The following is a 144,179-nucleotide window of genomic DNA, read 5'->3' on the forward strand; positions in this document are numbered from 1 at the left end:
AAAATAAGTCCACTTGCATTTTCATATTTGATGCTCTTCATTGTAATTGAACAATTTTTAAATTTGTTGTTTAATGTTTGTTTTTCACTTTAGAATAATACTTCCATAAGTGAAAGAGGTATGTTCTTATTGTTCAACACTGTATCTCCATTCATTTATTGAACAAGTATTTTTGAATGTTTACTAGGTGCTAGGCTATTAGACAAGGAATTGGGGATATTAGTAACAAGAAAAATGTATTTTCAGTCTCTTATAGCCTAGCAATAGAGGGAAATACACACACACACACACACACACACACACACACACACAGAGATTATATAATAGTAATAAGTACCACAAAGGAAATAAAAGACATTGGGAATTAAGACTAACTATGTGTTAGGGGCCCATCAGAATAGATCTCTTCAGAGATGACATTTAGGCTGAGATCTTAAGGGTACAAAGGAGTAAGACACCAGAGGATAGTAGAATTGTGTCTAGCTTTCCAATCTGAGTATTCATATTGTATGACACTAAGGTAGAAAGGATTTTAATTTTTTTACACTGAGTACTTCTGAGTCAACAATTATGCACCATATATTTGTGTTCATAATATATATAGTAGCACATCGTAGGAAAGGTTGCCTCCAAGGAAGAAAGAAGGGTTTATGAGTAGGTTTACATTTGTAGCTGCCAAACACTGAGATCGGATCACATGTTATTTAATTTAATTTAATTCTACTACAACCTTGAAAGCCATTATTGTTTTTTACATACAAGACTAATCGGAACCTCAGAAGACCCACGTTTCTAATCCAAGTCCAGAACTAGTAAGTGGGAAAAGTAAGATACAAATCCAGGAGTTTATGATGCCAAATTTCTTGTCCTATTGACCATATCATGTTACTTCCTAACAACAAATACTGTTGAGTAAATAAATAAGTTAAGGCTGGAAAATCTGCTAAATATGGACATTTAAGTCATGGTTATACTATAGTATAGAATACATATTATAGTATATAAAATTTAGAATTTTAAGTATTCTTGATTGCATATTTTAAGTTATCTAAATTTTATGTGGATGAATTGTTCTATCTCAGTTTTGCAATACTGTGCTTATTTCTATGACAACCATTCATAATAAACTAATGTTTACCAGGCTGAAGGTGGCCAGAAGCTCAGGTTTTCAATCTGGATGTTTATATCTTAGAAACAGAGGTGAAAATATAAACCATTAAGCGGTGGGGTTTGTCACCTAACCCAATATAGGAATGTATAGCATTCAAAAGATCAAAACAAAATGTGTTTTGGAAACAGTTTGGAGACGTTTTATATTCAATGGATTCTAAAATGTTAGCCCCTTTCACCTATAGCCTCTGCAGCTGATAGCCTTCTGTTCACCAGAATGGGAAAATATGTTTCATATTAAGTGATGGCATAAGCATCTGTTTCTGTCATTTTGACTGCTCATCAGCTTCATTTCACATATGCAAATGATATAAGCTCTTTAAAAAAGAGCCCCATGGTGTAATTGACATTGTATTAAGGATTGTAAAATTTGTTATTCTCCTGGACCTTGATTTAACCCTTGGGTAAACTTTGAGTGCAATTCATGGCTAGACATTTAGAATATCTGATCACTTTAGGGAAGGCCAAATCCAGATTACAGGTGTGTAGAAAGGTGGGAAGTATAATTTTAATGTCAAATGAAGGAGATGGTTAAGTAGACTGAGCCCTGGGACAGGTTGAGAAAATCTCTCGATTATTTTGATTTACTCAGGAGGGCAAAGTCTGAGTTTGCTGTTAGTGTGTCTTTATGTCCACTCCAATACCTTGTAATCTCCTTTTTTTTTTTTTTAGCAGAAGGAGGCCCAAGCTCCATCTTTGATAGAATAGTAGCTAACTGAAATGCCATAATACTATTTTGTTTTCAATATATCCATTTTTCAGATTACCTTCTATTTGTGGCAAATACTACTGTGAATTGGTTACTTGTATTTTTTTTCACTTGAAATACAGCCACATAAGTAATAAAGACATTCAATTTAGAGAAAACAATGTGAGAAAAGCAACAGTAAAAGTGGCATATAAACATAGTAATATCGTTCATTCATTCAACAAGTATTGAGCATGTATTAATGCCAATCTTTATTCTAGACACTGGAGGAAATAATAATAAATAAGATAGATATGATCCCCTTTAGCAGCTATACAACTTAGAGGGGAAAGCAAATAAGAAAAATAAATAAATGAATGAATATAAAATATATTATATTGTGATAAATTCTAAAAACAGAGGTTAAGGGGATAGAGAGTAAAGGGATGTGTGTGTGTGTGTGTGTGTGTGTGTGTGTGTGCCCATGGGCATGTGTTCACTATTGTAAATAGAGGATACTCTGGGGGAAGTTTTTTAAGGATGACTGGAATAAATTGAAGTAGTTATCTATGTAAGTATCTTGGACAAGGTAATTAAATGTAGAAGGAACAGCAACTATGAAGTCCTGAGGCAGAATAAACTTGGTGTGTTAGGAAAATAGCAAGAAAGCCATGTGGCTTGGCATGAATGAATATGGCAGATAGTATAGAAAGATGAAGTAAAGGAGGAAGAAGTGTGATATCATGCAAGCCCTGTTCACCATGGCAAGGAGTTTGCACTGCATTCTGAATGTGATGGAAAGTTGTTGGAGATCTTTAAGTCAGGTTGTGCCATGATCTGCTTTGTTATAAAAATATGTCTTCCTGGTGATATTTACAGATGATAAAGAAGACTTTATGCAAGAGGAGACTTCTGCATTAAGTTTTAATGGGGGTTTTACAGTAAGGGAGACAGATTGGGTTCAATTCCCAATACAAAACAACTAGGGATTTATATCCAAGGAGTAGGATGGGGTCAGTGGCTAGACAATTACTAGGAGGAAACATCAGGGGTCAAGGGGATTTCAGCTAGACAGACTTGACAGTATTCTTGCTGAAGGCTGGCCAGAGTGATAAGATATCAAGGGTGGTCAGATACCAAAATGTGGGATATAAGGAATTTGGTTAGATATTGAGGGTAGGGGATTCTCACTAAACTGATCCAGCAGGATTCTTGCTGAAACTGGATTCAGCAGGCCAAGGACAGAGCTCAAGGTTGGAGCCTGCTAGAGAAGACAGAGGAGCCTGACTCAAGTTTGATCAAGGAGAGAGCCCTTGTCAATTTTACATTTGGAAATGCCGCTTTGGAAATTTTGTGGAGAACCAAATGTACCGGGTCACAAGTTGAAGTAAAGAGGTGAATAGGAAGGAATTGCAGTGCTCTAGGTGAGGGACAATGGTGAATTGGCTGCTAAGTACAATTGTACAAACTGAGGATCAAATAGGAGCTGAAATACAGCTAGAGCTTTGCTCCTCAACCTTTGTGTCCTGGCATAGAGTTGTTTTTACATAGAGGAGGAAAGTCCCTTTTCTAATCTTTGCAAAGTCATCTGTTAAGCCATGTGCTCACAGAAGGGGCATATTTTTCTAAATCTCACAGATGCTTCATTTTCTCATCCAGCTATATGCCTGCCCAAAGTGTGTACCTTTCAAAATGTTACACAATGACAATTTTTTTCTTTTTTTTTTCAGTTTGTTTTTTCACTTTTTTTTTATTTAATTTTTTAAAATTTACATCCAAATTAGTTAGCATATAGTGCGACAATGATTTCAGGAGTAGATTCCTTAGTGCCTCTTACCCATGTAGCCCATCCCCCCTCCCACACCCACTGCAGTAACCCTCTGTTTGTTCTCCATATTTATGAGTCTCTTAACACAATGACAATTTTAGTCCAGTAGCATCCTTGCTTCTACTATGGTTGTGATGATGGAAGTAGAGAGAAGATAAGTTTCAAGAGTTTGATCAGTAGGATTTGCCAATATATTACATATATTAGTTGAATAAAAGAGAAGTCAAGAATGTCTCCAAGGCTTTTGACCTGAACGACTGGGTGAGAGGTATTGCCACTTAGTGAGATGGGGAAGCATAAGGAAAGAGGTAAGTTTTAAAGAGGGCAAGTTTTCTTTTTTTTTTTTTTTTAATTTTTTTTTTCAACGTTTATTTTTTTTTGGGACAGTGAGAGACAGAGCATGAACGGGGGAGGGGCAGAGAGAGAGGGAGACACAGAATCGGAAACAGGCTCCAGGCTCCAAGCCATCAGCCCAGAGCCTGACGCGGGGCTCGAACTCACGGACCACGAGATCGTGACCTGGCTGAAGTCGGACGCTTAACCGACTGCGCCACCCAGGCGCTAAAGAGGGCAAGTTTTCTTAAAAGGATTTTTTTTGGACATGTTAAAAGTGAGATGCCTATGAGACATTTAAGTGGTGATGTTTAATACTAAGTAGTGTACATAAATCTGAAGTACAAATGAAAGGTTACAAAGGGGTACATATTTGAGAGTATCTGTACAGATAATATTTAAAGTTGAATGTGTGACTAGTGAATGAATGCAAGTTGAAAGAGAAGTGGGCTGAGGATTGAGGCCTGGAGTACTCTGACTTTTAAAGATCAGAAAGAGCAGGAACTAGCAAGAAGACTGAAAAGGAGCAGCCAGTGAAGTAAGAGAAAAGCTCAGGATAGTGTGATATCAGAGAAGCCAGATTAAGCATGTGTTTGAAGAACGGTAGAGTGATCAACTATGCTAAATGCAGCTAATAGGTTCAATCCAATGAGAACTGAGGACTGATCATTGGATTTGGCAAAATGGAGATAAGTTATTACCCTGATAAACATGGTTTGCTAGTGTGCAAGAAACAAAATGTCTGATTAGAATGGATTGAAGAAAAGCATGGGGATAAAGAAATAGACCCAAAAGGTATGGAAAAAATTAATTTTAAAAAGTTTTTATTTTAACTCCAGTTAGTTAACATACAGTGTTATATTAGTTTCAGATGTACAATATGGTGATTCAACACTTCCATACATTACCCGGTGCTCATCATGACAGGTGTATTCCTTAATCCCCATCACCTGTTTAACCCATCCTAACTACCCCCCCCATCCCTCCCCTCTGGTAACCATCAGTTTGTTCTTTATAATTAAGGGTCTGTTTCTTGATCTCTCTCTCTCTCTCTCTCTCTCTCTCTCTCGGAAAAAAAAAAATTAGCAGCCTTGCCATAAAGGGAATAAGAAAAATGGAGTGGTAAGTGGAAGGTGATGTGGGGTTTGGGTGATGGTGGTATCAATACTTATTTATATAATGATGGGAATGATTCAGTAGGTGGATGATGAAGATGGGAAGTAAGTGAATTTTGAGAGATTCCTTTCCTATTTTAATATTCCTATGTTTGTAGATAGGATCTTGCAATTCAGGAAGTTAAATGAATTGTCCAAAATCACACCATTAGCTAGTAGCCTAGGGTTTCAGATTCCTAGCTCAGAACCACCCTTACCACTTACATTGTTTGAATGCGTCTAATCTCTGGGCTAAGGTACTTGGGAAAGCATATAGAATTTGACCTTATCTGTTTTCATGTTGTCTTCAAGGAGCTCAAGGATGAGAAAAGTCTCAGGAAACAATATACCATTCCAAAAGAATACCTGAATTTTTGGAACAGGCATTAATTTTTGTAGGCATACAAGGAAAGAGTGGTGATGAATGAGTCATTGCTGTAAAGTATTTTGGGTTAAAAGAAATACATAAAAGGAGACATTCAAGAATGATTCTAGTATCTTCACAAGGCAATAAAGTGCACAAATTGATTAGAACCAGGACAACGGGTGGGTAGCAACCGCAGTGAGTTCAGTAGATAAAATGATTCCAACCTGTTAAAGGATGTGAAGGGCCTGGGAGAAGTTTCAGCTAACTGTGGCAGGAAATGGAAAGCTATTGGTTTCCTGAGGTGGAGGATTTGGGTGACATCATGTTAATTTTATTTGTCAAAGGGATGGGTGAATCTTTAAAAATCTGAAAAGTTTTTAAGTCAGGGTAGGTGACAGGTAATAGTAACAGAAATCAGTGAAAGCAAAAACAGGTTGCAGGAGATGTTCAGTTCAGTTTGAATTATGGGCAAATATACAACAAGAATTGGTGAAGACACATTTGGTATCAAAAACTTGGAGCTTGGATAAATAGGAGGAATTAAAGGTAGAATATTATGAGGTCATTATATAAAGTTGAATGTTAAATCTATGATGATGTGGTACAAAAGCAATTTGGGGTAATGGAGGAACAGGGGCTCAAGACAGTTTTTGCAGATAGTCACACTCTAATTTCTTTGAGCTTCCGTTTCTACTACTCTGAACTGTGGTTAATATTATATACCACATACCATATTCACAGCGGTTGTGAGACTTTCATGAAGTGAGAGATGTGAACATTCTTTGAAAATACGTGGTGTTATTTCAGATGCAGGGTGAAATTGTAATGACAAATGACATAAACATGATCAAATAGGATGGCATTTCGGGTTATTTAAAAAATAATGAGGTTATGAAAAGGTAAAATTACGTATCAAAAAGAGTGGCTTTAATAGGTTTTGTCCGGACTGGCTGTTGGATCTTCCTGCACATATGAGTTCCAAACTTTCAATTCAAACTGGAGTTTGAAAATGTAAAACAACTGCAACAGAAGAACATTTTAAAAATTCAAGTTGAGAAAACCGAAGTTGTGTAACTGTTGCTTTAAAGAAGCAGCTGGTAGCATATGTCAGGACAATTTGCAGCTATTATCACCTCTTTAAGATACTGAGAAAATTGAATTGCTGACTAATGTAGTTGGGGGTGAAGGTCACCTTTCAAGAACCCAGTGACTGCAGTATGATCCTATTTTAAAAATCCATCTTTGCAAAGTTGCATTTAGAAAAGAGCTTTCCTCTTACAACAAGTTATATTTTATTTTAAGATACATCAAGTTTGACTATATATATATATATATATATATATATACATATACATATACAGTGAGCATAGTATATATTTGTATCACTGGAAGAAAAGCCCATCTTCCTTACCTTTTTCTGTTCCCCTTCTGCCTGTAGACACCAGTTGTGGGGAAGTGGGATTAGGAGGAATCTGGATGACGGTAAAAGGAAAAACAAGACAAATTAACAATTCAAAGGTATATTTTTTATGTAATTTTTTTACTGAGGTGTGGTGATGTGGGACAGATGTTTATGTTGCCGTGCATGCACTGTTATCTGTTAGGTTCTTAGACAAAGATAGAACCTGACTTGGTGTGAACAGGAGAGAAACTGCTCTGCATTAAAATGTAAAATGTTGTCTCCACTGTTGGCAGGAAAAGCTTTTGCAGATAAATTTACATTTGAGAAAATATTGTTTTTCCATGAGAGTGTGTTTGCATGTATGTGTATATATGCATTGTGATCTGATAGTTGAAAGTGTGAAAGTGTAAGGTGAAGGCATATCTTCACCTTACCACTGGTGGTGACCCTTCAAAATGCATATTGCCTGGCATATAGTAGGGACACGATATTTTATGTTTGGTGTCTCATTTAGTTTGGGCTGCTGTAACAAATACCATAGGCTGTGTGGCTTATCAACAACAGAAATTTGTTTCTCAGGGTTCTAGAGGCCAGAAGGCTGAGGTTAGGTTTCCAGCATGGCAAATAGCATCCTCACATGGCAGAGAACAGAAAGCAAGTTCTTTTGTGTCTTTTTATAAGGGCACTATCTTATTCTGAAGGCTCCGCCCTCACAGCCTCGTTACCTTGCAAAGGCCACATCTCCTAATACTATCACTTTGGGGGTTAGGATTTCAATGTGAATTTTGAAGGGACACAAGCACTCAGTCCATAGCATTTGGAAAACTGACTGATGAGAAAGCCAAATATACTAAAAGCCATCAAGATCCACTAGATTTGGAGTGTCAAAACTCTCTATCAGTGTGCAGTGTTGTGCTGGAGCCCTCCATCACCTTTTTCTAGAATGAATGAACTTCAGAAAATGTACTGGAGTGCTTAGTTGTGTTTCACTGTGAGCTTTGGATAGGGGGGAAGGCAATGGGTCCTATGACAAGATTGAGAATTTCTTCCAAATGAAGATGGGGATTTGTATTTGTAGGGACTCATTTTTGAGGATTGAGAAGAGGAAGGACTTACAGGAAATAAATCTGGAGACTGTGCATCACCATTTAAGAGAGCCCCGTGTAAATAGCTAACTTTTATTTTATAGTTTGTTCCCTCAGACTATGAGAAAAAAATGTATTCAGTATCCCAGTCTAATTTTTTTTTTCTTTACCTTAACTTACTTTAATTGTGTCCAGAACGTCAGAAAAATCTGATAAAAACACACAGACTTGTGTTAGAGTTTTGGGGAATTTGTATGTGGTGGTGGTAGGCATATAAAGAACCTATGGACCATCTAACATGATTAGTTCTACCAGCCTTTTCTTAGCTTTTACATTTTGGAAATAAAATGCAGCCTAGGAGTTAGGAAAAGAAAATCATAACAGAGATGTCCAGTAACATGCCAGACAAATTGGCTTTGCTGAAACCTTTGGTGTGTTAGGATTTTGGCTTTGACATTAATAGTTTGGAGACATAAGGGCCTTTAATATCCAATAAGAAGGCAAACTGATTTAGACCATTTTAGCCAATGCAGTGGTTAATTTTTTTGTGCCAACCTGATTGGGCTACAGGGTGCCCAGTATTTGGTCAAACATTACCCTGAGTGTTTCTGTGAGGGTGTTTATGGATGAGATTAACATTTAAATCTGTAGACTGAATAAAGCGGATTGCCCCTCCATGATGTGAGTGGGACTCATCTAATCAGCAGAAGACCTGAATAGAGCTAAAAGGCCCTTCCCTGAGAGATAATTCTTGCCTGAGGGTCTTTGAATTAGGGCATTGGTATTTCTGCTTCTTAGACCTCCTGACTTGGACTGGAACTAAACCATCAGCTCTCCTGGATCTCCAGCTTGCCAGTTACTTTGTGTATCATAAGACTTACCAACCTCCATAATCATATGAGCCATTTCCTTACAACAAATCTCAGTCTTACCCCCTCTCTCCCTCTCTCCATCTCTTATTGGTTTTGTTTCTCTGGAGGACCCTGACTCATAGAGCTGCTGTCTTTAGTTGATCTTTTAATATACTTGCTTCCTTCATTAGTAAGTTCTCCAAAGGTACTATATTTACTATTTCCCCTACTGCATGCCAGGCACTGTGCCAGCTGCTGAACATTCAGTACACAACACTACAGATATTGCCCCTTCTATTTAAGCTCACAGACTAGTTAGCGATTGACAATACACAAAAAAAAATGTATAGAGAATCTTGTACTTATAACATAGAAAAAGGAGAGCGCACAAAGCCTGCTCCAGGACATGGAGAAGGCTTCCCAGAGACAGTGGCATTTAAGTTAGGTCTTGAGCAATGAATAGGAAATACCCTGTGAAGGTGTTTGAGAGTCAGGGTGGAAAAAGAGTATTTACAAAGGCTCTACACTCAGATAGGACTTTGCAGGTTTAAGGTATTGATGTGTCTGGAATGTAAGGAGGGAGAAAAAAAATGTTAATTGAAAGGGATCAGATTACGCTGGACCATTAAGCTACATTAAGAATTTGAGATTAGATTCTAAGAGCAAAGGTAAACCATGTAAAGCCTTTACTCAGAATGTGACACCATCAAGCCCTGTTCCTTGAAAGAAAAATGAAATCACTCTGAATGAATGCCAGCAGGACAAAGGTGTCTGTGGAAGACCATTTGGGGTGACAGATAGTTATCCAGATGAAATAGGACAATTGCTTTGATTTGGGTGTTGTCAGGGAAAATAGAAGGAAGTAGATAGATAGTTGCATCATTTACTAAGTGAAGGAAAATTGGAGTCAAGCAGACTTTGTGGGATGATCAAGAATTCTGCATTAGAGTGATACAGTTGGGTGGCTGAGATACCCATTCTGAAATGTTGAATAGGGAGGTGGAGCTTAGAATATAAAAATGTTGGAGTCTTAAATTAATTCAAGTCATGTGCCTGGAAAAGGTGGCTAAGGGCAGTGGTGGGGGCTATAGAAGGGAAAGAAAAGAAGACCCAAGACTAAACCCGAGGCATGCCCAACATTGTCAGGTTAAGAATGCTGGAACAGGGGCATTTGCTTTATCAAGAGGAGCAGCTTTTCTACATTTGTAACTTGGAATGATTTGCAGTGATTTTGCACTTTGCCCAAAGTGACCACTGATGACCTTTCTTGTAGTCTTTACCCTTTACCTAGAAATTCCTTCTCTTCCTCCCTTCTCTTCCTCAGTACAGCAAAGTCATTTCTCTTCCTCAGTACAGCAAAGTCATTTTATTACCCTCTTTTCTGTCCCTGGATCAGAATAAACATTTATTCCTTACTCTCCAGGTGGTGTTAGGTTATCTGACTTTAGTCAACCTCTCCCCACTCTGTAATTTAGCACCCAACTTCAATGTTTGCTGAATTTTATCTAGGACAGCTAAGCCCCTGAGGCATCTTCAGAAACAAGCAGGAGGTACTCAAAGCTCCTAACTAGGATTCGATTTAGTTTGCTGATTATTGGCCCCAGAGTTGGCTCAGGATTCTAAAGGAAAAGAAATGCTAACCCTTTCAGGACCTGCAAGTTTTTGCAGTCAATATCCATGGACGTAACTTTAAAAGTAGTTCAGTGTATTCTCCCACCCTGGAAAAGTACATTTTCAAGGGGAAGAGAATTAAGGCTGTTTCTTAGCATAATCAGAGTCCTATTATCAAGGTAAAGCCAATTTTAAAATGTAAGGATTTTTAGATGTAGTAACCCCTAGAAATTTTTTATTTCAAACCTTTCTGTTCTTCATCCTTCTGGCTTTGAAGATAACCTTCAGAATGTAAATTGATGCAGCAAGGGTTGAAGCCCAGAACCAAAAATTCTGATGCAATATCTCAAAGAATGTTGTAGACTCTTTCTTCTGTACTGACTGCTAAGAACACTGTCAGTACTCAAAATGGAATAGCAGTAAGATTTTATTAGACATTAACTCAGTCCTTGCCTTGAGAGTTTGAGCTCCTCTAACTAGTTAAAAAGCACTGTGTAGACTATTTACCATGAACAGCTGCCTCTTTCATTCTGGCATCTGACTGAAGGTTTCAGACGGCAATCTATTTTATGTTTTCAATTTCATAAAGCAGAATAAAGAGCTACATAGTTCTGCATCCTGGAATGAATAATGAGGTAGTGGGAGACTTTAGGTTCCATTTACTAGCAATTTTGTATGACCTAATATGTACCAAGATCTGGATTAATTATGAAAATATAAGACAAAATCACTAGGACAGATATAGAAAAATAATTACCGTATGTATTATAAAAGCAGTTTAAGTTCAGAAGCAGGAATGGCCCTGCGTTTACTATTATTATTTCTTAAATAATGGATTATTTCCAACAATGGCTACTATTGGCTATTTATTTTGTGTTGGTACTGTCTTAAGTGCTTTATACACTTTATCTGAGTTAATCTACACAACAACTCCTGAGGTCCATAGCCATTTTATAGTTGAGGAAATAAGAGGAGTGTAATTTGTCCCAAATCTCATAACATAACCAGTAAGTGGAGAAGGGGGAATTCAACCCTTACACCATTTGATTTTAAGCTCCTTACCATAACTAGTTTGCAAAATTGTTTCCTCAGAAAGGTGAATGTTAAAATGGGACCTGGGAGATGTAAATTCCAGAAAGATAATCCCAGAAATCTCAGAGAATTGGAGATGATGCATTTTCTAGGCGATTCTTAGGAACTTTATTTTTCTTCATGCACTGGAGATTTCACAGCAGAAGGGTGATGATGACCACAGTTAATGACCCTAAACTGACAAAGTTAAGGAAATATTTAAAGTGAGGTATTATTTCCTTGTAGTCTACTGATAGCTACCCACCCCATGTAAGAATATAAACTTCTATATACATGGTTATAAAAACAAACAAAACATTTGGTAGATTTTCTACTGCTAGTTTGTCAAAATGTTGCTGTACAATGAATTAAATCAGTTTTGTTGTTCCTTTTTCTTGGAAGGTACTATCGTAAATAGCATTTGACTTTTTTGGGGGTAATTTTAAATGGAATATTGTAAAGGAGTATATACCAGAATCACACATTTCTGTGTGGTTGATTCAATTTACTCAAATCTAATGGAAAAATGTGTTCATTTCCATTTAAAAAAATAACAACAGATTCAGAGCAAAAGAAAAATATAGCTAAAGGAATAAAACAGAAAATCCTACTTTTGCTGTTCGTGAATCTTTAGAAGCTGAGAGTGTAATATATATTGTACCGCTATTTTCGAAATAACATTATTTAGATAGATATTCTCCACTAGTTTGGTATTAACATTAATATAAATTTCAAAGATATATAAATATTAATATATTTTAATGTCAGAAATTTTACATCCTGTAGGAGTTAAAAGTTAGTTACTTTTATTATCCCTTGAAATTTCGAATTCTACTAATTGTAACCATTACTTATCTAATACATAAAGTAAAGCATTTTAGTAAATTGCTTTAAAATGGTTGAATGAAATTCATATTTTATGCATAGATCATTTTATTCTTTACCATTTTCCTTATGGAAATTTGGTTTTTGCCTGACAAAAAGAATGCAATTTCCATTATTAGATTCTTATTTTCTTATTTATTTCCTCTTGTGTTACTCTTTTGCAGTTGGGATAAAATGCAGAATTAGATTTTGTGTCAAATTGCCTTAAAGATGTCAGTAATTTCCCCTTTGCCTCCCCAAAGAGGTCATTTTCCAGGCACTTGCCCTCCCTCTAGGTCCAGCATGAGATGTCCTTTCAGCTCTGCGATTTTCATCCTCAACCTTTCCATTTCTATTCAACTTTCAGACAATTCATCTAGGGAGCCAGGAGTGAGTTCCTGACCTCCCTTGGCCCATCAGATCTTGTTTATAGAAATGACACTTTTGTGGTTAGCTGAGCTAGAAGTTCCTGTGCATTCGGGTGTCAAGTTCTCTATTTCTGGATGACCTAGATGAGGGAGGCCATATGTAAACCATAGAATAAATGACTTAAGTGAGAAGTGGTTTAGAGTGAGAGACACACAAATGCATAAGAACACAGAATAAGGGACATACCCTCTCTTCTCCCCTGTAGCTTCCACCCCAACATCCCTTACCCCCCACCCCCGCATACCTAGCTGCCTGACAACTTTTTGGTTTTCAAGAGACTTTGCTGTCATTCTTATAGTGAGACTGATTGAGAGTGAAGTAAAACCAATTTTTCTTTGAAGTATATTGAGTGGGTATTTGTGCCTTGCAATCAAATGGGCATTGTCTAACACAGGCAAAAAAGATTCTTTATCTGCAGTCTTGAATGAGAAAGGATGCTGTATCAACCAAGGTATGTTTGATATATACTTGAAGCTAATAATTCTGTTTAGTGGATATATGTTTCCTCCTGTCCAGCATCCATTTTCTTCTGATAATTGCCATTCTTTTAATAATTATGCTTGGATTTTCCTTTGGGCAAATACCCCTTCTTACTTTTTAACTCATATAATTTGTACAAAGTTCATCCCTATGTCCAAACGTATTCAGAGATATGTGTTACTCAAGTTAGGTACATAGCACTCAATTCCAGGAATGTGTAAATGTACCACTGAGAAAGAGAAGTCAAGGGCAGTGTAAGTCTGGAGGTGCTGAAAGCAACCACATGGAAAAAACCCACCAAATGGTAGAGCCAACACAGAGAAAGCCATGCAACCTATGGCAGGACTGACCCTGGCATCATTGTTGAACCCTGGGATCCAGCTGTATCAGAAGGAAGAATTATCCCTGAACTGTTTAGTTTTTGAAGACAATGACTCCCTTCTTCCTTTTTTTCCCCCAAGGCAGTTTGAGTTGTTTCTGTCACATGCAGCTCATAATATTGACCTAAATACCCTGTGAAAATGACATGGGAAGCAGAAGACCTAAAACCTGCCCATAAATAATTTCCTATAAGTAAGATAAAGCAGATTAACAGGCATGTAGTCATTAGAAAACAGTACAAAATGTATTGTTAAACGTCAGACTTTGAAATAATCTAAATATTGTCCCATGAGATGCTGATACTTTAGCATCTCTATTCATTATGTAGAATCTCTAATTTTGAATTGCATTTGAAAGTGCTGCCCCATCTTCATAGTCAACAGATATGAAGACAAAGTACTTGGAATGGTGACAGGTAAGCACCTGTATTTTGCATCAGATCATAAAGAAATCTGAAGAAAAATCATAAGAAAAGCATTTGCAGTTCACATTAGACAAAATAAATACACTAAGATATCATGAGAAAAATAAGCAAGCAAACATTTTCACCAACAGCAAAAAATAAAGCAAAAACTAAACCAACCAAACAAAACCAAGAGAGGAAATTTTGTTTTTGTTTTTGTTTTTGTTCTTAAAAATTGTTTGTTTATTTATTTCAAGATTTTATTTAAATTCAAGTTAGTTGACATGTAGTGTAATATTGGTTTCGGGAATAGAATTTAGTGATTCATCACCTATGTACAACACCCGGTGCTCATCATAACTAGTGCCCTCCTTAGTACCCATTACCTATCTAATGCATCCTCCACCCACCTTCCTCCATCAACCCTAATTTTGTTCTCTATAGTTAAAAGTGTCTTATGGTTTGCCTCCCTCTCTGTTTTTATCTTATTTTATTTTTCCTTTTGTTCCCCTGTGTTCATCTGTTTTGTTTCTTAAATTCCACATGTGAGCAAACTCATCTGGCATTTGTCTTTCTCTGACTGACTTATTTCACTTAGCATAATACACTCTACTTCTATCCATGTTGTTGCAAATGACAAAATTTCATTCTTTTTGATGGCTGAGTAATATTCTGTTATATATATTTGTATGTGTATATATTGATGGCTGAGTAATATTCCATTATATATATTAGTATGTATGTGTGTGTGTGTATACACACACACACCCACACACACACACACAGACAAATCTTTATCCATTCATCAGTTGATGATCATTTGGGCTGTTTTCATAATTTGGCTATAATTGATAGTGCTGCCATAAACATTGGGGTGCATGTGCCCCTTTGAATCAGTATTTTTGAATCCTTTGGGCAAATACCTGATAGTGCAATTACTGGGTCATCAGGTAATTCTATTTTTAACTTTTGGAGGAACTTCCATACTGTTCTCCAGAATGGCTGTACCGGTGTGCATTCCCACCAACAGTGCAAAGGGTTCCCCTTTCTCTGCGTGTTCACCAACATCAGTTGTTTCCAGTTTTGTTGATTTTAGTCATTCTGACAGGTGTGAGGTGGTATCTCATTGTGATTTTGATTTGTATTTCCCTGATGATGTTGAGCATTTTTTCATGTGTATGTTAGTCCTTTGTATGTCTTCTTTGGAAAAATGACTGACTGTTCATGTCTTCTGCCCATTTCTTAACTGGATTATTTATTTTTTGAGTGTTGAGTTTGATAAGTTTTTTATAGATTTTGGGTACTAGTCCTTTATTCTATATGTCATTTGCAAATATCTTCTCCCATTTCATCAGATGCCTTCTAGTTCTGTTGATTGTTTCCCTCACTGTGCAGAACTTTTTATCTTGATGAGGTTTCAATAGTTCATGTTTCCTTTTGTCTCCCTTCCCTCCAGAGACATGTCTAGTAAGATGTTGCTGCAGCCAAGGTCAAAGAGGTTGCTGCCTGTGTTCTCCTCTACGATTTTGATGACTTCCTGTCTCCCATATAGTTCATATAGTTTGAATTTATTTTTGTGTATGGTATAGTATTCCATTGGATATTCTTTCCTGCTTTATCAAAGATTGGTTGACCATATAGTTGTGGGTCCATTTCTGGGTTCTCTATTCTGTTCCATTGATCTGTGTGTCTGTTTTTGTGCCAATACCATACTGTCTTGATGATTACAGCTTTGTAGTATTGCTTGAAGTCTGGAATTGTGATACCTCCTGCTTTGCTTTTCTTTTTCAACATGACTTTGGTTATTCGGGGTCTTTTGTAGTTCCATACAAACTTCAGAATTGTTTGTTCTAGCTTTGTGAAAAATGCTGGTGGTTTTGATAGGGACTGTGTTGAATGTAAAGATTGCTTTGGTAGTATACACATTTTAGCAATATTTGTTCATTCAATCCATGAACATAGAATGTTTTTCCATTTCTTTGTGTCTTCTTCAGTTTTTTTTTTTTTTGTTCCTTTCATAATGTTCTATAGTTTTCCGTGTACAAATCTTTTACCTCTTTGGTTAGGTTTATTACTGGGGATCTTATGGTCTTTTGTGCAACTGTAAATGGGATCAATTCCTTGATTAATCTTTCTGCTGCCTCATTATTGGTGTATAGAAATGCAACCAATTTCTGTATGCTGATTTTATATCCTGCAACCTTGCTGAATTTGTGTATCAGTTATAGCAATTTTTTGGTAGAGTCTTTTGGGTTTTCTACATAGAGTATCATGCTGTCTGCAAAGAGTGCAAGTTTGACTTCCTCCTTGCTGATTTGGATGCCTTTTATTTCTTTCTGTTGTTTGATTGCTGAGGCTAGGACTTCCAGCACTATGTTGAACAGTGGTGAGAGTGGACATCTCTGTCATGTTCATGACCTTAGGGGAAAAGCAAGAGAGAAGGTATTTTAAAATTGGTTATGTTAAGGTATTTTTTTAAATTCTTAATTGCCACTTAGAATTATCTCATCCATTTTATTGTGTATCATTGCCAACCAGATACTAAATATATTTCATTTGTCATGAATGCCAATTTACTTTATGCATTTTTATATACACAGGTAAGCTGGTATAGCAGATGTGGAAAACAGAACAGAGCAAACCTCACTGAGCTCAGGGATTTCTAAGATGCCCATGTTTGGGCTTCAGGGACATCTGTGCTTCTCTGGAAATTGTCAAAATTTGTATAAATGTGCATTTTTTTTTTGCTTTAAGAGAAACTGTAATTTTCATCAGTTTCTTAAAGGTATCTATAATCCTAGAAAACATTATAATGTCCTGTCAACTTTGGGTCATTTAAAAGAAACTATTTATCATAGCTACATATTAATATATGCTATCATATTAAGATATTTTTGGCATTTTGAAGTAAACTATAGACAATGCTAAAGTCCTAAATAAATTTTAGAATTAAATACATTTTTCCTACGTAAGATATACACATACAGTCGAGTAATAACTCTTTCAGATATTTAGCTTAAAATATATAGTAGCAGTTATTATCTGTATCAAAATTGTATTTTGACTAATTTTCATTTATTAACTATCTCTGTTGCTTTCTGGATGTTAGCTTTATTCTGTTTGAGTGACTTTCTCCATTTTCAAGACACAGCTCTTCACATAGCCCCTGACCTTTATAATCCTCCACTTTTCCAATAGTAAAGGTCTATCTCTTTTTATCATTTCCAGTTTGAAAAAAACTTAGGGAAAATATTTGGTCTGTCTCACATACTCATTCCCATTTCCCTGAGGCAGAGAGGATGGGTACTATGGTTAGCACATTGTATTAAAACATGTTTGGAGAAGCAGGGATAAAAGGACGTACCCCACCCCATCCCAGGAGCCTATTATTCCTAGGAGTTAAGAAGGATGATGGGAAAATAAAATGATAAATCTTGGCTAGAGGGAATGTATTTCAGGAAGTAATGTGAAATATGGCACAAATATTTGAATTTGCATGGAAATTTGCAGGCAACTAGAGCAGTAGCATCCTCTCTGGGTTGTAAGAAGTATAGACTATAGAAATAGACGAGGGCCAGATTGGGAAGACTATGTATGCTATGATAAGGGATTGAAATTTTATCCCACATACCAGGGTGTTGTAAATATTACATTAGCGTCATAGGGGGAAGAGGGATTTGTTAAAATGCAGATTCACCAACTCAACACTAGACACAAAGAATCCAAATCACTGGGGGCCCGAAAGCCTGCATTTTAAAAAAAGCACCTCAGGTGATGCTTATGTGCACTAAATACTGAAAATCTCTGCTAAGAAGAATAGAGAAATAGGAAGAAACAAAATGGCACAAACTAAAACATCTGTTAATGTGGCTACAGGCCCCAGATTAAGTCGATTTTGTTCCACATGGCAATGTGTGAGCTTGAGGCACATGAGGGCATGTTCTGTGCATATGTCTCAGAGTGATTGTGTTCTAGCTAAACATTTCAAGGAAAACACCATGCAGTGGCATAGACTTTCAAGAATGAAAATGATGGTGAAATATCCCCACTTTAACTTATTCAAGACGAGCTTTAAAATCCTAGAAAACTTGGGATCCCTCTAAGCATGAAAAGTTCTGTCTTTTAAAGAAGATGCAGAGGTTCTGAAAGACATGTTAGTGAAGGAGACTGTAACCTGAGATCACTAGCCAGAGAGATGCTGGTAATCAACGTATTGTCCTTAATCAGGAGAATTCAAGTGTTAAATAAATATCCAGTTTGCTGGTAGGTTTTCCTGACTACCTTTATTAGTCAATTTTACTTATCGGCATCTATTAGGAAAAGGTTTCTGCTACAGTGGATTGTCCTTTGCTATGCTGCCTTCTAGTGTTTGGGCTAAACAACAAGTGTCCCAAAGATTTTGCTCATGAGTTCCCAGTGTTTGACCAGGGATTTAGGCTGCATAAACTTAAGAGGATTACATGAAAATAATTGTAGCTTTTTTCTTCTTTGAAAACAAAGAAGTCTAAAAATTGGGTTCAGTTTCAGCTCAGAATATTCAGGTTCTTGCCTCAACCGGCTGTTGAATAGTTTTGTGTTCTTTAGAAACTATTTAATCTTTTTAGTTTTTCTGTAAAACGGGGATAATAATGCCATCTTGCTCATCCCCACAAGACAATGAGTGGCAAATAAAATGATATAATGGAAAAACTCTATTGAAATACATACTCTTTTATAAAAGCAATGAGTTATTCTATAAAAGAAAGTGCAGCCAGTTATACAAAATTTATTGTAAAATATATCATTGCCCCTAGGAGTTTAAAATCTAAGATAATACATATGCAGGAAGAAAAAGCTCCATGCAAATGCTATTATAACTGGGAAAAGTTGTGAAATCTGGACATAAAAATGCGTCAAGAGTTTGGAAATGTGCCCATTTACGGCAGAGTTCTTGACATCAAGTAGAATAATGATTCCATTTAAAATTCTGACAACTGCTGTTACCTGTTTTTGTTTTGTTTTGTTTGAAAAGTATTACTTCCTGCCTTTTCTGCTCTTCTGTGCTAGGCTGATAGCAAGATTTGAAAGTTGGTGTGTACCTGTGTGAGTCCATAAATGAAAAGAAGCCTTCCAAAAGATTTGCTCTTTCAAAGCCTTTCTTTGGGTTTTTCTGATGTGACCTGATCTTAATGCTAAGTTTAATCCCAACAAGCTGCCTTTGGTTTACTGGCCTCTGCAGCACAGCCCTCACTCTGCTCTTTGATCAGTTATCATGTTGCTTCGTGCTGCCATTACATCCATCTTGCTTGGCAGCTTCATTATTCTTACTCTTGAGTCTCACTGCTCTTTTGCATACAAGAATATCTGTGTAGAATTATTGCTACTTTGGTGCAGTTATTTGGCCTGCTTTTTCTCAAACCCAGTGAAAAGTAAGCAAGTGAAAGAGTGTCTGTGGTTTAAGGATTTCTTTTCGGAAGATTATGAACAATTCAATTTATAGCATTGGTAAAGATGGACAGCTTGTGAGTGTGTTGATTGCTGTTTGTCATAATAGGATCTTGTACATCCAGGTGCCCAACATTTGAACTCCTTTAAAATAGCCTAAATATTTGTCAGGGAGGAAAAGTCCATTTTCTTAAAACCTCCTAGACATATAGGACTGTTGTCAGTTTGATGGTGTGTGTGTGTGTGTGTGTGTGTGTAGCCATACAGGAGCACCCCTTAACAGAAGAACTAATGTGGGACACCCACGAATCTCTCCTCTCCAGTATGTACATTTAGGCCTAGATCCTCTGATACAGCTGAAATTGGCAGCAGACCATTAGCAGGATTGAGCAAAGTTTGGTAAAACTCCTGATAATTTTTAAGTCTTTACTTTCCCTCCAAAACAGCTTTGGAATCAGACAAGTCTTGTGTTCAAAAGTAGGTGCCATTTGCCACTGTATTATCTTGTATATGTTACATTAGCTTTCTGGAAAATGGGGACAGTAAACTTCTCATAGGTTTGTTGTAAGGCTTAAATGTGTAATATACAAAAGGCCCCAAATAGTACCTGACATATAGAAGGTACTCAGTAAATAGAGATCTATCCCGTCACCAATTATGTTTTCCACCTTTTGTTTCTTTATTGTGATGGCATGAGACATATCTGTTCATATTTTCTGTTGGCCAATATTTTACTTTAGAGGATTTGTAACCTCAGTTCCTCAAAAGCCTGACATTTTTATGCATCTTAGGTATGCATCTTGGAGAGTCTCAAAACAGTTCTGATTAGCAAACTTAATAAAAACATAGCTAAATTAAACCAACCAAACTCCTTGTTCTTTAATAAATCTCTTTCAATAAGACTTCCTGGATTATAGTAAGAATTACCTGAGGATAAAATATTAATTTGTTTTTAATTCAGTGCACTGCAATGAAGGATGCTGATATTATTAAACTCAACTTTTCTCTGACTCGGGGTCGAAACTAAATCACCGTCAAGTGGTAAGGCCACATACCACAGCAACACACGGGCTGAAGGGCTTTGCAAACACTGCAACTTTAGGAGAAAGTTTAATCAACTGGAGCAAAGCTATATATTTAATGTACATTAAAACATCATAGATGAGGGATATTAAGTTCATTGTTTACTTTGATTTAAATTATTGAAAGGCATTCAGCAAGATAAAATGGTTTATCTTCTATGGCTTTCTTTGGATGGTCTCTATGATTTAAAAATCTTTTTATAACATTCTGTGTGAAAGAAGCCAGACACAAAAAAGTAAATATTATCCCAGTGGTGGGATAATGGAGAATGGGTAAATGTAATTTATAGTGAGATAAAGCAGACCAGTGGTTACCTGGTACCATGAGTATGGTGATTAATGCAAAGGGACACGAGGGAGTTTTTAGGATGAGAGAAATGTTCTATTTCTTGATTGTGATGTGGTTACACAGATGTATACATTTAGCAACATTCATTAAACTGTACGTTTAAAATAAAAAAAAAATAAAAATCTTTTTATAAAAGGAGAGAAAAAGGGGAGTTTGGTAGTAAGAGAGCTGAATCTCAGAGGGCCATTTACATATTATTGAAATTGCATAGACAACACTGAGAGGCTTAAGCTATTAAAAGGCTGTCTGGCAGTAGTAAAGGTTGTTTGGTCTGTCTTCTTCCTTTGCTCACAGGGTTGAACATATAACTAACATGCTGTTATCAGTCTCCTATGAAAATACTGTTGCTATTTTTTCATCACTGAGTGCTGGAGTAAAATACTCATCTGCCTTCCCAGGTCTGGCAGGAAATAAAATAAGTGAAATGCGCTGGGCAGGGTCCATGGCCAGCTGGATCTCACATGCTAATGGTCTCTGAACCTCACCTCCATAATTATTGCCACATCTAAGTTTTCAAGAAAAAACAAAAATTAGATTTTTATGTAAAAGTGTTCCTTTATATAGTCTATAGGAAATTAAACATGTGTCCTTCTTTAGAAAGCAAATTTGAGCTATATGGGCCCATGATTTGTCTGACCCTTCACTCAAGCACAAAAAGCCACACCCAACCTGGATTTAACTTTCTTTTTGTCTTATTGCTTTACTCACATCTACCACTACCACCCCCCACTCTCACCTTTTACATACATACATACATACATACATACCCAGAGTACTTACCCTCCCATTATGTCAAATTGTTTATCCTTTCTGGAACATATCAGTTACTTTCCTACCTCCCTGCTCTTCCATTAGCATGCATGCTCTCTTCCTGGGCCCCTTTCCACACACCAGCTCATGAAATCTCTACATCTTATTCAAGTACTAGCACATGACAAGTCTTCTGAGTTTTCTGTGAGCATCTGATCCCAGGACTAAGATGAATTCATGGCTTACTTATTGCACTTCTATACTTCCTTGCGTTATGATTCCTCATTTGCTATTACCCTTTAAACTCTGTTCACTCCAGTGTTGCTGGGAAGAAAAGCACAATGGCCATAGACAAAGTGCACCCAGTCCGGTTTGGCAACCAGAAAGACTTCCTGATTTGTTATCAGGTCACAATTCCTACCATTACTTCTTGAGATAAGGCCATCTCATGGGCACAGGAGCCAGGCTTGCAGGCTGTCTGCTTGGACTGCTTTGCAGAATGGATATTTAGAATTTCTGAGTCAAGCTCGATAGGGCAGATGACCCATAGTTCTTGGTTTAATAAGGCTGATTTCACAATCTTAGTTCAGTCCAAGCCTGGAGTAGTTCAGTCCAATCTTGTCTGCCTCATTCCAGTCTCTCCTAGCCTTGGCACTCATGAAAGAAAGCTTTATCAGGAAGGGGGAGGCCCTTTGTGATACAACTTTGGTAAGTAGTTTGAGTGATAGAGCATTTATTTTCCATGATCTCTACAAACAATTCATTCTCAACCCTTATTCCTGCTCATCATATTGCTCTCGAAGTCAGATTTTAAAGCTTTCTTATTCTAACCGGACTGGGAGCTTTCTATGGGGGTAGAGCTATATCTTGTTAACTTTGGTATCTTCAGTGCCTAGCAAACAAAAGGAGCTCAAATACTTGTTAAGGGAACAGTCTGGAGGGAAGGATGACTATAAAGAGGGTGTAAGATCTTGCTTTTCATTTATAGCTAACATTTTGTGACCTAGGCTGCCAAATGTACTGTGGGCTCCTTGACCAGTCTCACGTTTACTAAACAAATACAGTGTAGGCTAATAGGACACCACACTGGCACCTTCTTCACATTTTCGGCAGATGGAGCAAACATAATTTGCTATGGTTTTATTTTATTTTGTCTCAGCCCTTATTGAACTTGGAGCTTACTCAGTATTTGCTCAGCCCAGTCAGGGACCTTGTCAAGATCAATGGCTGTTCTCACCACAGTTTCCTTGTCTTATAGTTAAAATGATATGTTTTCAAAGAAGATTTAATTTTAAGATGAATTTAAGATTAAATTTACTCATTTTGACTAAGAACGAAGCTATCTGAACATATTGTGGTATGTTTTCTAGTTTTGTCTAAAGACACTTGCAAAAGAAGATAATATCAAAATGATAATCAAGTTAGTAAAAATAGCAGTCATTTATTGAACATTTTATATGTGCCATGGTCTGTACCAAGTGCTTCAGAGAACTGATGGATTTACTCTGCAACTTTCTTCTGAGTTACAGATGAGATCCTACAACTCAAAGTTGTTAAGTAAACCACCCAGATGTGTAAGCTAATAAATGTTCATCTGCACTTAAAGCCTGAACTCTTTCCATGATACCAAACTCTGAGAGTGCAGTTTTACTTCCATTGTCTTCACAATCCAAAGTCCAAGTTAGTCATTTTAGTAGTTCCCCAGTTCTCTAAATTAGGAGCAATTTGAGGATGACAGCACCCTTGGACATAAGAGGGTGAATGCAGGGCCTGCTCCCAGGAAGTATGTTCTCTGAAAGTCCCCCATTTTATACTTTAATGTCAGTCTTGATCTCTGTTCCTTAATAGCTGTCTTATAGCCAAGTGAAAAGTAAACCTTTTGGTAATTACATCTACTAACTCTGCTTCTCTTGGTGCTCATTATATTAAAATCAACAACCAAGTGATCACAGTTTACAACCAGTACCTCACATGCACTGGGAGCCTAGGATAAGACTGATGTTGGAAAGTTCAGGAGAGATTACCAATAAATGTTTACTTCAACATTGAATGCAGGGAAAGAGGCACTATTTGTTTTGCTGAAGAAGATTTAATAAGAAGATTTGGGATTTAATAACAAACAGAAATATAAAGCACCTTCCCAGGCATAAGGGCTCTGGTGATATGTGTGAATAGTAGGTGAATACATAACAAGAGTGCCTTCTGGATTGGTTATTTTACATGGAAGTTTCTTTATTTAAATATTTACATTTTTAGGGGCACCTGGGTGGCTCAGTCGGTAAAGTGTCTGACTTTGACTCAGATCATGATCTCACAGTTGGTGAGTTCAAGCCCTGCATCGGGGCTCTATGCTGACAGATCAGAGCCTGGCGTCTGTTTCAGATTCTGTGTGTCCCTCTCTCTTCTCTGCCCCTCCCTCACTAACACTCTGTCTGTCTCTCAAAAATAAACAAACATTAAAAAATGTAAATATTTACATTTTCAATCTATACTTTTAATAGTATAAGATATTTACTTAAAGCTATTTTTCAGTTATGGTATCATGGCTTCTATTGGTTTCTAGGTAAGTATGAGTATTTCTTTGCACATAATCTACAAACTCGAAAAAAATAGCATAGGATTTGAAATTTTTATCAGGAATATTTAAAAGCTTAAATGGTAAAACACTTGACTAACAGTGACTTTATTTTTTTTTTTTATTTTTTTTTTTCAACGTTTATTTATTTTTGGGACAGAGAGAGACAGAGCATGAACGGGGGAGGGGCAGAGAGAGAGGGAGACACAGAATCGGAAGCAGGTTCCAGGCTCTGAGCCATCAGCCCAGAGCCCGATGCGGGGCTCGAACTCACGGACCGCGAGATCGTGACCTGGCTGAAGTCGGACGCTTAACCGACTGCGCCACCCAGGCGCCCCGACAGTGACTTTAATAAATAGAGGTTTATTTTCTTTTTCATGACAAGGAATCTGGAGGTAGATGGCTCCTGGAATTGGTTTAGTGATTCAGTATTATCAGAGATGGTATCTCTGTAATCTTCTCATTTATTTCCATATGGTGACAAGATAGCTGCTACAGCTCTGGGCATCAAATCCACATTCATAGCAGGAGGAATGGAAAAGGAATCATTAATTAGGAATCTCTTTTAATCAGGAAAGCAAAAGCTTTCCTAGAAATCCCCAACTTCTGCTTATATATCATTGTCCAGAATTTTATTTCATGGCCATCTCTTTCTTTCATGGCCATTTCTTACATGGAAAGCTGGAAAAATGAGTATTTTACTTTGCTAGCTACTATAGTGGAAGTTGGTATGGAATAAGGGAGAGAGAAATGGTTCTTGGATCTGCCAACTAGTTGTATTTTTTGTTGAAGCATTAAATAAGATACCTGGAAGGCACTTAGCAGTGAGTCTGACTTAGAGTAAGCAGACATATAGGGGTGATTATCATTACCAATAGCAAGGAAATAAGAAGTGCTTCCTTGGCAATCTCCCCACTCCTTGTTAACATTGATGAACTTTGTTTACATGCTATAAACCCACTAAAAATAAGGGATCCTACTTTTATTTTAAAACTTTAGAACTTTTCACTTTCTTACATTAATTTCCATACATGTCTATTTGGGTTGATGAATTTAAGATAAAAACAAATCATTTCTGTTTTCTGATTTATAGCATTCTCTGCTCCCACAGAAATGGGGAGGAAAGAATAGTTATTTGAGGACAGAGTGTCATATCACCCAAACCTTTCTCTCTCCAACATCATTTGATCTGTGATAAAAGGGGAAAAAAGATTCTGAGAGGTTGAGCAAATAGCAAATAACTTCACCTCTCTAATGCCCTGTATTTCTTTTCTATATTAGAAAAATATATTGAAGATTTCCAATCTCTGAATGGAAAGACATATGATAAGCATATTATACTAATGTTGATACACTACTGTCCTTGGGAAAGTATGGAAATCTTGGCAAGAAGTGGAGTGTCATTTTAAAATTATCTTTTACTGATAACAATAAATAGGTTGATTCTAGTTGTCATCAAGCTGACTTTTATTGAAAACTGAAAGAGGAAAATGTAGCCCCAAGGGATTACATATACTCTAAGCAAACTGTTATTTGATATCCTGGAATTTCTTTTTTAAAAAATTTATTTCCCCGAAGTTTACAGGATATTTTAGTTCTCAGATTAAGTTACATCTGTTTTAGAAGTATCCCTTCAGGTCTTAAGACTAACTTTGCTGAAAGGTATATTGGATAACGATAAAGACTTGACCTGGAAATTGATAGTAATTTTAGTTAACTGGTGTGTCACACCTGAATGCAAGTAATAGCAGAAATATTTAAATCTGTAATGAAACATTTAATTTCAATGTATTGTGGGCAAAAGAGACAAATGGGGAAAAGTATGCTCAGCAAGTCAACATATTCAGGTAAAAAAAGTGTGTTAAATTTTTAGAAAGATTTTTCAGATGATAATAAGGTATGTAAATGATCTCTTGACATAATAATGCTATGGAACAAATCACCCCAGAACAAAGAGATTTAAAACACACACATTTATTATTTTTCATGAGCATATGGGCTGGCTGGTTGGTTACACCAATATAGTCCGGGTTGGTATGAGCTGGCCTAGATTATACATCTGTGGTTGTATGGCAGGTTAACAAAAAGCTGTCTTCACTATGATGGTTTTAGCTTGGACAGGTTGTCTTTTAGACCATAAATCTCTCACATGCCTTCATTGGACAAGCCTTGGTATATTCATTTAATGGTGGAAAAGGTCCAAGAATAAGCCAGCCCAGTCATGCAAGAGGGTAAACAGAAACATACATGTCTTTTTCAAGCCTTTGCTTAAAGCACATTAGCTAGGGTCCCATTGCCTAAAATAGTCAGATGATAGATTCAGTGTGGGAGAGAACACAGTTAAGGATCAGGGTTTAGGAACCATTAATGAAACCAAGCTACGACACCAGGCTTATTTTTGTTTTTGTTTGGAGAGTGTACCAAGAACAAGCCCTGTTCTCTGAATACTTTGGGTAACTTTGGTTGTATTGTTACTAACTTGCTGCAGAATTTTCCAACTAGTTTCTATGAAAACTAGTTTGCTTTTGCTTTTTCCAGATGGTAATTATGGTATTCTCAGACTTGATACCAATTTTCTTTTTATTTTTTTTGAGAAGTTTTATGAATATTGCAACTAATTGGCTATATCTCCACAAAGCCTTTATGTTTCTTCTCAATAGATAGAGGCTTGTATTTCTCTCATAGAGCAGTTATTATCCTTGATTAAAGGGAAGCCCTATCCATGAGAGAAAAAAAATCAAGTATTTCTAGAAATAAGTTAGACTAGGCAAGAAGATAGACTGGGAAAAATTCCATATTGGTGTAATGTGCTACATCAAACTATGACACTTGCATAAAGATTCTTATATGTAGGATGGTGTGGATGTTGCCTACAGCCATTGGAAAACTTTGCCCTATAAACACCTCAGAGATGTGACTTTATCATAATTGCTTAGTTATCTGTTTGCAGTTATAAAATGTCACTGTCACTATTAGAAAAATTTATGTTATTGCCTTAAAATTTTTATAACTTTTTGAAACATTGCCTCATATAAGCAGATCATTCTCTGGCAAACAGAGCATCTCACATTTTGCTTAGGCAACTTGAGTTTCCAAGGCATATGTTGAAACTTAACATACATCTCTGACCCACACCTAATTATTCCTAACTTAATCTAACCTTGTCACTATCAAGTGGAAAAGTCCAGACTAACTAAAATTTCAATGAAAAAGTTTCCACTTAAATGCATAAGGGAATAAAAGTGAAGAAACACAGCAATTATTTTCCAAGATGGAAAGAAAATGCAAATGAGCACTGCTTGTGAGCTTATGAAAGATATATGAAACAGGATAAAGCGGCCATCTGCTAAAATAATTCAAAAGCAAAAATTTGGTTAGTTATTGACTGGTCTTAATAAGCTCAAATGTTGTTAGTTCACCCACAAAGAATTTCAATCTAAAATCAACTCTTCATTATTTTTGAATCAGCGTTCCATGATCTGTGTCAGATCACCATGGCTCACGCATAGCAGCAGGTGGACCAGATGCTGAACATTAAATTAGCAAAATAACAAGGCAAAATTCTCCTTGCAAGCTCTGATTCTCTCCTTGCCTTCCTCCCACACACAGAAATTGGAGACAAAAAAAAAATGGAGAGAGATATTAGGACAGACTGCAATTATATGGCACTGGGTCCTTGTTTTTGTATTTAACCTTGTTTTGTTTATGTATTAGTTTCCATTAAAGCATGCTATGTGGTAAATAGCTGATAGTAGATGCCTATGTTACTTCTCTAAAGGTTATTTATACTTTCTCAAGTCTAGATCACTTGACAAATAAACTCAAATCCTAACTCAGATGCTGGTACTTCTATTTAAAAGGGATTTTTTCTGGGTTCTCTTTTTTCTATTTTGCTTTCTCCACAATGTACATATATCCATATATTTCTTTTCAAAATGGCTGTTGGCCTAGACACAGACATGGTCAGGAAAGAAAGTTATTAATCTTTTATGGATGGCAAATAGCTTATGTGCACAGGTCAGCCATCCTACCCTTAGAAGCTGATCAATCTGATTCTTATGCTAAATGTTTGAAGTTTCCTACTGTTATTGAGTATGCCATAGAAAATAACAAAAAAGAGGGCAGACATATGTATCTTATGGTCCTCAGAGCGGCCACAGTTTGTCTGTAGGTACACCGTGGAAATAATAAATAGCCTCTTCTAAAGAAAATAAGTTTTCTACATCCTATATCACTTAGCAGCAGAGAGATATTGAGTCAGGTAAAATTATATCTTGACTTTTGACAGATCTCACTAAAATAACAGGAATAAGAGCAAACCTTTTCCAAGAAAAATAGTTGTGCATTTAGATATTACATTATATTATTTATGATTTATTACAAATTATAAGGAAATAAAACATCATAATTGTATTAGTGATTGCAGTTGACAAATTTTATTGCTACCTTTTGAAACACAAAAGCAATTAAATATTTAAAAGAATAACACAATTGAATATATGTTTTCATTGTTACATTAAGTGCTAAACAGATGATTTATGGCATTGTTACTAAGAATACACGTCACTATTTTGACTAAAATAAATTTGATTAGTATCTTATAAATGCAATAGACATTGCTGCTCTCACTGGTCATGGAGACTGAGGAAGACTGAGTTTATAGCACTCAAAAAAATGCTAGAGTTTCTTATAATGTTGATGGTAACATAGCAGTAAAAATTCTAGAAAATGCAACTTTCTAAAATATAGAATATGAGACTACTTAAGAGGACAGTAAGATACTCAATCCCATGGAGATTTTTGAACAGCCTAGGTGAAGACATAATCTGAAGACATTTGTATTGGTGCTTGCAATAGATGTGCTAGGTTCCCTAGCACAGAGGCTCTGCAGGTTGTATGAGGCCCCTGAACACTGGTGCTAGAAGGAAATGCTTAGCTGTGGGCTTGTATGGAAAGTGGCTGGATGTAGTTTCATGATTATAATGGAAAACTTTTTGCTACAGAAAAAAGAATATGAATGTAATTGGAAGGAGGGCTATTACGAGAAATCTGCTTTTACAAACAAAATTCTGAAAACCTTACTGAATGAATTTCTTGGAAGTTAGATTCACCAAGACTTTATGAGCTCCAAGTGTTCTGTGATGATGTTTTCATTCTCTAGAGCAGGGAAGAGCAAACTGTAACCCACAGCCAAAATCTGGCTCATTGCCCGTTTTTGTTTTGTTTTGTTTTAGAGCAATTTTAGGTTTACAGAAAAATTGAACAGAGTTCCCATATACTCTCACCCCCTCCACAGTTTCCTCTGCTGTTAACGTCTTGCACTGGTGTGGTACATCTATTAAAATTCATTAGCCAATATTGATACATTAGTATTAACTAAAGTCTGTAGTTTGGATTGGTGTTCATGATTTGTGTTGTAAATTCTAGGAGTTTTGACAAATGCTTAATGTCATGTATCCGCCAATATATATCAAGTGGAATAGTTAGAGTCACTGCCCTAAAACCCCCCCCTGTGTTCCACTCATTCATCATCCTCCTCCCCATGCTTGGCAACTACTGATCTTTTTATTGTTTCCATAGTTTTTTCCCTTTTCCAGGATGCCATGTAGTTGGAATCATACAGTATGTAACCTTTTCAGATAGACTTCCTTCACTTAGCAATATGCATTTAAAGTTTCTCCTCATCTTGTCGTAACTTGAAAGCTCATTTTATTTTATTTTTGAGAGACAGCAAGAAGAGAATGTGTGCACGTGCTTATGAGCTGGGTGGGTGGAGGGGTAGAGAACCTTAAGCAGGCTCCAAGCCCAGCATGGAGCCCAACTAAGGACTCCATCTCATGACTGTGAGATCATGACCTGTGCTGAAATTAAGAGTCAAATGCTCAACTGACTAAGCCACCTAGGCACCCCTTGATAGCTCATTTTTAGAATTACTCAATAATATTTCATTTAATGGATATCCCACAGTTTGTTTAGTGATTCACCTAATGAAGGACATCTTGGCTGCTTTGAGGTTGTGGCAGTTTTGAATGAGCTACTGCAAATATCTACATGCAGGTTTTTGTGAGAGTGTGTGTACTTTTGTTAAGAAACCACCAAACTGTCTTCTAAAGTAGCTGTACCACTCTGCATTCTCACCAGCAATGGATGAGAGTTCCTGTTACCCCACATCCTCACCAGTTGTTGGTGTTGCCTGAATTTTGGATTTTGGCCATTCTAATATCTGTTGTTAATTGCCTATTTTTGTAAATAAAATTTTATTGGAACACAGATACGCTCATTCATTTACATATCGTCTGTGGCTGCTTTCATGCTACAATGGCAGAGTTGCGTAGCTGTGACAAACACCATATGGCCCACAAAGCCTAAACTATTTACTGTCAGGCTTTTTATGGAAACTTGCCTTAGAATATTTTTTTTCTAGCACATCCCCTGATGACTTATACAAAATTTGTATGATATATTTATGTTTTGTTCATGAGAATTATCACGAACCCACCCACGTCTTTCACTAGAGTAGTGGAGTAGATCCATCACTAATGCAATAACTGAACAGGTCCATCCTATAAAGAACTTGGAAAAATAAGACTTCTGTGTTCCTTTCTTTAAAGGACATGAAAGAAATGGAGGTTTCTCAAAGCCAACAGGATATCATCACAAACTGTAAAACTACAAATAGGATAATCTTAAAATCATACATGAACTTTGTAGCATGCAGATATGGGTGGTTATGTATATATGTACATATATGTGTAAACACCTAACAGTTAAGAATAAGCTTTATCTTCTGTACTGCAAAGGAAACAATCAACAAAACTAAAAGGCAACCAACGGAATGGGAAAAGATATTTGCAAATGACTTAATCAGATAAAGGGTTAGTATCCAAAATCTATAAAGAACTTACCAAACTCAACACCTGAAAAACAAATAATCCAGTAAAGAAATGGGCAGAAGACATGAATAGACAGTTTTCCAAAGAAGACAGCCAGATGGCCAACAGACACATGAAAAGATGCTCAATGTCACTCATCATCAGGGAAATACAAATCAAAACCACACTGAGATGCCACCTCACGCTGGTCAGAATGGCTAAAATGAACAACTCAGGAAAGTACAGATGCTGGCGAGGATGTGGAGAAATGGGAATCCTCTTGCACTGTTCGTGGGAATGCAAACTGGTGCAGCTGCTCTGGAAAACAGTGTGGAGGTTCCTCAAAAAATTAAAAATAGAACTACCCTACCACCCAGCAATAGCACTACTAGGAATTTATCCAAAGAACACAGGAGTGCTGATTCATAGGGGCACATGTACCCCAGTGTTATAGCGGTGCTTTCAACAATAGCCAAATTATTGGAAGAGCCTAAATGTCCATCAGCTGACAAATGGATACAAAAGATGTGGTTTATATGTACAATGGAATACTACTTGGGAACGAGAAAGAATGAAATCATGTAATTTGCAGCAACATGGATGGAACTGGAGGGTATTATGCTGAGTGAAATAAGTTAGTCAGAGAAGGACAGATATCATGTTTTCACTTATATGTGTATCTTGAGAAACTGAACAACAGACCATGGGGGAGGGAAGGGGAAAAAATAGTTACAAACACAGAGGGAGGGAGGCAAACCACTAGAGACTCTTAAATACAGAGAACAAACTGAGAGTTAGTGGGGGTTGGGGGGCATGGGAGAGTGGGTGATGGGCATTGAGGAGGGCACTTGTTGGGATGAGCACTGGGTATCGTATGGAATCGATGAAAGATGGAAATCTATTCCCAAAACAAGAGCACACTTTACACACTATATGTTAGCGAATTTGACAATAAATTATATTTAAAAAGAAAAGAAGAAGCTTTATGATGGAAAAATCCTTGTGATCAGGATTACTTTCTCCTCAATTGTTAAAAATTATACCCAGCAACAAAAAGCAAACACACTACTGATATATACAATAACATGGATCATCTTAAAAGATGCCAGACAGAAAAGAATATGTGGGATTTTTTTAATTGAAAAAGAAAAAAGGGAAAAGAATGTGCTTTTCATAAGTGTTTGGTTTCAACATTAATATAATTATCTTAAAATATAGAATTTGGTTGCTTGTGAGAGAATGTGGCTTGGAATATAATCAAACATGTAAGTTATTATGGCATGTAAAGATAAAGACAAATTTATCCTCATGGACTCAACGTGAACTCTCTATTGGTCACAATATCCCATGAAACAGTGTTTTCCAAATCCGGCTGCCAAGATTTCCAAGGCTAGCTGCCATAATCTGAATTATGGATCACCCATGGTAATTCTGATACTGTTGTCCCAAAGACCATCGTCATTAGATATGTACCACATATCTAAGAAATTCTTTGGAAGCGGAGAACAAATGTTCACCATGCCAGTAATGCTAGGGAACTTAATCTATTTTGATTTGTAGTTTATCCATTATCATTAAATGAAATTTCTTTTGATGATGTGTGGATGTTCAATTTCTTTCAGAAATATTTTTTCTTTGAAATAGGAATGTGGAGTTAGCAGATCACTCTATCCTCAATCTTGCTAATGAAGTAACCAAAATTTTGATTCACCTCTCATCCCATGCAGTCATCTGACATTCTGTCTTAGTTTTCTGATTATGTAGCCACAGACTGGGCATGGAGACAATGCCCCAGTCACTAACAATGTCAACAACTGTGTGAGATTGTGGTACTGAGTCACTGCCTCCATTTTTGTTCAGTGGAGCACTGAGCACTTCATCTTGTACTGCTTTTATCTTTCAAGTTGTGATATCCAGGTCATCCTAAACCATTTTCATGCTTTGGTTCCTGACTAAGAACGTACATGAGAATGAGTTCATGTCCTGTGAAGAGAGAAAAGATCTGTCCACTGAGACAGTAGAATTGTTTTATGGCACTGATTCTTTTACTACCTAGCAGTAAATTTTAGAGCAGGAGGCCATTACTGAGGTGGTTTTAATGCCTCAGTAAGGCAAACCAAAATCTAAGCCTGTGAATGCCTCAAGGTTCCAAAATCAAAATGCTATGGACAACCAATCACAAACAGCCTACCAGGCTTTAAGCTATAGCCAATCAAATAAGTTCCTTTCTTTGCAACCATACTTTATAGGTGTTTACCATAGTTCTTGTCTGCTAAGTGCTCTTAACTACTGATGGTTTAGCGCTGCCTGGTTACAACAGATTTTTCTCAAAAACCTCTTAAAATTTCGAATGTGCCTCAGTTTATCTTTCAACATAGGATATAGCTATAAAAAAGCCACAGATTTTCTCCCTTGGCTTCTTCCTCTTTAAAATATGAATAACATCTCTTCTTTTGATGTCACATTACTATGTATCAGTTATGATCATGTCAGTAAAAGAGCTAAGTGGAGAGACACATTCATCTCTGTTCAACCCTCTGTTTTACCTCCCTGGTTTGGTTTGGCATCACTAGCCTTGGGCGTTACCAGAGGTTCCTTACTACTCTCCCACTCTGCAGCAAAGCCTCTCGGCAGTTCACCATGGACTGCTTCTTGTGATTCTTCCTAAACCATGCATGTGAGAGTATTTGTTCTCTACTTTTAAAACTTTCTATTCCAGCGAGGCAATGTTTACTATCCTTTATTTAACATTTAAAGCTCCTTACAACTGGGTCTAATATGAACCTTCTTTCACTGATCTCAATTTATGGCTGCTGCTCTGTGCAGAGTAATTTTTGCTCTATGCCTCAATGTGTGCTATTTCATCTGCCGGGAATGCATTTCTTACCCTCCATTTCCATTTGCCTGGGATGCATTTTTTACCCACCATTTCCATTATAGACTTTCTAGTTCTTTTTTTCAAGATCAGCTGAAATGCTAACATCATCTGTATTTTGCTAACCCCTCTGACCCAGTACTAATACCTTTTTCCCTTGTGCTCCTCTAATACCTACTTATTTCAAAAACTATCTTTGACACTTACGCTTCCTCTTAGTGTAGAGATTTATATACCTGATTTTATATATTAAGGTATTCATTTCTTGCAAACTTTAATGTGCAAACCTCTGAAATTGAGGTTTATCTTAAAAGTTCTATGTATATTTAATGATTTTCTTTTTTCCATAGAGTTATTACTTTGTTTTAAATTAAATGGATGGTGTCTTATGTTGAATGGATATAGTCTGTGCCTTGTGTCCCTTTGCTGCAATGTAAGTTTCTTGGGTGGTGAGGACCATGTCTTACACAATTTTCTATTTTCCACAGCCTCTTGCACATAATAGATAATCAATAAATGCTCTTAAAACAAATGGAATACATAAAATGATATAAAAAGGAAAGATATGACATACTATTCCTTGGGCTGTGTGTGAAATGAGATCCTGCACTTTGAAGGTTCTCTGGGAGTTCAAATCATAAATCCTCCAGTGGTCTTATCATTCATGCCTATTGTACACCTGTCATAGTTTACTGGGAGAGATATGAGATACATTGTCTCTCATGAGGTTTTGAGATGATCTGTTTATTTTTTTTCTCTCATATCCAGCTACTGCATTAATTTTTATGCCAGACTGCTTAAGTAGGCAATAACACATTTTGCCTTGCTTTATTTTATTTCAGTAATCTTGCTCAGCCAGCAGGGAGGCCTATTAGTAGCTTTCTTGGAATCTATTTACAACATATTCTTTCTATTTACCGAGTATCATACTTTGCCGAAAGTCATCCAAACAGTTTTGGATCCTTCTTCCTGGCCCTAAATTGGAAGAAGAATCAATTTCAAATAGCTTAAAATCGATTTCCAATTATTTCTGTGCTTAAAGCATTGAGAGATTTACCTGGAAATTTTAATATTCTTCTGTTTTGTACCCTAAATTTTTTCCTCCATTTTTTTGAAAAGCACTTAAATGTTCTAGAAATTATCTTCACTTGATCTTTCAACCAAAGCATCTCTTTATCATTTCCCTTTCCCTCCTTGGATTATTATTCTTATTTTTGAAGAACAGAGACAAAATAAAAAAATAAAAGGCATACCCATGCAATGACTTTCTATTTTGATCATGCTTTTCTAATCTCTGTCTAGTTAATGAAAATAATTATGGAAGCTAATATTTTATTTTTCACCTTTGTCATGTAATGTGGGAAACATTTTATGTCAATTATTTTATTTAATCTTTACAGTAAACCTACGAGCAAGAATTATTATTATCCCTGTTAAATGTAAGCCTGATAATGTTATTTCTCAAAATCATCTAATAACTTATTATCTTGAAGATCCCTGCTATGAACTAAAAGGCTTTCCCAGCCTGTTCTCCAACTGTGATCTCATTACTATCCTGACCTCATCTCTTAACACTCTACTTTTTAAAAAAACTTTTTTTAACGTTTATTTATTTTTGAGACAGAGAGAGACAAAGCATGAACGGGGAGGGTCAGAGACAGGGAGACACAGAATCTGAAACAGGCTCCAGGCTCTGAGCTGTCAGCACAGAGCCCGACACGGGGCTCAAACTCACGGAGTGCGAGATCATGACCTGAGCCGAAGTTGGCCGCTTAACCGACTGAGCCACCCAGGTGCCCCTTAACACTCTACTTTTAATCTCTCTGCTCTAGCTGTCCTCATATCTTGTCAGGCATAGTCTTGCCTCAGGGCTTTTGCACTTGCCACTCATGGAGCACTCTTTCCTTCCATGAACATCGACATGACGTGTTTTCTCACTTCCTTCATGTTATCACCAAGGTCATCTTGGCGACATCTTACCCGGCTCTATCTAAAATATCTACCTAACACATACCTCAGACCTCTCTAATAGTTCATATCCCATTCTCTTCTTTTTAAAAATGTTTCTTTCTACATTTATCATGTTCTAATATGTTATCTATTTGTCCTTTTTGTTGCTTCCTTTGCTAAAAGTATGAAGGCAGGGCCTGTAGCCTCTCCTGTTGACTTCTACATTCTCCAAACCTAGAATGGTGTCTGACACATAAGCAGGCAAATGTTAAGTATCTGCTGAGTGAATAAATGTATGAATCAGAGATGTTAAGTAATTGAACACCTTTTAACTAGTAATTTGTGGAGCTAAGATTTAACACAGACCATTTTATTTCTTCACATTTAACTTTTGAATATATTTCAGGAATTGGTTACAAAAAACAATGGAAGGTTGCCTGTAGCATCTCCATAAGTAATTCATCTACATTATATTGTTTGACAAAGTAAACCAAGACTCTCTGTTCAGACTTGATATGGTAGATTCCTAAATGTCTTTCAGAAGCATTGTTAGATACATAATGCATATGAGTTGTCTTCTCTGAAATTATTTTTTAATTGAAATGTGTCCATAATCTTGTCATTTCTGAACTTCCAAATTATACTGCAGTCTGTTGATCAAGATTGATTCTGAGCATGTGGGACACATTTCAAACAAGAAAGAATCTTGCTGGTTGTTTGTAATGTGATGGCTAATGCACTGGAAACAGATTTCATGGACATTAAACTTCTGTCCACACATCTATGTTCAAAAACCAAACAGTAAATATTTGCCTTAATGATTGATTTTGCTGTGGGGTGCAAACTGTCATGGTTCCAATTTTTTGGTAGTGTTGTTCTTGTTCTTTTCTTTTCTTTCTTTCTTTCTTTCTTTCTTTCTTTCTTTCTTCTTTCTTTTTAAGAACTTTGACTTGAATGTAAACACTGGCAAAGAAATTATATTCTTTTACTACACATTTTGGGAGACTGGTATGGTAATATGTTTCTGGAACAGAATATCGAGTATAATCAGTCTGCTAATAGGAACAGGAAGTCATTTCTTAAAATGATCCTACAGCCACCTTGCTAATGTCGAGGATGATTTGAACTGACTGATTTGATTGCTGCTTTCTTCCTACAAGAGGTCTCAATGCATGAAATAACTTCCATGTGTAATTTAGGTTTCCATGATTTCCAGCAACCTAATGATGCACAGAGAGCTGAAATAAAATTCCCACTTTTTCCCGGATAGAATATACATCTAAACATCTGTCTTATAGAGACAGAGGATATTATAGTTGATGGGAAGATGATAGCTTAATGCCTGTTTGGTGGTTTGATTTTCTAATAGATTATTTGAAAACTGTCCAGCTAGTGCTGTGGGGACCCATTTACATCTTTGTAAATAGCTTCAGGATAGAAAAGGGTAGGAGAGTAGGAGAGGCCGCTTAGTTTAGTATTGCAGACAATACTTCCTATACTATACTATACTATACTATACTATACTATACTATACTGATACTTTAGTATAATTTTATACTTACAGACAAGTATCTGAATGTCTTATATTTGAATCACAGCTCTGTAATTCAACAACACTACAAAATACCCTTTCTTATCTCAATTTATCAAATTTTCATATATCATACTAGTCCCTGATTCTTTTTGATTCTCTCCCTTTACTTTCTGTCTTATGAAGCCCCAGACCATGTGGTTTTTGAAGCATACCCTTTCCTCCATTCAGAATTACTTTATCTATTCTCCAAATTTAGAATGATAAAATCTTGGGGACTGGGCTTACCAAGAAAATTCCCTTTGAAAGAGATCAGAAAAAAAGGAAGGGAAAAAGATTCGCAAAAAAGACTGAATTCATTTTTTAAAAGCTTATTTATTTATTTTGAGAGAGAGAGAGAGAGAGACAGAGAGACAGAATGCTGAAGGGGCAGAGAGACAGAGAGAGAGAGTCACAAGCAGGCTCCACACCATCAGCACGGAGCCCGATGTGGGACTCAAACTCATGAACTGTGAGATCATGACCTGGGCCTAAGTTGAGAGTTGGTCGATTAACCAGCTGAGCCACCCAGATGCCCCAAAACTCAATTTGTTATAAGCAGAGGTGACATAAGAAGTCTACAATCAGTCAAATGTTTAATTTCTGTTATCCCCATCAGAATGATTTTAACCTAGGGTCAGGCCTATTAATATTAGTGGCTCCATAATAGTCAAGCTAGATAAAAGCAGCATGCCTGTAACCCATAGTGTGTTCATGAGTGATTCAGAGATATGAAAATAGACATTTGGGAAGGTAGAGTTTTGACTTTTGCACATGAGAGCCAAGATATTACAACAGTAATTGATTCTTTATTCATTCTGAAGGTAAAATTTAAAGTTTGCCTTGTGTGTGGTCTTTATACTGAAAACAAAGTTGGGATGATGGAACTTTCTTTCTTTCTTTGGAGCATGTCCACTCTCCTTTCAATTGCTATTGCCAAGTTCCAGAAGGACAGTACATGTGGAGTTTTTGAACAAGTGAACTTTTTTCCTAACTTGGTGAGCTGAGCTGGATGATGTAGAAGAAACATTGAAGTTTCTTTTTACCTTCCTTCCTAGAGTCTTGAGCTAATTATAAAAGGTTAACTTCTTCTTTATTAGTCTCTAAAGGTCTTTAAAGCCTGCCTGATCCATCTTGATTGTCACTATATGTGTACAGATAACACACTGAGCTCCTTAACATAACAGCATTATGTTAAGGTTATATCCATGATATGTCTATGCCAGGATTTTGCTTTTAGACTCAGAACCTGTGTTCACCAGAATGTACCCTTAACTCACACCAACCCTGATAAAATATGCTTGTCTAAGTCTTTATCTTCAAAATTCTCCTAAGAGCAGGGAAATGGTAACTAAAGGGATAATCCCTTTTCCCTCCACCCCTTCAGCTTATAATACCTTCATTTGTGAAAAAGTTTCTGTTAATGATTTTTGTTTCTAGGTTAGATGTTAAATTTCACCTCCACATTTATTTTTCTTTTGTGAGTGTGTATTGCTTTTTTTCACTGCACATGCAAGATTCCTGCCAAGTTTTCCCCCACTCCCCTCCCCCTAATTTTGGGCAAAGAGCATGAGTGTGTGTTTAAGGGGAGTGGTGGAGGACAAAATCATACCTTATATAAAGATTTACTTGCACAGTGAGATCAATGTGTTTCTGGTAGTCTTTGTTTGGATAATCTCAGAAACAGATCCTAAGACAAAGACTCAAGTGCAAATAAACATGAGTAGGGAAGTAGGGAAGAGACATGGAGAGAGTGAGGTAGCCAGCATAGGAAGCACCATCAAGGCAGCCACTGCTACTGGTGGCCAGATCTTAACACCTCGGGAAATTCTGAAAAATGGTGTAAAACACGTATTTTGCCTGCAGGGTGAGCAAGCTGTGCATTTATATAGCAATTCCATTCAGTAATTGGTTTAGGCTGCTCTCTGGGGTACAGGCATTAGTTCCCTGTCCCTTAGGCCTGCTGGATATAGGCATGGCAGCCTTTCAAGGCATCAGAGACTCTTGGGCCAAGAGGTGCAAATACTGGTGGTTGATATTTGTGCAGGACCAAACTGAAGTAACGAGACCCAGGGGATGTGGGCTGGGAACCAACAGCATCTGTTAAAGAGTGATAGTCCATGGTTTTTATTTTCGTGATTCCCAGTTATTTGGCACATGGAAAACATTTAGCCCCTATTCTTGGCTTATTTTAAAGACTCAAAAGTTTACTTCTTATTCTTTCTGTAAATAAAATTTCAGTATCACAAAATAACTTTTGACATGATTAGTCTTCATATCTAAACACCTAATTTATCATCAATGACAGGATTATTTCAAAACTAGTCTTATCAAGTAATACTTCAGAGTGTTGTGTATTTGATCAAAACTATTTTAGTTAGGTCTATTATAAACTGGCTATTTGCAATTGAGATTTCATTATATGTTTTTAATGCTTAGGCTAGACATATATTAACCAGCCTATAGAATTTTAAAATGTTAGAGCTAAAAATTTATAGATTATGTAATCAGGCCCTTTGCCACCCAGTACCTACTTAGCAGATGAGGAAACTAAGGTTTAGTGAGAACCACTTTGCTTACAGTTGTGGAAATAGTCTTTTCTTTTTATAACCCTAAATAAAACTAGAGAGAACTCTGGGTCCATGGTAAAATGTTCTGTTATTCTGGGACTGAGGATAAGGTTATAAACTTTGAGAACTAACGTAGAGTCCCCTACACCTGGAGTCATTGGCTAGTATCTTGGAAGTTAAGCTACTTGTTCCTGGGGTTCCTTTTCTCCTTGAGGCAGAAGTACCACAATGATAAGGTTTTCTTATCCTGATGTCTCATGCATATTGTTCAGATGGTGCACTTACTGTTTTTTTTCAACATAGGCTTTACTTTTATCATCTGCATCCTACTTGCAACCAGTCTTCTGGTCCCATTTTACACTGAACACTCTGCTTTGATGCTTGGGTTTTGATTAATTTTACTTCCAGAAAAGTCCCTGGATTGACTTCAATTATAAAGATTTATTATTAAAACTGAGAGGAAAAAAGTATAAAAGCAAGTGGGAATACTTTAAATTTTACCCATCTGATTTCTACTAAACATTTGAAATTCAAAATAAAGTAACATAGATTGGATACCTAGATATTCAAATATGGATTTATTTGATTTTTCTTATTGCTCCATGCTTCTCAACATTGAGGCCATTGAGCTTATGACATTTTTTTCTTGGAATTCTTAAAGTTCTACAAGAATTGTTAATTCAAAATTTTCCTTAGATGCTTATGAATTTTTAACTGTTAAGACAAAATCTCTTTTTTTTTTTCTGGTAGAGATGACTAAATTAAAAGGTATTCTCAAATAACTACTGTAATCCAAAAATTGAAAGATGAACAAAAAGAATCTTGACAGCATAGAAATTAAGAAACCCATTTCCAGATTATTCTTAAATCAAAGAGAAGGTAACAAACATTGCAACTTTTTATAAAGCAATGAAATGAGGCACATCGTACCTAAGCCTACAGGTTTTAGTAAAAGCTGCTATAACCAGAGTCCTAATGCCTATAAGACAAGGTTAAAATGAAGAAGTTAGAAGTTAGAAAAGCAAAAGTTAGAAAGTTAGAAAAACAAAAACAAAAACAAAATAGCCAAGAAAGAAGGAAGAGGAAAATAGAGATTTAAGATGTTACTTATGAATAAGAAAATAGAAATTAAAAAAAAATACTACAGAAGATAGATAAATACTAATCTGACTTTTGGAACTATGCATTACCATTAAAGCTGGTAAATCCTTTAGATTCTATTAAGAAAAATGGTAGACTAAAATATTGAAAATGACCAAAGAGTAGCACATACATATTTGTTGAATCATGAATTGATAGAAAGGGAACTATGTGCTGGGCATTGTACTGAGCACCTTATTTTATTTAATCTTCACTAAACCCTTTGAGATGGGTGTTACTTTTATCCTCATTTTATATGTGGAGAATCTGAGGCTTAGAGAGATTAGAAGGAGTAAGTAATATGTGCAAGACTACACAGCTGGAATCAAACCCAGGCATTTTAACTCTAACATCTTTCCTAACCAGTAGTTGGAGATGGTGGTTCATATTTTCTTTGTTGTAGTTCTAATCGGAAACCCCAGTGTGGGTTCTATAAATCTCCTTTCTAAGAATTCTGTGTAGTTTAAAGTACTTTTTAGGTAAAGAATTTTTCCAGGAAAATTTCTACTGGATGACATCAAAATTTTAAGAAGTTTGTTGTTGCAAACGTATAGAAGAATTTTCTGGGTAATCATCTGGAAGCATGGGGAAACTAATATCTGATGATGGTGAACTTGAACTTTTTCAGCCTCAATGGTCTGTGGTTCCTCTGGTTAACAGGAGGAATTTGGTAGAGAGGACTCTAAATTAAAAGGCATTCTCAGACAACTATAGTAATCTGAAAATCAATAGATGACTAAAGAATCTTGACTATATGCAAAACCTGGCCATGGCCTGGAGGGATATTAACAACTGGTGGGGATTTCAGTAACATGCATTCTTCAACATTGGATTTTTTCCTCTACTAAGTAGTCTTTTAGGACTACAGAACAGACTAAGATTTAGTGAGAGAAAAAATAATCCCACGGCCATGGATGAGAGTTTCAACTAGAAAGACTTTTTCCTAAAACCATATTATTTTTCTCTTCACACTTAATCTGCTCATTGCCTTGAACGTGGACAGTTTCCAAATCTTATTCAGCTGTCTGCTTTTTTTTCTTGTTAATGCAGACCATGAAAATGATATCTAAATCTGAATTCTATTAACACCACAAATAAAAATGATAAACTCTATCAGCACAGCATATAAATCCTTTCAGGGGAAGGTATTGTATTTTAAGTTATGCAGACACAAATTCCTAATATTTAAATAAGAATATTCTCCTTGGTTCCAGCATTTCAGAACACTTTTTGATAAAAGAAATGGTGTTACAATATAGAAGTAAAGTAAAATAATTTTGGAAGGTATATAGGATCTATTCCTTGGTCAGCTGTCAGTGACCAACTAGCCTCAATGAAGGGAAGGATCCCAAGGAACACTGTGGAGGGCAGTGAAACACTTACAGCAAATAGTAAAAGGAATTAATCAGTTACTAATAGGGTAGGAAATAGCATGGGTGTTAAGTCAAACATCTGAATAAGTAATTACTGAGTTAAAAAGTATTTAAGAAACTATTTTAGAGAAAGATTTTCACTGTAATTTAAGCTATTTATGTCAAATACTTGTCTTGATTTTCCTTATGCACTTGAAATGCTTGGCAAGAACTGGCACATAGTAGGTTCTCAAATATTTACTTGAAGGAAGAAAAATATACTTACTTACACTAGTGAGATGTGTTAATGCAGAGCAAACATTTTAGAGCTAAGGCAGAAAGGATTTTCTCTATTTGTTGGTGTCTGCTGAGAACCAAAGCATATAATAAAATTAGTTGGTTTTTTTCCTCAGGACTCTTGAGTGGCTGTATGGAAAGGCACAGATATAATCATGGGTTAGAAATTCTTTACAACAGTAATGAAACCAATAAAATTGGAAGATTAAAAGAGATTCATTTCTAAAGTATTACAGTGGACTTTGTTAACTTAATTAAATTATTTAAGTCTAATCTCTTCTAAGTTAGTGACAAAAAGCTTCTTTTTATGACATTGTCTTGGAAATCATTTAGACCACCATGACATAAAAGGCTATGGAAGTATTTTTTCAGGCCTGAGGACATTTAAATCTAGGTTCTGTTTTGTGGATTATAGATTTTTTTTAAGGGCAAGTAAATGTTCCTCTTAATTTTCTTGCAATATGTAAAATTCAAATCACCTGGGCATTAATCACTAGAGATTCACTTCAGTTATAACCCTAAAGTTGGGCCATGGAAAAAGAATGGGTTGATAGTGGGGGTGACTAGAGTTTTTTAAACCTAAATGTCACATTGCATTTGATTATTAATTCAAAATATTTTTAGCTGAGTTCTCCATAATCAGAGCTCATCAGACTATTGACTATATTCAAGAGCTAAGTAATTAAAAGGAAGAAGTCAACATCACAAGTTAAATTTACAGAGAAGTCATTATTATTTTGTTAATAGCTTCTGTGACTTCCTAGGATATAACTTTTGAATCACACAGTTGTGTACCTATTGACTTGCTAGAACTTTTCAAGTAAATGTATTTTCTAACAAACTTTGGATATAGATAGGATCAGTTTCAGGTGATATTATTGGAATATTTTGTCCTTGAAAGGAAATCTTAGCCAAAAAAACAATAATTCAACATCTGACTTATTTGACCTTAAAAATGTTACTTCAATGAATGATTTTAAGGGTTTTTTTTTTTTTAAATTTTTTTTTTTCAAACGTTTATTTATTTTTGGGACAGAGAGAGACAGAGCATGAACGGGGGAGGGGCAGAGAGAGAGGGAGACACAGAATCGGAAACAGGCTCCAGGCTCCGAGCCATCAGCCCAGAGCCTGACGCGGGGCTCGAACTCACGGACCGCGAGATCGTGACCTGGCTGAAGTCGGACGCTTAACCGACTGCGCCACCCAGGCGCCCCTGATTTTAAGGGTTTTAAATAGGAAACATTGTTCTTACACATTTACAATTTATAATTTAAAGCACATTGGAAAGGATTGGGATAAAGTACCAGTGGACAAAATTCGCATTTAATAAATTGCTTGAAGTTTTACTATGTATGTTGGCATCTACATAATTTGCTTTCAGTGACTATAATCTTTTCAGAGGGTCCAATGGATGGGTTTTAACTTTAACTTTAATGAAGATAGTTTGGAGAAAATAGTCCAGAGGAATTGTGCTTTTTAGCCCCTTCAAGCAAAATCCAAGAATCTTTGCTCTGACCCATCTACCTATTTAAAGAGTTTGCTTAATGAAAGGTTATGTCAAGACCATCATGAGCTAAGTCTGAAGGCCAATTAAGGCTTGGTGAAAGGAAAATCTTTTTACCAAAATTGATGTCCAATTAGCATGGGTCTGTTTGATATAGGTCAGGTAAAAATCTAGGTTCATTGATTGTTTTTTCTTTAATATATTATTTAAATGTTTTTTTTTTTTTTTGAGATTAGGAAAGTTATATATGCTCACTGTTACCAGTGAAAAATGAAAGAGATGAATGGAGACAGAGGTTATTTTTCCCCCTACTCTTTTCCCTCGTTAATCAATGTTAATGGCAGCAGGTGTATCATTCTACAAGTTCTGCTTTCTTGTATGGAAGTATGAGTACACGTCAAAAATGTGTGTTTTATTAATGTTTGTTTCTATAAAAATGCATCACATTAAATATATTACTCTGAAATTTAATTTTTCATGTAACAATATGAGTAGATCTCTCAAGACAGTCGATATAGATGTAACCACATAACAGAATCAGGCATCAGAACTGGATGACTTGTTAGGACACATTACCAGGCCCCATCCTCAGACATTCCCATATGTCTGGAGTGGGGTCAAATATGCATTCCTAACAAGTTCCTAGGTGATGCTGAGACTACTGGGCCAAGGGCCAGACTTTAAGAGCCACTGGTTTAGCCTATTCTTCTGGATAGACGTTGATTCCTGCATAGAGTAGAAGTGTTGTGATTTATCCAACCATTTCCCCTGTTGGTGGCCCTTTATTTTTTCTTATTTTGCCATAATAAAATATTGCTGCAATAGACATTTTGTTCATATAACACAAAGATTTTTATGTCTATAGTATAGATTCCTAAATTGAGATTAGTGGGTCAAAGGTGGTGTTTACAATTTTAACGGCTTTTGCCTGATTAATTCCCAAAAGCGGTTATTACATATTACTAATTACTACATAAAGATTATATATCCCTGTTTCCTCATCAGCAGTGTATTGTCACTGTATTATTATTTCTTTATGAGATGAGTGAAAAAATGGCATCTCATTGTTGTTTTAACTTACATTCCCCTAAGCCCCAAAAGGTTAAGAGAATTCTTGCATGTTTATTAACCACTAGGATTCCCAGGATTCCCTCTTTGTCCATTGTCCCTTTAGTTACTTTTCTTTTTCCTAATTATTTCTAGAGATTTTTTTAATATAAGGAATATTAACCCTTAATATGGCAAGCGTTGAAAATATTTCTCTCAGTCTCTCCCTTCACTTTTAACTCTGTTTATGATATGACTGGCATGAAAAATCTGTAATTTTTATGTAATGAAATATTACATAGGTAGTGTCTTTAGGTCTTCTATCTTATTTAAGAGACTCTTGTATAATGCAAGGTTAGACAAATATTCTTCTAAAGTTTCTTATAATGTTTTAACTATTTTATATTTTGCATTTAAATGATTATTGTATCTGGAATTAATTTTAAAATATCATGTGAAGTTGGGCTATAGTGGCAGCCCTCCCCCCTTTTCAGGGACTGGGGGCATTTTTCTCTCCTATGTAATTCTTTCTAGGCTTTCCACATCACTAGGCCCACGTGCAACAAGTAAGCAGGCATAGTCTTTCTGGAACAGGAGCACGGGCACCTGCTTGCTAATTTCCCTCACTACCAAGAAACCTGAATCATCACCAGAGACCCCAAACATAGGTAAGACCTAGCCCCTGGGTCTAGCCCCTTAGCTTAGGACAGACACAAAAGAGAATGGTTTCTAATTGATTCTTGGTCCCTAAAGACACGTTAGAGGTGTTCTATGTCCTGCATTCCATGCCTCCCATCCAAATACAGTATTATTTAGAAAGGTTGTTTGGAGCAAATTAAGGAGTCTGTGTTCAAGCTGTCCTATCTCAGAATACAAACATTACACAATTAATGCAAGTTTATACTCACTGGGGACAAATTAGTAAATAGAGATTAGCAAGAAGAAAGCAGGAAAAATCACCCACATTTCAACCACCCAGAGACAAACACTTTGAGCCTCTGGGTGTATATCTGTTCAGATTATATAACTAACTAAATAAATAACAGACAAGTAAGTAGATAAATGTAAAAATATTACTTTCCATGCTGTTTTTAATTTCCTCCCCTACCTTTTGGACATTTGGATTGCTGCCAATTCTTTGATGTCCTACATACTTTGAGATAAACGTCACTTTTGTTACACTTTTGTGAAGATTTACTATTATTTCTTTGATACAAATTCCTAGAATGGTAGTTGCCTGATCAAGGTATACGCTCATATTTAAAATGTTTCTAAATTGCCCTCCAGGAAAATTTTAAAGTTTATACTCCTACCAGCCACGCATGAGAATGCCCATCAGTTCATAACTTTGCAGAAAAAAGTTTGCATGACTAAACACAAACCCCATTTCTTTTTAAAAAACACTACTTGGTAGATATTTCATTATTTGAATGCTCAGGTTTGATTTTTCTTTTTGGTAAAAAGGTATTGCAGTTTCCTGCTCTTAGGAGTATGTTTCACATTGGAGTGAACTACTTCCCCCTTCTCCAGGACTGGACTCATGTGAACACATCAATATAATTATATTCTCATCCTCTAAGACTAAGCAAGTGACCCAAGCTGCATTGTATCAACTTTGGGAAGTTACTACAATGAGAGAAAAGAAGTTCTCTCTTTCAATCCTCACTGGCTCTTCATCTATCTTTCCCTAGGATTTTGAAAACAACAAAGTAGATGAGAGCAGAGAAAAGGAGGGACAGATGCACAATGGGAGAGAAAGAAAGAACAAAAGGGACAGGAGGGGCAAGATACATCTGGCTGTGCCTGAAGCAAGAACTACTGTTGGGGGCGCCTGGGTGGCTCGGTCGGTTGAGCGTCCGACTTCGGCTCAGGTCACGATCTCGCGGTCCGTGAGTTCGAGCCCCACGTCGGGTTCTGGGCTGATGGCTCGGAGCCTGGAGCCTGCTTCCTATTCTGTGTCTCCCTCTCTCTCTCTGCCCCTCCCCCGTTCATGCTCTGTCTCTCTCTGTCTCAAAAATAAATAAATGTTAAAAATAAAAAAAATAAAATAAAATTAAAAAAAAAAAAAGAACTACTGTTGGATTTTTTACTAACATGAGCCAATCACTTCTGTTGGTGAGTGTACCTTCCTTTTACTCTTTTTAAAAGGCACTGATATGGCTATTTGTTTTATATTTTATAATCATCATTTGATCATCTAGAATGTATTTTTAAGCTTTACCAGTAAAAAGTCTTTGTTAGTTATTACAAATAATTCAAAAGCAAATAAACATGTATTTGTGGTTTTCTCAGCCTTTACTACTATCAAATATTTACTATTCCAAACAGGTACACACCTGTAGGTAGGTCATTTGTCTCCTTGATAGAGTACACAACAGAGATAAGAGAAGACTTTTGTTCCCATTCCTTCCCCACCTTTGAGCTTTGGCTATTGTACTAGCAATCTAATGGTGACGAGCGATTTGGGTTCCCTGGTCACCTCATTAATCACATTAATGATGTCAGACACCAAAAAGAAAGTAGAGAAATCACTTGCCTTATCATCTAATGTCTTTTCATTAGAGATCTGGTCAAGGGATTTTAAAGACATTGACATTGACAACTAATAGGCAGTTGATACTAATTCTGCTGAAAGCAATAATGAAGCAGCCAGATTCCAAACAAGCTAGCAGTAACCTGGTGGGACCTCAGATGAGAAGGTGTTGGAATCTTTTAAAATTCAGTTTACTTTTTGCTTGGATGGACTTGCTTTAATTCAAGGGTAGTGAGAGTGGGCAGAGTTTGGGGAGGAGACATAGGTTTCAATCCTTTATCAATGTTTTAATTATCTTTCAGGGGAGCTCCCTAGCAGGTTGGAGGACAAGATTTTTGTTTGAAAAGATAACCATTAACTCTGGAAAAATATTTATTTGCACAGCTCATTCCTAGGCTTGATGGGACTTCCAAATTTATTATTAGAGCTAATATGGAAAGAGGGTCATAGCTATTGCAGAAATGACCAAGGGTCACATCCCCAGATAAGATTAATAGCTTAATGATAAAGAGAAGTTGACAACCATGCTGAAGTATAGAACATCTTCTCTGATGGATCCCAACAAGACATGGAAACTTTGGCTGAGTGAGGCATGAGGCAGATAAGGTATAGACTTGGTTGCATTTGATTAGAGACAGATGAGTACAGAACTGTTAGAGCATATCTCAGTGTAGCACTAATAAAGTGCTGGGAGCCAGTTGTCAACGACGGTATACAGCCCCCACTGAAATGTGTAAAAATGTACTACACATGCCTTTAATTTTATTCACCCATGGGGATAGCAAGCAATAACACAGTAAGACACTGGGGTTATTTTAACCATTTTCTAATTACATTTGACCCTTAAACAACAGGGATCCACTTACATGTGGATTTTTTTAATATAAATACAGCACAGTACAATAAATGTATTTTCTCCTCCTCATGAATTTTCTTAATATTTTCTTTTTTTAGCTTATTTTATTATAAGAATACAGTATGTAATACAGATAGCATGCAAACTATGTGTTAATTGATTCTTTATGTTACTGGTAAAGCTTCCAGTCAACAATAGGCTATTAGTTAAGTTTTGGGGTGTCAAAACTTACATGCAGATTTTCAACTATAGAGGAGAGGGGGGCATTGGCAGCTCTAACTCCAGTGTTGTTCAAGCGTCACCTGTATATTGATCAGCATTTGGTTAAATTGTATTTTGTATCCTATTCTAACAAAGTGTTCATGATATGTCAAGTACTGTATTAGGCACATAACCAGTACTGAAGAAACAAAATCTTTAATTTTTCTTCCTTGGAAAACCACTGTACTCTTAATTCACTCATTTCTTAACAAATACTCTAGACATTCTTATAGAAAATAAGAATCTAACAATAAACTTGATATATAAGTTTCCTGTCTCCGTAGAATGTATATTCTTCTAGGGATAAAAAGACAATAAACAAATAAGCTAGATTTTCAGATAGGAATAAGAAATGTGAAAAACAGAGAGAGTTACCTAGGGTATGGGGTTAGTTTAGATTGTTCAGTTAAAAACATCATTCTGAAAAATTTAACATCTGAGCTGAAATAAGAAAGTAACTCTGTAAGAAGGAGTAACCCTGTGAAATCTGGGTGAAGGAAGCACATTTCACGTAGAGGAAAGTGAGTGTAAAGTCAGAAGAGTTGAAGTTTTGAATGCATGGTTGTAGGATAGGAACCTCAAGAGACAGGTGTGTCCAGTTTATTCAGTCTATGGCAAGGAGATTACACTCAATTCTTAGCATAATTTATCTGCTTCATGGTAGTCCTTTCCTTTCTTTAAAATAGAAATAACATTATGAAAAATAATCCAATATTTTTCTTATAAGGGTTCTGTCAGATTATATTTTCAGCTGAGAAATGTAGGTCTATTTGGATGAATCTAATTATATCCTATATCACATCACAGAGGTAAAATGTCAGGATAGTATTGGTAACACAACTTAATCACCAGTTAACAGGCATTAGTTGTTCACATTGACTTTTTTTTTTTAATCTCTTTCAGACTTTAACCATCTATACAAAATCACAGAAGACTGGCATATGGAGGTTAACTCAAGGGATTTGGGGAGAACTTTCTCCTCCATTAAAATTTTGAGAAAGATATTTTGGTTTCTGGAAATTTCCGGAAAAGTCCTCAAAGTTATTATTTCCATACTATACCTCAGGGTTCTTTCCTAACTTTTTAAGATGGATTGAGAACTAAGAGACAGAATCCTTTCCTAAGAATCTGAAGAAAAGCCACCTCAGACAGTCTTTCTGAATGCCATGTTTTCCAACATTGAGTTCCAGCACAGATCTCTTGGACATCCAGTAAGAGTAAATAAGTTCTAATATCTTGTCATCCCTTTAAAGGATAGAATACTCCTTAACAGCCAATAAACACACTTTGTAGTGCTTCCTTAGGTGCTTAGTTTGGGAGGTCAAGACCTGATCATTGTCAAATGTTCTTTTGAAGTGATTTTAGATACTATATATAGACACTATATATATGTATATGTATATTATAGATACTATATATATGTATCTAGTCAGGGTTTGAATAATCAAGGGTAACAAATTTTGTTTCTTTTGTTCTCTTTGTTTGAAGAAATGCAAAAAATGAGTTGGTGTTAGCTGTGCAGCTTGAACCATCCACCCCCTAGGAAGAATTTACATGTTTAAGTATTGGATTGGTTGGTAGTGCTTTTAAAATATGTGTGTTTGGCTCTGCCACTATCTCAAGGAATAGCAGCTGCCTTTAAATGAAAGGCCTAATGCTTTTGTGACTAATACCGTAACACCCCATGGAAATCCCCATTAGTCCCTTTGATGGAGTCTTTCGTGCCATTCAGTGTATTCTCTTGCCCTATTTCCCAGGATGGAAATTTGACCTATCCTGCATCCAGGAGCCTAACACTGCCACAGAAAGGTTTTCAAATGCTCTTCAAGTACTATGCAGATAACCAGAGGATAGGTGGAGCTATGTGCTACAACATTTTTACTTACCTGAGTGGATAGGACTTAGAGGTAGAAGGTGCTGACAATAGACAATGTACTTAAATATCCATAACCCCCCATGGACTATGACTGAATAGTGCTGGCATAGAGTAGAACCAAAAGGATTAACACAGAGAACTGTGTCTTGATAATTCCTTTTTTAGGGGAACCTTAGTGTATGGGAAACCTTGCTACAGCTTTTGTCCAAGAAGTGATGCCAGGCTGATAGGAAAGCTAGTTTTACTAAACTAGTACTAGTTTACTAATAGAGCTTTGTAGTTTCCCTGTAGCCTAACCTAGTAGCTTGGGCAAGCTATGTTTAAGCCATTGACATTCGTAAGCTCTGTAAATAATATCTGCATAATTTTATTTATGGTTAGAGGTGGAGAGACCGAAAAGGTAACAGCTCACCTTTCCCCAGCCCTCCATTTTGAACATACTGTCTCCAGGTATGTGGCTAGTGATGTAAGGATAAATTCCTCTATTGGAATATCTGAGTTACTATTCCAGGGAAAATCAAGAAGCAGAATTGTGTCTAGATAAATAATGGAAATATGTGTTTTCTTAATTTTCTTTTGTGTATCTTTGTTTTGCAATTTTTCCAAGATGAGTGTGGATTACGTTTCAGATAAAAAAAAGTTGTATGTAAAATTAAGTTCAACGTTTTCTAGCAACAGTTTCAGCTCCTGTCTCTTACTCTGCTTCTTTCCTCAAAGGATTGCAAATGCAAGGATTTCAATACCTTATCTACTCATTTAAAAACATTCTTGAGATCCATCGCAAGTAGCAGCTGTTATAAGAACTTTCTACTCCCTTAAACACCTAATCCCCTGTGACACATTCCATTTATCCTCCTTTTGTGGTGACTACAGCTTTAGCTGCCCCATGTGGGGAGACTTGCTGGTTTTATTTCGTTGCTCTGGATTGCTGCTCTTAGATTGCTGAAAAATGAACTTATTCTATAGCACTCAGTTTGTCGTGTTGCTCCTTTCTGAAGTTACTGTTCTGAATTATTCCCTGTGTCCAGGATAACTCTTTGTCTACTCAGTATATTTCTTCTCTTTTACTTTGTACCTGTCGACCATTTTATATTGGCAATTTGTGCAGGTCTATGCTAAAAATCTTCTTTGAATAGCAAATCTTCCATGCTTTGAACTCCTCTAATCAAAACTTGCTGTTTAAAATTCTGCCTGTGATTTTGCTTCTGCTTAACTGTGGACACCTTTGGCATAGTTATCTTTATTCTTTCTAGCTAATGAAAATTTGGGCTAAAGAAGGGATCTTTTTATTTCCCATTAAAATGCATTTGTCAAAATTATTAGTTTTGGAATATCAGATTTCAAAGGGAGCTCAGAGACCATCTGCTCAAATCATCTCATTTGTCAGATTGAGAAAAACGAGCCTCAGACCTCAGACATATGGGGACCAGACTAAAACTAGAATCCAGATCGCTGGTTGTCTTCTTACCATATCTGGTCTACTTTACTCTCAATGGAAAATGTAATTTTCATATCCTAATGTTTAAAACAAAGAAATAAATGTAAGGGATGAAATTCTTGATTCATCAGAGGGACTTTGGTTGCAAACAACAAAAACTGATTCTGGCCAATTTGGGCGAAAGGGAATTTGCTGAAAGATCATGAGAGGCTCACTTAATTCCTTAGCACAGGTTTTCAAAATGAGAAGTGATTAGGAGACCTCAGAAGGAGAAACAGCATGTTCATCCATCAAGATGCCTTCAGTGTTCCCCTCAGCTTGATGAAATATCAAACAGGTTTTTTCCTGACTATGGGCCCCTAAGATCCCTTTTCTTAGAGTATTTACTTTAGAAAATTTGCAACTATAAATTCTTTCTTTGCTCCATTGAGATATAAATCTTCTCTCAGACTTCTCCTGGTTTTACAACCCAAAAGGGTCTTTCATAAGGACCTGGGAGCCACCCCTTGGAAATGCAGCCATCAAAAAAGATAGGGCCCTTGTCTCGTTTCTGTGGGAGGGTAGGAGCCTAATTTCAATAAATGCCAATTAGTAAACACAGATGCCCTTCAAGATTTGTTCAGTGTCTGAGTAATGTCAAGAATCCAAGCACTTTCTTTTTTTTTCTTCCAAAATTTTATTTAAATTCAAGTTATTTAACATACAATGTAGTAATGGTTACAGTAGTGATTCATCACTTACATAAGACACCCAGTGCTCTTCATGAGCGCCCTTAATGCCCATCACCCACTTAGCTCATCTCCCTACCCACCTCCCCTCTAGTAACCCTCAGTTTGTTCTCCGTTTTTAAGAGTCTCTTATGGTGTGCCTCCCTCTCTGTTTTTATCTTATTTTATATTTCCTTCCCTTCCCCTACGTTCATTCCACATGAGTGAAATCATTTGGTAGTTGTCTTTGACTTATTTCACTTAGCATAATACACTCTAGCTTCATCCATGTTGTTGCAGATGGCAACATTTCATTCTTTTTGAAATATATATCTATATCTATGTCTATGTCTATATCTATATCTATGTCATCTATATCTATATTTATATCTATATCTATACCTAATCTATATCTATCTATCTTCTTTATCCATTCATCAGTCACTGGACATTTGGGCTCTTTCCATAAGTTGAAGCCAGGCACTTTCTATCTTTTGCTTTACTTTTCTTGACCTGTTTGCTTACCATCTAAAATTTACTAACAGCTACACAATGGCTATACAATGGCTGCTAAATGTCCATGTATCACATTTCTGCTCAAAAGCAGGAGGCAGGGCAGTGGCTAGAACCGCCAAGAGAACTACCTCTTTCCTTTTATCTGTGAAGGGTAGATTGCTATTCCAGAGGCACCTAGCATATTTCCTCTAATGTTTTATTCACTAGGCATGGTTCACATGCCTGTTTAGTGGCAAAGACAGGGGAATTAGAAAAAAATAATTATTTTAATTCCTTAGCAATGGATTAGAAAAATAAATATTCATTCCTCTCCCCCAGGCTTAGAAGAGAAGCCTACTTTCCTCAAGTACATTGTTGGCCATCTAATACCTAAACAGAAGCGTATCACTGTTAGCCAGGGAGAGGGTGAGAAAGGCAGTTATGTAGATAATCAACAGTATATGCTACAACATACCTTTGAGTATGTAGAGCCACTCTGTGGGTTTAGATCTGGATGATGAAGAAGAGAAGGCTGAAACAAGGACACTCCTAAGAGGAACAGACAGATAGAAACTGCAATGGACACAAGAAACCTTATGAAAGTAGTGATAGAGAGGGCTGGAGAGGTCTCAAAAAAGCCCTAGAAGGCTCCAAAATATTTTGCCGAGCACTGTTGACTGTTAAGTTTGTGGAGGGAGATATGACAATGTATGTTAAATGTATTAAATTTTTATATACAATTTTGCATTGGTTCAGAAATTTTACTTTATTTTTTATTTTATCTTATTTATTTTGAGAGAGAGAGAGAGAGAGAGAGAGAGAGAACATGCAAGTGGGGATTGGGTGGAGAGAGAAAATCCCAGGCAGGCTCTGTGCTGGCTGTGCAGAGCCCAAAGTGGGGCTCAGTCCCATGAACCATGAGATCATGACCTGAGCTGAAATCAAGAGTTGGACGCTTAACCAACTGAGCCACTCAGGTGCCCCCAGATATTTTACTTTTAAGAGATTTTTTTTTGTATTTTACACTAGGGAAACAACCAGCTATTCATGTAAAGATTTACATACTAGCATGTTTATCACAGCATTATTTATAATTATGTAAACCTGGAAATAGGCAAAATGTGCAATGGCAGGGAGTTTTATGAATAAATCAAAAGTTTCTGCCTTTGAAGGATATTTAATGATTTGAAGGATATTAAAGAAGGCTATAAAGAAGGATATTTCTCCTGTGTAAGAAAGCAGGTTTCCAAAAGGATATTTGCATGGTAAAAACATAGCATCTATGAGGGGTCATCCTTTTGACATACTGGAATTGTTGTAAATTTTTCATGTTCTTTATACTTTTTGGGTCTTTTCTAAAATGTATACAATATTTATGAAATAAATTCTATGAAAGATATCTCTTCAGTTTTGCCTAGGGTAGAACTGGAACCCAATGTTGATTTCAGATACAGACTCTGTGGTCAGCCCTCCAAGTTTGTCTAACTTTCAATATAGTATTTAAGTTACTTGTAAGAACAGCTCACTTACAGGTCAGTCTGTAGATGAGGAAACTGGGGCCAGATAGGCTAAGGAACTTGTTTATCATGCTGGAAAGGGGTACCATCACCTCTCCCTTGGAAGACAATTACTAGGCTAGGCCTCCATGTTTATCCTGCCCCACTGATTATTAGTTCCCTATCTAGCAGTTACATGGAACTCTTAAACACCTAAGTCAGATGATGACACGTACACTTACACAAACTTTTTAGAAGCTTCTCAGAATACTCAGTAACACCCATGTCCCTTACCATGTACCTATTTCATGCTATCCTGCCTACTTCATCATTAGCCTACATGGCTAATCCAGTCTATTCACAATGGCTTCCTCCTGTTCCTGAGACCTGCCAAGCCTGTGGCTCTTTAGGACATTTGTGTTTGCTGCTCTCTCTTCTGAGAATATTCTTGTGTTAAATCTTCAAGTGGCTTACTTCCTCATTTTCACTCATCTGTTCAAATGTTTTCTTCTTGAAGAGGCCTTCCCTGACCACTTTGTAATGTGGTCCCGTCTCTCTCTATCACCCCTCACATTTTTATCATGGATCTAGATCATTTTTCTTTATAACAAGGAATGCTCTACTCTGTGTCCATTTGTTTATCTGTCTTCCTTAGTAGAATGTAAGCCCTGTAAGGGTAAAGACTTTGCTTTACTTTCTGCTGTATGCCTAGTAGCAAGAAGAATGATTGGTACATATTATCAGCTCAATAAAATCCAGCAAATAAATATATCAATGACAGAACCCATATTTTCTCACCCCAAATCATATGTTTTCTTATTCCCTTATCAGAATATTTGTATGGTTGTAGATTATTTTAGACATGTGTCAATTGGTTCGTGATTAGAACATGTTTTTCATAATTATTCACTAAAGGTAGAACATCAAACTTAGTATTTTAAAAACAGCTCTGAATCTGGAAAGATTCATATACATATATCTTCTAATAAGTCTATTTTCTGAATTTACTTTAAGAGGAGGGAACATTTCTGAATTTCATCAGAAATTCAGCTTAACTTGTCTATGAAGATTTATCACAATTTATTTTGCCTACTGCCCAAGCACTGCTATGAATTAAAATATGTAATTAGGTAATAAACTATTTATAATGTATTATAGCTATTAGTAAGCTATAAGTATTCAAAGCATCATTAGTATCAAAGTGCATAGAGATGGAAAAGTTTAGGGTGGCATTTATAGTAAATTATGCAACCCTTTAAAGCAAAACAAATATTTCAGTAATATGTTAATGATTTCTGGGTATAATGTCAAGTGACTGATGTGATGGTAGGTGGGCAATGAGAATGAGTTTGAAGCTGATGAGTTCTTAATGGCATTATCTCTTTATCTTTTGCCCTTCTCTTGCTCTTCATATTCAAAATTCAATTTGAGTCGCCTCCTCTGATACCTGATAAACTTCATCTCATTTATCAGTGATACACATTCATTTTCATAATTTTAAGCTTTAGTTCTTAGACTTAGTAATAATAAAACAATGATACCTACTGTTTAGACAACATTTATAATGTGCCAGATATTATGCTAAGTTCTTTGCTCCATTATCATATATAATCCTCTCAGCAAGCTTTTTTTTTCTTTCTGTTTTTCCTTTAGACTTTTTATTTTGAAATAGTTTAAGACTCATTAGAAGTTTTGAAATAGTATAGAGAGTTTCTGTGTACTCATCACTCAACTTTCTCAATATATAACCATAGACTATTGTCGAAACTGGGAAACTGACTTTAGCAAGACATTAATTTGAATTCAGACTATATTCAGAGTCTATCAGTTTTACATTTATTTCTCTTTTGGTGTATATCATCTATGAAATTTTTCCACATGCATCTATTCATGCAACCATCATCACATGCAAGACACAGAAATGTTCCATCATCATAAAGAAATCTCTTCCTGTTGCCCTTTAGTAGGCACACATCCCAGCCTTACAACAATAAATCTCTTTTCAATGGCTATAATAGTATTATTCTGAGCATGTATAAAAATGGAATCATGAGCAACTTGTTGAAGGAGGTACTATTATCTTCTCCATTTTAACTTAGGACACTGAAACGTGAAGACTTTGAGAGAATGCCTTAGTGAAGGTCAGCCAGCCAGTAAGAGAGGGGTTGGGATTGGAACACAGGGCTTGACTCCAACACTCATGCTCTTGCTATTCTCCTTTTTTCCCCCCTGTTTTATAGACAATAAATGCCTAGGTCCTAATGATATTAAAATCACTATTTCCAGGACCTACACAAATTTCCCTTTGAAAAATTCTAATATTTCCAAGTGAAATGGTCTTTAGTGACTTATTTTAGAAATTTCTATTTCAGTAGAATAGGACCTTATACAATGTATGGCAGTAAATGAATCACTTCAAGGAAATAAAACTTATCTTGGAGGGCATTATCTACACTAGTCCCATTATCTGGCCCTTTCTTGTTATATGCAAAGAAAATTTTGACTCTTCTGATGTTAATTTGTGCCTTCTAGTTAAAAGACTGGCCAAAATAGAAGATTCACGGAGGACCATAAGGAAAAGTAAATCAAAGATAGTCACAAATGTAACAATATTAGGACAAGAACCTAAGTACATAATTTTGAAAAACAGAACGGAGGGACGCCTGGGTGGCGCAGTCGGTTAAGCGTCCGACTTCAGCCAGGTCACGATCTCGCGGTCCGGGAGTTTGAGCCCCGCGTCCGGCTCTGGGCTGATGGCTCGGAGCCTGGAGCCTGTTTCCGATTCTGTGTCTCCCTCTCTCTCTGCCCCTCCCCCGTTCATGCTCTGTCTCTCTCTGTCCCAAAAATAAATAAACGTTGAAAAAAAAAAATTAAAAAAAAAAAAAAAAGAAAAACAGAACAGAAAAATATCTATACTAAGCAGTTTAAATCAAATTGCAAACTTTGAATGAATGAATTATGTAATGAATCTGGCCTACAGGTATTTTTATTTGGTCTGTGCAGTGTCTGAAACTGCAAATTAGTTACAAATATCTAAAAATGGGGAGCTTTAATACAAATTCCAAGTTTCTGGCTTCTTTTGGAAAGTAAAATAATCTGGAACATTGGTTCTACATTACAGCTGAGGCTGAATCATTGTTTTCTCCTTTATGTTGTATATATGCTTTCCAGAGTGGCATAGTCCCCATCTAGCCCAACAGAACCATCTATTTAGAAAAAAAATTTTTTTACATTTGTTTATTTTTTAGAGACAGACTCAGCACAGCAGAGAGAGAATGAGACACAGAATCCAAAGCAGGCTACAGGCTCTGAGCTGTCAGCACAGAGCCTGACACGGGGCTTGAACTCACAAACTTTGTGATCATGACCTGAGCCGAAGTCAGACACTTAACCAACTGAGCCACTCAGGTGCCCCCTTAGAACCATTTATTTTATCTGGGAGATGTGGTGTGCATTTGAGTTTGTGACATCTGGTCAAGAGACTTAGTGAGATGATTCTACAATTTAAAAATTCTTGAATTAGAATTTGATAATTTTTTAGAAAATTATTTTCTATACTCTATCATGTAGAACAAAGTTCTACAAAATGATAACAGATGATAAAGACTTCATAGCCAAATAAAATTGGAAATTCAAAGTACTTTATCCTACTTTAGAAATTCATAATCATATCCACATATTAGAAAAGGCTCTGATATCAACAATAATGAGGCCTATTTAACCTTGTTTAATTCAATATTTCCTATATATAATTGACTACATTAACACCTTGTGCATATGTATACATATACGTATGTATTTATATATGTATATAGGTATGTATGCATGTCTTTTTGTACAACATTACTTCTTGGAACAACTGGTTTTTTCTTAGAAAAATGTTTTGGGAAATGCTGATTGAGAAAGATTAGAAATGTTTGAGCCTTCAGTTTCTCAACACATTCAAAATAATTGGCTTTCTGGAAATAAAAGTCTTAAATTTTCATTTCACTCCTCTGAAATCAACATGGCATACCCATTGATGCTGACCGAAACAAACACTGATTTTAAAATGGGAACAAGGTTAAAAATAAAAGCCAAGATCTAAGAAGAATTGTGAAATTCAAGACATCAGTGGAACATTCTATGGTTAGCATATTTCAAAGGAGAGAGAAAAGTCATCCTTTTGCTGCAAAAACTGCCAGATTGTGGTTTTGGTTTTTGCTTTCTAAGTCATGCTGGTTTCTGAATTCAGTGGATTATCACTGTTGGTTTGCAATCTAGCCCCCGTACATGGAGGGCAAGGAGAGGCCAAAGAAAGCGGCAGTCCCCTCCAGATTGGTAGGTGGCAGTTTTAATAAGCAAGGGAACTTACATATGAGGCTTGTCTTGGGTGCTACAAGGTAAGAAGTTCTCTGCACCTGCCTGCCAGAATTTAAAAGTTTGTATACACGACTTAATTGGATTCAATTGTGTGTGCCATCCAGATGATCTCTAAAACATATTGCTTCCTCAGGGTCGTGTCCTTAAAAATGACTTTGGTGGGGCACCTGGCTTGGTGTTGTGGGTTTGAGCCCCATGTTGTATGCAGAGATTACTTAAAAATGAAATATTAAAAAAAAAAAGAAAATGACTTTGGCTGTGGGATTGGTAGGCAGAAAGTATACTCCAAGGGTAGGGCAGGGTGTGAGGAACCTCTGACTACCAGGCTTTAGCTCGAGGGTCAAACAGAGGTCATGTCCTCTGCGTGATTGCTTCCAACAATCAGCCAGGCTGACCTTTGAAGATGCATGCCATGATTCTGCAAGGAGCAGCATTTATCATTTCATTGTATCATACATTCATTCAGCAAATATATACTTAGTACTTACAATGTTCCAGGTGCTGGGTGTAAATTAGTGGATAAAACAAAGCCCAGACCTCATAGAGCTCACAATCTTGTAGGAAAAACAAGAAATAAGCAAGTAAACAAGCCAATCAACATCTAATTACCTGTTGCTGTGCTATGAGGAAAGCAAAGGCCAGGCTGGCGGGTGGAGAATAAGAGTGTGGAGAGGGGATGTTTGTCTTCAAATTGGGTGACTCTGGAAGGACTTTTCGAGATGACATTTATGCTGGATCCAGAAATAGTCAAAGGAACAATCAAAGATATGCAGAAAGAAGAAAATTCAAGCAAAAGGGACAGCACCTGCAGAAATCCTAAAGTGGGAAAGACTTCAGTGCACCTGACCAGCTTCTGAGTTGGCCCTGTAGCTGGATGGCCGTGACTACAGTGGTGAGTGGAGGCAGGGGAAGATAGGTGAAATAGGCAGAGCTTAGTTGTGCAGGACTTCACCTTCGACCATGAAAAAGGGCTTGGGTTGTTTTTATTTTATTTTTTTCTCGTAGTTCATCTGGGTGTTGGTGAAGCTTTTTAAGCAAGGAAATGACATGATCTGGTTAATGTTTTTTCTAATATCAATTCAGCAACTATTCACTTGGTGAGGGTGTGAATTTAGAAGCCAGGAGATTGGGCAGGGGGGCTGGTGCAGTGATGCAGAAGAGGATTGATTGTGGTTTTGACTATGCTGTGGTGGCAGAGTTGGAGACCAGTGTGTGGATCCCACTCACATGTTGGATGTGGTAACAATAGGATTTGCTGATAAATGTCCTGCAGAATGTGAAGGAGTAGGATGACTGTCATGTTTCTGACCTAAGCACCCAGGTGGCTTGAACACAATTTAATGTCGTAGGGCAGATTTGGATGGGAGAGATAAAAATCCATGATAGAATTTTAGAGATTTCTGTGGGATAGAAGTCACTGTGGAGCCTGTATGAGTCTGTAAGTCAGAGGAGGGCTAGAAGCTGGAGATTTTCATCTGGGGACACCTCTACATTTGACTAAATGTTTGCAAAATGTAACAAACAAAACAATCACATATAGGAAGTATTTCCTACTGAGTTTGGTTTTCTGAAGGCAACACCAGTTTGTATATCTTTATTTATTTTGTTAGTTTTTTTTTAAAACATTTTCTTCATTTATGTCCAATAGTATTTCCAAAATCTAAAATTATGTAAGTCTGATTCTCACTTCTCATTTCAAGTCCATAGTCCCAGAAGCAGGGTAAAGAGCCAGGTACATCGTATTCACAACTGGGCAAGTTGCCACCTATTAGCGGTTGAAGTCAAATCAGCTCTGAATAACTGAAGGCTGATCTCCCCTCATGAACAGATTCACCCTCAGGTACAACTCCGTAAGCCTCTTTTTTCTTCCTGTTCCAACTCAGTGACCAGAGGTGGTGATGACTCAGTCAAATTCAAATAGGAGTTTCATATTTCATTTCTCTTGCATGTTCAGAACAATGACTCTTGTGTTAATGTGCATGATAGAGCAGGGACTCCTTTAATAGAGGAACTCACAAAGAGGGAAAATGAAAAAGTGTGGTTTGGTGACAAAGGCCCTGGTCTAAGACACACTGTAATCCAAATCCCAGATCTACTGTTGATTAGCTCTTCATGATCTGGGGGATAGTACCTACTCTCATTTAGACTTCCTTTCTCTCCTGTAGTGTGAGGGTTTAAACAAAGAATCTAAACTCAAGTAAGTTATAAAATAAGTAGAATTTCCTGAAGTTCCAATATTTTTGGCTTTATTTCCAATGCTTTAAATGTCATTTAAGTACTCTTTTTTCTGTTTTTGGCATATGATTATATGATCCCAGAGATCAAATTCTTTTCTGTATGTGTATGGTATTACTGGAGAGCAGATATAAACTATTCATTTGATGTGTGTATTGTGTTACCATTAGGGGAAAAAACACCTTTAGAAAGAGGCTTTTTTCTTTGCTGTATCGATCTACAAGTAAGCAGTTGTTTTGTTTCTGGGATTTTATTGACAACTCTGTGTCTTCTTTCCATTTAATTTTATTTGCCATTATGGCCCACTAAGTAATTAACTCTGCATTTTGGAAAATTTAGAAGCTAAAGAGAGCCATTTGAGAACACTGTTGAATGGCTTTTTTATTTATAATATCTCAAGCTGTGTTAAGCTTTATCACAGACTTTTAAAATGTGAGATCCACTTGTGTATTTGTGTCTGGATGGAAATTATGTCTGAGAGAAAAACAAAATTATCTGTAAGAGATTGAGAAATCAAGCAATGTGAAAAACAAAACAACAAAGCAAAGAAGCAACCCCCAAAGCTACAATCTTTCCATTTTATTTATATCAAAATAACACAAATATTTACATGCATTTTCAAAGGAGAAATTCATTTGCAGTTGTACGTTAGGTTTAATTTGTGGACAATCAAGTTCCTCAAGAGACTCTTCTCAAACTGAATTCTCTTCCCAGGCAATCTCGGTTATCAAATACATGTGACTTTCCCAGAGTTAGCTGACTAGTAAGCCACTGACCATTCAAACTGCTTTCTCAGCATCTCCACTTGGAGGTCTCAAAGGCACATTCAAAGTAAAATAATCTTCCGTTATCTAAATTTCTCCTTCCTTGATATTTATCCCAAAATGTATCAAAATATAACTATATAACATATACATAAGGTATGATATATATAGGAGTATATATATATAAGGTATATAACTATATAACATATAAGGATATATCTCACCCTTTCTATGGTCCAGGCACATTATATTAGTTACTGAAGTATAGCAATAAACAAGACAAGTGTCTCCCTTTATGGGAGTCCAATAAGCAAATGCCAGAAGTAGAAGTAGAAATATCTTCATGGGTACTCCTTCTCTCTTATTTAATGTCATGTTTTGCCAATTTTATATCAGTTCATCTACTTTTTAACTCTGTCTGTCTAGTCCAGGGTACCATTTTGCTCCATTTTGCTACTTATGGCCTCAAGGGTACTTCTCACACATCCTCTTCACTTTTCTAGAATAATCTCTGCAAGATAGGTGCAGTAGTCTTTCCAAAACACACATCATTTTCCTGCCACACACATATCCCCTTCTTAAAATCTTTCAATGGCTTTTCATTGCTCTTATTCTAAGGATGAAAGGCTTTAACGTGGCCCTTAAAGTCTGAGTGATCTGTCCCTACTTGGCTTTTTTGCCTTTCCTCCTGCTCCTCTCTTCCTCTTTCTTCCTCTTTCTTTCTTCTTTCTTTCTTCCTTATTTCTTCTTCTCCTCACCCCACCCATATTTCCTTTTTATAAGTTACTGAGAGTATTTCTTAGTACACTCTTACTTTTGTTCCTCATTGCAAACCTCATTTTTTCTGTGAAGCTTTCTTTAATCTCTTAGACAAGACCAAATCATCATTATATAGTTACTACTTCCTGAACTTCATAAAACATGCTCCATATATTTGTATAATACTTTAGTTAATATTTTCCCCCACCTACAAGTTTCATAATGACAGAGATTTCAGTCTGTTATTTCAACTTTGTATCTTTTACAACTAGGACAATGCCTAGTACATAGCAGATGCACAGTAGATAAATATTCACCCTCAAGTAGCATGTTGCAGACACATATCAGGATCTGTAGCAGATTCTGTCAGTCATATCCCCTCAGCCTACTCTAGGACTACTGTACAACTTTCCATTTTATGCCTGCAGCCTTCTGTGCTTCTTTGTCCAAGGGCTTTCCCTGGCTGCAGGAATATGGCAACCACTGGGAAGGCCATAAAGGCTAGAGAGTTAATGTTCCTGGAGTGACTTTCAACCCGTGAGGGATGGGAATCCCTATGTATGTTCCACAAAGACTCTGAGAGTCTTCAGTCAGATTAATACCCAGTTGCCTACAGCAGTAACTTGCCCATGTATGCACCCTGTATTAACATTTCCTCTCTCAATTTTCTACTCCTTTACAGTACCTGGTATCACTTCCCAAATAAAGTACTTATACCCCTACGACTGTATATGGAGAAACCCAAACTGAGAGAGTGCCAGAGTCCTGCAGACCTCTAGGGGCACTATTGCAGTGGCAATTCCCATTGTAATCTGTCTTTCAACAGGTGCCATTTACATTAGAATATATAAATGACAACAATGGAAGAAATATTTAAGGAAAGGTCTTTGATAATAATTAAGGGCCTCCTGCCTGCTATATGCAAATGCTATTTTTGAATGGAGCAGCAAAGAATGGTGCATATTTTATGTGTTTTTTTCTGGGTACTTCATTGTCCCATTAGACTTCACTTACCAAACACAAATTCAGAGAGAAATTATTAACATTTGAAACAGAGATTGCAGAGAATTAAGCCAAGTGTGATGTCCTTTTAAGTGCAAGGCCCTGTACACCTGCACAGTTGACAAGCCCATGAAGTTGGCCCTGCGAGTGAGGGCGTGGAATACTCTGTCTCAATCTCAGCCACCTGCTCACCACTAGAGTTTTTAGTCATAATCAAAACATAATAACTCAGGATAGAAAAATGGGTGATTCTTCAGAACAAGGGAAGAATGGACTTTGGGAAGACCAATGCAACTGTTATTTAATGGAAGAATAGAAGACCAGAGAGAATTGTCTATGAGGTCTTCATCCACAAAATCCCAAAGGATTGTCCAGCCCAAGGATAAGTGGGAAGTTTTCTTTTTTTTCCTGAAAAATACCTTTTTGTTCCTTGTTTTACTTTATGCAAAACTTCTACAAGGAAGGCAAGAATATAACCTTTTTACAGATTATTTTCAGAACCTGTGCTATCCAGTACTTGTGAATAAGGTGAAGTAGGTTATCTGGTGATTATCTGTAAATGGAAATTGCTGTAGATGTAATGTGAGACTCCAAAGGAAATTATCTTCAGAATGTTCCTGGTGCTGCTGGGTGGTATGGAATATTGATTTCATGTGCATGAGTTGTTTTACCACATGATGACATGGATGTTTTTCTGTTATCTGTCAAGACAAGAATGCCAGAAAATGCAGTCTGCTTATTTATAGCCTTCATAATAATACAAAGAATATTGTATGAAACAATGCATGCTTATCAAATATTTGCTAATGTATATGTGCATTATTGCATGATTACTATTTCTTAAAAAATTTTTTTTAATGTTTTTATTTATTTTTGAGAGAGAGACAGAGCACAAGTGGGGGAGGGACAGAGAAGGAGAAGGAGACACAGAATCTGAAGCAGGATCCGGGCTCTGTGCCTGATATGGGGCTGGAACTCGTAAACCGCGAGATCATGACCTGAGCCAAAGTTGGGTGCTTTAACCGACTGAGCCACCCAGGTGCCCTGCATGATTATGATTTCTGAATCTTTACTTATAGGTGTGGTATTTTCCAGATTTCAAAGGCTGTGGTGTGATATTAATTTGGACATGTTTCTTTTTAAATTGCATCCTGTTATTCAGAGTATTGCCAGGTCTTTACTGTTCAGGGCTCAATTTTGCAACCTTGTATCTGAGGACTTACCTGACTTTTGGAGGGATGTCATTTTGGGAAGGTCAAAATATCCCAGGACTCCCATACTGTATCTAAGGAAAAAGAGTTCAGTCAGAAACAAGATTGGCAGCCCTGGCCTCCTTGTAGTTCTTCACCCCAGCATTTTGCCTTGTTCTTCCCTCTGCCTGGAGTTCTCTTTCTCCATGTATGCACATGGCTTACAACTCACCTCTCTGAGATCTTTACTCAGATGTTACCATCTTGGTGAAGGTTTCTCTGACTCTAGTATTTGAAATTGAAATTCTCTTCCCACTGTGGCATTTCTGTTCCCCTTCACTGTTTATTTTTCTCCAAAGCACTTACCATCATCTGCACAGAATATATATTACTAATTTTTATGTGTCTGTCTCTGGACACTAGAATGTAAATCCAGGAGAACAAGGGCTTCTTCTATATTATATGCCACTGTATCTTCAGCATCTAGAATAGTCTCTGGCATATATTATGCCTAATATTTGTTAATGATCATGCCATTGAATTTGAATAAAGAATGTGGCAGCCCATGAGGGGCCATGGACCACACCAGTTTTCAGAATAACTGCCTGATAACATACCAATTTATTAGTACATTGAAAATATTTTTCTGAGGCTTCTTGTATTTGAATATTTTCCTCTTTAGATTTTGCAAGACCTTCCTGTCATTGAAGGTAATCTGATCAGTTACTCTCATGTGGGACTGCCAGTGTACCTGTTGGTCTTTTCTGGGTCACAGTACATTTTTATAATGAAATTAGGACTGAATGGGTCAGAGTCCATTGAAAATAAAAGTAGATTAAAAGATTGAGTTGTAACAGAACAGAATATTCCTAGTCACTAAAATAATCATACTTCTCCTTTAATTCAACTTTAATTCAACTTTAGCTTTAACTTAATAAGTTCAATTCACTTTCTGATGGTTTTTATTCTTCAGCATATCTTCAAATGATGAAGGTGGTATAGGTTGAAATCAATTGAACCTTGCAGAGCTGGGTTTAGAATAATAAAGTTGCTGTAAAAAGCAGCAATGGGTTAGCTAAGGATCGTTCATGAAGTAAAGCAGCAGGTTGGAGGGGTGATTTCTACCAGTAACTAACGGATACAGAGCATTTACTCTATAGTAAATACCTTGATAAGTGTTATTCAAGTATACACATGTATTTTGTCAGTTAATCCACAGAACAATCTATGATATTGTTATTCTCATTTTACTAATGAGAAGCTGAGGTTCATGGAGGTTAAATTGCTTACAGTCAAACAGCTGGTAATTACTGGCTCTTACATTCAAAGCTCATGCTGTAACCACTATCTGTTGGACTGCCTTGGGGAATTTAAATTTCTTAGCCACCTAAAAAAATGGAATTCATTGATTTTTAATTCTCCAGTTAGGTCATTGCCAGCCATCTATTTTTACATTTATTTAGCGCTTTGTACTTTTCAAAATATTTCCACATTCGGTCTTTTTCTCTCCATCTCTTTCTGTCTTTCTCTGTGTGTGTGTCTGTCTCTTTGCATCTCTCTCTCTCTTTTTTTGCTGGCTAGAAGCTACTTGTTTGTTTGTTTTTGATGATCGAAAAGACCAGTGCATAATTGCTCTCTGGAACAAATGGATAAATGGATACTTCTCAGGTCTCTTTTCTCTTGACTGTAAATTGGTTGAAATGAGACAGCATTACTTTATTAATAAAAATTTGTGGTAATTGGGACAGGAACTAGCCTATGTTAAAATGAAAAAATACCTTTTGATATGCAAATGATTTTTTTCTTAGGAAAATTAATCATCTCCATTTGCTTTCAGGAAAATATTTAAATGACATTAGGCAGTGTTCAAGGGCCTTGAAGGCCTTTGCATACTTAGTTCTAAAAGCATGCCATTAAACAACTGAATAGGTCCTCAATGAACATTTGGCTTGAATACTTCAGTTTGCAGATCTGAAAACTGAAGCACAGAAAGCTGACTTCTGCAAGGTCATAGTTAAAAAGTCTCTGAGTGAGGGGCACCTGGGTGGCTCAGTTGCTTAAGATTCTTACCTCGGCTTAGGTGATTTCAAGCCCTGGATTGGTTCTGTGCTGACTGCTCCAAGTCTGGAACCCGCTTCACATTCTCTGTCTCCCTGTGGCTCTCTGCCCCTCCCCCACTTGTACTTTATCTCTGTCTCTGTCTCTCTCTCTCTTTCTCAAAAATAAATAAACATAAAAGGGGGGGTGCTGAGTGAGATTTGAACCCAGATCTGCTGCTTTCTTGTCTAGAGATCATGCCTCCAAATTACATGGACATAAAATACTGGCAAATCCATATACAGTTGACCTTTGAACAACACAGGTTTGAACTGCATGGGTCCACTTATATGCAGATTTTTTCAATACAGTACAGTATCATAAATGTACTTTTTCTTTCTTATGATTTTCTTAATAACATTTTCTTTCCTCTATCTCACTTTTTGGTAAGAATAAAGTATACAGTACATATAACATACAAAGTGTGTGCTGTTGTCTGTTGATGTTATCAGGAATGCTTCCAGCCAACAGGTTATTAGTAGTCAAGTTTTGGGGGAGTCAGAAGTTATATGTGGATTTTCAACTGTGTGTGTGGGGTCAGCACCCCTAATCCCTGAATTATTCTACAAAGTAGCTGAATTGAATTATTTCACCTAATTCTAAAAATTACTGTTGTATTTCTCTTATTATCTCTATAATACAGAACTTTCCCTTATTTGCATGGTACTCTGTCCTTGTTTTAGTTGACAATGTGGGGATTTAGGTTACTGCCTCTACTGCCTTTACCCTATGCTGCTATGGCTATTACTATTACTACTATTAAAAATTACCTTTATTGAGTGCCTACTGTGTACTAGGCACTATGATGAATATATGTTTATCAGTCAGGTCAGTCAGGAAAACAGATACCATTGTGTAATTTTGAGAAGAAAGGAATTTAATACAGGGGATTAGGTGCTTATAAAATCATTAAATCAGCTCAAAGAGTGAATGAAGATGAAGAAAAGCTGTCATTAACTTTCTATTTGCTATAGATTTTTAGAGGATCAGGAAGTTGCTGCTTTTGCCATGTTAGGAAAACACAGAAAACTTGTAGTGTGAAGAAGGTAAGTAACTCAGGACAAAATACCCAGAGGCCATTGCAAAACTTCATGTCTGCCAAAGCTCACATGATTGCCTATTGGTGCCAGAGGGAAGAGTCATAAGCTTCTGGCTGTCTTCTGTCTTGGAAAACTCCCCCAAATTGGTAAAACCTAAACTATACCTAGAATCATTTGGCCGTTGACAAAACAGTCTGAGAAAGGTAGTTCCTAAGCTTCTAGTTTCTGCTATAAAGGGGCGAAAAGGCTGCCAAATCTCTACAGCCAACATACAGCAGGGTTTTTAATGTGTCTATTAATCCTACAAGAATGACAGATGAGGAAACCTGAAACTTAGACATTTTAAGGAACTTATATAAGCAGCTTCTGGATTGTATAATAGGCTGGCTGACACATGTTTAGTAAAACACAGATGCCCCCTGAAAGATGAAAAATCATGAAATTATTTTTATTTGATATTTCAAACAGATGTATTTAGGTAGTACTCATGGGACACACACTAGGGACTTAAATATAATATATATAGTATGTATATATATTATATGTATATATATATTATATGTATATATATTTATATGTTTAATATATACATTTTTTAACTTCCAATCTATAAAAATGGTGAGATGATTGTGAGAAGAGCGTGGGAAGTACACCAGGGACTTTAATATATATATTATATATTTACTTATAATTGTTAAAAATATATTTTAAAATGTCTTCTTCTTTTTTTAACTATAAAAGTGATAAGGTTATAGTGAGAGGAACATTGTACCTAAAATCAGATAGCTAGTCAGTGGGAGAAGCAGGATTTAAAGTCTACAAGTCTGATTCCAGTGCCTGCCTCTTAACCATTAAATCAACTGTGTTGAGTCATGGAAGGGAACTCCATTTAATATGATTCTTCTTTAATTAGCATTCACTTTCATAGCTACTCTTTTGCTTATCTTGGATCTGAGAAATATATTGTACTTACCGTCACCCTGTTTTTGGAGGAAAAGAATAAAGGTTGTAGGGTATATTAGACCTATTTCTTTAAGCTGGAACGCAAACAGTCAAGTCTTGTGCTCTATAAGGAAATAAAGATCCGAAAGTAAATAGTCTTGACTTTTAGGGTAAAGTGGAATGGAGAAAACACAGATGAGGATAGGGGAATGCAGGTTTCATACGATCTAAGCAGTGGCAGACACACATGTTCAAAGAGCAGAAGCAGAGAAGGCTTCACCTTTTTATTGAAAAGGGTGTTGAGCATTGAGAGAGCAGGCAGCACCATTCAAATCTAATTTCAACCACCCTTGTCCCTTCTGGAAAAGAGCTCCCCCTCTGGGGGTATGTTGAACAAATGTGAAATACAGAATTTGAATTAGGTATTTACAGAGATCTTCCTGCTCTGAAATTCAACTTTCGAGGTTTGCGAAGCATTAACATAATACAAAGTTTACTCTTGCTTGCCATCAATTGCTGACATTTTCCTTCTGCCTTTGAGGTTTTGAAAGTTTAATAAGTTTGAAATTCATGGGCAAATGATGCAATTTTGGAGTAACTAATTTCAGCGCAGATTTTTCCCGTTTCTAAGTATATTTTAGTGAGGCAGAATTTTCATTTTTAAACATTTCTGTATCTGTTGCTTATATTTTTAGTCCCAGGAGACAACTCTCAAGTTATTTAAAGGACAAGATTTTTACAGATAATTGCTAAATTTGCAAGTTTATTGGATGCATATCAGCCTCAGACCAAAGAAAACTAATTAAAATCTAAGTTGGAAAAATAGCTGTGTCTGCTCATTATCTGATTATTTTCAAGTTCAAAGCTGAACTTTTATTTAAATTGAACTGCTTTTGTGTTTTTCTCCATTTTAGTTTTAAAACTGATAGGATAGAAAACCTAACCATTTTAACCATCTCCCATTGAAGTGATTAATTCTAGGTATAACTTAGTCTCATCCAAATTAAATTAATATACTAGAAGAAATGGATCACTTTTTGTTGATTACTTTTAATTGGTTTCAGTTTAATAAGCAAACATTACTTTAATGAAGTTTTTGAGTTTTATTATGGTATAAGATTGTTTACTCCAGTTCCAGTATTAACTTGTCACCTTAGGGCATAGCTACTTTATATTCATGCATGTTGTCTTTCAGAGAAGGAATTATAAGTTTACTCTTAGTGCCTCTTATCTTAAGTAAAGGATGCAAGGGCTACTATGTAGATGACTATTTTAAACTCTATCTGTTTAGTGATAACGTGTTGTGATAGAGAAGCACTGTCTGTCAGGAGAGAGGGAGCCAAAGAGAGTTTTGGGAAGGGAATGGCTGTAAGAAGGAACAAACAGCCGCTATTCACTGTCACTGCGTTACACGTTGGAGAAAGCATGGCCCTGGAGGCTCTTGAGTCAACTGAGGCACTAGCTACACATATTTTATAGGACAAGACACCTCATCTCCCATGCTCAGATCTTCCTCATGTCAGAGATGAGGGGCTGACCGTGGTGATTTCACCAGCTCTGAGATTCCATGATCCCATTTTGTTCCATTACTGTGAAAATTGACCTTAGTCCATTCAGTCCTTGGTAGTTCATTTCAGGCCCATCAGTTTGAATGTTTGGGTAAGAAAAATAAGAAAGTGCCTTCCCAGGAATTGAGGGAGAATCATTTAAGGACACAATCTTATTCTTTAATAATACCAATTCATCCACTTCAGGAAGGTCAGATTGGTTTGCCCTAAAACACTGCTTGAGTCATTTATTTTTTTCAGAAGTTCTACCTTTTGGAATTGGCTAAAAAGTTGCTTTATTCTTATAATATTCTAATATATTGAGAAACAGTATTTATCTTTCCCATGCCTGAAGTTTCAGGTTAGCTGAATATTTGGAGGTATATATTCAGGGGATGCTGTTTATCGTTCTAAAAAGTTCATAAAGGTCAAAATATTTAATTGTCTTTCCTACATTCTTCAAATTCTTTTTGGTTCTTGTGACATTTATTTTTAGTAAACTTTAGAATTGTAGAATAGTTTTAGATTTACACAAAAGTTGTGAAGATGGTGTAGAGTTTTCACATAGCCCATACCTGGTTTCCTCTATTCTTAATAACTTAAAATAATATGATATATTAGCCCAATTGGTAAACCAACATTAATGTATTCTTACCAGTTGAAGACCAAGTTTTATTCAGATTTCCTTAGTTTTTGCCTAATGTCTTCTTTCTGTTCCAGGATCTCATCAAGAATACCACGTTACATTTAATTGCCATGTTTCCTTAGGCACTTCTTGGTTGTGACAGCTTCTCAGACTTTACTTGTTTTTGATGACCTTGATAGTTTTCTTTTCTTTTATTATATGTATAATATATATAATATAATATTTATAGTTGACATACAATATTACATTAGTTTCAGGTATACAACTTAGTGATGTGCCAAGTTTATACATTATGCTATACTCATCACAAGTATAGCTACCACCTGTACCCATACATTGCTGTTATAATATCAATGACTGTATTCCTTATGCTCTGCTTTTTATTCCTGTGACTTACTCATTCCATAACTGGAGGCCTGTGTATCCCTTTCCCCTGCTCCCATTTTGCCCAATCCCTCACTCACCTCCCCTTTGGCAACCATCAGTTATTTTCTGTATTTATAGTTCTGATTCTGCTTTTTGTTTGTTTATTCATTTTTCTATTCCATTTATGAGTAGAATCATATGGTATTTGTCTTTCTCAGTCTGACTTATTTCATTTAGCTTAATATGTTCTAGGTCCATCTATGTTGTCTCAAATGACATGATTTAATTCTTTTTAATGTCTGTATAATATTCCATTGTATATTTATACCATATTCATTTATCCATTTATCTATTGGTGGACACTTAGGTTGTTTCCATATCTTGGCTATTGTAAATAATGATATAGTAAACATAGGGTGCACGTATCTTTTTGAGTTAGTATTTTCACTTTCCCTGGGTAAATACCCAATAGTGGAATTATTGGATCATATGATAATTGTATTTTTGATTTTTTTTTTTTTTGAGGAACCTCCATACATTCCCATCAATGGTATACCAGGGTTCCCTTTTTCTCCATGTGCTCGCCAATACTTGTTGTTTCTTGTCTTCTTGATTTTAGCCAACCTAATAGGTGTGAGGTGATATCTCATTATGGTTTTGATTTGTGTTTTCCTGAGATAATGAGTGATGTTGAGCATCTTTTCATATGTCTGTTGGTCATCTGCATGTCTCCTTTGGAAAAATGTCTATTCAGGTCCTCTGCCCATTTTGTATTAAGATTGGTTTTTTGGTGTTGAGTTGTGCAAGTTCTTCATATGTTTTAGATATTAATCCCTTCTCAGATATATCATTTGTAAATATCTTCTCCCATGTAGTAGGTTGTCTTTTGCTTTCTTGATCATTTCCTTTGCTGTGCAAAAGCTTTTAATTTCGATGTGCTCCCAATAGTTTATTTTTGCTTTTGTTTCCCTTGCTTAGGAGACATATCTAGAAAAATGTTGCTGAAATTATTGTATGTGCTCTCTTCAAGGATTTTTATGGTTTCAGTCTCTCATTTAGGTCTTTAATCCATTTTGAATTTATTTTTTTGTATGGTGAAACCCAGTTTCATTTTTTTGCACGTGGCTGTCCAATTTTCCCAGCACCATTTGTTGAAGAGATTGTCTTTTGCCCATTGTATATTTATTCCTACAATGTCAAAGATGAATTGAGCATATAATTATGAGTTTATTTCTGGGTTTTCTGAGCCACTGTATGTTTTTTGATTGGAGCATTTGATCCATTTGCTCTTCAAATAATTATTGATAATTAAAGACTGACTTTGTCATCTTGTTAATTGTTTTCTTGTTGTTTTGTAGTTGCTCTGTTCCATTATTTCTTTGTGAAATGATGATTTCCTGTAGAGGTATACTTTGATTTTTTTGTCTTCTCATCCTATATTTCATGGAAGCTTTTGTTCTGTGGCTTAGTTGAAATATAGAGACAACAGTCTACTTTAAACTAATAACAGCTAATTTAAATTACATATACAAAGCCTAGGTTTTTATTCCCCTCCACAGTTTATGTTTTTGATGCAGTACTTTATATCTCTTTGCATTGCACATCCATTAACAAATTATTGTGGCTCTAGCTGTTTTCACTTTGACCCTCAACTTTTATGTTAGAGTTAAGGGGTTAATACACCACCATATTACATTATTAGAGTATTCTGAATTACTATATACTTGGCTTTACCAGTGTTTTTTTTTTTTCCCCATATGTTTTTATGTTACTAGTTAGCATCTTTTCACCTCAGCTTAAAGAATTTATTTCAGCATTTCTTGTAAGGCAGATGAATTGGTGATGACTCCTTCTGCTTTTGTTTGTTTAGGAAAGTATTTTTCTCACCTTTGTTTCTGAAGGACCACTTTGCTGGGCAAAGTACTTTTGGTTGGCATTTTTTTTCTTTCACCACTTAGAATATATGATCCCTTTCCCTGTTAGTATGCAAGGGCTCTGCTGAGAAATCTGCCAGTAACCTTATGGGGTTTCCTAGTTTGAAATAAAGTTGCTTTCTCTTGATGCTTTTAAAATTCTCTCTTTGTCTTTGATTTAGACAATTTTATTTTAATGTGTCTTGAAGAAGATATTGTTCTTTACTTTGAATATATCTCCTAGGGTGTCACTTCCTGTGTTGCACTGTAAAGATTTGTTTACATATTTTTCTTACTCCCTGGTCGGATCTAAGTACTGCTTGAGCTGAAATTAAGTTGTCGTCTTTCTAGTGCCTAGTAGGATGCTTGTGATATAGTTAGTGCTATTCAAATGATTGAATCAGTGAATCTTTAAATCTATGGGAGCAGAATAGCATTGTCATATTGTAACCAGGCTTACATAGTTGGGTTGCCTTCAAATAGAAAGTTAAGCTCCCTTTTGAGTGTTTACGTGTAACATTTGACCTGGTACATAATGTAATGTCCAAGAGTAGAATCCTAGTAATGAATCTTGGCTCTATCACTTACAACTTGTATGACCTTGGAAAGATTATTTAACTTCTTTATTCCTCCTCAGTTTCCTCTTCTGCAAAATGTGGGTAATAAAATCAAGTTCATAGCATTCCTGTGGGTTGAATAGGAACATACCTGTAAAAGGACATGGCATAAGGTCTTGCACACACTGCTTTGAAAAGGTGGGCACTACTGCTATTAAATTATCTTCATTGAATTTTACTATTAATTGGCATATTTAAAATATTGCTTTTCATTTTCTTTTCCCTACACCAGAATATTTTTTAAATATTTATTTTTGAGAGAGAGAGAGAGAGGGAGGGAGAGGGAGAGAGAGAGAGTCAGAATGAGTGGGGGAGGCACAGAAAGAAGGTGGGGGGCAGAGAATCTGGAGCAGGCTCTGTGCTGATAGCATAGAGCTTGACACAGGCTTGGATTCACAAACCATGAGATCATGACCTGATCCAAGGTCAGACACCTAACTGACTGAGCCACCCAGGCACCCCCCCGCCCCAACTAGAATATTTTTAACCTTAGTGCTTTTCCTTTATTTCTATAGATTTGATTATTTTCCTCCTAATATTTGTGTTTGTGTGTGTGTCTTTTTCCTGAGCGGTGAGCAGAATGATGATTTCTCAGAGAACACATTCCTAGCTTGGCTCCTGGTTTGAGAAGTAATTATTTTGGCATTATCTTCCATTGTCCTGCATTTGCCATCTGTTGGTAACCTCACTGAAATGTTCCAAGTGTTCTGTAATCTGGCAGCATTTAATTAATTAATTAATTAATTGATTATTTTTTTTACTTTACCTCCAATTTCAATTCTATCTCCCAAATGGGGAATTTGGCTAATTTCTAAAGTAAGCCCAACTATTTTAAGTTTTTATAGGACATCTATAGCTTTCAATTTGGAAAGATATTTGTTTTACTTTTTAAAATTGTCTTAAATATGCCAGAAAAGAATAACTTAAAAATAGTAGCAGAATGTCATGTTAGTTTTGGTTTATGCTATTTTTTTATTAATTCTGAAGTGTTCAGTGGGTGGCTCATCATTGTAGTTTCTACAGTGGGAATGGCAATGATCTTGGAACACTAAGAAATTTTTAAGATAATCTGTGCCTTATAAACTGCAGCACGTGGACTGAGTAGTTTTGGATTCTAAGCCAATTTCCATATAGGTCTTTCAATTGCCTCATGTGCTTTTAAAATGTCATTCTCAGAGACTGTTCAACAGGCTGACTTTGCATCCCTGGAATCACTTTTCCTTGGGTCTTCATGTCACATGCAGGATGTTTTTATCTCTGCCACATCCCTCTTTTCATTGCACATTTATATTTATCTTTCACGTAGATCTAGGCCAAAACTTCCTTGTAAATCTTATCAGAGTGCCTCAGCTTCTGAATTTTCTTTATCTGTCATGGAAGCATATTCTTGAAAGGACTCCAAGAGGGCAGTTATAATGAGTGATCCTCTTATTTTCCTCCTTCTTTTGTTCAGACCTGACAGAGAGACTGCCTATTTCACAGAAGGATGGTGCTGGCTGAAAGATGCTTTCTTGAAATGGAGGGATTAATGTCTTAGGTTCCCTTGAAGATGTATCTAATTTGCATTTTAATTATTAGAGCTAAAAAGCATGAGCATGAGCATGAGCTACTGAGGATATTAGCTCTGAAATTTTATCTGCATTCTATTGTTTCTATTTGCATTCTGTAGAGGGTGTCACATAGGAACATATCAATGTGTGTTAGATATATATTTTTGGTTGTAAATTAGAGTTTGATGATTCATTTGATAAAATCTACACCTTATTTTGATAATAAGTAAATAAAAAATAGATAATGTCTAGTGTTGGTGAAAATGTAGGGAAGGAATTGCCATTGTTCTTACATATTGCACAACAGTGATTGCTACAACATTTTGGGAGGATAATCTGGCAGCATTTAGAGAATCATTTAATGAAAATCTATTGAGCATGTACTATGGAGCAGACACCATTCTAATTACTGGAGATATGGCAGTGACCAAATAGTCTTAACCCTTATGAATCATGCTTTTATTTGGAATTGTAATGGAGACATAAAATAAATAACCAAGTAAACACAAAGTATTTCAGGTGGTGACTAGTATTCCAGACAAAAATAAAGCAAAATAAAGGCGATAAGGAGATCTTCTTTCAGGGAGGCATGTTATTTTATGTGGAGTGGTCAGGAAAGACCCCACTGAGAAGTGCTATTTGAGTAGAGTCTTGAAGGAAGTGAGAGAGGGAGACATCCAGATACCTGGGTGAAAGGAGTTCAAAGTAGGGGAAACAGCAAATGCAAAGAGATCTGAGGTGGAGGTCTGTTCACCGGGTTCAGGGTCTAGTGCTGAGGCCAGTGTGTCTTTTGTAAATATTGATAATGGGTTTTTATTACTAAAATTTCTAAAAAAAACTTTATTAGCCTCTTTATAATTTTAGATTTTGAAAACATGCTTAGAATAAGCTTCCATGTGGTCACAATTATGCAGCAAAACCCAGTTTCTTCTTTTAAACCCTACTGATGAGTTTGTTCACACTAAGAGCTTTTGAAAGTAGAGTTCATTGGAAAAATGATCATGTAGTGATTGGACATCAGTACAGTGTGTATCCTAAAATCATCTGTGTTTATGTTGACAGATTCTTTGCTTACCCAAACTTTAGTTATGCTCCTGAACCTTCTCCTGGGCACATCTGTGTACTTCCTTGTAAAATCCAGTTATAACAAGAATCCTGCCAAGTCAGGTTACCAGGAGCTCACTATACTCAAAATTGGATCACTTCTTCTGATCAGTTCCTCATGTTCCACCATCCTGTGGATGATGTCTCATCACCCTCACCTGTCTTCAGCAGACTCATGTTAGCTCAGGTCAGCCAGAATCATCTTTATCCCTGATATTTCGTCTTAGGAATTTTCCATCAACTGCCCCCAACTCTGATCCTTGCCTACAAATTCCCACCTGTTCTAGCTGTGTTTGGAATTGAGCCTGGTTTAATATTGTGTCTATTTTCCCCTAATGCAATAGTCTTGAGTAAGTTCTATTGCTACTTTTTAAAGTAGCTCTGGTTTTATTTGAGAACATTAGTCTACAAGTGAACATCGGAATCACTTTGAATTTTTTAGGTTTGTTAATATTAAGATATTATTAGCTTTAATAAATTTACAAATCTTTGTAAGAGTAGATGATTATGTTACTTTTTTGTCTTGCATTTATATGAATAAGCTTTTAATTATGGTTCTAATAGTGTATAACTCAATGTCTTTTTTGACAAAATAGTAATCATGAATTATTATGATGAATCAGTTTTAGATCATATTATTTTTTGTGATTACCTTAAATACATATATTATTAAATATGCATGTAAATTACAATGCAAAAGATCAAATTTGACTATATTGCACTCGGTGATTAATGGCAAATATGCTCAACACTTAGGGTAAACCAAAAATATTTTCTTTCTTCAAGATTCCAGTTATTAAAAATTGTAAACACAACAAATGGATTAAATTTCTTTTTTTCTTTCTGCTTTGGTATAGACACACTTGAAGTCTTCTTTCTAGAAAGTAAGTCTTACATATAACTTGCTCTGAAGAGAGATGCTCAATATTAAAATTTGCAAATGAACAGTTAAATGTTAAATTATTGATGAATTATATATCTTTTATTGTTACTAAGTATATTGCCCTTAGAATGTTTGAAATATCTGTTGATAACTTGTATTTCTAATAGGAAATAGGATAACTTCTATTTCTAATAGGAAACATGTTCTCCAGAGGGCCTCAGCTGAAGGGGCATGTGTTTGTGTGTGTGTATACATTCAGTCTTGGAATTGTGTGAACTCTGATATTTAATCATTAAAACATCATACTTGCTCATGTACTGCCTTAAGCCAGATTGCGGAATCCTACTATGTATATTCCAGTTTCCCCAATGACATTAGAATCTCCTTGAAGGGATGGCACAGGGAAAATAGAATAACGTAGTTTTAAATTAAGTACAATAGGGTGGTGTACATTGCAATTTTGACCCACAATTTCAGAGTAAAATATGACCATTAGCAAGATAGCTATCATGTTTTTCCATTCTGGTTAATGTAGGGGTCCACTGGTTCTCTAAACTTTGCAGAAAAGTGATTCAATAGTCTGTATGTTAATTATTCCCTTGTCTGGTATAAATAAACATGCAATACAAAATGCTAATTAAAACAAGTCTGGTTATTTAAACAATGCGTTATTTAAGAAAGATATCTAATATATAATGTTAATTTTCCTTCATGTATGTCAACAATCTGTGAGCATTTGTTATTAAAATTAATAAGTGATTAATCAGTAGCTCAAATAAGCATAGGAGTCTTAAGGTTCAATATCATTGTTCATAAAAATACTTTAGTAGTGGATCCTAAAACACATATCAAATATTTGTTGTTTTGCAAAACCTGATGGTAACATTCTGTGTGTTGCCTAAGGGCAGCAATTCTTCATCTGAATGTTTTCATTATGACAGTATTGTTTTGTTTCTTGTTGTGGTGTACATGAGGTTAAAATAACTTGTGTTCTTAAAGCAATTTCTTTGAAAGGATAATGTAGCTGGAAAAAAAGACAGTCTCTTCAACAAATGGTACTGGGAAAACTGGATAGCAACATACAGAAGAATGAAACTGTCCTACTTTCTTACACCATACACAAAAATGAATTCAAAATGGATGAAAGACCTAAATGTGAGACAAAATCCTGAAGGAGAAAACAGGCAGCAACCTCCTTGACCTCAGCCAGAACAACTTCTTGCTAGACATGTCTCTGGAGGCAAGGGAAACAAAAGCAAAAATGAACTTTTGAGATTTCATCAATATAAAAAGCTCCTGCACAGTGAAGGAAACAATCAACAAAACTAAAAGGCAACCTACAGAATGGAAGAAGATATTTGCAAATAACATATCTTATAAAAGGTTAGTATGCAAAATCTGTGAAGAACTTATCAAAAACAACACCCAAAGAATAAATAATCCAGGTAAGAAATGGGCAGAAGACATGAACAGACATTTCTCCAAAGAAGACATCCAGATAGCTAACAGACACTTGAAAAAATGCTTAACATCACTCATCAACAGGGAAATACAATTCAAAGTAACAATGAGATACCACCTCACACCTGTCAGAATGGCTAAAATTAACAACACAGGAAACAACAGATGTTGAGGAAGATGTGGAGAAAGGAGAACACTCTTATACTGTTGTTGAGGATGCAAACTAGTACAGCCACTCTGGAAACCAGTATGGAGATTCCTCAGAAAGTTAAAAATAGAACTACCCTATGACCCAGCAATTGCACTACTGGGTATTTACCCAAAGAATACAAATAACTGATTTTAAGGGGCGCATGCACCTCAATGTTTATAGCAACATTATCAACAACAGCCAAATTATGGAAAGAGCCCAAACTTCCATCAACAAATGAATGGATAAAGAAGATATGGTATATATACACAATGAAATATTGCTCAGCCATCAAAACGAATGAAATCTTGACATTTGCAACTATGTGGATGGAGCTAGAGTGTATTTTGCTAAGAGAAGTAAGTCCGTCTGAGAAAGACAGATACCATATGATTTCTCTCGTGTGTGTGATTTAAGAAACAAAACAGATAAACATAGGAGAAGGGGAAAAAAGAGAGGGAGGCAAAGCATAGGAGACTCTTAACTATAGAGAACAAACAGGATTGTTGGAAGGGAGGTGGGTGATGAATGGGCTAAATAGGTTATGCGTGGGATACTTGTGATGAGCATTGGGTGATATATATTAGTGATGAATCACTAAATTCACCTGAAACCAATATTACACTCTATGTTAACTAGAATTTAAATACTTATAGAACTAAATTCACAATAAATCCATAAAACACTAAAAAAAACCACAACAAAATAACTTACATACAAGGAAATGTAAGTTAGTAGTTCATTTTCATATCCAGTGGTCAAGGGCAGCTCTCTTGTCTCTTTAATTTTAATGAAGAATCAATCTCATTTTGATTCACTGGAATGCCTATGAATACTTAAATATTCTCTAGGAATGCATACATCTGACTATTCAAACATAGTCCTTTGTTAGAATGCAAAGCATTGATGTCTGTGTTTAAAAACTATTTTCAAGTTCATTTGGAGATACCCAAGTTTTAATTAAATGAAAGTGTTAGAAATAATGAATAAGGGTGGAAAAAGGAATAAAAATGTATCAACCTGGCAGACCTTGCTGATTTGGTGTTAAAAGAGCTGTATATAATATCTAATTTTAACATTCTTTGTAGTGTGACCCAACAAAGAAATATTCTTCATTGACTAGTTTCCTTCAAATTTGCTAAATAATGCATTTCTAATTTGCTACAATAATTGCCAGTAAGATGCACAAGTAATGCTGCTCTTTAAGTTTAGAATAACTCCGAGTGTTTTTGTTGATATTCGCATTACATTCTCTTTTTTTTCAGAGCTGCTATCATGTTGTAGAACATTTAGAAATTTTGAGGGAGATTCTCATTAGTGTTAAAATCATTAAACCACTCCATCAAGTTGCAAAGAATGATGTTTTAATAGAAATACTGATCCATCTGAAGGAAGAAAAGTTACATGATGTCTGTTAGTGAATACTTGTTTTCTGGCTACCCACGATCTATTTATTCCTTAGGTAACCATGTTTCCATCCCTCACTGGTATATTACTTCTTTTCCACTTGCTGTCCACATGCTTCTAAGGTGATGACATTATCCTGGACTCTAGATAAGGACATGTGCTTTAGATGTCTCCAGACATAACATTCCCTTGTCCATAGTGATTGGATCAGGGCTGGCACCTGACCATGTTAGAGCCAATAAATAAGAAGCAATGTAAGGAAATGGCGTCAACTGTAAAGGGAATATTCCTTTTCTTCTAATTCTCCTGGACTTCTTCCTCTTTCTGCTCCTCTTCCTCTTCCTTCTTTTCTAAGAAAATATTCCTGACAAGGTCCAAGAATGACTTATTACAGTATTAAAAACAGCAGGTCATGAAATTGTTAAATGACATTGTATTAAAGTAAAATATACTTTTAAAATACAACTTTTTGGTGGGCACCTGGGTGGATTAATCAGTTGAGCCTCTGACTTCGGCTTGGGTCATAATCTCACTGCTCGTGGGTTCAAGCCCCATGTTGGGCTCTGTGCTGACATCTCAGAGCTTGGCACATGCTTCAGACTCTGTGTCTTCCTCTCTCTCTGCTGCCCACCCCCCCTGCCACTTGTGCTCTGTCTGTCTGTCTGTCCCAAAAATAAACATTAAAAAATATTTTTTAAATGTTATTTATAAAAAAAACAAAATACAACTTTTTAACTGAATACTTAAGGTTTTTGACTCATAGTAATTGTGGTGATTTTAATACAAGCCCCCCAAGTGTTTGGCACTCCTCTCTACAAAAGCTGGATCCTAATTTTCCTTTCTTAAACACGAGCTAAACTCAATGACTTTCCTCTAGTGAATAAAATATGGTGGAAGTGGTGATGTGTCATTCCTAGGAGTCATAGAAGACACTGCTGTTTTTGTCTTCCTTTCATTTGAGTTACTTGCTTTTGGTGGAGTTGGCTGTCTTGTCATGAGACACTCAAGCAACCCCAAAGAACAGGTTCTTGTGATGAGAATCTGAGGCCTTCTGCCAAGAGACAGTGCTGACTTGCGAACTAAGCAAATGAACTGTCTTGGAAGCAAATCCTCCAGGCCTATTAAACCTTCAGACAATTGTAGCCTTGGCCAGCACCAGGGCTGCAACCTATGTGAAACTCCAAGCCAGAACTACTGGGTTAAACAGCTCCCACATTCCAATTCACAGAACCCATGAAATAATACATATTGATTGCTCTTTTAAGCCACTAAGTTATGAGGTAAATTGTTATGCTTAATCCTTTACTACTTTGAAATGAGCACTGATGTAAAAGCTTTCTGTTTATCTAGAGTGTCTATAAAGCTGTTATTTGAGGGTGCTTTTCTTCCGGTAGTTGCAAATTATGCTGTGGACATTTGCTTTTAGTACTGACTTTGAAGCCTTTTGATGCTCTCTATGATAGGTAACTAAAGGCAAGCAAAAGAAGATACTTTAAGATTTAAAAAGGGGCGCCTGGGTGGCTCAGCCGGTTGAGTGTCGACTTTGGCTTAGGTCATGACCTCACGGTTCATGAGTTCAAGCCCCGCGTCGGGCTCTGTGCTGACAGCTCAGAGCCTGGAGCCTGTTTCAGATTCTGTGTCTCCCTCTCTCTCTCTGACCCTCCCCCGTTCATGCTCTGTCTCTCTCTGTCTCAAAAGTAAATAAACGTTAAAAAAAAATTAAAAAAAAAAGATTTAAAAAATGTAGTATTTATTCTTGAAACTTGATTTTTAAGTCTAATTTGTTAACCTAGATATTAACCAGGGTTGTCTTGATCTATAGGATTTTGAAGTGATGACTTGAAACTTCATTTCATACCCTGATAACAGTATGATCTCCTTCTCAAATTTTCATGGTTCCCAAAGGACTTACCTTTTCAGAATCAGTGCTCTTTGAGAGTCTTCATTCATTCATGCATTCATTTATTCAAACAACGCTTATTTTTTAAAATATTTTTATTTATTTATTTATTTATTTATTTATTTATTTATTTATTTAGTGTGAGTGGGGTTGAGGCAGAGAGGCAGAGAAGGAGAAAGAGAATCCCAAGCAGGCTCTGTGCTGTCAGCACAAAGCCAGTCATGGGGCTTGATTTCATGACCACAACATCATGACCTGAGCTGAAATCAACAGTCGGACACTTAACTGACTGAGCCACCCAGGTGCCCCAAACAACAAATACTTATTGAGTACCGTCTTAGTGCCAGACACTATTTTATGTCTTTGAGGTGAGTGAAACAATCTTCCTGATGAACAAGGTAATTTTGGGGACTTTCTATCTCACCTCTGTGTTTCACACCACATGGACTCAGGAGCAACATTTAACCTTTCCCCTCATTTTTCACCAAATCACTTATTTAAGAAATTTTTACGTCTAGGTTTTTCTGAATCTTTGAGTATATGGAGAGTTTTACACTAAAGAAACGTATAGCTTAGAATTCACAGTAAGAAATTCCTGTTTTTAGAAGTCCTGTAGCTATTTCTATAAGTTCAGCTCCAGGCTCCTTGGGTGTTTTATGGCCCTCTTTGCCCCTCATTCTCTATAATCTGTTCTCCCTCTTTCCCAACTTTTGGTTCTCTGTATAATAGGCAATTAAAAGCAAGCAAAAGAGGATACTTTGTCTTTGTAGTGCTTTGTTTTCAGTACAGAGAATTTTACCTATTCTGCTCTCTTTGCTTTTGCCAACCTGTAACCACTTATATTTTCCCCTAACTCACTTTCTTATCAGTGCATTTTTCTATACAAATTGGCTCCCTCCACGACAAAGAAATTGGATGCTTTCTTGTAAAGAAATTGTTTTCATATTGCTCCAAAATTTTTTCCCTGAAGGGATAGGAGCTATGATATACATTGATCAATAACACCCAATAAACTGGTTGGACTAGTGGTTAAAAGTAGTTCAAGGACTATTTGCTGTGGAGCCACACATATAATCTGTAAGTGTTTGTTTACCGGTGACTAGGGACACATCATGATAATTACATAGTCCAAGAAGGCTGTTATTGGCAGATAAGTGAAAAAAAACTTATATTCAATCTTCAATTTTTAATTTAAACACAAAAATTGGCCCTTTTCAACCTGTTTTCTGTTGTTCGACATAACAGTTCCATACAGGACATGTTAATATTAAAATCATGATTTCTTGAAAGCTAGGCTATAAATCATACCTTTTTATGTGAGGAAAATATCAGGGAGAATTGTAAGATTGAGAAATACATGTTTTGAGAAAAGTCATTGTGAAATCTCTGTTCATTTTTCTTCTTTTCCTCCTTCTTGATTTGGAATTGCACAGATTCTTTACTTTTTAGAGGGTCCAATTATGGAATCTCTTTGAAGGTTATGAAAACACAGTTTTCAGTTTTCAGGTAGGAGTGTAGGGCACAGTTTATTCATATATATTATAGGGCCCAGGTTTGACTACTCTTGTTATCCTTAAACGAAGTTAAAGATGGTAGATTCTAATGCATTTAATTTACCTGTCAAGTGAAACTTTTTTTTTTTTTTTTTTTTGCTATTGCATTGCTTACTACTTCTGTTGGCAATATTCTGCTTTTGAACTTGGCAGGGACAGAATTAAAGGACAATATAATTTTTTTTTTTTAAATCCTGAAAACCTTGAAAAAGTTGCTTTTAACAAAATACAAGATCTAGTCATTGTCTCTTTTCCTTTCCTTCCCTTCCCTTCCCAACTTCATTCCCTGTTTCTTTTCCTTCACTTTCTCACTTATTAATTTGGAGACCCTGAAAATATTAAACAATGTATGAAAATATTAAGCTATGTAGGATCATAGCATGTTTTCAGGCAGAGATAGATTATTATGTATTTATTCCCAAAACAGGGTTCTATCAGTTTCTTTCTCTTGTAAGTACTTCAAGAATGTGGGTCTGTGGCACAAAAACAGACACACAGACCAATGGAATAGAATAGAAACCCCAGAACTAGACCCACAAACGTACGGCCAACTCATCTTTGACAAAGCAGGAAAGAACATCCAATGGAAAAAAGACAGCCTCTTTAACAAATGGTGCTGGGAGAACTGGACAGCAACATGCAGAAGGTTGAAACTAGACCACTTTCTCACACCATTTACAAAAATAAACTCAAAATGGATAAAGGACCTAAATGTGAGACAGGAAACCATCAAAACCTTAGAGGAGAAAGCAGGAAAAGACCTCTCTGACCTCAGACGTAGCAATCTCTTACTCGACACATCCCCAAAGGCAAGGGAATTAAAAGCAAAAGTGAATTACTGGGACCTTATGAAGATAAAAAGCTTCTGCACAGCAAAGGAAACAACCAACAAAACTAAAAGGCAACCAACGGAATGGGAAAAGGTATTTGCAAATGACATATCGGACAAAGGGCTAGTATCTAAAATCTATAAAGAGCTCACCAAACTCCACACCCGAAAAACAAATAACCCAGTGAAGAAATGGGCAGAAAACATGAATAGACACTTCTCTAAAGAAGACATCCAGATGGCCAACAGGCACATGAAAAGATGTTCAGCGTCGCTCCTTATCAGGGAAATACAAATCAAAACCACACTCAGGTATCACCTCATGCCAGTCAGAGTGGCCAAAATGAACAAATCAGGAGACTATAGATGCTGGAGAGGATGTGGAGAAACGGGAACCCTCTTGCACTGTTGGTGGGAATGCAAATTGGTGCAGCCGCTCTGGAAAGCAGTGTGGAGGTTCCTCAGAAAATTAAAAATAGACCTACCCTATGACCCAGCAATAGCACTGCTAGGAATTTATCCAAGGGATACAGGAGTACTGATGCATAGGGGCACTTGTACCCCAATGTTCATAGCAGCACTGTCAACAATAGCCAAATTATGGAAAGAGCCTAAATGTCCATCAACTGATGAATGGATAAAGAAATTGTGGTATATATACACAATGGAGTACTATGTGGCAATGAGAAAAAATGAAATATGGCCTTTTGTAGCAACGTGGATGGAACTGGAGAGTGTAATGCTAAGTGAAATAAGCCATACAGAGAAAGACAGATACCACATGGTTTCACTCTTATGTGGATCCTGAGAAACTTAACAGGAACCCATGGGGGAGGGGAAGAAAAAAAAAAAAAAAGAGGTTAGAGTGGGAGAGAGCCAAAGCATAAGAGACTCTTAAAAACTGAGAACAAACTGAGGGTTGATGGGGGTGGGAGGGAGGGGAGGGTGGGTGATGGGTATTGAGGAGGGCACCTTTTGGGATGAGCACTGGGGGTTGTATGGAAACCAATTTGTCAATAAATTTCATATATATAAAAAAAAAAAAAAAAAAAAAGAAAATATTTCCAGAACAAACCTATTGGGCCATTTCATGGACATTACCTATTTGTTTATGAATCAATTATTATAAATTGCTATATGTGCTTTCAAAAAAAAAAAAAAAGAATGTGGGTCTGATTTAAAAATTAATCTAATTATGTTTTATAAATCTAAATTTTCTCTAATGGGAAGTTTGAGATTTGTCTTATATATTTGTTCTAAGCTGCTTAAAGGAAACAGAAAAATGAGTAGGGAAATGTGGATTCTAGTTATAACTAACTTTTAAGTTTGCATGTCACTTATGCTATTCAGAAACCATTTTATCTAATATATATATATGTATATGTATATATGTGTGTATATACTATATATATTTATCTAATATATATGTATATGTATATATATGTGTATATGTGTGTGTGTGTATATGTGTGTGTGTGTATATATATATATATATATATATAGTATCAGCTGCTCTCTAAGATTTCTTCTAGCTTTTAAGCTTTAAGAGTCCATGATTCTAAATGTCAGTTCATTTCATATTAAAGAGTGGCATTATTTAATGTAAAATTATTACTGACCATAACTGGTATCAGTCCATTGCTTTCTCAATACTACCTGGTAATAAAACGTATTTCTCATATTACCCATTGATTCTCCAAACAAACAAAATTATAAACTAATGTAGTGGATATTTGGTACCTTCACTGATAACTTTCTCCTTAACCCTTTTTCCATATAGTTGCCAGTTTCTATTTGGTTATCTAGTGATGCAGCCAAAATACTAGGCTAACTCAACAAAGTGAATTCATTGGTTATACACTTTGGTTCAGGAGTTACCATCCTGTTCCTATGTCACCTAAGCTGGTCCAATCCGAATGAAATTCCGGGTTTATGCTGAGAATTATGTACAAGACAAATTTCCTGCTAGATGTAAATGAGAAAGCACATATCCTAGGGTATTAGCAACCATCTTGGGCTCACAAAGTAAGCCAGTTTTAGGAATATGTAAAATGTCTCACAAGACAGAATGAGATTTGAAAATCATACACACCTTTTGTAGCACAATTGAGCTAAACTTTTTAGATATGTGAGCTAATAAAGATCTTTATCTTTAAACCAGTTTAAGTTTTCTTTTATTCATGGTCAAAGCCAATGTTTAGCTTTCCAAGTGTGGTAGGTAAAGTCAGTTTATGAGATTAATCACGATTATAGAGTGGTCAAAGCAACTAAATGATGGAACAAAACTATAAAGAGATCTTTAAAATACCATGAAGAATCTTCACATTGTTGAAAAGAGAATGATAATATAATGGAAAAAGCACGGGCTGTGGAGTAAGGTAAACTTTACTTGAAATCTCGACTCATTTACATAGCATAAGTAGTACCTAATGTTAATTTACCATTTACTGTGTGCTGAGTGCTTTGAGTTTATTATCTCATGTAATCCTCTTGATTATTTTTACCTTTTACTAGTGAAGAAACTGAAGATCAGAAAAGCTAACTATATGGTTATAATGTGTAGCTAGTTTCAAACCTGTGTGTGTACTATCCAGAGTCTTCATTTTTATTTACGACATCTTTGAAAAAATAGAGGTCCATGTGTGTGTTTTATTTGGCCTATTTTTTTTAATGTTTGAGCCAGCATTTGAAAATTGAAAGATTGCATGTGAAAATCTAGACTTGCATCTTCCCTTGAAAAATGAGGTCTGGCCATTGTGTCTTTATTCTCAGTGGAACTATCAGCGGCAGAATTACTCTTTGATCCATTTAGTTAAGACATGCCCTCTGTAATTGTCATAGAATCTATTTTTCTATATTGTAGCCCTGAGTCCAATGATATGTCAAAAGCAGTGACCATTTCTTCCATATTGTTGGTTTTCTTACAACAGAGAAATGTTTGTACCTACAAAAATGATGGATTGATCTAGAGGGTGGGGATTTTCAGAGAATGGGAGAATATACTCTTTTTTTTCTTCCAGGTTTATTGAGATATGATTGACATATAACATTATATAAGTTCAAGGTGTACAGTGTGTGGTTTTATGCACTTCTGTATTGCCAAATGATCACACCATGGCATTAGCTAACACCTCCATTACGTCACATAATTAATTAACTTCTCTTTTTCGGTGTAAGAACATTTAAGATTGTAATTAATAATACTCAATTACATACTTGAAAGTTGTTAGGAGAGAATGTACTCTGAACTGTAGAGTTAAAGAACATTTCTTCTCATTTAATATGCAAGTGCCACACCTAATTTATTCATTTATTTTACTTGACTCCTGGGAGCATTTGAGTTTATGAAACTTGTACTGAACAATCCTTTTGGTTTTCTGTGTAATTTGGGAAAATTTTCTCCGAGGTTCCTTTTCCTCATGTTAAGAATGGAGATTTTGGGGCACCTGGCTGGCTCAGTTGGTTAAGCGACAGTCTATTGATTTCAGCTCAGGTCATGATCTCACATCATGAGCTTGATCTCTGTTTGGGATCCACACCCAGTGCGGAGACTGCTTAAGATTCTCTCTCTCCCACCCCTGCCCCTTCCACACTTGTTCTTTCTCTCTCTCTCTCTCTGTCTCACAAACAAACAAACAAACAAACAAACAAGAATGGAGCTTTTATGGCAGGATTAAATAATATAACCTATTAAAAACAATTTAGTATAATACCTGGCATCTGGTAGTTGCTCAAAAAGAGAAGCCTGTGGTCCCCTAATCATTCTTCTTCATGTATGAATCTGGCCTACGTTACTGTAGTGCAAATATTAACAGACTGCTTTATTCTTTTTATGTCAATGGCTTTGCTGTATATATCATTTGCAAACTATTACCTGCTTGATCTTGTGCTTCATTGGCCTATAGATAGTGCCTCTCAAATCTGAGGGCTATAAAGGGAAAAGTAATTAGTACCATGTAGATGGGGTTTCAGGGGGCCAAAACTTCCGTGGTATGAAAGAAATCAAGCAGCAGTGTCTGTTTCCTAGAGCCACCATCCAGGAGAGGAGCTTTATGACAGAAAGAGGCCAAATTGCACATCTAGAATAAAACGAGTACTGACTGTGGGGAAGAAGAGATACTTTAATTGGTGATGGTCCTGTCAAAGTTTGTAAGAAGCTGTCACCATGAGAGTGACCCCTCCTAAGGAATGTGAGGTCAAATGAAGGAAGAAAAATAGATCCTTCTCAGTCCTTGCCCTTTTGGGACCTTTCAGTATATCAGGTGAAATAAGAATTTCATGATAAGAAAGTCAGTCCCAATATCTCTTTAACTTTGGAGGAAAAATAAATTCTCCTTTTTAGTGTCTCTCTAAAGTTCATGTTTGAACCTAGTCATTCATTGTAGAATCATATAATAGCAATGTTAGCTGAGAGATATAGAAAAAAAACACATAGATTAAGAAGAAGCCAAAAAATTGTTGTTTATAGCCATTAGCATATCATGGAATTTGAACGATCATTAAAAGGATTGAATTATAAAACTTAAAAGCAATAAAGAATATTTAATTCTTTTTGCTGTACAGTGACTTCTCTGAATTTTCCCAGCTGGTTAAATAGACACTGAAAACCAGGTCTTCTAGCTTTCAGAGTAGTGGCCTTTTCACTATACTGTGCCTTCCCTATTGTGGTTCTTTTTGAGCTGCTGCTCAAAGATCAGATACCAAGTTAACATTAAAAAAAATATAGTGTGAATGGATGCCTATTCGTAGTCTTCTCAGCCCCTTTACCTTATTGAAGACTGCTTCCTTTTTGGGAACAGGTAATGCTTTCTCCATCTACAGGGATCAGAGGGAGCTACTATGTTTGTATAATGTGACCCTCACTTTCTAACTGTAACTGATTTGTTGAATGGTGGATATATAAATCAAACGTCAAATAAAACCATTTAGGGAGAATTTGAAATTGGGATTGAAAAAAAGAAAGATCAACCTCTCTTTGATTGGCTGAATATGTAACATAAACTCAGTAGTCTGTGTCTGCCATGTAAACTGAAAAACAGAAAACTGGTTGCAATGAGGGAGACATTAAAATCATTGCGGAGTAAAGCAGCAATGAGAAAGGGAGAGGTTCTGTATTGTGTTCTATGAGATACCATTAGATTCTCCTAATGGTTTCCCCTTTTGTTTAAAATAATTCCAGAGGATTCTTTCTTTCTTTTTGCATCTTTTGTCATTTACTATAATCAAATAAGAGCATATACTTCTCATTTGATATTTCATGTCTTTGAGGTTTTCCTGATGGCAAGTTGCATCTTTTTTTTTTTTCCTCATCAGGGGACTGTATATAATATTGTTTACCATTTATGAAGTGCTTTATGAGTACCAGGAACTATAATAGGCACAAAGCAACATTATTCACAAGGCTTAGCCTGCAGCGAATGAGATAATATTGACATTTAAAAAGTGCTATTCTGGGAGCGCCTGGGTGGCTCAGTCGGTTAAGCATCCGACTTCAGCCCAGGTCATGGTCTCATGGTTTGTGAGTTCGAGCCCCGCGTTGGGCTCTGTGCTGACAGCTTGGAACCTAGAGCCTGCTTCAGATTCTGTGTCTCCCTCTCTGCCCCTCCCTAGCTCATGCTCTTGCTCTCTCTCTCTCTCTCTCTCTCTCTCTCTCTGTCAGAAGTAAATAAACCTAAAAAAATTTAAAAAGTGCTATTCTGAATGAACTTGTCCAATATTTCTCATATCATTAATGACAAATTTTATACTCATGTATTGCTTTATAGAATTTCATTAAATGCCTACTATATCTAAGTATTATTCTGAAAGAACTGAAGACACACAAATAAGCAAGACAGACAAATAGGATTTCAGTGCTCATGGTTCTACATTCTAATGGTGGATACAGGCAAGAAACAATATAAGTATGAAGCAAGGGTGAAGGATATGAAAACTAAAATGTGGTATAGGATAAACAAGAGTTATGGGAGATTGGGGACTATTTTAGGTTAAAGTTGTCAGAAAAGTCCCCTTTGAGAAAAGACCTAACTGGATGAAAGAGTGAGTCAAGCATTGACCTGCAGGAGATAGTTTCTAGGTAAAGGCATTAGCAGGTGCAAAAAAGCTCTTGCTGACAGCTAAACCAATCAATGGAAGGTAAGAAATTCTAGAAAATATCCATATATCCAAATTTCATATAGTAGAAACAATATATTAAAGAGGTGCTGTACAGATAATAGAAAAAGGGTAGAGTTAGCCATAAGGAAGTTCATGGACACATGTTTGTTGATATGGAAGGTTGAAGTTGCATCCTTCCATAGACCAACATACAAACATCGGTTCCTGGTGACATTAAATATGCAAAATGTTATTTGATATTTTTAGAGAAACATTCTTATTAAACTGGACAGAAAAATTCAAACTAGGAAGGATAAAATTAATAAATTTAAAGATAACTTATATTTTTCAAAAGATATTATTCTCAAAAGTGGAACCCCAAAACTATATTTGTAATACTTGTGTCTGACATAGGATTAATAGTCAGACTATATAGAATACTCCTATAAATCAATAAAAAGGACAAATCACTAAAAATGTGATCAAGATAGTGTTTCACAAAAAAGGAAATATGGATGGACAAAAAATATAGGAGTCTACTATCAATAGCATGCAGAGGGATGAGAATTATAGCCACATGACTTTATTTAATATTTACCAGATTGGTAAAAGTTTTAAAAGATATGAAATTATGAAGTATTGGCAAAGACATGCAATTTTAGGAACTCTGATGGTGGAAATATAAAATTGAGAAAGTCACTTGAGAAAACAAGTTACTGTTATTGAGTAAAAAAAGTCAGATGCATGAACCCCAAGAACCAGCATTTCTACACCAAGACTTATACCTTGAAGAAACTTTTACACAAGTTTAAGTGATGTTTATTGCAGATATTTTTCTTAATAGAGGAAACAACGCATATGTCTATCGTTTAAAAAAACTGGATAACTAAATTCTCATTCATGTGTACAATGGCTTTTTTTTTAGCGATGGATAATAGGTGGATTTCAAAGATGTAATGCTGAGCATCACATGAATGAATGAACAAAAGTTGTGGAAATGTCTATATAAACCTTAAAACTTGCATGACCAAGCTTATTGATTAGGGATACATCCATGTGTGTGACAAGTCTAAGGAAAATCAAATGATGGTTAAAAGAAATTTAGTATAGCAGTGACCTCACAGGGGGATCAAGGGGCTCTACTCAGAGAGGAATATCCAGAGGCCTTTGGAAATAGCTGTAAGGCTCTTTTGCTTAACCTGGGTTCTGGGTGCTAGGTATACTTGTTTGATCATTATTTTAAACCATATATCTAACAAACTTTAAACATTATATGTCCTATTTTCTATGTATAAAATAGTTCACAATTTCAAATAAATGAAAAAGAATCTCTCGCTCATGCCATGATGCTCTGTTTCTAAAATGCAAACAGAAAGCAGTGATTATTTTCCCACCCTGATACAATTCAAGTTGATTGTATTTCTTTATTTCTTGCTTGGAACATTCTTAAAATCCTTTTACAGAAAAGCAGTTAATTCTTAATTTATCATTTTATCTCTCTCCTTAAGGCTTTAAAATTTGGTGAAAAAAATATCAATGTCATGTGTGGATATGGGTAATTAAATGTGCAACTAAGTAAGTAAAACATAAATTGTTATTGTCAAATACCATTATGGACTTCTCTGTTTACCAAAGAAAACTACTTTTGTTTTATTAGATGCTTTAAAAGCCCTTCAGAACATTGATAAATGGCAGATCTATAAAGCATGTTTTAAGTTTTTATTTTTTTCTGCAGAGATGAACTAGAAAAACTTGTATTCTAAGTGCATGAAATTGAAGGTTGAGGGAAGAGATGTGTAGTAAAGGAAAATAATAGAAATTTATGTGCATAATATTCTATTCTTTTTAAATAATTTTTTCCTATTCTTCACGGGTGGCTGCTTATTCTTTAACAATACTCCTCAAACATTTTGATCCATTGAGTAAGAAAGAGTTTCTGGCTTCACTTATTCAAAACCTTCAACTATTGCCATTTTTAATTTTCCAATAATTACAATTTAGAGCTGATGGAAGCAGAGGAGCAAAAATGAGGACCATTTAGGGAAAAGGCTTAGTTTTCTGCCTCTTTGCCACATGCCATATGTAACACAAAGAGTGGTAAAGACTGAAGCCGCAGGGGCCCTAGGAACACAATTACTTCTACTGAGTATCTTTTCTCTTTTTTATTGTGGTTTAGATCAGGGTACCTATTTCTTTTCAACACTAAACACTCTACCTAAAAATATTTAAAAGTTGTAGTCTAGAAACAGGATATATTGGTTCACATCTTTAAATTTCCTTATATATGTAAGACAGCTTTTAGGATTAATTCATTAAAAAGAGCTGTGAAGCAAGACATGGACCTATAGTCCAGAAGCCCGAGTTACACATAAGTCAAACTTTTTGAGATAACTGGTTCCTTTTCTATAGAGACAACCTGCATTTTTCTTTCTAGACTGAGGAGTATTATATTTCCACCTTTTGCTCTAGAAGCCTAGCACTCAGGGATGTAAAGGGACTTTGGGGGCTTGTACTGTTATCACATTTGGTCTTCACTCTTTATATCCATGATGGTTCTCTCTGGTTGCCAGCAAATAAAAATGGACTATAATAAGCCTAAGCAAAGTAGACATTTGTTGGAAGGATATAGAATAGCTCAGGGAGTTGAACCAAAGTATGATGATATGAACTTTACAAATGACCACAGTCATTCTGAAAGTTTAGGTAGCAGAAGTTGATGGTATCTATGGAGCACTTCTGTTAGGTGAATGGATTCAAAGTTCTTTTAATCTGTGGATCTTTCTGCTTAAGATATAAATTCTAGGAAGAGGACCTCTGACTTCTTGCTTACTTTTGGCCAGAAGTTGAGTAGGTTTTGATTTATTTTCCTACTACATTTCTATCCGAAGCAAAGCCAGGATCCTGTGACTTTTTTTTTTTTAAGGAAATAAGTTGTATGAAATTATCATATTGTCACAGCACTCATTGTAGGGATGCATTGCTCTGGTAACCAACAGTTTGTTTCCTGTATCTGTATCTGTATCTGGTTTTTTGTTTGTTTTGGTTAGTTTGTTTTCTTTCTCATATTCCATATATAAGTGAAATCTTACAGTATTTGTTTTCTGTCTGACTTATTTCACTTAGCATTATACCCTCTAGGTCCATCCATATTGTCACAAATGGTAAGTTTTTATTCTTTTATGACTGAGTAATATTCCATTGCGTATATATACCACAGTTTCTTTACCCATTCATCTATCAGTCTATCTGTGCTTAAGTTGCCTTCATAGTTTGTCTACTGTGAATAATGCTGCAATGAATGTAGGGATGCTTATATCTCTTCGGATGGGTGTTTTCATTTTGTTTAGAAAAAAATCTAGAAGTTGAATTGCTTGATTGTACGGTAGTTTTATATTTATTTTTTTTGAAGACCCTCCATACTGGTTTCCACAATGGCTGTGCCACTTTACACTCCCACCAACAGGGTGTGACAGTTCCCTTTTGTCTATGTCCTTACCAATACTTGTTTTTTTTTTTTTTTTGTCTTTTTCATAATAGTCAATCTGACAAGTGTGAGGTGATGTTTCATTGTGTTTTTGATTGGCATTTCCCTGATGATGTTGAACATCTTTACATGTGCCTGCTGGCCAACTGTATATCTTCTTTGGAAAATGACTATTCAAGTCCTCTGCCTATTTTTCAGTCAGGTTGTTTCTTTGACATTAAGTTGTATAAGTTCTTTATACATGTTGGATATTAACTCCTTATCAAGTGTATGATTTGAAAAAAATATCTTCTTCCATTCACTTGGTTGCCTTTTCATTTTGTTGATGGCTTCCTTTACTGCACAAAAGCTTTTCAGTTTCAGGGTGCCTGGGTGGTTCAGTCAGTTGTGACCAACCCTTTGTTTTTTAATTTAAAAACAGTTTTTAAGTATATTTATTTGTTTCGAAGGAGAAAAAGAACCAGCAGGGAAGGAGCAGAGAGAGAGGGAGGATAGAGGTTCCAAAGCAGGCTCCGCACCAATAGCAGAGAGCCCGATGTGGGGCTCAAACTTACAAACCACAAGATCATCACCCAAGCCAGAGTCAGACACTTAACCAACTGAGACACCCAGGCACCCTTTGTTTGACTCTTGATTTCAGCCTGGTCATGTCATGTCATGAGATCGAGCTCTGCATAGGGCTCTGTACTGAGTGTGGAACCTGCTTGGGATTCTCTCTCTCTCCCTCTCTCTCTGCCTTCTCCCCACTTGCTTGTTCTTTCTCAGAATAAATAAAACAAACTTAAAAAAAACTTATTAATTTGATGCAATCCCATTTGTTTGAATTAGCTTTTTTTTTTCCCCTTAAATGAGGAGACTTGTTCAAGAAAAAAAAATATTGCTAAGACTGATGTCAAAGAGCTTACTGCTTGTTTTTTTCTAAGAGTTTTGTGATTTCAGGTTTTAGATTCAAGTCTTTAATCTATTTTGAATTTATTTTTGTGTACGGTATAAGATAGTGGTCTAGTTTCATTTTGTTCAGGTAGCTGTCCAGTTTTACAAACACAATTGAAGAGACTCTTTTTCCCATTATATATTCTTGTCTCCTTTATCATAGATTAATTGATCATACATGAATGGGTTTATTTCTGGGCTCTCTGTTGTATTCCATTGATTTATGTGTCTATTTTCATGTTTGTACCATACTGTTTTGATTACTATGGCTTTTGAAATCAGAAAGCGTAATACCTCCAGCTCTGTTCTTTTTCAAGATTGCTTTGGCTATTGTGGGTCTTTTGTGATTCCATACAAATTTCAGGGTTTTTTGTTCTAGTTTTGTGGAAAATGCCATTGGAATTTTGATGGGATTTGCAATGAATCTGTAGATTGCTTTGGGTAGTATGGACATTTTACTTTATTTTTTTTTTAATGTTTTTAAATTTATTATTGAGAGAGAGAAAGAGTGAACAAGGAGGTGTAGAGAGAGAGAGGGAGACAGAGAATCCCATGCAGGCTCAGCGTTGTCAGCACAGAGGCCGATATGGCGCTTGAACTCATGAACCGTAAGATTGTGACCTGAAACAAAATCAAGAGTTGGATGCTTAACCGACTGAGCTACCCAGGTGCCCCTGTTTACTAATTTATTTTGTATGGACATTTTAACAATATTGATTCTTCCAACCCATAAACACTATCTTTCCATTTATTTGTGTCATCTTCAATTTCTTTCATTAATGTCTTAGAGTTTTTAGAGTACAGGTCTTTCACCTCTTTGGTTAAACTTATTCGTAGGTACTTTATTCTTGGTTTATGCAATTGTATATGTGATTGTTTTCTTAATTTCTCTTTCTGATAACTTGTTGTTAGTGTATAGAAACACAACCAATTCTGTATGTTAATTTATTATGTGACCACTAGATTCACTTATTAGTTCTTTTTCTAAAATATTTTTTTAATATTTATTTATTTTTGAGGAGGGGGGCAGAAAGAGAGGGAGACACAGAATCTGAAGCAGGCTCTAGGCTCTGCGCTGTCAGCACAGAACCCAACATGGCGCTCAAACCCATGAACTGTGAGATCATGACCTGAGCCAAAGTCAGTCGCTTAACTGACTGAACCACCCAGGTGACCCTCACTTATTACTTCTAACAGTTTTTTTGGTGAAGTCTTTAGGGTTTATGTATATGTCATCTGTAAATAGTGACAGTTTTCTTTCCAATTTGGATACTTTTAACTTCTTTTTCTTGCCTAATTACTGTGGCTAGGACTTCCAAATACTGTGTTAAATAAAAGTAGTGAGTGTGTGCATCCTTGTCTTGTTCTTTATCTTAAAGGAAAAGCTTTTGGTTTTTCACCATTGAATATAACGTTGGCCATGGGTTTGTTATATATAGCCTTTATTAGGTTGAAGTATTTTCTTTTTATACCCACTAAGTTGAAATCTTTATCATAAATGAATGTTGCATCTTATCAAATGCTTTTTTGACATCTATTTATATAATCATGATTTTTCTCCTTTGTTTTGCTAGGGTAGTGTATCATGTTGATTGATTTGCAGATGTTGAACCACGCTTACATCCCTGGAATAAGTTGCACTTGATCATGGTGTATGATCCTGTTAATGTATTCTTGAATATAATTTGCTAATTTTTGGTGAGGATTTTTGCATCTATGTTCATCACAGATATTGCCCTGTAATTTTCTTTTCTTTTTTCTTTTCTTTTCTTTTCTTTTCTTTTCTTTTCTTTTCTTTTCTTTTCTTTTCTTTTCTTTTTTCTTTTCTTTTCTTTTCTTTTGATATCCTTATCTGATTGTGGTATTGAGATAACACCAGCCTTATAAAATGAGTTTGGAAGCATTCATTCTTCTTCTTCTTTTTTTTTTTTTTTTTTTTTTTGGAATAATTAGAGGAGAGTAGGTACTAATTCTTTTTAAATGTTAGGTGGAATTCACCTGTGAAGCTATATGGTACTAGACTTTTGTTTTTTGGGAGTTTTAAAATTACTAATTCACTTCATGACTTGTAATTGGTCTGTTCAGATTTTTTATTTCTTTGTGATTCAGTCTTGGAAGATTTTGTATTTCTAGGAATTTGTTCATTTCTTCTAGGTTTTTCAATTTGCTGGCATTCTGTTAGCTGTTCATAATGGTCTGTTATAATTCTTTGTATTTCTTTGGTGTCATTAGTAGCTTATATTTTATTTCTGGTTTTAGTTTTTGTCCCCTCTCTCTCTCTTTATTTATTTTTTTTGAAGATTTTGGCTAGAGGTTTATTGATACTGTTTACCTTTTCAAATAACCAGCCTTAGTTTTGTTGATCTTTTAAATAATTTTTTAAGTCTCTTTCATTTATTTCCATTCTTATTTCCTTCCTTCTGCTAACTTTGGTCTTTGCTCTTCTTTTGCTAGTTCCTTTAGGTGTAGTGATAGATTATTTATTTGGTATTTTTCTTATTTCTTGAAGTAGACCTATATCACTATGAAGTTCACTCCTAGAACTGCTTTTGCTGCATCCCATAATTTTGGAAAGTTCTGTTTCCTTTTTCATTTGCCTCAAGGCATTTTAAAATTTTCTTCATTGACCCACTAGTTGTTTAATACCATGTTTAATTCCATTAATTTGTGTTTTTTACAGTTTTCTTCTTATAATTTATTTCTGGTTTTATATTGTTGTGGTCAGAAAAGATGCTTGATATGATATAAGTATTCTTGGATTTATTAATACTTATTTAGTGACCTAACATGTGATCTCTCCTGGAGAATATTCCATGTGTACTTGAGAAGAAAGTGTATTCAGCAGTTGTTAGATAACGTTCTGTATATATCTATTAAGCCCATTTGGTCTAATGTTTAAGGCCAATGTTTCCTTACTGATTTTCTGTTTGGATGATCTATCCACTGGTATAACCAGGATGTTAAAAGTTCCCTACTGTTATTGTATTACTGTCAATTTCTCCCTTTCTGTCTGCTAATATTTCCTTTATATAGTTAAGTGCCTTATATAGCTGTGTTTGGTACATAACTATTTACAAATGTTATAACCTGTTGTTGGATTGCTCCCTTTATCATTATGTAATATGCCTCTTTTGTTACAGTGATTGTTTGAAAGTATATTTTGTCTTAAATGAGTATTACTATCACAGCTTTCATACTTATTTCTACTTGCATGGAATATCTTTTTCTATCACTTCTCTTTCAGTCTTTGTGTGCCTTTAGATCTGAAGTGAATCTTTTGTTGGATCTTGTACTTCTATCCATTCAGCCATCCTGCATCTTTTGATTGGAGCATTTAGTCTATTCACTTTTTAAGTAATTATTGATAGGGATGTATTTATTGCCATTTAATTGTTTTCTGGTTGTTTTTATGAAACAATTAATTGCTCTAGAGTCTGAGTTTTAATTTTGCAGAGTCTCAAGAACCCATGATACTCCCTTGTGGTGATAATTGTAAGTTGTTTACTTAATATCCATTTTGTCTTTCATTAGTCCAAAGAATTATGGAGATAGGTAAGGGCCCTGCTCAAAACACAAACCAAACTCCTGCAATTCCCAGCCCCTCCTGCAGATAAAAATGACTAATTACATGTAAACAGAAGTGATTTGGTAGAGATTTCAGAAAAAATAAAATTTATAAAGGGAGTATCTTCTCAGGGAGAGGCACACTATCTGTCCTTGCCCCTTTTCTTTTCTTCCTGGCTGCTTTGGGGACATGATGACTGCAGTTGCATCTGCTCTCTTTTCATTGAAATAACTTTGAGAATAAAACCACATGTTAAGGAAAATGGGACAGTAAGAAGGAGGGAGCTTAAGAAAATGAGAAAATTGTACATCTTCCATACCAACCCTGGTTGGCCTATCTCTTTGTGTACTTCCATAATAAAAGTAAATAAAATTTTATCTTGTTCAAGCAACTATAATTTCAGGCCTCTGATTTGGCAGCTGAATGCAATTCCAGGTTCGCATGATATTCTTAATAGTTTATGTACCTTCTTGGTGTGATTTTCACTAAACTTTTTAAGCCTATGGGAAGATTGTGGGGAGGCCAAACCACACAAAGCAAAAGTGAGAGTTAGTGAGGTGCAGAAGTAAATGAGACAAAGAAATGCAGAGTAAGGACAAAAATTATGAGAACAATTGAGAATTTTAAGAGCACCTCCTGGGAATATCTGGTTTCATTAATATGATAACTGAATAGGCAACCCTCTTAGCAAATAAATGTTGGTCATACAATGTAGTATGATTATCTTACAGGCACTGTGCTGTATAGAGTAGATCTCCAGAACTTACTTATCTTCCATGGCTGACACTTTGCTTTGTTTTGTCTTTTTTAAGTTTTTTATTTATTTTGAGGTTGAGAGAAAGAGAGGGGCAGAGAGAACATCACAAGCAGGGTCCATGCTTAGTGCAGAGCCCTACATGGGGCTTGATCTCATAAAGTGTGAGATCATGACCTGAGCCAAAATCAAGAGTCCAGCACTTAACTGACTGAGCCACCCATGTACCCCATGGCTGACACTATGTAACCTTTGACCATCACCACTTCATTTACCCTCCCCTCATCCTGGCAACCACCATTGTACTCTCTGCTTCTATGCATTTGACTATTTTAGATTCCACATATAAGTGGTATCATATAGTATTTCTTTTTTCTGTGTCTAGCTTATTTCACTTAGTATAATGTCCTCCAGGTCTATAAATGCAGATCTTATGTTAAGTGCTCTTACCATACATAGATAATACAAATATAAATACCAATAATAATAATAAAAGAAGGTAATAAGTTTGGGGGTTCATGGATATGTTTATGGCTTTGACGGTGGTGATGGTTTCATCATGTATACTTATCCCCATACTCATAAGAGTTGGATACATTAAATATGTACAGATTTTTAAATGTCAATTATACCTTAATAAAGTGGCTTAAATAATAAAGAAGCTATACTTTTCCATATACAGGTAAAAACAAGTTCACTGTAATAAGGAGAGCTTATCTTTTTTCTTCGTGTGTGGGTTTTTAAAATGCCAGATGTTGGTCTTAAATCTTTCTTGGAACAAGAATAATATATTATTATATATAAATATCTAAAAAGTAACTAAATGAGCGTATATAAAATGTGTTGTAAAATGTATTTCTTGTTTTTGCCAGACCAGGTATCTAGTTCCTATTTTTTAGTAGCTACAACTTGATTTTGAGGGGTAACCACTCCTTCCATATTCTGAGATTTAGATGAGACAAACTTGACATCTTGGTTAGGCAAAACAACCTGGCACCATGGTTAGGAAAACAGTCAAGGCCTTGCCATATTTCATCCTTTTCCACAATGCCCAGTGCAGGAATCATCAATGTGATACAATTCAGACCAATAGGATATAATCTTGTAGAGGCTGGGACAGAGGAGGTCATGCTTTGTTAATCATCAGAAGCATTGAAACTTGGAGCTGTCTATGACATCTCACGAGAGAGCCTTCCTGAAGATGGCATCAACATAGGAAAGTAGACTTGAGAGACAGAGAGGAACAGATTTTTTAATGTATCACTCCAAACAGGTTCTCTAAGTGATTTTATCTAGGTGGTCCATGGCCCTAGTTTGGAAACCATTGTTTTATACTTTAGACTTACTAAAGAGGCTACCTAGATAAATAGTCTAAAAGAATCAGAGAACTATTTTAGTAACATGCCCTGTTATTTACTTCTTTCCTTCTGTACATTAAACTCATGAGTCTGTGCTTGAAGTTTCCCATGCCTGGATTCTCCACTTTCTTGATCAAATTGTCTCAGTAATGGATAACCTCATTGTCTTCTCATTCTACTTACGGGAAAGGTCAAGGCTGGTGAGACTGGGATCTGGTGCTGATGACTGGGTAAGAAAGGCTGAAGTTCACCTTTTCTCAGAATATGTCACTGGTTACTGCACTTTAAGCTGGGCTTTTATTCCTAGAAAACAGAAAAAGCTTTTGCCACATTCATAGAAACCCCAAATTCTAAAACACCATCCAGATATCCCCCAAAGTACTATAATCGATGTTCAACTAACACGCGGGAAACAATGTCTTTTTCCCTAGCTGAACATTCTTCGGCAATATTTTCTCAAAAACTGTACCTTGGTGGGCCATTCTGCTCTGCCACTTTAGCTAGCAAGACTACAATATGGCTTTGTTAGCACCAAAATATGTCTTCATATCATAATCATTGTTGTAACAAATGGGATAACAGAGAGTATCTATTAAGTTCGGCTTTGCTGGGCCCACAGGAGTTGTATATTACATAAAAAAAAACCAAAAATGAATTCAAGACTGAAAAACATAAAACTTCCTTTCATAACAGCAATATGTCAACCTATAAAATACAAAGATAGGTATTTTTCACAATCAGAAGTCCCTATAATATGCCAGCTTCTTAAATAGAAGTATTTATTCTGCAGGTTGATTCAAAAAATAACCTTTTTGTTCTACAGGTAAATATTGCAATCCCATGCTTTCTGTGCAATAGTATGAAACTTGTATCCTACTTTGTAATACTATTTTTAGGAAACATATAATTTTCCATAAGATACTCTTTTAAGAGTATGTATTCTGCTCATTAAGTAGTATTCTAGGTGCTCAGGCTCATAAGGTACTGGGGACCAAAAATAAATAAATTTAAGTTATTTAGTTGTTATTCTTAATTTACCTACTTTAGGAAATAGTAGTGTTTGCTATTATCTAGCACAAATTAATATTTAGGATTAGATTTAATATTCTTACCTAAAATTATTTAAAGTTGTTAGAATATATTCTATTAGGAAAAGCAACATGGCAAATGACATGAATTAGTAACTCATCTGCAAATACTCTTCCTTTTTTTGCTGGTTGTTTTCTTTTAGTTCAAGAATTTTGCCCAGAGTACAAGATAACTCCCAAACCACTGCCTGAGTCTCCATGTGCCTTCTGTTATTTAATCAGTCATCCAGTTTTACAGCAAGACCTTGAGGATTTATTTTATTTATTTTTTGGGGTGAGGAAATTTAAGTTGTAATCTTGTAGCAAATTTCAGTTACATAATATAGTACTGTTAACTACAGTCATCATGTTTTTACATTAAATTTTCAGAACTTACTCATCTTATAGCTGAAAATTTGTACCAACATTTCCCTATTTCCCCACTTCCTAGGCCCTGGTAACCACTTTTGTATTCTGTTTGACTTAAAAAAAAATCCACATATAAGTGATACCATGGAGTATTTTCTTTGTCTGGTTGTTTCACTTAGCATAATGCCCTCAAGGTCTATCCATGTTGTTGCAAAGGCAGAATTCCTTCTTTCTCATAGCTGGGTAATATTTCTTTGTGTGTGTGCGTGTGTGTGTGTGTGTGTGTGTACATATAACTTCTTTATCCATTCATCCACTGATGGATATTTAGGTATTTCCATAACTTAGCTGTTATGAATAATACTATGATGAACAGGGGAGTGTAGATACGTCTTTGATATTCTGTTTTCATTTTCTTTGTATATAACCTCCGAAGACAAGTGGAATTGCTAGTATTATGGCAGTTCTATTTTTAATTTTTTAAGGAACCTCCATGTTGTTTTCCTAATGGCCATATCAATTTGCATTCACCAATAGTGTACAGGATTTCCTTTTCTCATATCCTCACCGGACATTTATACTCTTGTATCTTTTTGATGATAGTCATTCTAACAGGTATAAGGTAATATATCATTGTGGTTTTGATTTGCATTCCCCTGATTCTTAGTGATGTTGAACAATTTTCTTGTACTTTGTGGCCATGTGTATATCTTTGGAAAATGTCTATTTGTTTCCTCCATTTTTATTTCATTTTAATTAATTACTTATTTTTATTCAAGTCATAATTAACATAGCATGTTATATTAGTATTAAGTATACAGTTCGATGATTCAACAATTCTGTGCATTTCTCAGTGCTCATCAAGTTAAGGATAGTCCAGGGATGCCTGGGTGGCTCAGTCAATTGAGCATCGACTTCAGCTATGGTTCATGGTGGGTTTGAACCCTCTGTTGGGCTCTGTGCTGACAGCTTGCTCAGAGCCTGGAGCCTGCTTCAGATTCTTGTGTCTCCTTCTCTCTCCGTCCCTCCCCCACTCACGCTCTCTCTGTCTCTCAAAAATAAATAATGTTAAAAAAAAAGATAAGTATAGTCCACTCTTTATCTATTTCGCCATGCTCCACCCACTTTCCCCTGGCAACCACCATTTTGTTTTCTATATTTAAGAGTCTTTGTTTGTTGTTTGTCTTATTTGTGGTTTTTGTTGTTTTTGGTTATTACTTTTGCTGTTGAGTATAGGAATATATATTTAACATACTAACCGCTTAGCAGATATATGATTTGCAAATATTTTCTCCCATTCCCTGGTTTCTCTTTATTTTGTTAATGTTTTTCTTTGCTGTGTAGAAGCCTTTAGTTAGATATAGTCCTGCTTATTGATGTTTGCTTTTGTTGCCTTTAGTTTTGGTGTCAAATCCAAAATATCATTACCAAGACTGATATTAAGGAGCTTACCCTGACGTTTTCTTCTAGGAAATTTATGGTTCACATCTTACATTCAAGTTGATTTTTTAGTTGATTTTCATTATGGTGTAAGATAGGGGTCCAGCTTTGTTCTTTTGCATTTTAGGATCTACTTTTAGAATGCATCAGAGTCACCTCAATTGATTATAATTTTTTTATGTTTATTTTTTTTGAGACGGTGGGGGGGGGGAGAGGAGGGAGGGACAGAGGGGCGGGGGGGGGCAGAGAGAGAACCAGACACAGAATATGAAGCAGGCTCCAGACTCCGAGCAGTCAGCACAGAGCCCAATGTGAGGCTCGAACTCACAAACCGTGAAATCATAACCTTAGCCAAAGTCAGACTCTTAACTGACTGAGCCACCCAGGAGCCCCACCCCAACTGATTATAAATGAAGATTGTCAGACCTCATTCTCTCAGTATCTATCTCAGTAGGTAAATGATAGGGTATAAAAGAAAAATCTCAATTTTACCAAGTTTTGCAGGTACTTCTGAATCAGGACTATAAACCATACTTAGCAAAATACTGCCTTTTTATATTTCTAGGCATCATAATATCAGAAGGTGAATGAAATAGGGCTAGATACAGAAAGCAAGATAACTAAGGTACAAAATTTAGGGAGGGCACGCACTCTCAGCCTTGACCCTAATTTTGATGTACAGATTCCACTAACCCAACCATGTGTTGAATATTTATTCCCCACCATTGTCCACCCACATCCCATCCCCAGTAGGCACTTGTATTTCATTATTGCTTTGGGGCTCTCTGGGTTCTCAGAAAGGGCTCTCTGGGTTCTCAGAAAGAGCTAATACATAGATGGGTGTTATGTAACTTCCTCTCCCTAATAGATTTATTTTCATATCACCTTTGAGTTCACAAATTAACAAATTAACATATTAAACGAATGGCAGAGGTTTTGCCAAAAATCTGAGGACCCATCTCTGACCTTGCAAGTACCTTTAAGTGTAATTTTATTTAAATAGACTAAAAGCTTTTACATAAATACAACTTGGCAGTTAAATGATATTTGGGGAGGAAAGAACAGAAACTACATAAAAAGCCAAGTGAGTTGAATGATTTTTTCCTCATAGAAGTTATATTTGTGTTTTTTAAAGATCTTACCATTCACACTGGCATTTATTTATCTGTGAAGATGTTTAGATTTACCTAACACATCTTCTTTATGTTATGTGATCTTAAATGTATGCAAAACTTTGCAGTGATGCGGACTGTAAAACAGAGGGACCCTGGATGTGACCAATGGACTGATGACATGTCCTCGTACAGATGGCATGGCAATCCTTAATTGCTTGAGAACATCAGAATATATGTGATCTTCCACATCAGTGGTACTTGTTTTTTGCCCTTGAAGTTGTTCATTTCAAAAAAAAGCCAAAGATATATTGCCTGACAAAGAGAGTTAACTGTCTTTAAGTTTGCTCTATACTATGTACTAAATTTAAATCATATTATTATAATAAGCTAGTTGGGAAGAGACCTATACTCTTAAATACTTAGTGCCAAGACTTTTCTTAACTCTGCTTCGAGGATGCTAATTCTCAGCATTCAGTTGTTGCTGATCTTATTTCAGCATCTCACATAATTAGAATTGCTACAAATTCTGACTATTCAATCATCTCTTCCCTGCTTTGTGAACTGTGCTAACAGACTATGAAATGGAGGTGGACTCCCTGTGCCTCTTGCTTTGAGTCTAAACGGAGTTAAATATAACACATCAGGAAGTGTCTGAATCCACCTCCATTTCAATGTGATCCTCAGTACATTTCCCTTGAGGTTGGCAGAGAGCTGTAAATATGTTTTTTTTTTTTAACTCCAGTTTCGACTTAAATTTTCCTCCACCCATCAACTGGATACCTTGGATTCTCGAAGGATAGGGAGGGAGGGAAGGAGGGAGGGAGAGAAAGAAAGAGGAGGCAGATAGAAAACTTGGTTGAATCATTTGTTATCTTGTGATATTTTGTATTATATGCAGTTAGTCTCACCAGAAATTAATATATGTTAATTCAAAGAGCGAGATCTAAGAAGGGGGCATGAAATGGGACCAACTAAATTAGGTTGAAGACCTATACAGATGGGCTTTAAAAACAATCTGGGTTTTGGAACACTGGTCCAAACATGTTTGCTTCAGAGTCTCTTATAGGTATGATAAAGAAAACCTTTACTGTGATTTTCCTTATTTTCTAATCAGCAAAAGAGTAGAATTCATTTCTCTAGTGTAACGCAAACCTGAGAATTTGGCTCTAAATGTAAGCCCAATTATATACATTTCTGAACTTGACCTTTTCTAGAGTTTTTTGCAAATTCAGGTAAATAGAGAAGCTTAAGCTTATAAACTCCTGATTTTAAATGGTGTCTCGTCTCTTTCTCACATTTAAAATTTTCTGTAATCAGCTGAGGACACTGTCTCATAAAGCTTGTGTTAAACTGAGAATTATTTTCCAGTGATATGGAACATTAAAATGCTGCAGTTCCTTACACTTATAGAAGAGACCTGGTTTTAACAGAGTATTGGGGAGAAAAGTTTCAACATTTGAGAACTGCCAGGAGAGGAGCGAAAAGTACATGCTGTCCAGGCGATCCTGGAAAACTTGAGCACAGGCAGACTAAGGGCATCAAGCTCAGAGAGAAAAGGAGGGCTGCCTCAGAGATGCTTAGTTAGTTTTTCTAGGGCTGCCCACACAAAGTTTTTCAGTCAGTGACTCACCAAAATTCATTTCCCTAAATGTGATGCTATTTTGTCTGTCTTAAGAAGTTCAATAAGCATTTTCTGCCAGAAAATATATTTCTGGGCAGCAGAGGTTCTTTAGCATTTTGTAGCGTGGACCCTCTCATGGCACCTGGTAAAACCCCTAACCCTCTTTTTTGAATAATGTTTTAAAGGTATAAAGTAAGACACCTAAGATTAAGGAAACCTGTTATGTTTAAATATAATTATAAAAATAAATTCTCTATATGTTTAATGTAATTTAAATATAAAAGGAAACCTATGATGTTTAAATATATTTCCTAAAATATAATGAAACCAGAGTTGTGAGTAGTAATAATACACACTTCTCAATACATTTAACAGTAAGATCTCTTATTACCTAATTATTAGCATAATTTTGAAAGTAGTGGTGAACATAAATGCTGTCTTGAACTGTTTGCAACAACTGTAATGTAATATAAAAATATCTTGATTTCTGCTGATGACAGAGCACAGATTCTACTAATTCTGGAATTTGTTGCCTACACTGATAATTGAAGGAAAAGCTAACTCAGGTTCATGGGAAAGCAAGGATACAATTTTATTCATCATGTTCACGGAGCTCTTGAATTCTATCCATGGTCTCCTTGGTGGGCTGTGTTCCCATGGTTAAAAATTCTGCTACATAAATTAAGACAAATAAGATAAATCAGATTTCCTCATGTCAAGGAATGGCTTTGATATATTTCTTGTAACATTTTATAACAACTGAAAACTTATCTTTCAAATGATATACTTACAGGGAAATTGAGACCTTTGAAATTGGGAAATTGGTTTTTGATGTTTTTTTCATCATGAAACAAAGTGTTCCCTTGGCATGCTCACCTCAGTTAAATGCATTTAATAAATCCCTGTGGTATTTGTATACTACAGTATTGTTGGGGGAGGGTGTCAATTTATGAAAATCATGTTAAACTATAAAAAACTAAGGAAAAGGATATGATGAGTCAGAAGTAACAATTTCTATGAGAATAGGGCTTTTCTTTCTTTTTTTAAAAAGAGTAAATTCATCAATAGCATTTTGCCTTAAGATGTTAATCTCTCCCAGACAGGACCAACACAGCAAGCCATTTCAAACTGATCACAGAACAGAAATTGGCATCAAGTTCCCTTGGCTTCTCCTTAAGCATGTGATATGGCTCATTTCAGAGTAATGAAAATAATGATGATAATGACAACAGAGGAATACTGTCCAAAGTATAGTAGAGAAAGAAACCAAAAGGGGGAAAACCACAATTGTTTCTAGCACTCTGTTTAAAATTCTTAGACTTTGAGTTTTCAGGGTGAATAAGACTTCTTCAGTAGCAGAGTACACGTTTCATTTCTGTTTTCTGAAAATTTATATTTCTAAGGAAAACAATGAGAAGAAACCATGGAACTTCTAATTCCAGATCAGGTTTCTGACTTAAATGTTGACAGAGGACAGATAGGACATATACAGGCATATATTGGGTCAGGTATAAAACAGAAGAAGGATTGATAAGATGAGCACAGGTCACAAGGAGTCAAGTGTAAATGAAAAGGAAATGGTGTAGTCCATAAGGATTTCACAATGTCTGTATAACTGTAGCAAGTTTGATGGCCATGGTTGGAAGATGGGATAGAGATAGGAAAATGTACTTCCATAAGAAAGAATTCAATTTTCTATCCCCATTTTATCCGTTCACTGTACTCTGGCAATATGACTTAATTGATCTTTCCTTTGGGTAAAGTCTTATCAGTGATACTTCTACCTTGATCTATTAGTAGAGTAGACTTTCACCACAATAATTAATGTTTGGTTTCCCTAACAGATTGTATATGAGCTATAGTTTTTCATAATACTGCAAAATAAACCCCAATAACCATCTATTTAGCCTCAGGTCTAAGGGATTCTTGGTTTGGACTGGCTTTGGCTGATTGGTATGCTTGGTTGATCTCAGCTGGGCTTAATTAAGCCTCTGCAGTCAGAGCAGGTCAGCAAGGTAGTGCTCTGTTCATGGTTACTTGGTTCACTACCATGTTTGACTAGCTGCCTATTACCTAATCAGGATGGCCCTTGTTTGAGATGACTTGAACAACTCGCTATGTTCCTTATGTTCCTTCCTCCAACACGGAAGCTTGAATGTGTTCTTCACATGTGTTTGGCAGAAGGAAAGAAGAGATAAGCACCAACCTTTTTTTAACTTGGTCTTGAGTGCTGTGCTAATATTTTATTGACATAAGTGAGTCAGAAGGCCAATCAGATTCAAGAGTAAGGGAATATATTCAAATCAAAACCCCACTGAGATGCCATTTCCCCATTCTTTAGTTTGCCGTACTCAGAAAGGCAGAAAAATAACAAGTGTTGGCAAGGATGTGAATAGCTGGCAGGATGTTAAATGGTTCACCACTGTGAAAAATGGTTATAGTAATTTCTCAGAAAATAAACATAAAATTATTCATATGATCTAGCAATTCCACTTCTGGGTGTATATATAAAATAATTGAAGCAGAATCTCAGAGGAATATTTGCACAAGCATGGTTAGAAAAGCATATTCCAGAATAGCTAAAAGATGGAAGCAACCCCAAGTCCATCGATGGATGAGTGGGTAAACAAAGTGGTATGCACACACATGCACACACACATACACACAAACTGGAATATTACTCACTTTTAAAAGCAAGGAAGTTTTGACACATGCACACACGGGTGAGCCTTGAAATAACTATACTAAGTGAAATAAATCCTAAAAGGACCAAATATTGTAAGATTCCACTTATATGAGGTTTCTACTATAGTCAAATTCACACAGAAAATAGAATGGTAGTTGTAGGGGACAGAGATAAAGGGAAATGGGCAGTTAGTTTGAGGAGTACAGAAAATCAGTTGAAGAAGATGAAAAACTGAAGATGGATGGTGGTGATGGTTGCACAACAAGGTGAATGTATTCACTGTCACTGAACTATAAAAATGGTTATAATGGGGTGCCTGGGTGGCTCAGATTGGTTAAGCCTCCAACTCTTGATTTCAGCTCAAGTCCTGATCTTACAGTTGTGTGATCGAGCCCTGCGTCAAGCTCTGTGCTGGCGTGGAGACTGCTTAAGATTATCTCCCTCCCCGGGTGCCTGGGTGGCTCAGTTGGTTGGGCATCCGACTTCGGCCTCGGCCATGATCTCACCCTTCCCGAGTTCAAGCCCTGTGTTGGGCTCTGTGCTGACAGCTCAGAGCCTGGAGCCTGCTTTGGATTCTGTGTCTCCCTCTCTCTCTGCCCCCCCTGCTCATGCTCTGTCTCTCTCTTAAAAACAAACTCTTAAAAAAATTATCTCTCTTCCTCTCCCTCTACTCCTGCTCAGCATGTACTCTCTCTCAATTTTTTTTAAATGGTTATAATGGTAAGTTTTTTGTTATCTATATTTTACCACAATTAAAAAAGTACACAAAAAGGAGTAAGAGTAGATTTAGCTTCATTAGTAATTATTGCTGCTAAGTCATGTAGCAAATGGATGTGGATGCACAGAGAAGCACATAACTGGGGACATTCAAGCAGTCGGTCTATCACAGAGGATATTTTTGAAGGCAGTAACATGTTTTTCAAAGCATAATGAATCATTGAAAAATTTCATTTTCTTCAAATGACTGACATTTATAACAGAGTTAGAAAATTGTAGTGAGGTGTTATATCTTAGCATGGTAGTCTGCATGAAACAGGGATTTGAATTTTGGAACTGAGTTCAAGAATACTAGTGACAGAATACCCGGCTCCCTTACACAACATACTAGTTAGAATAAAAAACTCAAGTTACAGGGAATAGGTCAAATTCCATATATTACATTTTGCTTATGCTACAAAAATCACTAAAGCATTAAAATCTTCTTTTGAAATGGGTTGTATTAAGATACACGAAAAAAATCAGATGCCATGCCAAACACTTATTAAATTTCACTTACCTTCCAGCAGCTATATAAAGATAGAAATCTATAGTTGCTGCCATTGCATTGTTATGTGTAATTGTGATCTGAACTTAGAGTATATAATATTAATTAAAATTCTGCACTATTCATAATTTCCTTCATCTGTGCTATTTCCAGTTTTCTGGTAATGAAAATGCTTATGATACTAATAGCGAAGGCATCTGTCCAATGTTTACACACAAGCATCATTAAATATTTCTAATTTTTAAAATTCATGCTCATGTTCTTTTTGAAATATTGGGTAATGACTCCATTCATATGGGAAATTTGTGAGTTCTAATTTCACTTAGAGAAAACTGAACATATGATAGTATATTTTTATTTTATTTTATTTTTTTAAAATGTTTATTTATTTTTGACAGAGCACAGGCGGGGGAGGAACAAAGAGAGAGGGAGACACAGAATATGAAGCAGGCTCCAGGCTCTGAGCTGTCAGCACAGAGCCCGACATATGGCTTGAACCCACCAACTGTGAGATCGTCACCTGAGCCGAAGTCGGTCGCTCAACCGACTGAGCCACCCAGGTGCCCCATATTTTAAAAAACCATCATAGTACATGGGGCATCTGAATGGCTCAGTTAGTTGAGCGTCCGACTTCAGCTCAGGTCATGATCTCAACGGTCTGTGAGTTCAAGCCCCGCGTCGGGCTCTGTGCTGACAGCATGGAGCCTGGAGCCTGCTTTGGATTCTGTGTCTCCCTGTCTCTCTCCCCTCCCCCACTGGCACTCTGTTTCTCTCTCTGTCTCTCTCTCTCTCTCTCTCTCAAAAATAAATAAACATTAAAATAAAATAAAAACCATCATAGTGCATATAGTACCAGTAAAAGGAATAGCATTAGTTATTTTAATAGTAATTGTTTTGGGAGCTTTATATTTTTATTATGAATTTTAGGGGGATAAAAATTAATCATAAAAGTAAGATTGAAGCCATTCCATCTAATGTAAAATCCATATTGAATATTGTAAAAAATTATTATTTTATCTTATAATTTACTAGGCAGAGCAAATGGATACTATGCTCATCTTAGATGACAAAATGAATCTCATAGTTTAAGTGACTTTTTCAAGTTTACCAAGTTGTTTAGTGCTGGAGACAGAACAAGCCTTCCAAATTGCTGTCTCCTAGAATTGTGGTATACACTGATACCGCCCTCTGCCACAAGTGGCTATTGAGCACGTGACACGTGAAAACTCTGAACTGAGATGTGCTGTGGGAATGAAATATACACTGGATTGCAAAGAAAGTACTAGAAAAGGAATGTAAAATATCTCATTAATAATTTTATATTGATTACATGTGAAAGTGATAAGACTTGGGATATGTTGGGCTAAATAAAATATATTGAAATAATTTCCCTTAAAAAATCCTTTTAATGTGGCCACTATAAAACTTAAAATTTTATATATGGCTCTCAGTGTATTTCTCATGGACAGTGCCGTCCTAGAACTGCTTTGGGCTGTTGCATCTGTGTAGGGGGCATGAATTGTACGTCTGAGTTCATATGGTGTGTTTTGGGTTGAAGAATCAGTTAGGGTTTGACATGATTATTGCCACGTCAGTATAACTATCATCACTAGCTACTGTTTGGTGCATTCATAAATTGTCATAATTAAATGGTTAAATGTATTGCCTATGAAGTTATAAATTCTGACAATAAGTTCCCTTGTTATCATAGATACGTTAAGTTCCTTGAGGATACACATCTTAACCTCTTCACTTTTGATCATCATCTTTAGTACGCAGTGTGTCAGGGTTTAGTAGTAGTCAGAATTTTTAAAAAAAGCTTACCCGGTAAGAAAGAATATTCTGATTCCCTGCCGCCTGACTTTTCTTAAATGCTTTGCTCAAAGCAATAGAAAAAAAAAATAAACTTCTAAGATAGCATGACCCATGAGAAATGAAAGAGCCACATATAAAATTTAAAATTTTAGTAGTCACATTAAAATAGTAAAAAAGTGGAATTAATTTAATAATATATTTTATTTACTCTAATATATCCAAAGCAACAAGATGGCAGTTTTTAAGCAAACCTGTTTGTGTGTCTCCATTTCTTATAACCTTCTTCCCTGGCCTTTCTAATGTTCTTAGAGTAATTAAAATTCTTACCATGGTAAAATTCTTACCGTGACTTATCCTGCCTTATGTGCTTAATCTCTCTCTCAATCTCAATCTCTCTGTACTCTCTTCTCACGACCAAGGCTACCTGTCTTCCTTCATGTCCCCGAGTACTTTTGTGCCCTGTCCCTCAGCCCAGGGGTCTGTGTACTGCTTCCCGATTCTGGAACACTCCAGATCTCGGCATTAGTCTCATTTCTTTGACTCCCAAATATAGGTCAGTCATTTTCATTATATGTGCTCATAGGACCCTATTTCTTTACTTTGGATGAATTATTTGAATTTAGAAGGATCTATTCAATAATACTTCATTCATATCTCTATGCCTCAGTGGTCTCTAAAATCTATGAGGGCAGGCTCTGTGTCTTCTGTACTGTACCCCTAGTGCAGAGTGCTTGACACATAGTAGGCACTCAAAAATATTAGCTTAATGAAAGAATAAACAAATGTATATATCATGGAAAAACTAATAGACATTCTTTGATGTGTGCATAATGCTGCATTTAAAATAGGACTCTTGATATTTGTTTTAAATGAGTCCCTTGATGTTTTAGTAGCTATTTTATCTTCCCTGTTTGTTTTGCAAAGGGTTTCAGTTTCTAGCTAAAAATCACATTCACCATTACAGCATATCTTCAAACATTTAAACATTGTCACTAATATTGTTTAACATGAACCGTCGTTAGTTTCTTGGTCCACATAATACCCCTATTTCTTCCTTGGGGAAGGAAAGTTATTACTGAAAAGGTAGGTGACTGCTCAAACTTAAGGGGACATTAATAAATATGGAAATAGATTTGGAAATGGTGCGTGCGCTCTCTCTCTCTCTCTCTCTCTCTCTCTCTCTCTGTATGTGTGTGTGTGTGTGTGTGTGTGTGGAGAGAGAGAGAGAGAGAGAGAGAGAGAGAGAGAGAGAGATTAAAAGAAAGACCAAGGCTAGATTTTGAAAAGCTGTCATTTTTAATTTTAATTTTCACATTTGTGTGGGGCTTTTATACTTATTAAATGCTAGTGTTGCCTTTAAAAATATAAACAATATAATCTTTAACTCTCAATTATAGCTGAATATTTTTAACAGTTAAGAAAGGAGTAAAACCATAAGAAAAACAGTCTGATGGCAATTTTAAATATAGATTTAAAAGGAAATCTCTCAGAGACATTAATCCTAGCATCACAATAGCATGCATGCTGGTGATCTATTCTATCTAGAAGTCTGAAAAATATGCACTGATGTCCAAATGATAGACTTAATTACTCAGAGAGATCCCTTATTAAAGAAATATTAAATTATGTCTGATAGGCCTTCTTAAGTGTAGACCACTTCCTTTAGAAGGATTTTTACCAGAAGGCTAAAATATTAAAAATTATTTATCATAAACTTTTTAGTTGACAATAAAGTATATTTAACTATACCACTGGTTTTCAATGTGTGATAGTTGACTAGGAACACAGGCATTACCTCAGAACTTGTTAGAAATACAATTCTCTGTCCCAACCTAAATCCACAGAATAAGAGATTTTTGGAGTGGGATATAGGAATTTGTGTTTGAACAAGTTCTCTATGATTCTGATGTACCTGATATTTAGAACTGAGCTAGACTCTTTAAGTTTATTTTTTTGCGCGCGCGCACGCGCGCGCGAGAGAGAGCGAGCGAGCATGAGCAAGGGAAGGGGCAGAGAGAGAGAGAGCGGGTGACAGAGAATCCCACACAGGTTCCCTGCACTGTCAGTGCAGAGCCAACTTGGGGCTTGAACCCACAAACTGTGAGATCAGGACCTGGTCTGAAATCAAGAGTCTGACACTTAACCAACTGAGTCACCCAGGTGCTCCTACTAGACTCTTATACTTAAGGAGAATTCCCATTAATAGTCTTAAAAATATATAATGGCTGGCAAAACATTATTGAGTCTTGCTATATAACACAGGCACATTTATAAATTATAGAATTCTATTCTTAAAAAGACAAAAATATATATAATTTATCATTTCAAAAGTCCTCTTTAAAATTTCTGTGTCAGGTATCAAATTCATAAACATTTTCACAAGAATAGGAGTCCTTCCCTGTAGGAAACATGGGAAACATAGATAGTGATAGCAAATTGGCAAATTTATTGGTGCGTTGACTCTCTGAAAAAAGACTCTCTGAAAACATTACCCAACTTTGTAGCGTTTCCTGCAGCATGGTCATTTACTCGATTCTAACACAATGTCTTTTGAAAATGGAGTTGGGAAGAGATGTTCAAAATAGGGGTTCTAGTTTTTTGGAGGGAGAGGAAACACTCTTGAGAAAGGGCTATCTTATCCAATCTACTTACTTTATAGAAAATTTCCCTAGTTCTCATATTCTTTTTTGCTTGGTTAAAAAGAAGTCACACATATTCTAAGATTCTTTGAGTAAGAGTTCTTACATAGGAATAATGTTTTAGTTTTTTAAATGGAATGTGAGTCAGTTAATTACAGTATCATTTATCATAAGTGATATGCTGAATTCTCAACCATTTTGCCTGTACAATGGGAAGTATCCTTTACAACGGGAACCATTTGGGACATACATAATGTAGGTCAGATTGTAGGTAGCTTTCCCCATGATTCTATTTTACTTAGGAATCTTTTGGTTACGTCTCCTCAGTAATTTCATGCTAAAACAAAACCAAAAACTTTTGGGTAATTAAGAATCAACATTTCATTAATTCAAATTATTATTGAATATAATTATATTTGAAAATGGTGCCAGTAAGTAAAAACAAACATTGAAAACAAGGGCATTTTTTTTTCATAGCTGGTAAGAAACAAATCTGGCATGTTGTTGCTGGTGATGAGGACTCCTTAAACAAATCTGGCTGGTTATTATTTCTAGTGCAGGCTGCTGTCCTGGATTTCAAAATATTTCAGTGCCTCTTTGGGTCTTTTGCTCTTTTTCTCTTTTTAAATTCAGTATCCTTGACAGAGAAATGCTAGTACAAGTCTGTTTTGAATCTGCTGCTCCTGTGGTCAGAAAGTTTTAATATCCTTTGCTGCCTGCAATATGAAACCCAACATTTTAGCTTGAACCTAACATTCAAAATCTTCCCAACTTTCCATCTTAACTTTCTGATCCTATTGTATGTGAGTTCATCCACTTTGCCATTCCTGCATTATCACGTTTTCCCTGATACCTGCAATGTTCTCTTTTCCTATGATGCTCTTTCTCATAACTGGAAATACCATATAAATACTTTATGTCCTAGGGCACATCCCATGTTTTTTCCAAAATGTCGTCATCCTTCCTGCACTTATGGGTGAGGAGTGAGATATAATAGTTAGAGTCACTACCTGGGCTTGAACATTTCACAGCTATTTTATCTCGTGCATTTTACTCCGTTGCTTTCAGCATGTCCTCATTCATAAAGTAGGTTTCATAATAACTTTTAAAAAATTGTATTGCAAAACTTAGCAAAGTGCCCGGAAAGAAATATGAAGACTTTTTTTTTGTCTTTTGAACTCAAAAGCTACATCTAACCACTACTTGGGCCCTTATGTGCTTTCTTTTATTATAGCTTTTGTGTACATTTTAATATATTCAGAATCTATTTTAAGAACCTTGCTCATGGGACCAGACTTTCTGCCATCTCTGTAGGACCTAACACATACCTCGCAAACAATAGGTGCTGAAAAAATAACCGATGCATAATAACAAAATGGAAGAGGGGAAGAAACACTCATTTGGGTACTAGGAAAACAGGGCCGTGGCCTCAGCTTTGCTTACATCTTAAATCGCATTAATAACTTCTTTGAGCTTTAGTGTCCTCATTCCAAACAGAGATAGAACTACTATGTGATCTCTAACTCTTTCAACACCAATGTGTAACTATCTGTGATATGGTTTAAGTCCACTAATGTACATACAGGCCATTTGCTATATTGCATATTAATGCCTCTATTGAAAATATTGTTTTATTCTATTTTCTTTTTAAGCCCTCATTGCTCAGAATTAAGGTCATCATATTCTTCAGTTCATGATACATAATTTTCCTTGGTCTGTGGGAGAATCCTCTTTTTAAAAATTGTATATATGATTTTTCTTTCACCTTATAAATTCCATGTGGATTAAAGATTTAACTGCAAAAATAAAATTGTAAAACCAACAGAAGAAAATATAGGGAATGCATTTGTGACCTTGGATGGAAAACATTTTTGACTCTAAAAGGAAAAGCTGTAAAGGGAAAAATGATAGATTTAACCATCTCATTATATATTACTTTTTCCCCTGGACTGTGATACATATTTAGACTTGTGTCCCATACTATCCTGAATTATTCTGATTGTTCACACAAACAAAGCAACACAACAAAAACAAATCTTCCTTAGTATTTTTTCATTTTTACTTCTGACATCCAATAATTCAAAAGTCCCTGCTTTTTCTGCCATCACAAATGTCTCTTATACCTTTCCATTTCTCACCATCTCTGTGACTACACCAGTCAAGACTACCATTATCTTTCGGATTATTGCAATAACCTCTTAATTTTTTCTTCTCTATTTTTGAGTCTTGAGTTACTTATACTAACCCCTTTTGAGCTTATTTATTTACTTTCCTTAAACTAGTTTAAAACGTGTTTTGCTACTTGCAATCAGAATAGTCCTTTTCATAAGAGTATCAAACTGTTGAAAAGTAAAATCTGTATTTTTGAGAGCCAAAATGGATTTTAGAATGCGTCAATCTTATCCAACCCATTCACTTCATAGGAAATTTCTCTTTAGCTGAGATTTCTTCATAAGTTGCTAAAAAATGGTCACATAAAATGTAGGTTTCTTCACATTAAGTGCTTTTATTTTTCTCTCTTAACAAAAACCTGTATTTTTTTCTTTCTCAGAAAAGGCCTATATTATTCAATGTGCAACTTTCTATAGTGTCAGTCCAGTTTTCATAATGCTTTATGGTTTTAGTGCACTGTGGGCCAAAAGTAAGAACGTAATCACCATATGCTCTCCAGTAAATTACCCAGTGATTTCATTTTCTCATTATATCTATGAATGAGATCATAAGGTGATAAATTAATTGGATTAGCAAATACAACATAATTTCTTCTGGCCCATATTTAAAGAATTAGTCTATCAAAATGTTAATGTTAGAAAGAAAACTAAAGAATGTAGACAAATACTGGCTAAACTGCTTTCCAAATGTGGGATACCTGCCCATTTGAAAATGTTTAGGAAATTTAATTTTCAGCTTCCATTTTAATGTGTATGGCAGCAATATTAATTCACCTGATACTATTGCAAAGCATCATCAAGAATAAAACAGGAAAACACACATTATTTCTATAGGATTGCCATCTATGTGGAAATAGAAGGAATGTTATTTTAAATGTTTATAGGTATTAAAAGGTGCTATTTTTGCCTCATTTGGTATACAATGGTTTTAATTTGTTTGGTCACAGAGAAGATTCTTTAATTTTCCTTTATGAAAGCATCCCTGAGAAACCATACCAGTCCAAAATTATGATAGAATTAAGGTTTTTTAAAGATTATTTAGAAAAATTTCTTGAATTATTTAAAATTCTCTAACTAGTCTTTTTTTTTTCCACTAAAAAGGTCATCTTGAGGCCTAACATTCCTTTTTCCATTCAGTTTATGTTAGGTATTGTTTTATATACATCACTGACTTAACGTAGATAATTCCTTTTGCCTCTTAATATGGTACTTAAGTTTTCCAGATATGTTTGCACTTTATATATATATATATACTATATATATATATAGTATATATATATATATAGAGAGAGAGAGAGCGAGCGAGAGCGAGAGAGAGAGAGAGACAGAGACAGATAGAGACAGAGCGTGAGCGAGGGAGAGGAGCAGAAGGAGAGAATCTTAAGCAGGCTTCATGCTCAGCATGGAGCCTGATGCAGAGCTCAAACCCACAACCCTGGGATCATGATCTGAGCAAAAATCAAGAGTCAGATGCTCAATGGAAGAGGCCCCAGGCACCCCTGCATTTTATTTTTAATCATACTTTCTTTAGATCAGGAAAAAAACACACTCAAACACACTCAAACACACTGTCAGAAATCGCAAATTCAAGTCCCAATTTTGTCATTGTTTATATGAACTTGGGCAAGTAGCAAACTCCCTTGGGTCTGTTTTCCAGGGACCTACCTCACTGTATGATTTTGTTTTTTAAATAAAATGTAGTGAAACACCCTGTAGCCATGAAGAACTGTAAAGATATAAGTTGTGTTGACTGTTCTTTTTTATTGCCCTCAATACAGTGTAGAAAAAAGAAAAGCTCAGATATTTATTAATAAACACTGGCTTTTTGAAGCTGGATGAAAGTAGAAAAGAATTGACTATATTCCAAAGGATTCATTGTGTTCCTAAAGTACTCAAAGACATTATTTAAACTAATTAATTTCCCCTATTAAGTGGTCATAGAGCATGAACAACAAGAACAGAGTGTGGTTAGGTTTCAGGGTATTAAAATTTGTTCACAGAATTCCAACATTTGTTCTTAAACTCTCTAGGTTTTGTGAATACTTCATTGAAATATCAGGTAATTATTACTTTTTTCTCTTCATAAAGGAATGTGATTTTAATGTGATATATTTGTGGTCTAAACTGAGCCACGACATACTGTAAACAGGGTCTTAAGTTGCATACAAATACTAATTATTTAGCTATTTTTTCTGGGAAAAAGAATTAATTAAAAGAAAATAATTTTCCCAGGACATTTACTCAAATGCACAAGTCATATCCATTTAAATACTTATTTATCTGCCTGATTTAAGGAATTCAGGCAAAATAATTTTCATTCAGAGCTCAAAAGGACATTTGCTAACTGAATTTAGAACTCTTTAATAAAGTAGCTAAGAAACAACTGAACAAAGAGAAACTAATGTATCATTTTTCTTTTATAGTGAATAATACTCATGTTAACCATTGAAAATAAATTATTCTGACATCAGAAACCAACTCATCTTTGAACCTAGGTAGGGCAATTAGAAATAAGATGTTTAGCAATTTTGCCCTCACATATGTTTCCCATGATGCATTTGCAATCTATACATCCCACTTCTTAGCTTATGTGGCAATTGCTTTGAAACTTCATGTGGATTAAAACATATTATCCAAGGGAGAAATGTGAACAGCAATTGTCATATTTCTCTTGTATGGAAATGATTTATTTTAAAAAACACAGCCAGAGTATAGCATATATTTCCTTAATACAGAGTTGAAATATTTTCTTGTAATCTGAACATATTTTCAAATTATGTAAAATAATAATTGCTTATTAATGTCATATTATGGATAATCTAAACAGTGCATGCAAAATATAACCTCTAAAATGTGACTCAGTATTGCTTGACAGATTAGTCAGTCAAAACATGATTTGATTCTGTTCTGGTTTGTGCTCAATGTGATTTCAGAACCTGAAACTAAATAATTAGAATGTGCCTTATCTTGCTAAGCCAGTGGGAGAGGTTCATTATAAATCCAGCAACAACTTATGGCCCTGTGGTCATGCATCAAATAGAAGAGTTGAGATTGTGTTTAGACCTTCACGAAGTTTAGTCATTTGTCTTTGGAGTTTCAGCACCATGAACAGAACATCTCCGAGCAGTGATGAGGGGCGGGGCTCAAAAATTCAATTAGAGCTGTAGCTATCTGTAAATGAATTCTTTTTCTATACTATTAAACTAATTTACTGGAGGGTGAATAAAAATGTAGGAAAATCCATCAAATTAGTAATTAGACCATATTCAATTTTGCTTTAGGATCTTGACACTGATACAGACTTGGTTTGTGGGCAACTGTTTTACTTAGTAGCCAAAGAATTTACCCAACACATTATTCAACTCTTTCCCACCCTTTCACTTTCCAATACTTTCTGCTTATTTTCTGTTTGTTAGAAAGCCTGTATAATATTGAGGAAAAATTAAAGATAAAAGAATCTACTGACAGCCCTGGGGGGGTTTAACATTTAGCTTCCAAAAGAAAATGGGGGACTTTGCTTGTGGATGTATACGTTAATAAATGAGTGTCTAACCATGTATTTGTTTTCATCTCTTGTAATTTATCATATGTCCAGAGATAACATTTCTTTTGAAACCATGTTTCTAAGGTCAATAAAGGTTAGTGTCAATTCTTATTCATGTGGTCATTCATTCACTTATTCAACAAATCTTTATTAGGCCTGAATTTTCTACTAAGCACTCTTCTATGTACTGAGGTTAAGAGAGGTAAATAAAACTGATGAAATCTCTGCTCTTATGGGCAAGTCTACTGGGAGAGCAGATATTAAACTTAAAAATTATACATTTACAGTTATTATAATATGAAAAAACACAAGATATTAGAATATATAAATTATGCTAGGGATAAATCCCTTATCAGGGAAGACTTACATAAAGATATGCCTTGATTTCTTGCCTGCATATCGACAATGACCTCTGAAATGGACTTCATATACTCACTCTATTTACTCTTCAAACTATGCTCCAGAATGTAGCTAAAGTGCTTTTGTTGTGTGTAAATATGATCACACTTGTCTCTTGATTGATTATCTTCAGTGGCTTTATGGCTTCTCATTACTTTACTATAATCACAAAGTCCTTCTAAGGAATGATTAGGAACTTTACTACCTGCACTTCTTCATCTTTGAGATCTCCTTTCTTTTTTATTGGCTTCATTTCTCAGGTATATGCTCCCCATGTGGAGGCAAAGGTAGTCCCCATGAAGTTCTATATTTATGCCATCCTAACGGTTCTCAATCTCAGTTTCTAAAATTGCATGGGGTAGGGGAGAGGAAGCTTCCAAAAGAAAAAGATGAACAATGGATAAAATAACACATATCCTCTCTAGTCATGTAATTAAAATAAAATTATTCTGCATATAGTGTAATTTTCTGTCAACTCATGCTCCCTATATTTAAAACTGTATTTAGCAAGTATATAATGTAATTTGCTATAGTAAATTCCCAAGAAGTAAGATAATTTTAAAATCCTCTTAGAGATATTTGGAAGAAAATTGGAAGTTTCTGAGGTAAATCATTTTATACTCTCTATATTCTCATTCTAGAAAATGAGTGAATTTAAATGTTGATATTTTGAGCTTATTTAGTAGTATTAAATATAGTTAACATTTTCTACCTACTATACTTGACGTACTTCATTAACTTGAATTTCTTTCTGTTACTTCCTTATTCCTGTTTTTGTCACTGTAATTTTGTTGGGACCTATGGAAAATTTCAGGCTTTCTAAGGTATCGCAAAAAACACTGCTTTTTAAAGCATGCATTTTTTTGTTTATTGACAGTGGGATATGGAAGCATAAAAAGCAAATTAGGCAAACCATATCACAAAGCTGCTTTTATTTTTGTACAGCTTCTATATAATTCTTTCATTAGTGTCCCAGAGGGAAAGCAAGGCCAAAATAATATTTCTAATTTCAAGATTATAACACATGTAACAGGTTGGGTATGGGAAAGTAAGTATAAATCATTTGAAGGGTAGAGGTTTAGATACACTTGGACTAATAAATTTGTGTGTGTGTGTGTGTGTGTGTGTGTGTGTGTGTACGTGTGTGTGTTGGGCCATTGGTGCATCACTAGACAAAATGTAAAGTTTCTTTCAGGCTGGAAAGGTTGTGAATCAAATGCATGGACAGGTACCCTGGGATAGGCATTTTGGGATTACTGAGTAGGCACTATGTTCTCTATTAGAGTAGGTGGGTATGTTTCCCAAGAAATTGTCATTGAGAAGTTTAGAATTCATTCACTCACCTTTAAATTATATATGGCTTATGTTAAATAGGCAATAATGTTAATTTTTGCTTTGTTTTATTATGATTTGTTTAGATGCACAAAGTTGTGATTAACAGCCAAGCTCTATCACTTTTCGTATCTTCATTATCTTTTATATTTATATTTATTGCTTTAGATGAGATTTTGAATTACTGAAATTGGCCATCCAATAATTAAAGTTCTATAATAATAACTATGGAAATCCTGTGTAATCATGGCTCCATTTTTTGTCAAAAAAGTGACATTTTGACATTAACAAAATATCTTGATTTAAAATTGGCATGAGATAATACATAAGCTTTTCCCAGGTGTTTCAGTATCTTACTGGCTTAAACTGATATCTTATTGAAAGTTAAAATTTCCAAAAAAAAAAAAAAAAAAAGGACACTTCAACAAATTCCTGGAATTCTATCAATCAAGTTTCATCTTGTGACACTTTCCTAGGTTATTTTGGAGCAGTGTCACTATTACCTACATTTATTAAGTGTTAAGCTGTTAATATCCTAGATATTTTGATATTCACCATTTAACTTTCATAATAAACTGAGAGAAGTACAATATTATTTTTTGGTGAGATACATGAATCTGAATTTCACATTGGACAGTTTGTTAAAATGCAGCTGGGACTCAAAACTTGCTCTGTTTGACTAGACTTCACACCCTTAATACTAAATTACAAATCAGAGGACAACTTATTTATTTTTATTTTTATTTTTTTTACATTTATTTACTTTTGAGAAACAGAGAGAGACAGAGCACAAGTGGGGGAGGGGCAGAGGGAGAAGGAGACAGAGAATCCAAAGCACCCTCCAGGCCCTGAGCCTACAGCACAGAGCCTGATGCAGGGCTCGAACTCACAAACCGTGAGATCATGACCTGAGCAGAAGTTGGACGCTTAACCGACTTAGCCACCCAGGCGCCCCAAGGATGACTTATTTTAAGAGGCCCAAATCTGCTTCCACATATTTTATAATAATACTGGATTTTTCATTGAAGTTTTGTTTGGTTGTTGAGTCTCTTTTGCTAAACTGCCAAGTACATATAATTTCGTATAATGCACTATATAGTAGCATTGCTTGTCTGTTTAAATATAGGTAAAATTCTCAAAGCCTGTCTTGGAATCCTCCAGAATGTCAATGTGAATCTGGGATTATACTGGAAGGAATGAATGAAGAGTTTCTTTTCAGTGGCCCCCACGAATATATTCTTGGGATGAAGAACTGGTGAATCAGGTATCTGAAAATGGAAAGATGCCAAAGTTTTTGCTAGTTTTCAAATGCATAGACTTCTTTGGAATTTGTAATGAAATCTGATTATGGTTTTCTGTGGACTTAAGATGATTGTTTTTACTTATATCAGGATTTCTCAATCTCAGTGCTACTGACATTTTGGGAGTCTCATTGTGGGAGACTGACCTCTGCCTTGTAGAATGTTTGACAGCATCCCTGGCCTCTACTCTTTAGATGGCAGCACCTGGTTGTGACAAACGAAGATATCTCCCAGCATTGCCAAATATCCCCTGTGAAGAAACAAAATTATTGCTAATTGAGAGCCACTGCTCTATATGTATACACTTCCTAAAGATGCAAAATTTCCTTATTTTATGGAATTCAAACAAATGGCAATCTTCTTGAGCAATGACTATCCTGATTTCATTGTTGTTAAAAGGAACTCCTAAGTGACATATTCTGTGTTTTTATAAGTTTTTTTAATTTTAATTTTTAAAATTAAAAAAAAATAATGTTTATTTATTTTTGAGGGACAGAGAGTGTGAGCAAGGGAGGGGCAGAGAAAGAGGGAGACACAGAATCCAAAGCAGGCTTCAGGCTCCAAGCTGTCAGAACAGAGCCTGATGTGGGGCTCGAACCCATGAACTGTGAAGTCATGACCTGAGCTGAAGTCGGACGCTTTTAACTGACTACACTCAATACTCAATACTCAATACTCTAAGGAAATATTTCAGAAGAGGTGGCAACTACAAGCTCTTTTTTCTTATTAAATTTACCTTGCTCTGCAATCTCATAGACTCTTGTGTTAAGCAGAGTTGCTTAGAAGCCTCATATTTCAAGGTAATTTTATTTCCTTTTCTTACCTTTAGACCTTGGTCGAAGCTATTCTGGGCCACTCCCCCAGACGTCCTAACTTTGGGTCTCAAAGATCAGAATTTCAGGTATGAGTCCTTTTCCTCCAAAAGACTCTAGCCTCATTAGGCATACTAGTCCTTTAGTTCCAAGAAACCAACTTGGAATATCACGGAATGAAGCAGATTTGCTAATGCACTCAAGAACATAACAACTGGTGCCTATTTCTTTACATTGGCATAATGAAGGGAGGCATTCAAATGGCCTCTTGCAAAACTAAAATTATCTTCAAGATGATTTCCCATCATTCCCATATTATAGAAAAGGTGTCAACTTTTTTCTCTATAAGACAAATGTTCTTTTAAGCTAAATGATAAGGAGTTTTAGATATTAGTTTTTATCTCACACAGTGATGCAATTTCCTTGCAAAAGCAATCTGCTGTTTCGATCAATTGCAAAAGTTCAGTGACCACAGCTGAAGACAGCAGGGAAGAAAACCCCACAGGCATAGTTGTCTTGTTTGCGGATGTTATTAAGAAGCCCATTCTGGTTCATAGCCAGATACTTCCTGGCTGCCTTTGTGGAAGGCCAATCCACTCACTGGTATTTGGTGATACAAAGAGCTATTTTTGTTGTTGAGTGCAATTTCCTCCATTTAGAAGTGCTTAAAACAAGCACACACTCTTTCTGAAAAGCGATTCCGTTTTCATTTTATTAAATGATTTATTGGATGGCTCCCCAAATGATTACCTAGAAATGTCAGGTAAAGGCTAATTTAATACCATGGGGCAGAGTGGTATAAGACTCGTGTAGCATGAAGTTGATGATACCATTTGGTTTAGGAAAGGAAAGGGAATAATTTAGTGTAACACCATGGGTATCTGACATTATTTTTCAATTTACCTGTTGACAAAGAAATACATTTCTGAGTGTCTTTTCTATCTCCCAAAAAGTGAGAATGTTTTTGAAGGAATTGCCTCACTTAGCTATTTGAAAAGTGTTGGAATAATTTAGGAATATTTTCATTTCTGCTGAAACACTATCTGCAAGTGAGATGATGATATGGAAGAAAGAAGTATGATATGGGGAGCAAGGCGAAGTAAATTTTGCAGACATATTATGACATAGTATTTTTGAGCATGTACAAGTTCTGAGTCAGAAAACGTGGGCTTGGTTCCTGGCTCCATCATCTATTTACTAAATATATGACCTTGGGAAAATTACTCACTTCTTAAGTTTTAGTTTTCTCATCTATAACATGAATAATTCAGAGCGCAGTTCCTTGCACACCAATATGCTCATTCTATTCCCTTATTCAAGAAATATTTATGGAACACCAAATGTGTAGTAGGATTTTTTCCCCCAGTTTTACTGAGGTATAATTGACATACAGCATTGTGTAAATTTAAGGTGTACAACATGATAATTTGATACGCTTATATATTGCAAAATGATTACTGCAGTAGCGTAGTTAACACTTCACGTAATTACCATTTCATTTTTGTGGTGAGAACATTTCAGATTTATTCCCTTAGCAAGTTTCAAGTATATAGCACAGCATTATTGACTGTAATCACCATAATGCACACTAGATCCCCAGAACTTATTAATCTTAGAACTGAAAGTTTGTACCATTTGACCAACATCTCCCATTTTCTCCAACCCCTAGTCCCTGGCAGCTAAAATTCTCTATTTCTGTGAGTTTGGCTTTTTAAAGATTCCACACACAAGTGATATCATACAGTCTTTCTCTGACTTATTTCACTTATTTCACTTAAGTTCCATCTAAGTGGGAGCAAACAGCAGGATTTCCTTCTTTGCATGGTGAATAGTATTTCATTGTATATACGCCATGTATTCTTTATGCATTCATAGAAGGACTCTTAGCTTAATTCCATATCTTGACTATTATGATAATACTACAATGAACATGGGACTACAAATATTTCTTTGTGAGAGTGATTTCATCTTCTTCAGATATATACACAGAAGTGGGATTTGGGGATCATATGAGAGTTCCAGTTTTAATTTTTTGAAGAACTTCCACAGTTTTCCTTAGTGGTTGTACCAATTTACATTCCCACCAATAGTGCATGAGAGTTGGCTTTCTCCACATCCTCACCAATACTTGTTATTACTTGTCATTTTGATAATAGCCATTTTTATACACGTAAACTTCTTGGTTAAATTTATTCCTAGGTACTTTTTTTGTTTTGGGTGCTATTGTTAATGGGATTGTTTTCTTTCTTTTTCAGGTATTTTATTGTGTCTATACAGTGTAGTCTGTACATTTTTTTGTTGTTGATTTTCTGTTCTGCAACTTTACTGAATTTGTTGATTCTAACAGGGTTTGGGTGGAGTCTTTAGGATTTTAGGTATTATATATATAATGTTATCAGCAAGTAAAGAAATTTCATGTCTTCCTTTCTGATTTGGATGCCATTTTTTTTTTTTTTTTTTTTTTACCTGATTACTCTGGAGAGGACTTTCAATGCGATGTTGAATATGAGAATGGGCACCCTTGTCTTGTCCCTAACCTTAGAGGAAAAACTTTGAACTTTTTACCCTTGAGTGTGATATAAGTAATGGGCTTGTCATATATGGCATTTATTATGTTGAGGTATATTCCTTTTATACCCCCTTTATTGAAAGATTTTATCATGAAGGAATGTTGAATTTTGTCAAATGATTTTCTGCATCTATTGAGATGATCATATATTTTTTTTTATTTTTGTTTCTATTAATATAGTGTATCACATTTACTGACTTGCAACTATTGACCCCTACTTGCCTCCTTGGAGTCAGTACCACTTGATCACAGTGTATGATCTTTTTAATGTATTCTACAGTACATTTGATTTGCTAATATGTTTTTGATAATTTTTACACCTATATTCATCAGGGATATTGGCTTGTAGTTTTCATGTAATGTCTTTATCTGGCTTTGGGTAATACTAGCTTCATAACATTTTTATGAGGCTCTCATAAAAATTTTTAATTTTTTGGAAGAGTTTGAAATGGAGGAATTCTTTAAATACTTAAATTCTTAATTAAATACTTAAATACTTAACATTATTTAATATTTAATTCTTTAAATACCTTGGTAGAATTCATTAGGTAGACTATTTCGTCCTGGGCTTTTTTTTGTTGGGAGGTTTTTGGTTCCTGGTTCAATTTTCTTATTATTTGCTGTTCATAGTTTCTATTTCTTCATGATTTAGTCATGGTAGATTGTATATAGAGATGTATCCACTCTTCTAGGTTGTCAAATTTGTTGGCATATAATTATTTATAGTAGTCTCTTATGGTCCTTTGTATTTCTGTAGCATTAGTTGTAAGTCTCCTCTTTGGCTTCTGATTGTGAGTCTTCTCACTTTTTTTTCTCTTGGTTAGTCCCGCTACAGGCTTGTCAGTTTTGTTTATCTTTTCAAAAACCAGTTCTTAGTTTTATTGATCTTTTGTATTGTCTTTTTAGTTTCTATTTAATTTATTTCTGCTCTAATCTTATTTCCTTCCCTATGCTAACTTTGGGCTTCCTTTGTTCTTTTTTCTCCCTAGTTTCTTGAGGTGTAAGGTTATGTTGTTGAGATTTTGTTTGTTTGTTTCTTGAGGTGGGCATTTATTGCCATGAGCCTTCCTGTTGGCACTGCTTTTACAGCATCTCAAATATTTTGATATGTTGTCTTTCCATTTTAATTTGTTTTAAGATTTTTAAAAAATCTCCCTTTAGATTTCTTCTTTGACTCATGGGTTGTTAAGGAGTGTGTTGTTTAATTTCCACACACTTGTGAATTTTCCAACTTTCCTCCTGTTATTGATCTCAGTTTCGTACTATTATAATTGAAAAATAAGCTTGGTATGATTTGAGTCTTCTTAAATTTGCTAAGACTTGTTTTGTGACCTATCATATGATCTATACTGAAGAATGTTCCATATACACTTGAGAATATGTGTATTCTGCTGCTATTGGATGCTGTATTCTGTATACATCTATTGGGTCCCTTTGATTTAAAGTATAGTTCAAGTTCAAAGTTTTGTTAATGATTTTCTGTCTGGGGTGACCTATCTGTTGTTGACAATGGGGTATTGATGTCCTCTATTATTACTGTATTGCCTTTTTTCCCCCTTTCAGATCAGTTTTAGTAATTGCTTAACATATTTAGATGTTCTGATGTTGTGTGGATGTAGTGTAGATGATTCTTATATCCTCCTTATAAGTTGACTACTTTATCATTATAAAATGACCTTCATTGTTTCTTGTTACAGTTTTTGGTTACAGTCTATTTTGTCTGATATATGTATAGCTATCCCTGCTCTGTTTTGATTTCCATGTGCATGAAATGTCTTTTCTTTAATTTAAATTTTAGTTAGTTAATACAGTGCAATTGGTTTCAGGAGTAGAATTCAGTGATTCATCACTTCCGTACAACACCCAGTGCTCATCACGAGTACCTCCTTAGTACCCATCCCTCATGGCTCCTACCTGTCTTCTCCATCAACCCTCATTTTGTTCTCTATTGTTAAGTCTTTTGTGGTTTGTTTCCCTCTCTTCTCTTCCTTCCCTTCCTATATATTCATCTGTTTTGTTTTTAAATTCCACAAATGTGTGAATTCATATAATATTTGTCTTTCTCTGATTGATTTATTCACTTAGCATAATACATTCTAGCTCCGTCCACGATGCAAATGGCAAGATTTCATTCTTTGATGGCGAGTAATATTCATTGTGTGTGTGATAATATATCTTCTACACCTATATCTATATCTCTATCTGTCTATATCTCTGTATCACATCTTCTTTATCAACTTATGAGACGATGGATATTGGGTTCTCTCTTCATAGTTTGGCTATTGTTGATAATGCTGCTACTATAACATGGGGTGCTATATCCCTTCAAATCCACATTTTTGTATCCTTTGGGTAAATACCTAATAGTGCTTGTGTGTGTCCTTAAAGCTGAAGTGAGTCTCTTGTAGGCAGATTTGAGTCTCTTGTAGGCCTGAGTTGGGTCTTGTTTTTATCCATTCAGTCACTCTATACCTCTTGTTTGAAGAATTTAATCTATTTACATTAAGATTAACTACTGATGGATAATGATTTATTAATGCTACCTTATTGGTTTTTGCCTGTTTTGTAGTTCCATTGTTCCTTTCTCCATCTCTAGTTGCCTTCCTTTGTGAATTGAGGTTTTCCATAGTGATATGCTTTGATTCCCTTCTCTTTAATTTTTGTTATGTTTGGAGGTTTTTGCTTATCTTATAGATAACACTATGTATACTAATGAAAAGCTTAACTTTTATTGCATATAGAACTTGAAGCTTTTACTCACCCTCCCTTTTTATGTTTTTGATGCCATAGTTTACTCCTTTTATAGTGTGTATTCATTAACAAGCTACTGTAGCTATAGTTACTTGAATACTCTTGTCCTTTAAACTTCATACTAGAGTTAAGAGATTAACACACACAATATTACAGTATTAGAATATTCTGAATTTGACTATATACTTGTCTTTACCAGTGTGCTGTATATTTCATGTTTTCATGTTACTACTTAGCATCCTTTCATTTCAGCTTGAAGATTTTTTTAAGCATATCTTATAAGGTAGATCTAGTGGTGATGAACTCCTTCATCTTTTGTTTGTCTGGAAAGTCTTTATTTCTTTAGGACATTTTTGCTGGACAACATATTCTTTTTGATGGTATTTTCTTTCAGCACTTTGAATATATCAACTCAGTCTCTCCTGTCCTGTAAGGGTTTTGCTGAGAAATCCACTGATAGTCTAATAGGAGTTCCCTTTATAAACTACAACTTATTTGCCCTTACTTCTTTTAAGATTCTTTGTCTTTGATATTTGTTGGTTTTATTATAACATCTCTTGGAGAAGATTTAAGTTGAGTTTGTTGGTGACCTATCAGTTTCAGGAATTGAATATTCAAATCTCTCCCCAGATTTAGAAAAGTTCTCAGCCATTATTCTTTAAGTTTTCTGTCTCATTTTTTTCTCCCTTCTCCTTCCACAACTCAGTAATTCACAGATTATCTCTATTGATGGTATGAAACAGATCACATTTATTCTTTTTTTCTTTGTTTGTTTGTTTGCCTCTAACTGGATAATTTCAAAAGTTCGGTGTTCTAATTCACAGCTTCTTTTTTCTGATTGATTCATTCTGCTGTTGTTTCTCTTTTACCTTTTTCATTTCATTAATTGTAATACAGTGAATTCAGCTCCAGAATTTCTGTTTGGTGTGTTTTTAAAAATTAGTTCTCATTTTGTGTGTTGTTGATTTTGTTGAATTATCTCTATTTGCTTGTAGCTGATTGAGCTTCCTTCAAAAAATATTTTCTTTTTTTTTTTTTATTGAGTTAGTTGCAGATTTCCATGTCTTTGGGGTTGGGATGATAATTGTGATTCTTTGGTAGTATTGTGGTTTCTTGATTTTTTGTATTCCTTGAAGTCTTCTGATGCTGTCTTCACATTTGTGTTAGCAATCTAGCAGTCACCCCCTCCTGACTTTATTGTCTTTGGGAAATACCTTCTATCAGCCCTACCAAGGAAATCTGAGGCTTTCTCAGATATTCCATGGATATACCTGTTCCATTTTTATTGCTCCCTCTTGTGACAGAATTCTTAAGCTTTTATGCCTTCTCTTAATCTTGCTTTGTACCAAGGCAAGTGCTGACATCCCTTCTATAGCTTTCCTAAGGGTAAGCCTGAAGTTCAAGTTTGTGTTCTTTATGTGGCCCTCAGATTCAGGCTGTCTTCCCACCTATGTTCACTAGGCCATCTGCATACCCTGGTCTATTGTCATTTGGAGCATGCACAGACAGGTGGGCACAGTATGGGGATGTGTGTTGGTGAGGCATTCAGGTGATTGGGGTACAGGTGGGATAGTTGGGGTTATGTTTAGGTGAGGCATCTCCAGTGGTTCTTACGTGGGTTTCTTGATGGGGTTTGTGATGCAGTCAGTAGGTTCTATGTTCCTTTAATACTGTCAGAGAGTCCTGTCTGCAGCTCTCCCAGCCTTTTTACCATCCCCAGTCATGCAGCTCATGACTCAACTCTCTGAATGGGGTGAGAGAGAAATGAGCTCTCTGACCACATAACATACGGTTAGGGTATCTGGGCCCTTACATGTTCTCACTTTCCTTTGTGAGAGAAATCACATGTCTAGAAGGTCTCACTTGGCATAGAGCTATGTGCCTCCTTGGGGGTGGTGGAATGACATGGGTAAAGTAAAACTTTTTCTCTAGCCCTCCCAACGCATCAAAACTCATAATTGTTTTGCTCTAACAGTGTATTGAAACTTCATTACTGGAAACACGAACTTCCATAAAAGCTCTCTCTTCCTTGAATGATTGTCTGAAAGAGTGTTCTCCATGGGCCCCTGGACCATGGCAGAGAGGGGCTGAAGCCACTGCAAAGGCCACAACCAGGACCAAGGTCTATCTGTCTAATTACTTCTCTTGAGTCCCTTGGCATATAGTGCTGGATTCTACAGCTCCCAAAAGATACTTCTGTCTGTGGGTGGATGCCAAATTGTTGTTGAGGAGGAATACAATAAGGGACTTCTCATTTAGCCATGTTGCTGATGTCATTCACTCAAGAATGAATTTAAGTTCTAGGTATAGAAGAGTGAGCCAAAACATATTCATTCTTCCTTCTTAGAGCCTATGAGTTGAGGAATTTGTGAGCTTAATTGAGAAGGCAGCTGTGAATTAAATAATTATGAAAATGTGTATGAAGTTTTAAATGTGACAAGGGCTGTGAAATAAAGCAATATAGTGTTATAACTTTGAGTTAATTTGTCAGTCTGAAAGAACAGGAAAGTTTTCTTGACGAGATAACATTACAGCTAGATCTCAAAAATAAGAAGTTAGCTAAGGGAAAAAGGGGAGAGAGGAGAGATTTCATCACATGGAGAGGAAGACATGCGAAAGTACTGTGTCAGCAGGGAGCAAGGAGCTTCTGAGAAACAGAGTTCAGGTGTGTTTGGAGCCCAGAGGATGAGAGAGAAGAGTGATGTGTGTTGAAGCTGGAGACACTTGTAGAAGTCTGAATACATAGGGCCTTTTAGACTATGTTACAGATTTTGGTTTTTGTTTGTTTTTGTTTTGAAAGCACTGAAGGTTTTAAGAAGGATATTGTTGGTGATGAGTATGTTTGCATTTTGACTGGTTACAGTATGAAGAAGATAAGAGGGGTAGGAGTGGGTACTGAGACCTAAGGAAGGAGGCTGCTCCAGCGGGTCAGGTGAGGGATGATGGCATCTTGGGTTAGGGGGATAGCTTTGGAGAAGGCAAGAAGTTCATAGCTTTGAGAAACTAAAATCAATATATGTTAGCCATGATTATTGTTATCACTATGGTTCTTCTGCCATATGATCAGATCATTGACATCCTTTTGAGTTTGAGGCAATAGTTTTTCTTTGTTTTGTTTTGTTTTGTTTTGTTTGAGAAAATCTTGATGACAGTGGGAAACCCTGTATGCTTAGTCCGTGATAACCATCACCTTTGAAGGAAGGTCTTCACCCAGTCCAATGAGACCATCTGGTAGACTCTGAGAGTTCCAGTAAGCAGATCTCAAATTGCATCTAATACCTCATTCTTTTTGTGGATGCTGGGTTTTCCAATGGGAACAGTGGGTTTCTGATAGGGAGGACCCAGAATTACGCTACTAACCTACATAACCATCTGTTCTCTTAACCTTGACATGTTTTGACATCTAGGCTCCCTATCATTGTTGGCAAAAAGGTATGGATCTTAAATTTCTCATTTTTTCCTGTGTTACTTGAAGAGTACAAAATTTTATATTCTCTCTAATTAACTTGAACCTAAAACTCCTCTAGAAAAATTAAATCTACTAAAAAATTGTATTCCATAGAATGCAATCTGGTGTGTAGCAATAAGCTATCCTCTATTCTTGAATACTTGACTCCTTTGAATTCTTGTTTTTTATTCCTGACAGTTGGTATGTGAACTTGAGCTCATCTTTTTTTCCTTCTTGTACTCAAGTTTTTTGTAATAAAATAGATGAGGGTAGAAGTATTTAGATATTTGCAAGGATATTTTTTTTAATATATGAAATTTATTGTCAAATTGGTTTCCATACAACACCCAGTGCTCATCCCAAAAGGTGCCCTCCTCAATACCCATCACCCACCCTCTCCTCCCTCCCACCCCCCATCAATCCTCAGTTTGTTCTCAGTTTTTAACAGTCTCTTATGCTTTGGCTCTCTCCCACTCTAACCTCTTTTTTTTTTTTTTTCTTTTTTCCTCCCCCTCCCCCATGGGCTCCTGTTAAGTTTCTCAGGATCCACATAAGAGTGAAACCATATGGTATCTGTCTTTCTCTGTATGGCTTATTTCACTTAGCATCACACTCTCCAGTTCCATCCACGTTGCAATGAGAAAAAATGCAAGGATATTTTGAGATTAAAACAATATATTTGTTTTCATAAACATTTGAGTACCAATTATTTATTCAACAAGTATTTATTCAGCATATACTGTAACTGCTTAATGAAGAAAACACAAAGAACAAAAATAGACCTACTCCTGTGGTACTTGCATTCTGATTGGGATGAGTAGGGGTGGGGTTTAGACTGCAATACAATTCTGGGCCTTACGTGTAAGAGAAACACACTTTGACCCTATCTGGCACATCTCTCCACACTGGAGTCAAGGAGTCTGAACGTCCAAGGGAAATTGCTCACTTGCCCATATTTCAAGATTGTAACCCAGAAAACAGGCACTTTGAATTCACTGCCCAGACCACCTTGACCCTACTTCTGGAGCATGCGTTAGTCTACACCTGGGTCCATTCTTTTAAAGGCAGAGGATTATGACACTGTTGTGCTCCCATGTGGTCAGGGCATGGGGAGAAGGAGCTGTAGATGGGACATGGATGAATGGGTCGGTGTATCTCATATATGAACGTGAGGCTCTTCTGTGGGTGAGACAATGCCAAGAAGTGGGAAGGGAAAGAGGTCAGATCATTGGCCAAGGTTTGCGCCCCCCCCCTTTTCCAGACTGTCATATTCTAGTACAGAGCATCAAGGAATCCAAGAATTCTAAATTTGAACTTGACCTTTCATTATTAAACTATTTTTCTCAAACTAAGAACATATATTTTATTTAGTAGCATTATAGTTTGATTTTATAACCTCTAAATATTTAAACATACATTAATGGGCATTGCAAATCTTAGGCATGGGCTTGTTAAATAGATGGCTAATCAATAGGTAAGCAAATACTTTAAGAGAATCATTTTAGACAGTGATAAATGTATGACTGAAATATGATAGGGAGATAAAATAGTGACTACCAGGAGTAGCAGCTCCTTTTGATTGGTTGTTGACAGTAGTCCTCTTTGAGCATGTGACAGAGAATTGAGGTGAATAAGAAGGGACTCATTAACAAGATCTTGGGGCTGGTCATTCTGTCAAATGAAAAAGTAGATACAAAGACCCAAAGGAAGAAAATACTTGGTAAAACCAAGGAATACAAAGAAGGCTGGTGTGTAGGTGTGTAGTGGCCCTGAGTACATAGTATGAGTTGGCATTAGAGAGGTCTGCAGGGGTTAGATCCTATTGGGCTTTGAAGATCACAATTTTAATTATAGATCAATTCCAATTGCTATGAAAGCTTTAAAACATTTTGCACAGAGGAGCAGCATCATCTAAGTTTTATAATGATAGATCTAGCCACTGAGTTGTGGCAGAATCATAGAGGCAGGAATGGAAGCAGGAAAACCATTAATAAAAAGCTATTGCAATGGTCCAAGTTAATGCTGATGGTGGCTTAGATTACATTTCAGACCCCATACTAAGTGTTCAGTGTGGAAATACTCCAGCTGAACATGTACTTAGAACTATTGTTTTGGGTTCTTTGGAAACTTCTGATGACTAATCAGTTGTTGAATTCCTTTTGTGACAGTTCCTTTTGAGAGATTGCTCAGCAAACTATTCTTTCAGAAGTCTTCCTCTTTCAGGCAGAACTTCTGTGATACTGAGCATCAGGATATCAAACTGAATTATTTTAAACACCATTTTAAGATGAAATGTAAGGAACTGCAGTGGAGCCTTAGACTGGATTCTGTGAGTGACCCATGCATTAATAGCTGACAGTGGAAAATGATTATTAAGGAACAAGAAAGAATATGAGGAATTGGGATAGTTAAACTCACTCCAATTTCATATCAGATGGCATTAGAGCTGAAGTACGTGGCTTATTAATAAAACTGATGTAACATGTGAGACCTTTCAATAATGAATGACTAAGCAATGTTTTTATGTTACGCTATTGAGTCATTAAAATATATAGCAGAGTTTACAAAGTCTAGAATGTTCAGTTTATCCAACAAGTATTTTCTGAAGGTTTACTGTGTGCAGACACTAGACCAGGGAATACAAAGAATGTTCTAGGTCTTGACATCCAAAAGGCCACAGTTTGGTAAAGTCTTTGATTTTTAAATCTTTCTAACCTACTCTTTCCATTTTTGGAAAACTGAGTATTTTTAAAACTTTCCTCTCAATTTCTTGATATTATCTTCCAATCGCTTAATTTCAGAAAGAGGAGTCTTTGTGAATTTTACTAGTCTTTTCCTTAACATAGGCCCATTTCTGTTGATGTCTTCTTCCATAGTGAAACGTTAGTCCTCTATTCCTTGTCCTGAGAGTAAATTACTCCGATTTTTTTAATGTTCTGATCCCCATGAAATGCAATCAATGTGCCTTTTGCTTTTCTTTTGTCCAAAGTAGCCAGTTACCATTAAAGTAGATTTTGATTCTGTGATTAGATGGCAAAGCTCTTTCTCACACAAGAGGAATGATGTCTGCCACAGTAGGTGTCATTTTAAAATAACAAAGCACATTTTTTGCACAATATCCATTCCATTGTGCTTATGATATCCCTGTTAGAAACTGTGATTCTGATTGCTCTGAAATAAAATTTTTTGAAGTCATTTTTTTACTTGACTTTTTTAGACTTCCACAAAATTTGCATTTGTGCATCGCTTTTACAAAAGCTACTTCCTGAAGCCTACAATGTCACTAATAATGGTAATTAAGACTTATCCAATGTGTATTACTATGCCAGTGAAGGGATTTACAGACACTATTTTCTGTAATCTCTGTGACAGCCTATAATATAACATAGGTTTTGTAAAATCTGCTTTTTACAAAACTGGCATTGTTTACTCCCTTGTTAAAAAAGTCCCCCCTAGAATATAAACTCTAGGGAGTTAGGGATAATATCTTCCATTTCTCTCTTGTATTCTAGTGGCTTCCATTATGCCTGATCTATATAGATAATGCTCAATATATAGGGAACTACTTTTCTAAATGCATGACACTCTGAGATTAAGTGGCTTGCCTAAAATCACACAACTCGTGTAGTACTCTCTTACTCCAAAGACTATGTTCTTTAGTGAGCTTAATACAGTTTCAAGGAGGAGTTAGTTGCCTTCCTGGGTTAGTTATTAGGAATTCCTCATGCCATTTAGATTTATCTAATAATGGTACAGCTAAAAGATCTGCTACACTTTGTATTAGGTCACTTGGGAAAATTTTATTCTCATATAAATAGCATCAGACTCCTAGTAAACATAAATAGCTTTTCCTTCTTAATGTAGTAACACTTTCTCATCATGGTACAAGTTAGTCCTAAAGGAAGTAACTGAACTAAACGAATGTAAAACTCTTTCTCAGATTACCCACATAAAATTAAATTTTTCTCATGATGTCTGATTAAAGTCCTCCTATTCCACCCTCAGTGAGTTTAGAAATAGCAAATTGTCCTTTCCAGGGAAATTATTAATCTTGACATCATTGTTCTAATAGCAAACTTTAGGTTGATTTTACATTTCCTGCTCAAGCGAGTTCTGGCTTCTCTTCTGGGCATTTAAGGTGCTTCCTTTCCTCACACTTTTCTAAACCTTGAAATCCAATTATATCTTCTGGTCTCACTCCCAGAAAATTCTACTGATACTCTGTAATGCAGAGACACTGGAGAGCCGGCTCTATTTTTTAACATTCTTTGGGATCCTCCTCATCTGTACCTGGGTATGTGCTGATATTACCACCTCCATGTTTTTCTCTCACATCTCTGTTTTTCTGAAGCTTGCTCTCTTTTTTGGCAGAACAGGGGCAACCTCTCCTTTTAAAACTTATGTCTCCTTTAAGGCTGTCTCCTGTGGACTAGAACTGTGGTGTATAATATACCTCATAATATGGGCCTTTTGTAATAGAGAGTGGGTCCCAGTCTCTTTCAGGGGCCAAAGCAATGCCCACTTCATGATGTCAACAGAAGGGACGTGGCTGAGGGTTCTTTTCCTCCTCTCATTTCTTGCCTCACTTTGCTTTTTCCCTGAGACCACACTCTATCCTGAAGCGTCAGGATCCTGAATATCATGTGAGAAGGATTTAGATTTTTTTTTTGATTGTAGCCCTTTCATAAAAACCAAAATTTCTCTTGCTAATATTGAATACCCCTTTACTTTGCCCTAATAAAGACCTTCCTCCATGAAAGTGTTAGGGGGAAGAAACAGGATTAATATTTCAAATATAAACCCTGGGTTTATTCTTATGCTGGAAGCATGTTGATACAACCCGTTAACCATAGAAAATGGTGCATGCAAGTCTTAATTTTTTATTAAAAGCTTTGTTGCTCCTTCTTGAGTAACCAGATTCCTCTTATTTTTGTCTGATAGTTTTCTCTGTTTTTCAACCCCTTCATCATTTTGCCTCTTCTACTTTACTGGGGGTCCCAGTACCATACTGAGGAGGTACTACTGAGTCGTCTCCCCATGGCGGGGGGAAGACACTTTAAGTTTTCGGTATTCCTTTGAGTGAAACATAAAGGCAAACCTTTCTTTAGATAATGCACAGTATATCACAAAATAATTTTGATGAAAGATCCAGAATGTAAAGTTCATGAAAACAAATGTGCATGTGGGCGGGACTTTGTTACCTCATTATGGAATTCCCAGTACTTAAGTGCTCAGGAAATATTTGTTAAAAATATAAATAAATAAATGTGTCATTATTCTAGGAAGTTCTCTGCCCCTCCCTCGGATTACCAATACTTAACTGAGGATGAACATGTAGGGGATGAAAAGCAAGGATGTCTGGGAAAAGGAAAGAAATTCTCATTCTGCAGCAAATACAAAGGAGAGGCATTGACATTTTAATGTTTCTTTGGTATTGCCAAATTCTTCCTCTGTTAAGAACCTCTTTTATTATTCCTTCAAATGGAGCATGAGAAATTTCACCTGGCACAATGTCATTCTGAAAAGCTTTACTTTTTGAGTATAAGGAACTCAGGCCTTGTCTCCTGTTTTTCTGAGTGTAAATTTAGTAGTCTAGTATGAGCAGCACCCCAGAAATGTACCTGTGGGCACTTTGGACCTCCTGATCACCATCTTTGGTTACTTTTTCACTCAGAGGACTTTTAGTAAGCTTTTCCTCTTTTATGATAAGGTCCATGAAACTTTTCTCTTTGGCCTTCTTGAGAATCATACTAGAGTGTTTTGCAAATGTAAAGCATTTCTGACATTTTTGGCATTATATAATTTGAGTTTTTTTGGGTTCAGTTGAATTTCCCTGCCTGGCTCTGCTCTAAAGCCATTGCTCAGACTGTTTTAATGACAAAGTGTATTGTGCCCATTTGTCTCATGACAAGAAGGGGAGCTTTCAAACTGTTCTTAGCATATGTAGAGAGAAGCGGGAGGTTGGCCTGTACCAGGAGAAGTTAAAATCAACCAATGCATCTAATTTCCCACCTACATCTTTGGAGAGCTTTTGCCAATTTTCCTACAACATTTACCTACTACTTACTTTTCGTTGAAGCTGTTACACAGCTGGGTTGCAGCTAAAATATTCTTCCAAGAAACAATGTCTGATCCCATTCCATTCTTGTCTCCTCCGAATCTTACTGTCTGTCCCATCCTGTAACTTTTGCTGTATTCTGGGCTTAAATTTGAGATAATTTCTGTTTATGTCTTATCTTCCCTATTACGTTTAAGCTACGGGGTATAATTCTTCCATAGTTTTAGAATTTCTATATGTATATATATGTGTGTGTTGAGGGACGACTAAATATTTTTCCTGGACCTAATTTGGATGACTAAGCACACTAGTGGATGCAGGGCTAGAAGTTGGTAGATAGGCCATGAGGAGGGAAATCTTATGTGACACTATAAATTTGCCAGGGTTGGATATCTGACACTATTAGTCCAGGGGCCATGACTCAAAGAATGACCTCATGTAAACTCAGGACCTCTCCCTGTCTCAAAGCTAGTGGGGGTTTTATAATATTGTTTATCCTGCTTTTTCTCTGAAAGCACAAAGTTTGTGGCATGTGTGTATATGTATATGTGTGTGTTGTGTTTAAGGATTCAAAACAGAAGTGGGACTCACAGGTGGCTATAACCAACAACCGTTAGGGGCTCTTTCTGAACAGACTGTGTGAATGGTTCTAGAACTTTACTCTGGTGCTTCAGTTCAAATTAAAGGCATGATCTTATCCTGGCCCAGAAGGACTTCTGCCATTGGGTCCTTATTTTCTGCCTCACCTCTACCTTGGACCAGTCTTCCTCCTATACACCATACCATCAAAATACTGGCTTTCTTCTGCTCCTGGGCACTTGAGGTTATCTCCCACTCTGGGTCTTGCCACAAGCTAGAGAGCTTTTGCAGTTCTGCTCTGCCTTCTGATTGTGTTTTTTCTAGTTTTTTCCTCATGTCTTTTAGATCTCAGGTCAAACGTTCTTCTTTAGGGAGGATGTCCTTACCACCCCAATCTAAATGATACAAATTTGGTTCCACCTATTATTCCCATTTATGGTTTTTTCCTTTCTTTTACATTCTCACAATTTATAGAACCATGCCTAGATAACAGCCTCAGTAAGAGCAAGAACTAAGGTTTACTGCTATATTGACAATGCCCTGCCTGATGTGTGGTACTTAGTAAATCTAAGTAAATACATATATACATATATACATATGTATATATGTATATATATATATTTACTGAGATAAATATTGATGTATGAACTGCTCAGGAAAACTAAGAAAAGGGTGTGGCCAGAAGAAGGTTTTTGTTGTTGTTGTTAGTAGAAAACTTAAATGATGCGTCTAAAAGAAATTTATGCAGACTTTTCCCTTTTATAAGCATCATGGCTCATTTGGTTAAGTGTCTGCTTTAAGCTTAGGTCATGATCTCACGGTTCATGGATTCAAGCCCCGCGTTGGGCCCTGCACTGTCAACACAAAGCCTGCTTCAGATCCTCTGTCTCCCTCTCTCTCTGCTCCTCCCCTGCTCTCTCTCTCTCAAAAATCAAATAAACATTTAAAAAAGTTTATTATAAGCACCAATATGTGTTCTTTTCAGAGAATGGGTGGTAATTTAAAAATGATAAAAGAGTCTTTAGGTTTTCTACGTCCTGCTTATTCACTTTGTTTGGTATGCTATCCCTGCCACTGTCACCTCTCTTTCTACTCCCTCGTCACATTCTTCATTTTTGAATTAGGTAACTTCCATTTAGTTCCCAGATCACAGTTGAAACTTGCTTCCTCAGGGAGACATTTCATGATCTCTGAATTAGGCTAAATCCCTTGCTATTTGCTCTTAAAGCACTCTTCCTTTCTCCTTTCATAAAATTCCTCAGATTTCTTTCACTCAATATTAAATAAACATCTATGTGCCATAAAGGATTGACTCATCAGGTTTAGGATGTTTAGAACTTACACTTTCCAAAAACGTGATTGGCCCTTGACTGGCTCCTGGGAGATAACAACTAAGCCCTAGAAATATCCTGCCTATTAAGAGCATGTTTGTGTATACCTGGGACGTTGGGCCACAGCAGATGGTTTTTGCTAACAATGTGATTTTTGGTGGGTCCTTGAGCAATGGTGTATTATATTGACCTCCAAAAAAGAAGCTGGGGACTGAGCAACCAGTATCGGTTACATGGGTGTTTCATGCTTATGTGATTTGCCTCTGATAAAAACCCTGGACAACAGTCTGGCAACCCTTCCCTTCACAGGGAAGGTGAGCTTCCCTAATTGACAATATTTAATGCCTGTTGTCACACATAATTGGTAGAAGAATTCAGTGCTGTCTGTATAGCTTAGGCCTTCAACCATAGGTGCTTTCTTCTATTTGTCCCTCATAAGACTATGAAGTAGGTAATGTTGGTGTAAAATTTTGAACATTTTGAAAATCAAAATGATTTTGATGATTTTTGGTGATTACATAATGCCATAATATTAACAAAGTGAATTAGACGATGAGAGGTAAGATTATCCATTGTGAAATATCATGTGTGAGTGCCTGTAAATTTAGATTTCTGTGTTCATGTAAGTGCCTTGGTATTTATGAAAGATTTTTTTCTTTAGTTCATCTAGTAAACTAAGAAAAGCTTTATCTTCACAATTGTGTAGGTGTAAGAACCTTGATAAATTGAAGTCTTGGCAAAGTGAAGGTAGACTTTGACCAACAAAATATCTTAACAACTCCTTCCAAAACTCAGCCTTCTCACACCAAACTCAGTCTTGCTTAAAAACCTTAACACGGTCTACAGGACCTCATGTGGTGATGGCTTTCCCCAGTTTCTTCATTCTCAGTGACCTTTCTTAATCATGTCTCCCTTCCATGCTTGCGCCAACCACACCCTTGTCCATATTCCTCCATGTGATCTTTCTGTCCTTCCACCAATTCCTATTTGTCTTAGTTAACTCAATTGCATCCTTTATTTCTGCTTGAATGACATTTCCTCTTGGAATATTTTCCAGATGTCTACATTAAACTAGGCCTCTCTATCTTAAGCCCTGATAGGGCTCAATATCTTTCCTTCATAAGACTTATCACAACATTACATTCATTTGTTTGTGTGATATTTTAATTAATTACTGATTTCTGTGTAATCTAACCTTTGAAGGAGAGGAGCTGTCTTTTTGTCCTTTCTGTATATGACATCCTTAATGTCTAAAGTAGAGTATATTATATAACAGTACTTAATATATATTTGTTAATTGAATTAATAAATCTAACACGTTAACATTATGGTTCAAAAGTAATAGGCTGAGAATTTAAGTCAAAAAGTTGTGGCTTCAAATATACCCTCCTCCTGCGTTAGATATGCACCTTCTTTGAACCTTCATTTACAAAATGGGGATATTAACATATTAAAATATTGAAATACATAAAATAAATAAAAATCATTCAGCCTGTTCTTAGCATATTATAGAAGGGCGAAATATAACTTATGTTTGTATTAAAAATTTTTTTTAACGTTTATTCATTTTTTGAGAAACAGAACACAGCAGGGGAGGGGCAGAAAGGGAGGGGGACACAGAATCTGAAGCAGGCTCCAGACTCTGAGCTTACAGCACAGAGCCTGACATGGGGCTTGAACTCACCAACCGCAAGATCATGACCTGAGCTGAAGTCAGACGCTTAGCAGACTGAGCCACCCAGGTGCCCCTTAACTTATTTTTATTTTTACTGTTATTAAAAAATGAAAAATGGCATTAGCAAACTGGTATAGAATAGATAATAAATACAGTAATGTTAATGATGCTGCTATTATTGCCCTTGACCTCAAATAGTAGGTATAAAAAGGGAATATGTATTTTTCAGACATACGTCAAAATGTTTTTTCCATTTTATTTCCAATAAACAAATGTTATTATTCTTTTCATTCTGAGAAGAGGAGAAAAATATAATTTGAAATACCATATGGATGGTGATTAGTAGAACCTGGAGTAGAGTAAGGTCTTCTGGGATGGCCAGACCACTGCGCATTCTGTTCTTTATTTTCTTTCATGTGAATGACACCTCTACACTTTAAATCCATAAAGGGTATAAGAAAGGCAGCTAATTTGACCTTTGAAAACAAATTATAATGTTATAAAGGCTGC

The sequence above is a fragment of the Lynx canadensis genome, chromosome A1 (genome assembly GCF_007474595.2).
Source record: "Lynx canadensis isolate LIC74 chromosome A1, mLynCan4.pri.v2, whole genome shotgun sequence".
NCBI lineage: Eukaryota > Metazoa > Chordata > Mammalia > Carnivora > Felidae > Lynx > Lynx canadensis.